Source organism: Trachinotus anak, unplaced genomic scaffold (genome assembly GCF_046630095.1).
Source record: "Trachinotus anak isolate AG129_WGS33_773 ecotype Australia unplaced genomic scaffold, CSIRO_AGI_Tana_v1 ptg000012l, whole genome shotgun sequence".
Lineage (NCBI taxonomy): Eukaryota > Metazoa > Chordata > Actinopteri > Carangiformes > Carangidae > Trachinotus > Trachinotus anak.
Window position 1 is genome coordinate 9,613,960 of NW_027273863.1, and position 135,273 is coordinate 9,749,232.

A 135,273-nucleotide genomic window follows, 5' to 3' on the forward strand; every position below is an offset into this window, starting at 1 on the left:
TCATGTGTACATGTGATTTTTTTTATTTTTTATTTTTAATATATTTGCAAAAACTTTTTTCACTTTGTCATTATGGAGTATTGTGTGTAGAATTTTGAGGTAAAAAATGAATTTAATCCATTTTGGAATAAGGCTGTAACATAACAAAATGTGGAAAAAGTGCAGCGCTGTGAATACTGTCCGGATGCACTGTATTTATGCCTCCCTACCTGTGACAGCCGCCGCTGACAAACGCATCATGTGTGCGGGTTGTCTCTCCGTCCATTCACCCATCCTTCCGTCCCACTCTCACAAATGCGATATCTCAGTGATGCCTCAAGGAAGCTTCTTAAAATTTGGCACAAACATTCAGCCGGACTCAAAGATGAACTGATTAGAATTTGGTGGTCAAAGGTCAATGTGACTTCACAAAACATATTTTGTATATGTATATGTAACATAACTCAAGAATTCATATGCTAATTTTGACCAAAATACATTTAATACATTTGAATAAATTCTTTACATGAATTCTTTACATAAATTGCCAGACAAGTGTGGACAGTCATGGCAACTTGACTGGTTGACAACCAGGAGGTGGTGAGTCTAGTAATCATGTATTTTTATTTTTGTTTTTCCAGTTTACTTTTTCCCTCCTACTCTACCTTTCTGCTAACTAGGAAGCGAGGTTGGGAACTGTTGTCTTAGTCTGTGTCTGCCTGACACAGTGAGTGATGTCCTGTCCACGTATGAGGGGGCTGTGCATATTTACATTTTCTCACCACTGAACTTAATAGTTATTGGAGGTTTTTTATTTGTGTTTGTGACAGACGGTTCATGTGTGTGTGTGTTTTGTTGCCATTGGAGACAAAGCCTGCAGTCATTTCTGTCAGCAAACCAACCTGCCTGTCCTGCACTCACAGTACACAGGCCTCCCACCCCCGGTAGCCATGGGAGTTTTAGGATCATCTCTGTCTTTCTGTTCTCTTTTTCTTTTGCTGAGTTTCTGGATGTTAAGAACACTTTTTAGTACAAAGGATGTGGTTCAGTCAGTGGTATATTACGTGCCATGTAGCTGTGCTCTAGTTCCTCCATGGAACTTCCTTAGCACACTATGTCTCACAACAGTATATGTTCAAAACCTTAAGCAAACAAATTGCAGTTCTCAGTGTTGTGTGGACACAGCTGATGAGATTTCTGACATCCCCTACAGTATATAAAGCAGTTAGAGAAGTCCACATTGACCAGCTTACAACATTAACATGCTACTTTAACTGCAACTATAATAATTATCAGTAATGAATATCTAGATTTATGTGGATATAAACCAGCACAGTTCACCAGAATACATTCTGGTGAACTGTAAATTGGTTGGTTTTGTTGAAAAAAAAAAAAAAAAAGAATGATATATAGACTGTTGTGCTTGGCACTTGCTAGCAGGCAGAAAATTGTATTAATAAAAAAATACTAAACAAGCCAAAATCTAGAAAATAAGTAAAATTTTCCTACAGATGAAACAATAAACAACGGTAACCTACAATAAAAACAAAACAAAACTGTAACAACAAGAAGAAAATTTAAAAAACAGACAATGGTTAAAAAACAGGAACAACCACAATAACATCTATATAAGATTCATCACATTTAGTTTTACTGACACTCTAATAAAATCTACCCTCTGGTCTGTCTGATGTTGATGGGGAGCATTTTACAAGCAGAGGTTCTACAAAGAACAGTTAAATAAAAAGTACTATTTTTTCATAAAAGTGTAGTGTATTGTTCCAAATGACATTTTGTGTGAATACCAGGAAAAGATTTAGCCTCTATCTGCTCTGTGCAAGTTTTCTTTTACATGTGTCTCATTGCATTACATTACATTTAGTCATTTGGTAGACGCTTTTATCTCAAGCTACTTAAAAGTCTCAGGGGCGTTTGACCAAATAACTGAACAAAATTGCATTGCCTTTTCTCATCATGGAAACAATGTGAGCAGTCTGATCAAATAAAGGCAATAAACTATCTAATTAAACACCTAAAAATTTGGTCTTAGTGACCTGCTCAAGCGATATCCCATCTATTGGTAAACTGAGTGCAGTGGCGTTAGCAAGAACCTTCCTACTACCAAATACATTTAGTTTTGACAATGTTTAGTACTAATTTGTTCATTCTCAGTCAGTTAATAATGCTGCAACTCAACATGTGGATTCTCTCTCAAGTTGAGTGATCGGTGCACATAACTACCTCTGCATTTTTAACAACACATGGTACATCTTTTATTAAAATTGAAAATAAAAGTGGACCCAATCCACTGCCCTGTTGAACACCACAAGATGTTTCTTTTTTTTTTTTTGCTGTCAAAAAAACTGCCACTTAAAAATACAGAGTTCCTGCACCTCTCCTCTGCCAGAGAGGTGCAGGAACTCTTCTTTCAAGCAAGAGCTAAAGGTGAAAAGCCATAATATTTGAGCTTAGCAATAACACCACAGTACAGTGTAGCACAGGGGCACAGCTCCAACTAGTTCCCTGTCATCTCTGTGTTCATCATTGATCAGTCATGTACTAATGCAGTGCTTGTAGAGTGCCCCGGGTTTTTTTTTTTTTTTGTTTGTTTGTGATAGATGGTTCATATGTTTGTGTGTGTGTTTGTTTTCACTTGAAACAAAGCCTGCAGTAATTTTTGTCGGCAAACCAACCTGCCTGTCCCGCGCTCACAGTACACAGGCTTCCTTCCCCCGATTACACATGCAGCCAGTGGTGGGAGGCTTTAAATGAAAACCTTTCAATAATTTGAAATGCAGAACATTTACTTGTAACTGACTGATTTTACACTGTGATATTTTTACTTTTTAAGCAAAGGATCTGAAAACATCACCCGACTAAAGACACAAACACTAATTTAGAAAACTTTGACCGTTGAAGTTGCATGCATGCTTTGCACAAAACAGTACAGTCATAAGAGAACAGTTGCAAAGCTAGAAACTAGGACCAGGAGTGTGCCATGGTTAAAACACTTTGACGTTAACCACACACACGCGAGTGCTATGGGGGAGGCATTATGGGCTGTCTGACATACGGGTTAACCACAGCCGGCAGAGCTAAGGCTGGCAGTGTTTACTGAGTAAAGCACACGGCTCATGTACTGTACAATAAAGTAATAATGCTATGATTAAGATCCTTGTTTGCTCATTGTACACAGATCTATTTTATTGTATCTTTTATTCTGGTTGTAACCTATTTATCTTATTTTTTACTTAATTTTTACTATTTCCCTTATATTTAGGTGTTTACGGAAATGTATTTCTTTGATGTTAACTACATCCCTTGTACTGCTGTGTCAAATTAAATTTCCCCTATGAGGGATCAGGAAAGGTACAGCTCATCCTATCTTTATTTGTAACATCAGAATGTTGACTCTGGGTTGTGCTGCTTTGCTGAGTTAATGTAACAGAGCAAGAGAACAAAATCTGCCTTGACAGTCCTGTCAATTAGAGTCAGGCTCAGACATGACATAAATTCTCATTCCCTGTTTAATTTTGTGCCTCATTGCAGACCAACTAAACTGACAGACACTCATCATGCTGTATTTACTGCAATAATTTCCAGGAAATGTGATCTTTTCAGATGTATATATCCAGGGGGTCAGACTGATGGACAATACAGGTTATCTGCATCCATGCCCTTCCTTCATAGCAATGAAAGTGACAAATGCCATTCTATTCCAGTCACCAAGGAGCTGTGCAAACCTTATCTGACCGCCCACACACCCAGGAGGACTCTCGATAACCTTGACATGGGCCCCCTGGATAAATCTTTATGTCTGTGCTTGTTTTTTCAGGGTAAAGTAGCAACCTTTACCTCCAGTGTTCAACTAACCCAGGTCACAGCTATATTTTAGACAGTTTTTACATTTTACTGGCAGAACCTTAAGACAAAATGAAAATCTGCATGATGCGCCACAATCCAGAGGCTGAGTCCTCCCGGAGACATCACACTGAGATCTGCAGTCGTATCCAAAACACAAACTGGCCAAACTTTCAGCCGAGTTTTCATGGACTTCAAGGAGCAGAGGAGCTGGCCCAGTGCTGTTTCATCAGAGGGAGTGGTGAGGGTTTGACTCAGCACAATGGAAAACAACCATTAATGGTTGACATTATTGAAAGGTCATTGTTATCTCCCCCTACAGCACTCCACAATCACCAAGCTCCAACTCAGTGGTTCTAACCTTTCTCTCATTAAACTGAACCTTTATACAGAAAGGGTGGGAGTGGGTATCCTAGCTACCATTTTTATGACTACTCAAGGTTAGAGACATTTGCTTCTGTGCCTGGAGCAGGTTTGGTCAGACTGACGCTTGTTGTCAGTTCTCAGTCACCCTCGTGGTTCCTGCTCAGTGTCATGTGTGACTTTCTTGACCCCTGTGTCTAAACTCGTCATCATGTCTTCTCTGTGGACACTTTCTGGAACAAGTAGCAAGATAAGCGTTAGCTTGGGCAAACCTGCTGGAGCCACATTTCTGTGTGACTGCCACCGAAATGGCTTGACATCATTTGAAATGTTTGAAAGACAGTTGTGGGAGTTTTAGCACTGATACCAAAAGTATAAATAAGTAAACAAGATCTGAATCTGACCTGATATTTAATACCAGCTTTTGGTACTTGACTATTTTTGATACTTGGTTCTATGAACTAATTTTGGTTGCTAGGTTTGGTACATGGCTGTTGTTTTTAACTGACTTCATTCGTGAAATCTACTTCAGTCTAGTGTTCAACAAGTCAAGATTTGATCATTTTTTATATTCGCTCCTTCAAATGAAAAGGTAAACATGTTGTTATATATACTTATTCACTTCTTGCTGAGCATTAGATTGGGAGATGGATACCACTTTGTTCTGGAGCTATAAGTCAACAGTAGGTTAGCTTGACACAAAGACTGGAAACTGGGGGAACAGTTAGTCTGTCTCTGTTGGAAAGCTGCAAAATCTGCCTTAGTGGAACCTCTAAGGCTAATTATTAAACATGTCATGTCTCATTTGTTTAATACACACAAGAACATAAGTGTAAACACAAAGCATTGACTGACAAAGCTTGGACTTCCTGAGTTGGTCTAGCTGTTTCCCCCTGATTTCAGTTATAAACTAAGATAATCTAACTAGTTGCTGTCCCCAGTTTCAAGGGGAAGTTCAACAATTTTACACATCAAAGTCTGTTGCCAGCATTGATTGTAATGTACAGTAAGCACTAGGTGGACAAGGAAGGAGAATCCATAGAATAAGAAGACTTCTTTTTTTCAGCTGTTTATTGTGAGTGTGTTTATTGTTCTACTACATTAGAGAGGTGCTCTCCCCCTTTAAGTTTGTTATAATGATTTTACATTCATGCTACAAAAGCACTGGGCTATGGCGGACAAACCTTATCCGATATAACATTTTGTTTGGTCATTTACATTTGACTTTATGTCCTGATTATTAACTGAAAAACTGGGGGTACATTTCTGCTTCATTTCCCTCAGTGAACCTAACAGCTTTACTTCTCACAGTGTAAGCCTCTGATGATGAGAGTCTAATCCATTTTGGGTTGGCTGTATTGTCGCTGAGGATGTGGCTCAGTCAGCTGTCAGTGTGTGGCACAATGGGGCTCCAGCAGCCAGCCGTTCAGCCTGCATGTCACATCCTGTTTGACAATAAGATCCACCCGACCCCCAGTCTGGCACCAGTGTTGTTCCACTGCCCACGGACACACAGCTTAGTTCAGAGAGCGGGTGCAGCATCCGTACATGTGAAAGGACAGCAACAAAATACATATATCTACATGAAGAAATCAATGGAGGAAGGTTAAGTGGTTTAATTTAGGGCTGTCCAATGTTGGATTTTCACTTATGATTATTGTGGCCAAAAGAATTCACAATGACGATATTATCGTGATTTGGGAAATAAAAAATGCAATCAGTGAAACTGATCGTTAACTTTGTTGATGTGTGTTTTGTCTCTTTTTTCGTAAATCAACAAGACTTAAATATGAGTAGGGAGGTGGAGAGAGAGTCCGTAACCATAACTGAACTTTATGGATAGTGAAAAGGCAACAAGAGGAACTAATAAACAGAATATCCCCCAACACCATATTATCATATGTCCATTACTAACAGGATATGAGTGTTATCATCAGTTCTCATCAATACTGTTGTATGCAGGCAGCCCTAACGAAGCCCATTATTTGTTTGAAGTGTTTGAGAACATAAGACTCAGCTGCACAGATGTTTCCTCTTTTCACTGATACACTGAGCTCCTTCAGTCAAATCTGATTTGAATATTTGGGTAACTGTGCTGTTCACACGTCCACACAAACATCGGATGAAATTTTGTTGTGACGTGTGATGACAGCTGTTGAAGTCATCTTCTGTATTTCTATTGAATTCCAAACAGCGGGGCATTTACACTGATGTCTACAAGCTGCTCCAGTTTGTTCTTTTTTTTAGTTGTATTGCAAAACTATCATGGTGAAACAATGTTTGAGAACAATTTATCATCTCAGCACACTTCCTTTTTAACAGGGCCACACAGAAAAGCTTTATTTAGCAGCAGCAGCGTCAACAACTTGTTTTGGTCACACCATCATCATCAGATGAAAGCAGAAGAAGGCAGCATCTGATTTTATAGTGATAATTATCTCCACACCAGTTCACAGAGGAAGAGCTATATATCTCCAATGAGCAGAATTCACAAGAAGCGTCATCTGTGAACAAAACTGACTGTTTCCTCAGAAGATTCATTCTCAGCCAAACCATTTTTGACTTAAGTCAATATGACGACATGTTGTGGCACTAAGCAGTGGCCTAATGTTGAAGCTGCTGCCTGTATATGGTGTGGTATCTGCAGGATGTAGGCTGTACACAAGATGACAGTCTGTATGTGCACAACATTTATGGCCAAACAGCCACTCATCCCATCTGGGCCGAGGGATCTGTCCATGTGTAAATGAACACCACCGACTGCAGAAAGAGGCAGAGTACAGTAGGTGGAGGCCGGCTGCGACCTGTGTGAGCATGTCTTCTGGTTTGAGGTGGGATTTGATGTGTTGACTGAGCTGTGCAGCAGGTTCTGCACTCAGTGGTAACAAAGAGCAGAGCTGGAGTAAATAATGTGTTTGGTGTGTGCAGTGAGGCCGTGGAAGTAAATATTTTGCATTCTCTCTCAATGGTATTTGTAGGTGTCTGAGTCTGCAGGGGTGTGTTTTGAAGCTGGAAGGGGTTTTTACTAAATCTCTGAAATCGCTTCAAAACTGAAAAAAAAAGTCACTTTCTTATGTTGCTAATGACAGGGCTTCCTATTTTTTCTTTTTCCATTTAAATCCTGTTGGCGCTGCACTCCAGGAAATGAAAGGGAAGGAGGGAGGGAGGGGCGCACCTTTTCCTCGCTGTTATTTTTTCAGCCTTGACAAACAGACGAGCTGTTGATTTAACTGCCACCTCATGAACCGTGACTTGATCAACTTTGTCCCTCCCACTGTGGACACTTGATAATCTGCGCTGCAGGTGAGCAGGAGCGGAGTCATGTTCACACAACACTGACAAAGAAAACAGTTTAGAGCCACATGTTTCCCTGAAATGCTGAGCGCTCTCTCAGGCTGGCAGAAGCATCTTCGGCTTTGCGGCTGGTGTCCACCAATCAGTTCTCCCCCTCCTCCTCAGTCAGACCCACGGACAGCCTGAACACTCCCTCCGACCCTCCTCCCCCCTCCTCCTCCCCCTCCTCCTCCTCCCCATCTACACATTGAACCATTCAAAGCGCTCCGCACTCGGCTCACTCCCGCATCTGCAGCCTCTGTCCGCGGTTCTGCTTCTCTTTCTCCTGTGTGGTTCATCCGGCAAACTGTGAGTTCACCTCTTCCACTCAGCATGCATGCGCCTCCTGAGACGTGGATGTGTCCGACAGAGCTTTGAAATCGTGCAGGATTTCTCAGATCGAGGCTGCACGGGTCATGCTGTTACCTGAGCAGATGTGCTGTTGCGCCTTTTGGGGTCAGTTTAGGACGCGTTTATAAAGTCTGAGGAAATGTTATTTTTCCAGATGTGGAGAGTCTCCGTTCATGTGGCCTTTCGCCGAGTCGCTGAGTTTCTCCACAGCCAATGAATGGACGGAAAACAGATCTACACTTCGGGACGTTTAGGTTTATTATAGGAGCAAACTGCGTTGTTGTTTATGATGTATGGGGAAAAAAAACTTCTGCTCTTCCTTGAGAATGAAGTGGAGCGTAAAAAGCTACAATAGAAGTGTAGGAAGTAGTAGTTTGGATGTTATGTAATACTCAAAAAAAAAAAAAAAAAAAAAAAGGAAAAAGGAGGAAAAAAAAAGATGGGTCTACTCAGACAGTAAATATGACGTAGTATGAAAACAGCAGGAGTGAATCATGGATGATGTTGCTTTATTTTATTATTCACAGATGCTTTTCTCATTTTAGATAAATAAGTCTCCGGTCTGATCAGTCAGCAGAAGAGGAAGCAGCAGATTACATGAAGTCAGTTCATTAGAGATGCTCTTCCCAGCAGACATCTCTGCATTGATCCCCATAGACCTGCAGCATTATGTTTAGTATTATGTCACATCAGTGTTATTACCAGCGCACCTGGTTCCAGACACTTATTATCCACAAGTGGTCTGAAGGGTTTGTCCGTGATGCAGCATTTATTGATCAGCCTGTTACAGGAAGTCCACTGGGTGTTTTCTCTCTGCACTGAAACATGAGCTACATTTAACTCCCCAGCTGAACAAACTCCACAGCAATAACAATGTTCTTTCAGGTGTTGATGTGTGATTGTTTTATCTGGGCTTGGTGTGTCAGGTGTTATCTCACCCTTTAATAGCCGACAATAAATAATACACCATGCACAAATAAGCAGGTGTAGGATGTAATTAAAGTTTGTGGCTCACAGGGTAAAGTATATGGAGTCTAAGCTGTTGTGTGCTACAGTGGTGAGGAAGTGGACATTGTCAGGGTTGTGTGATCACAGTCGACGTCAGCCTCACTACAGCAATAATCCTGCTGCTGCGCCGTCTTGTAATCTGGCTCTTGTGTAATCGGGGCAAACAGTAATCTGTATAATCTGGCAACCTCGGTGGGGCAGAGACTCACTACTCTCATCATGGTGTAAAGTTTTTTAAGCAAACTTTCTGCAGCTCCGGGTGCGAAGTTCGGTGATTCTAAAGAGTTCAACTGTGCAGTACTTTGTTCACCAGGTTAATTTATTGATGCAGTCTGATAATAAAGTCGAAGAACAATACAACATCAAGTTTTATTTTCACTTTATATCAACTATAAATAGTTGAGTTGAGTCAAAGGTGGATCATGCACGTCGTTCTGTGTTGATACATAGGTGTGTGATGGTTATCTTGGCACAGGTGTGACTTAATGATTAAATATCTACTGATAGTGGTACAAAGATCCTGCTGCAGTCTGGTTTCACTCTTTAACATACTCTATTTCAGCATTACAGGTGTTAAAAGCTTTATTTTGCTCTATTAAGGGTAAATTTTTCTTTCCTTTTTTGACACTTGTGTGACAATTTATACATTTTTCCTTGGACTTTGGCATGGTCCTGATCCAGGAGGCTTAAGGGTCCAAGCAAATTGAAATTCATGAATCTCCAAACCTTTCGTGAAAATAAACCCTGTTTTAACCTTTGAGATGATGCAATGGGTTTTACTGGCACAAGTACAAGAATTTCCCCAACACATAAAGAGAATTTAAATATGAACTTAAGTATGTCCCCAAATCAGCTGCCAGTGGCATTCAGTAAGTGTCAGACATCATTAATGTACCGAAATCAACACAGCAGTTAATGCATGTGAACAGTCCACCGATGTGACAGCAGCAGTGGATGAGTAATTGGAGGTTTAAGAACTAGTTTGTCTGGTTTAGACTATATATGGGCATTCAGCATATAGCTGAATGCCCATATATAGTCGGTTGTAAGTATGGATGCCTCTTGTCAAGATAACACCTGTTATTAACCACAGGGTTAGTTTCACTCAGCTTTTACCCACAACTCAATAATAGCATTTGCTGTTCAGGAAACACGTCATGATGTTGATGCCACAAAATAACTTTCTCATATTAGTTTGCTGCATCTCTCTGTTTTCTTTTGTGTCCTTGGCTCGGGTTAAGCTGTAAAACATTAAAACGCCTCCCTGTCTTTCCCCTTCTGCCTCTGACCCCTTCTTGTTTATAAGCATCTCCATATTTCTGACCCTCCCTCTCACTTCGTGTCATCTCCTCCTCTCACCCAGAGCCATCATGGTTTCCCATAAAGAGTTTGTGGGTGCAGGGAAGGAGCCGGGGCTGCAGGTGTGGCGCATCGAGAACATGGACCTGAAGCCGGTTCCCAAGTCCCTGCACGGCAGCTTTTACACCGGGGATGCCTACCTGCTGCTCTTCACCACCGCAGCACCTTCATACAACATTCACATGTGGCTGGGTAAGACATGGACACGCACTTCAGTGTTTTGTGGTAACGTGGCAGACTGCTCACCTACTTTTAGCTACTTAGGTTTTAAAATATTATGAAATGTTCCTTTTCCTATTCCTTTTTTCTCTTTATCTTACCTGATGAAACTATATGTTGTAATTATTGTTTTCAAAACAGGAACAGTCTTGCATTTGGTTTTTGAGAAATAATTATCAACATATTTGGGAGCGGAAGTTATTTCATATGAGGATGTCCCCAAAATACCACTGCTTGTTTTTTTTTCCTGTTATTTTGTAATTCATGGAAGGTTTCATTGCTTAACAATGGTCATTTTATGGTTTCACCCCTTGTTTAATGTTTCTGAGTGGTCACGTGACCTCCAAATTCCTATTATTTAAATGCTAATAAAACAATGGCTGCTGAAGTGGGTAAAAGTACAGTGTTGTAATCAGTCCCTTACTGAAGTTAGAGTTATACACTAAAGTGAAACAGTTCCTCCCTCCAAAGCTGATACACATACAGTGCATGCACATACGTGGCACAAGTTTAAACAATCATGCATTTTGGTACAAACACACTAAGACTAGAGAGTAAGTGAAACCTCCTGATGCTCTGAACTAACAGCAGATCAGATTAGACATCTGATCTCAGAGCTTAAACATCCTCTGCTGTATGAGTCGCTGAAATTTTTCTTCTCTAAAAGTCACACCAGTTTGTGAAATTCCTTTCCACACACTTCCCTCAGCCCAGCCCTGAACAGAGCACACAGTGATACAACTTTAACTGCATGAAATCCAAAACTGGGGGCAGAATCTTTTTCTCATGCTGCGTAAATTTTTAGTTACATAACAAAAACAGAGGCCCTAAACTAAACCGCGGCGTGACTCACACATGGAATACCTCTGCAGGCCACAAGCAACAGGCATGTTTGGGCTGTTCCCTGCCAGCCCCCCCCCCTCCCCGTGCCAGCACACAGACAGACGGGCCTTTTAGTTCTCCGCTGCCACTGCAACCATCTGGAAGATGTTAGACTAGAAATAACATGCGAACATAATTAATCCCTCTGTCTCGGATTGAAGTTAGTCATGTAGAATTATGGAATAGTTTTATCCATGTTGTGTGCCATCTGACAGTAATAACAGGATACAAAGTGGCTCTGCTGTGGTTGATGTGATTCAAAGACTCCGGTTCTGACTCAGAGGTTCCTTAAGGTCACTGCAGAAACTAAAGTGCTGCAGTTTGCTCTGCTAGTGTAAAGAAACTTAATGCATTTGCGGGAAACTTATTCCTCAGGCATCGATCTGAAGCAATTAAAGGATTCATAGATAAGAGCTACTTGAGCACAGATATATCATCTCTGCAGGGGACGAGTGTTCACAGGATGAGAGTGGATCAGCGGCCATCTTTGCCACACAGCTGGATGACTTCCTGGGTGGTGGACCGGTGCAGTACAGGGAGGTGCAGAACCATGAATCCAACACCTTTCTGGGGTACTTCAAGTCAGGCATCAAGTATCAGGTGAGCTTCATTGCAGAGCAAAGACAACTTTGCAGTAGTGGTGTCACTATCTGAATGTTTCCAATATTATAGTTGGGACCCCCACGACAGGCTGCAAGATTAACCAGAGGGGTCGCAGGATCATTACTGATGTAGGAAATGAGAAAAGCACATTCTGATACACCAATTTGTTTTGTTTTACAGACTTGCACAGATTGCTAAGTTATTCGGTACACATGTTTATATTCTCCTCAGGATAAATAGTAATAACTTTGGTGATCCCTTCAGTTTCCTTATAGAACCATCACCATGTCAGCTTTGTCTAATACTTTGGTTAATGCATAAATAATAATGACATGCTCATCAGCCTCAACTGTGCTTTGTATTAGCATGCTAACATGCTAAACTAAGATAGCGAGCATGGTTAACATTATACCTGCTCAACATGAGGACGTTAGCATTGTCATTGTGAACATGCTAGCATAGCACTGCCGATGTCAGCATTTAATGAAAAGCAGTGCTGTGCCTAATTACAACCACACAGAGCCACTAGCAACAGGCTGGAGACTCTTAGTCTGGTTTCCTTTGTAATAATGTACAGTTTCTTTTTTTTGTTTCTATGGCTCAAAAAATTATTCAAATGAAAATGTTTGAGAAGTGAAAATCACTTCTTAAATGATAAGATTATTCTAGATAGATCTAGATTAATGACAAGGAGCTATGAATATGTTGAATTTCTTACAGTGAAAGTTGTGATGACAAAAAAAATGTACAAATGGATCCAGAATGTGTCCCAGAACTCTCTTTCACCTAAATATATCGACAGGGTTTAATGATTGCCAGAATCCCATGAACTTTGCCATGCAGTTAGGCTGATGAGTCTGAAGTTCAGAGGAGACACAACATTCCCCTTTTGCTATTGACATCACAGGGTGTGTCTGGCTGTGACTGACTGAGGCTGTAACTAAGTCAACCAGCCTGTGCAAAGGAAGACATTTGAAAAGACACAAGCTAAGCCACTTTTACCAGCCGTCTGTTTCTCATTGCCATGCATACCGTCCAAACCCCCTCCTGGCTTTAGCTGGGTGTAATTAACCCCAAAACTTGTTTACTACTTTTGCAAAGTTGGAGGGTGGAAAACTCTGCTGTGCACATGTGCAGAAGCACAGTCCACACACATGCTTACACAACGATCTTCAGAAAAACAGTGAGACACAGAACTAAACCTCATTATCTCTTCATAGTTTTGGTAAGTCCACTGTTGGGAAGCAGGCCTTCCATTAGAATAAACAGTGCCTGCATTGTTGCCATGGAAAATTTTACTGCCTCTCTCTTGAGAAAGGCACGAAAACAAAAAGCATGAATGTGGTTTCCATTTTGAGGTCTAAATAGCCACTCCTCCAGATGCTGACAAGACTCTGTGCCTTTGTGGCTAAATGTTAAACCCTGAAAGGCCATTTTAAGAAAGAGGAAACCCCCCTCTTGGTTTTTGTTCTCATGAACTGAGAGAGGTTGATATTTGCTTTAGTTTCCTCATGTTAAATACTCCTCAAACATCATCTTTCAAACTTTTGTCCAGCGGGGAGTGTGGACGGTGGGAGAGCGTCTGTTGCTCATTTGCAGTATTTGATTTGCATGCCTTGTAAATACTTGTTTTGTTTAATGGCTTCACCAAGGATGGCACATTACGAGACAATCCAGGCTCGCAGGTACATGATCCTCCTTCTCTCCAGAGGCAGGCATCATGTTAGTTTCATTTCCTCCATTTGATAAGGTTTATTAGTTCTGTAGCTGTGATTTATTGTAAGCTAATCTCATTATTTGGCAGTAGGATATAGAGCCTTTTGTCCTTTGAGGTTTTACGGTGCTGCGTAAAACTCATTTCACGCCCACCATGCAGCCAGTTCTGCATTTCATGAAATCATCTGACTCCATACATCCTGCTCCAAACCTCTCAGTATTGCATTTGTGACTGTGCACATGATGTAAAATTTGTGACATTTTGTTCCCTGAACTGTGCTCATTTAGACCATGTAAATGAAGATTGAGATGAGATTTTTGGAAGGTTTGCATCACCTTTGCTATTATTCTTTGTCACAGAAAGGGGGTGTGGCCTCAGGTTTTCAGCATGTGGTGACCAATGACATGAACGTGAAACGCCTGCTGCATGTTAAAGGCCGTAGAGCAATCAGAGCAACAGAAGTGGACTTTTCCTGGGGCAGCTTCAACAAGGGCGACTGCTTTATTATTGACCTGGGAAAGGTGAGATCTGTTATTTAACATGTGTGTGTGTGTTTCTGTCTAACTAACAATATCCTGTATATTTCTAGTGCTTAACATAGAGCTCATGTACTATACTATCATATATATTTGATATAACAAGGGATTTGCAGTGAGTGAAGCGTCATATAATCCAGCATTACTGTTTTTAATTTTACCTCATGATTGCTCATGTGATGTAAATGTGACTGTAAATCGATATACCAGTTGCTCTTTTGCTATATTTCTGACAAAATAGTAACCACATTTATCACCAAATCATCCAGGACTAAAATGTTTAAAATCTCTTTCCTGTTTTCCCCCCTCCTACAGGACGTCTATCAGTGGTGTGGCAGCGAGTGTAACCGCTTTGAGAGGCTGAAGGCTTCTGGGGTCGCCATCGACATCAGAGATAATGAGAGAAACGGCAGAGCAAAACTGCACATGGTGGAGGAGGGGGAGGAGCCAGCAGGAGTCACAGAGGTGATACACAATCACCATCACACACACACATCCCTCATTTTCTTCTGAAGAATATCATCCACTCACTGAAGTTTGCACCCCAGAGGTGATCCCTTGTGAGCAGATCCTATAAGGGTCGTTGATGCATTTCATGGCCAGTGAGCTCGTCAGCGTGGGAACGAGTGGACACAATGCCGTCCTTTATAACGTGCTGTGCATGTGCCAACTCTGTGCCAACTAAAGCAGCATTGTAAACACTTTCTTAACAACAAGAGAGGAGGGCGAGCTCAGGAGAGGCCTAATGAAGAGAGAGAGGAAGGGAGGGTGGTTTTCAGAGTATGTGTGAGATTCATCAAGATTCATTTTTAATCTGATAAAAGCTGTGGGATATAGTCTACAAAACGCATCACCAACAAGGCTGCTGGCTGCTTTATCTGTGAATAAAAACTCATAATTATAATTTGAAACATAAGTAATAATCATGACAAAAAGAGGAACACAATAATTAACCCCCCTTGCTGTTATATAGGCGCTGGGGCCCAAAACCACCATTGCCCCCAGTACTCCTGATGATGACAAAGTGGACACCGCCAACAGGAAGAAGGGTGCCCTCTACATGGTGAGTGACACAAGTGCTGAATTAAACAGAATTTGTAATTCATATAAAAGATTGTGCTGCATTCCTGTAGTTCTGCTTTGGACTAAGTTTGGGACAGAGTTCTCAAGAATTGTAAACATGCCAATACATTTGAATTATCCATCAATTTATTAATCATTGAGCATAATTTAATTTAATTAAAAAGAAAGTCTTTCAGAGCTGAGCTGGTAGCTGATGCTGTTCCTCTGCTTTGTAGATCTCTGATGCATCTGGTACGATGAAGGTGTCAGCTGTGGCTCCATCCAGTCCCTTCAAACAGGCCATGTTGTCTCCTGAGGAGTGCTACATCCTGGACAACGGGCCGGACAGGAACATCTTTGTATGGAAAGGTGCCGACATTATCACAGACTCAATAACGCACCCAAAAATAGTGTTGAATGAAGCTTTTAGTTTTTTCCCCTGTGTCCTCAGCTAGTTTCTCTCCGCAAATTAGAAATAATTTATGTGGAAAATGTGTGTCCACAATTAGTTGTGCCTCCAAGCTAAACACATGAAAAACGGCTGTTCTGTCCCTGAAGCATTCTGATGTTTTAAAATTCGGGCTGTGATACCATTGCATCCATATACAAACCCAAACCCCCTTTTTTCTTAATATTTCCCAGCTTTTATTATTTATGACATAGATTCTCTTATGATCTTATGATCTCTGACTATGATCTTCTAATCATGTCCTCCTTGTTTGGCGTCAACCAGGTCCCAAGGCCAACATGTCAGAGCGTAAAGCAGCCATGTCCGCAGGTCAGCAGTTCATCAAGGACAAGGGATACTCCAATAAGACACAGGTAAAGCTGACATGTACTTAATAACTCTGTCAGAAGATGTTACAGCAACTTTACATTGAGAGGAAGGCAATATGTAGTGGCAAAAAATATCGCGCATTAATTCCATGTCACACCTGAAGAAGAAAATGCAATAAATTAAACAGAAGAAGAGTTCATCGAGCCAAAATCCCTGTCTCCCTTGCAGATCCAGGTTCTTCCTGCAGGAGCCGAGACAGCTCTGTTTAAGCAGTTCTTCAGTGACTGGAGGGACAAGGACGAGACTACAGGCCCCAGTAAGGCCTTCACCATCGGCCGCATAGCCAAAGTGGCACAGGTGCCATTCGATGCCTCCACCCTGCACACGAACAAAGCCATGGCAGCTCAGCATGGCATGGTGGATGATGGCAAGGGCAAGGTCCAGGTATGAGTATGTTTTTTTTTAAAAAAAAGGGAAACTATGCCACAGGCAAAAAAAAGTGTTGTGGTGATGAGTTGTGTAAAATGGTTGTAGTCTGGCTTTCAGATCTGGCGAGTCGAGAACGGTGAAAAGGTGCCTGTGGATCCCTCCTCCTATGGTCACTTCTACGGTGGAGACTGTTACCTCATCCTCTACAGCTACAGACAGGGAGGCCGGGAGCAGCACATCATATACACCTGGTGGGTGAAAAAAAATATTTATACAAACATGTGTGAGTTGCATGCGAGTGTGTACGCACATTATCCCACCACACCCAGTCTATACCAGTAAATGACCCGATTCCAGGAAAATCATCCAGAGTGTGTGCGTTACTGTGTCAGGCAGGGGCTGAAGTGCACGCAGGATGAACTGGCAGCTTCGGCATTTCTCACAGTGAAGCTGGATGACTCAATGGGAGGATCCCCAGTTCAGGTTAGTGCTTGACGCAGACACACTGCTCACCTTTTCATCATGTGTACAAACAAGTCTGTTCCGTCCCTTAGTAATCTGCAATATTTGACAAGAATTAGTGTTAGAAGCAATTATGTTTTTCTAAGAGTTTCTCTTCCTAAAAGCTGATATGAGTAGACAATGGCACAGTTGCCTGAGTTCTCTGAATATGTGAGGGGGATTTTGGAGACTGAGTAAGAAGTTGCAGATTAAGTGTCAATAAAGAAACTTTTGTTATATCATGTAATGTTTAGAGGTGAAGTGTTGATGAAGGTTCAGCCTCGCAAATCTCTTAACCCTACTTGTTACAGAGTTGTAATTACAACGACCAAAACTTCACTCCTCTGCTATGAAAAACAAACAACCCTGGATGACCAGCAGAGGGCAGTGTTACTGTAATTTTTGTTGTGATCATCAGCATTTCAACACATACCATATGACTTTAACATTTTTGTGGCCACAATAGAGTTGGCCAACACATGATGTTACAGTTAATCACCTACTGGGGAACTCTGAGCTGGAGCTTTACTTCAGAAGGAGTTTATCCAATTTCCCAGTTGGCATCAAAACACAGATAAGAAACTGTCTCTTAGTCAGTGGTAATTGTAAGGAAAACCCTTACCAGCAATGAAGACATCAAACAGTTTCAGATGTGTTTTATTTTCTGCGTTTTTCTTGAAAGCACCATACAAGTGGATTTACTGCAAAACACAACTACCTAATTAATAGGTCATTGTTTGCAAAGCATGTTCATGTGCAGCCTTGATGTACTTTTTCTTCCATTTCAGGCATCCATTGGTTTCTGTTGAATTCTGTATGGTACTGTTTGAAAATTAATGTAATCCATCACAGTGAACATCAAGTGTGCATCGATTTGGATCAAAGCTGCAATTTTTGTTGTGATTCTTCAAACAGGTCTTTACTTAAACTGCAGTAGCACACAATGGTAACATCACATTGATGGAAAGTAATGGAGATGTAATTGATTTTCAGATCATACAAAAATGATATGAAACCAATGGGCCTGGTACGGTAGGAATATTCTACAGAATGGTTTCATTAGTGGTCTGAAGTAAGGTACACATAATTTACAATTGATGAGCTAAAACCTGTAAATAAAATAGTATTGTCCTTTATATCTTCATATAAGCCTGCTGTTAACCAGACTTAGAGGCGTTTGATATCACTTGATATGCTGACATACTGAAAAATGGGGATATAATCCAAACACTGCCTCATTAACGTATTCGTTATTGTGTTTCTGTTTTTCCATCTGCCCTCATCCACAGGTGAGAGTGACTCAGGGTCAGGAGCCTCCCCACCTGATGAGCCTGTTCCAGGGCAAACCCATGATCATCCACAGCGGAGGAACGTCACGCAAAGGAGGACAGTCACAGACCAGCAGCACTCGCCTCTTCCACATCCGACAGAGCTCTTCCCGTGCTACCCGGGCTGTAGAGGTGAGCTGTATGCACACGTCCACGAGTTCTTGACATGGTGTAGAGATGTTCGATTTCCACCTCTCACCTGCCCGCATGTGTTTCCTCAGGTCGAGGCCACTGCCTCCAATCTGAACACCAACGATGTGTTTGTGCTGAAATCCCCGAACGCCATGTTTGTGTGGCGGGGCGTGGGTGCAAGTGACGAGGAGATGGAGGCTGCCAAACATGTGGTTGGCTTCCTGGGTGGCAGTCCCAGCCATGTGTCAGAGGGCAAGGAGCCAGGTGGGTGTCCTCTGAGGACCAATACGTTGTATGTAAACAAGTGGCTAGAAACTGTAGAGGTTATATACAGTATGGAAGAGGTAACTTACAAAACCAGTAAGAATGAAAAGAAGCTGGAAAAAAACGGGCAGTTTTCAAACTAATAAAATAAAGAAAATGTAGTTGACTAATTATATTATCAGATATCATGTTTTCAGAGGAGGATTTAAGTAGCACATGATGTAAGTAGTACAAGTGAAACTACCATCAAAATGCAGTAGGAGGTCTTAATGTGAAATAACAAAGCCTTTTATTTATCAAAAAACATTTTCTTTTTCTTTCCTTTTTGTTCTTGTTTTGGTTTTGATGTACCGTACATGTATCATAGTATACATATATCATCCAAAGGAAACTGGGCCACTATCAGTCAGAAGGACTTTTCTAGTATTTATCTGCCAAAGGTGAAATTGGAGGTTGTATTATAGGTAATGCAGGTCTGGAGGAGTATGCATCATCCGTCTGTCTGAATATTATACTCATTAGCCTAATGGAGGTGCAATCAGTCAGTTATATGTAAATTAGACATAATTTTGAGGGTTAAAAGCAGCTCAACCATGTTTTGTTGTTTAAATTGCACTGATTGTCACAATTAAAGTACTAGAGCTGATAAGTTAAAATGAATCTAATGTAGTGCCAACTGCTACACAGCCATGCCATGTTGCTACATGTTGTATTTTGCCATGCAGATCTAGCTTTTCTAACAAGTTACAATGATTGGCCTGATAAAACACAACTGGTGCATTTGTGGTCTGGTTTACATCAGACTTGAAAAGATGATGTATCTTGTTGCTGACTGGCCCAAAGAGGATGTGATTTACTTCCTGTTCAAACAAACAAAGCACCAAATATGGGACAAACTACTTGGAACTGATGGCTGTTGTGTTTTCTTCCCCTCTTCCCTCCCAGCTGATTTCTGGTCTGCTCTTGGTGGCAAGAAGGAATACCAGACCTCCAAGAGTCTGCAGAACATGGTCAAAGCCCCACGTCTGTTCGGCTGCTCCAACAAAACTGGAAGACTCATTGTAGGTGACAGAGTGAAATGATGAGAGTAGGATTTGTTTTTTTTTATCAGGGCTTACATGTACAGTAGCAGAAATTAGAGATTATATTAGATGTACACAATCAACAGACTAATACCCAATTAATACAGTGCAATGCATATGATGATATTAAAGTACCCACAGAGCTTTCTTCTGCGCTCTCGCTCAGGTTGAAGAAGTACCAGGAGACTTCACACAGTCAGATCTTGCCACTGATGATGTCATGATCCTGGATACCTGGGACCAGGTAAGATGAGCTCTGAGATTTGTTTTTTTGACCTGCTCATAAAACTCTTTGTAGTTGTAGACCTTCAGAGTGACTGTGGGTATGTCTCTCCTCCCTGTAGATCTTCCTTTGGGTTGGCAACGAGGCCAATGCAGAGGAGAGGAAGGGAGCTCCCAAAATAGGTGGGTTGCACTAAAGGAAGAAATGTATCACTCCGATTATAATGTTTGCCTCACATCCTTTCTGCCAGAAAACATTACAGATTCATACAACAGGATGACCGTATACATTTTGTGTTTGGGTATTTTAAGTTCCAAAGCACTACACAAATTCAAAGTAAAAATATATAACTGTCCACTGTCACCATTAACATGCAGTACCACTGTCCTTCAGTAATGAATGGTGCAATTAGGTATATAGGATGTAATATAATTATAATAATGATTATAATAATTTCTCTGGTATTTTCAAAATTGGAGGAGATTGTAAGTTTTCTTAAATCATATGAAAATCAGGGCAGTTTGCCATCTTGCATGTAGTCCTACTGGACACATTATTCCAGGTGTGCACCTCAAGTTTTGACACACTGACAATGTTAACCACACAGACTCAAATACGCAACACTCCATTAATGAGCGACATTCAGAAAAAAGCATAATATTCAAGCCTATTAGGCTTACTGTTCATACTATGGCATGATTGTATGTATGATATGAAAAATATTATAATTATAATATCATTATATTAGATATTTTATGGTGCTTTGTGTTAAACAGGAGCTGTCATGCAGAAAATTATCACCTAACTCTGCAGTCCCCCTCAGTTCTATGGAGCTTTTTAGTGTCTTTGGGCTTAATATTTTGGTTTTACACCCCACAACACTTCTGTTTCTGTTTACTGATTCCCTCTCACCATTCCAATCAACTCCTCTTCAGCTGCAGTAGACAGCTGTTTACAAAATAAGAGTCAGAAATTTCCATCAGGAGTTTTACAAGGTGGTAATATGTCATTGATTTCTCTACAATCAAGTGGATAAAAAATCAATTAATGCAGGTTTAAAATTCCTTCATCCAAAATCTGTTGTCTGCAAAATTATGCTGTCAGATTTCTACATGTTCTCACTTTGTGTCCTGTTCCTGTCTCTGGCTCACTACCTATACCTTCTTCTCTTTACTTTTTCTCATACAGCAAAAGAGTATGTAGACTCAGACCCGTCTGGTCGCAGAGGACTTCCCATCACCACCATCAAACAGGGAGCAGAGCCTCCAACTTTCACTGGCTGGTTCCAGGCTTGGGATCCCAAGATGTGGGAGACAGATCCATTGGACAGAATCCGTATCCGTTTCTGAACACAAAACTCCAGGCTCTTTCCCCCAGTTTGACTTCTTACCTATCCAGCACTTCCTGTTGCCACTTTGTTTATTTTACCTCCAATCCCTAAGTGCCAAAACCAATGTTATCACTGTAATCAGGTTGAATGGCTTGCCTCTATGCCTTGGTCGCAGTGCAGTGCACTAGACTTCATAAACTGGAATGCATCACATCAGGAGACAAATGACTCCCTCTTGTAATATTATCCTTAACTGAGAGAGGTGGTTTTGTCGTCTGTTGCATCCAACAGCTTGTCACCTTTACATGTTTACCAAATGCCCTCTGACGCTGTAATATGAATAGGAAATAGGAAAGGATGCCATTTTTGACAGCTGGAGATCTTATCTGTTTCTCTCCGCTTTCTTTCACTGCAGTACACTTGTGTTCAGATTACACCACCACGCTTTCCTTTCTGTCTTAACAGTCTCTCTGTTTTTCCATTCCATTTTTCCATGAGCTAGTAGGTTTGATAGAAACCGTTTACTCCATTACTACACTGTCTACATGTGCTGTGTTTTATCAGTGGTATTGGGATGTTGCACACTTATTAGAAGTTGCATGCTGCATTAAAAAAAAATCATATTCTGTGCTTGTGAATTTTAAAAGGCATACAGTGGTATGCACACGTCAGTTGTGTTTACTCTTTATTAAATGACCCTGAAATGCTCTCATGCTTTTAAATAAAACTCCAAGGATTTCAAAACTGTTTCTTATTTCAACATTTTCAAACTGATGAATACATGAATCTGATTAATCCAAAATATGCTCTAAAACCCATTCTACACAGGCATTTATAATTTGAATCAAACCACCAGAAGGTTTATCAGCTTAGGTTTTCTCTCCTCTGTCTCTCAGGAGGAGAGAATGGGATCTTGTTGCAGCTCACGGCATCTGTCTAAGTAGGAAGAAGACATGAAAGCTCAGCTCACAGCTGCGCTGTCCTTCAGGATGTGTCGGCACATGTTTCGCAATGAAAAAACAGCAGCCAGCATGACAAACTGGAAATTCCAACTGAGATATTGAGCATTGTGTAATTTGCAATTTACCCATTCGACCCATCCCGTGTGAGAATTAAAAAACAATTTCAGTATGAGTTCTTTTATGTCCAAAGAGCTTTTAATTACTTTTTAAAACTTATTTCAAAGGATGTTTCTCTGCTACAAATGGTAGAAGTGGGCTTGACCTAATGAGTAGCCTAAACCCTGAACGACATAATTGAACACTGAGACCACAGGCCACCAAAGATCCTTATGTAATGAAAAAACACCCTGAACAGATCCTACCACATACAGATCAAGACCAAGGTCATCAGTGAGGAAGCATCCATCTAAACATGACATTGTGTCTAAAATATAAGTTTTAACAAAGATAAGGCAGTTATTGGAGTCAACTCTAGATGTTTCTGATTCACCTACAGTTTCTTCTTGATTTTGGGGAAAGATATGGTAAATAGAGCAAAATATTCCAAGAAAATTCCTGAACCAGTTTTTTTTTTTTTTGCATAACTCTGATATCAGATCAAAGGACTTGCTCAGATGGATGTGATAATATTCCCAATCATTTAGTTATTGTAAGCAGCCTTTGAACAGATTATCATGTTGTCAGAAACTCAAGACTCGCAGAACCCTGTTAAATGTTTGTCATAATTTTGCAGACGACACACACATTAAACGCAGCAGCCATACCTACTTCTAACGTGGACTGTGAACAGATTTTGAAGGACAATGTGTTGACGGCTGCTGAGCGCCACAACATGAGATGGGACCTGTAAAACCTCCCTTTAAATAGCCCTGCAGACTGTGCCCGCAAACAGGGCCGCTGTCAGAGGCGTTCAATGACACGGTAACCTGCATTACCAGCCGCTATTGCAATGCAGCGGCGCTCCACAGACCTCTCCCCGGTCTGGAGTTGGCTGCTCGGGATAAAGCTGAGTGCTATTCGGTCATGTGATTCCTGCTTTTTTTTTTTTTTTTTTTTTTCCTCCTTCGAAGTTGAAAAGCAGGAGCAGAGCGGCGGAGGGGCTCAGCTTGTCTTCCTGCTGGATGCAGCGTATTCGTCCCCTTTTCCCAACAACTACTGTTGTTTGTTTCTCGCTCGGTTTGATATTTTCCCTCGGACCTTTGGCTCACGATGGCGGGGGCTATTATTGAAAATATGAGCACCAAAAAGTTGGTGATAGTGGGAGTTACTTTGCTTTTGTTTCAGGCGTTTGCCTTCATGGTCGGCGGTTTAATTGGTAAGTATTTGCTTTTTTATCCTCCACTTTTATCACTAGTTTAGCTAACGTTTGTCGTTAGGCGGAATTTAAATGTTAACGTCTCCCAACGGTTGAAGCACAAAGTTTTGCCCTGGGCTGTTCGTTACATACCTTCATACCAGCGATGATAGATGTCTTCATGGGAAACAAAAGGCGGTAAGCGCTAACTTTTAGCTGTGTTTTGTCCACCTGGGCCGAGCCGGGCCGGGCCGAGCCGAGCCGAGCCGAGCACAAACGATGATTTGAGGCAGTCACTTTGACACTGAAGCTGCCGTGGTGCAGCTCAGATAAATCACTGCTTTGTATCAAGGTGTTCGCTGTCTGCATGCCGCGGCCGCTGGCTTCCTTTCTTTGGCTAAAAATAACGCAGGGCATCAGTCTTTGTGGGTGAATTTTTACATTTCAACACAGGAAAGCTCTGGAATACATCCAGCCTTGTTTTGTGTGTGTGTGTGTGTGTGTTTTCACTGCTTTGATCCGGACTCGAATGTTCTTGTCCCCCTTTCTCTCCTCATACCTCCTCCCTCCTGCCTCCTCACCCCCACTCCTCCCACATATAATGTCTGTCTGCTGTGTGGGGCCCCAGGCAGCATCTCTACCTTCCTTTCACTCCTTCCTCTCCCCCCTGTGTGTCTCCCCTTCTCCCTGAATCCCTTTCGCCTTGCAGGCAGCACATTCATGTTCCCTCCTCTTCCCCTCTTTCCCCTAGTTTTTCATTTGCATCGAAACAGACAGTGCACAAAAGAAAAACAAAAAAAAAAACACACAAGTGCACACAGCTGTCAAAGTTGTGTTTTGCCTTGAGGACTGTGTTGGAGTTGCTGTCAAGTTTCTTCAAATCCACCCACTCACTCACACACACACACACACACACACACTCTCGCACACTAAAGCTACACACACATACTCGCAGTTAAAAGAAGTTGAGTACATGTGAAAGATGCCTATCTTTCTTATGGGCCGAATCTGGAAGCCATTCACATCCCGTAGACACCAGTCAGTCTCCCTGTGTCCCTGTAGTCCCTCTCGCTCACTGCATGGCCTGTGATAAATTAGCTTGTTCGGTTCGTTCCTGGCTGAGATGGTTTTAATGAAGCCAGATTCCTTTGTGTTTGCTCGGTGGCCGGGGGCGGCAGGGGTAATTGAGTAGAAAGGGGTTTTTCTCCCCTTGTTTCCCGACAAACCCGGGAACACGGCATGGGGTCAGTGGGCTGAGGAGACTGCCATTATTCTGGACACACTGCGATGGTAACTGGAGGAGCTGGTGTGCTGCTGGACTCAAAGGGTCACTAGATAATTGAACTCCAAGGGGCTCCAGATAACTGGGTGTAATTCTGTTCGGTGTATTTTCTTTGTCACTGTGTGTTTTTATTTTATTTTTACACAGCTCTTAAGAAACATACACACTTGAAGATTCCTTGAAGACAGCCCTTGTTGGACTGTGTAACCTAAAGGGTGTGTAAACTGTTAGTGGTGTCCACCTTTAAGCTCTCTGTTACAAGTGAACAGATATGATTAGGTGGACAGATAAGTAACAGGGTCCTTCTGTATGGGTATGAACTAGTCCGATTTCATACTTTTTTTCCTTTTAGTATTGCTGACTTTTATAGTTTTCTTGTGCTTACAATTGGTGTCTAGCTGGAATCATCGACAGCATGTGCTTGCTACAAGCACCAACAAGACATGTCACTTATCTTTTTCATTAGCGAAATCTGGAAAGTCCAAGCTTTGATGTTCACGCCCCCATGAGTCTCTACTTTGCACAAGCACCCTCAGAAGTGATTACAGCTTATGGGGTTTTCTTAGAGATGTCACTAACCCCTTTTTGCATAAACAGGGCTTGAGTGTTTATCCCATTCTTTCTTGCAGATTGACTCAGATAAATTTGGAGCATCTGCACATTTATCTTCAAGTCATTCCACAGAGTTTTAGTGGGATTCGGGGCTTTTTGGGGTACACAAGGACTTTTCATAGACTTTTAAAGGTATTTCAGACCAGAAAGTCTTTTGTCCAGGCTGTCTGAGATTTAGTAATATTGGTTTTCTGTATTTTCACTGATGTTATACTTGATTCCTCATAATTCTTTTGTATTATTTTTAATCTAAGTTTTTAGTCTAATATGTTTTCAAAGGGGAAAAACTAAATGTGACCATCACAATTTCACAGAGTCCAACTAACATAATGAAATTGCTTGTTTTAACTAAACAGCATTTCAAAACACAGGAAGATATTTACTCCTAGTGTCATATATGAAGAAAAGGAGCAAATTATCAATTTCAAGAAGCTCGAACCATCAGATATCTGGTATTTTTTGCTTCAAAAATTAAATAAATGATTAATTGATTAAAATAGTTGCTGATAACTCTCTTTTGGTCGACTAAGTGATTAATTGACTGCTACTTTCAGCTCTATTTTGCTTTCTCACTTAGATGACTCTGATTCACAGCCCTGCAGTTCATGGAAAAGTTTCTGCTTTGTCACGTGGTCTGTGGGAACTGGCACATAAAACATTAATTTCAATCTAATGGAGGACATTCAAATCAGACTTTATGTGCCTAAAAATTTAACTGAGAATATCAACTGTGACAATATGGATTTCTGCGTTTGTCATGTGCATTTTCATTTCATTCATTTGTTTAATATATAACTTAGGGCTGCACAATGGTAAGGTAAATTATGGTCAAGTAAGTCAAATTAACTCAAACATACAACTGGTGTGCTGATCAATACAAAAGGAAAACTTGCTTGTTCTCATTTTCTATGACTAATCTACAAGAGAAGTCTGATATGACATAATCTACTCTGATTTTAGGACTTTGGGATACAGAGTTCGTTGCTGGTGTGTTACATGCAGGTTTAGCTTACACAGTGAGCTACTGATCAGAATCATTCTTGATTGGTTTGTCAAACAACCAAGGCTGGCCTTGCCTCTTCTGGTTGTCAAGCACAGCCTGAAAGTGAGCAAGGAACAGGAGAAAGACACAGAAAAGGAAGATTTGGTTGCAAAAAAGAAAAGCAACGTCAGTTATATGTAATTATTGTGGCTACAGAAACAATGAATGTAGCCGCTGTGTCTGTAGACCAAAGACAGATATGCAAGTCATCTGGTGAAACATTTTTTTTCTGTACTTTTTTCATATCACAGAAAAATATAGTGCAATGTTCTTCCATTATCATGTTGTCCTAATAGGGATGGTTTTACTCGTGAAGACATGATTCCATGTCATCTGTTGTACCAGATCAGAAAATAAGGGTTAACTCTCAGTTAATCTAACAGGCTGACCGAACATATTGATAGTCTGCCGTCATCTCTCCTACATGATGTTTACAGAAGTTCTTCTTCTTTTTGCCTTGAAGCTACACCTGGACTCTCAAACCTCTCAATGCTGTTGTTCACCACAGACCCCCAGCTTTTACAATGGGCAAGCAAAGTTTTTGTGTTCTCATGATAATGATAGATCTTTTCCCAAGCACTACTCAAATCCTGTGAGTAGAGACTACAAACACCAGTCTTGTGAAGCTCATGAATCTCAATGCGTAAACAGTGTAATTGGTGCCTGAGAGCCTTCGGGAATTTTCCCTCCCCATCATTTCAGTGAGAGAGAGAGAAAGAGAGAGAGAAAAAGAGAGAGAGAGGGCCTTTCTACCAGGCATTTTCTAAACAGTGTTAAAAGTAATTGCCGAAGTGTTTGGACTGGATTTGGCTTAAACCCAACCTGTTGACTATTCCTAATGGTTGCCAAGATATGAATACTGTCCATGCACAGCTTAATCCACAGTGCAGTTTTATTTATTGATTTTTCTTTTTCTTTTTTTTTATTCAAACCTTTTGTGTGATTTATTACTTTGAGGGGAAATTTGACTTGGCAGGACCTTGAAACACTTTGCTGCAGTATTTTAATGTGACAAGCGGCCTAACTTCTATTCCACTTTCTATTTGTCTCACCAGCTCCCAGCCCCACCACAGCGGTCCACTACATGGCCACCAAGTGTGTGGACACAATCAAGCACCGAGATGAAAAAAAATGGTTCATGCCTTGGGGTCCTGACCAATGCGACAAGATCCGAAGCTTTGATGAGGCCATGGCCAAGAAGATTGAGGCCAACAACATAGTATTTGCTGTCCACATTCCTCTGCCTAACAAGGAGATGAGCCCCTGGTTCCAGTTTATGCTTGTCATCATGCAGTTTGACATTGCCTTTAAGATGTACAACCAGATAGGTGAGAACCAAGTCTTTCTTATGGGTTTAAAAAAAAAAAAAAAAAAGAAAAAAAAAAAAAGGGTGAAAACAACGTGGCTTGTGTTTCTCCTCCAGGGCATGGCTTTCAAGATGCCTATGGTGCACATGCTTATAAGAGGCCATGGTGTCTTAAATGGGAATCTTATCAGAACTGAAATCCATTTAAGTGATAATGAAGAACTAATAATTACTCGGTTAATTGTGTTTTAGGTTTGGGTATTTAACAGTACCTTAAAAATTCCCGTTCTTCGTGTGCTAAATTCTTTCAATGTCTGAGTTTTGTTTTTTTTTCCCCCCCAAGTTGTGTCAATATTTTGTCTCTGTTATTTCTCAGTTTCACAATCTGAAAGCAAATATTTGCAGAGGCTCAATGAGACCAAGCTAGCTTCTGAAATCAGATCCATTTTCACCTCTAATCTCTCACATCATAAATTCAAGTTCAGACTCACTCTTTACTATAGCTTTACTAGTAATGAAATAATGATGTTGTTTTTCTTATATTACCTTCCCTACACAATGTCTGGGTAGGATGTTGTGTTCTTATTTCTGTTTATCATTGTGAATGCTTGTGGAATCCACAGGAGTGAGTTTTTGTCAGTAGATTGGATTTCTTGACACTGAAAGGCAGCAAACAATGATGGATTTCCTGCTGTTTGTTCTCTATAGCAGCATAGACCCTCAAGGGTTTTTGTAGATCGGCTTGTCAGACACCCTTGAGACAGGTATAAAGAGAGGAGAGAGGTAATCTGGACCTGTTTCATAGTTGACTGACTCTGAACAAAGCGGTGTCCTATTTTCCAATCCCGAGACCCACTATCAAATGATTTACATTCTTTGTATATGAGATCATCCCAGTATAGTGGATTTAAGTTTTGAAAATTTGTGTAATATGTGATTGCCTGCTCCCTGCTCTTTCATAGTCAGGATAAATTAGTTAAGATTTGTGAAGTGATTGTACCAATCAGAAAGCCGTATGTTTACATTTCAAAAATAAAATAAAATCACTATGTATTTGCTGGAATCCTTTGCCCAGTTTTGGAGTGTTCAGAATGCAGCCATTGCACATCAGATCACATAGATAAGAATCGAAACAGAATAGAATGACGCACAAATTATGACATAGTAAAGATACTTTCATGGGAAACACCTCATTAATTGTATAAATTATTTTCTTTAGCAATAGCACACCCATTATGGTATACTATGCCTCTCCTAAGGTTCACCTTTCTAACCACTGAACCACCATCTTATAATTTCAGTTATTATTAAAGCTTTGAGCAAACACAAAAAATCTGTTTAAAACTTCCTAAAGCCTTCTTACCTAAAATTCACTCTCCTGTGGAGCTCTGTCAAATATCTAATGTCTATGTCATGAAGCACATCCAACAGCAACTTTATTGTAACCCATTTTGTGTCTCTACAACAGTGTTGTTTGACACTACGTAAAGTGTATCAGTGGATAGACAGTCCTGCCGCATGTTGGTGTTTAAGTGCCTGAAAGGGAGGGGGAGGAGGGAGATAACTGGTATCTTGTAGCAGACAAGGCTTGGTATCCTGGCAGGGTGCTTGGGATCCTGAAAGATGGGATTAGAGAGGATGAAAAAGTCTAATAAGTGACTGGATCACTAGGAGAGCCTGGGAAAGGAGTTTTGACTCTCTGTTACATCTTTTGCTTTAAGGCTTAGAATGTTTAGCTTTGTATGATAATGTCAACTTAAGCTTCATAAGGGCCTCTGATGTACAGTCAGGTCTACACTGACAAGTACTTCCAAACCTTGATAATACATCCACCTTAGGCCGATTTGTAATTAACAGAAAAGTAAGAGGTAATTGTAATAATGCAAAGAACAAAAAGCTTTAAAGTGGTGTAATCTTTTATGACCCAGCCCCTCTGGTCTGGCTTGTCTAAACAGCCATGTTACAATGGAGGCCTAGTCATCAGTATCATTTGTTTTCTCACATTCTTGGCTTCAGTGAAAATCTGTTAGGGGGCTGTGGATTGTTTACTGCCTGGCTGCCAGACAGACGAGCCAGTGATTCAGCCTGCACCTTCTGCCAGATGCTGCAAACTCATTTTGATCTTTCTGAGGTACAGGAGATGCTGTGAGAACAAGTGAATGTGGGGGAGCTGTAGAAGCTGCATATAGTAGAAACTAGGTTGTGCTTTTGAAGTGGGATTCCCACTAAAACTCATATTTTAAAGTCATTCACTTGTATTCAACTCGGATTCACTTTTCCTTCATTGTTGCCCTTCTTGTGTTCTCTTGAGACAAGTTGGCAAAGCTAGAAAGAAAACAAGACAAGGTCAAACCTTAGTATATGGCTGGACTACGTCTTAAGCTATTTGCATTCTGCCTAGTGTCAGCCGCTTTCAGCCCTTTATCTATTTGCTTCTCTCCTACTCTCTGTATATACTCACATATACAGTATTTTAATACAATGTTATTTCCAATAAAGCAGTTCTCATTTACATTTACATTTCTGTTGTCAGACAGTGGAGCAAGTGCATGAAATAGTGACTGAAACGTGGCCCACTGTTGTCTCAATGATGAAGTCGTCTCACAAAATCACTGTCGTCTCACACATAAAGTTAGCTAGCAGTGCAATGCTGGTGACTCTCCCCTACAGAAAGTAGCTAAGGTTGTTCAAAAAGTTGCTACATTTGTCTGTAGGTCCTTTTATGAAAAACAGTGGCTAAAGGGGTCTAAAGCTTTGGTTAATTTAGCGACAGAAGCGCAAAGTTGGCAAGACTGCTTGTTCTAGCCAAATCATTCTAAAAGAGCAGCGACCAATGGGGAAACTCCAACACTCTCAATTCAATGTTGTAACTGTATCACTCAACATGTCAAGCAATAATGTCATCAGCCAGTTGATGTATCATAAGAATGTAAGTAAAATGGAAATCTCCTGATTTAGTGGCAATATCAGGGAACATGTAGCATTTAATTTTGGAAAAAAAACATTTACCTTCCAACATTATAGTATATTTCTGAATGTAACAGGATTTCTCTTTGATTTAATTTCAAAACAGTAGAGTGGGTTCTTACCTATTGACTATCAGATCCAGCAGTATATTACAAGACCTTAAAACTACTAATGACATCCATATTTAGCAAGCTGAGAGAGTAAAGAAACACATTGGGTTCTTTTGGTATAATACACAGATTCATTAAGCTCTAAGACAAAAATAACCCTTTTTAAAGTGCTAAACATTCTGTCATTTAGCAAAATGGTAAAACTCTTTTAAATATGTTTTATGAGTAGTTAAAAATTAGAATTGGATTCAGAGCCAAAGCATTGGAGCCAGATCTTCCACCCTGAACAAAACAACGTCAGGTCGTTTGTCTAAATCCTGACCAGAATGTTTGCTGTGCCAAAGGTGGGCGGATTCTGTTCTGTAGCTGTATGACAAATGAACACAAGGCCACCTCTTCCTTGACTACCTTATCTGTGTAATAATGTTCATCCCAAAGAAGAGCTTCGCCCTTATTAACCACTCCACCCACTCCACTCCACCTCGGCACCAAGCACCCATTGGCTGAGGTCCAGCAATAACACAGCTGTTGAGGAGGCTTAGTTTCCGTGGCGATGGCCGCTGGACTGAAGTGGAATGTTTGCATGAAGTGAGCTGACATTTGAGGGTGTCTGGCTCAACCAATGGCAGAGGGGAGGGCATTACAGAGACAGTCGGCTGCCAGTTCTCATCTGGCTCCCTCTCCCCCGCCTCTTTTTTTTTTTTTTTTTTTTTTTTTTTTTTCCCCCTTATTCACAGCACAGGCCACTGGGTTTCTTTCTCTTCATTCCAGCTTGTTTCATAACGGCACAAGAGGCACAGTGGAGGGCTGGAGGAGAGAACACTTGGCTTTGTAATGTGATCTAAAGATGCAGTTTTAATAGCTATGCTTTGGATGTTTTTGTTGGATTTGCCAGGCTGGGCTGTTGGAGGCCAGCTCAAGGTCTTGTTTAAGTTTATGTCAAGTAGGAAGTAACCTAGATTTGGCCTACCATGGAGAGCAGACTGAATCACAGACTGTTTATATGCAGAGAAATAATCCTATTAATCTGACTGTTTCAGACTCATTTGAGGTGACAGTTCACATTAACACTCAAATGATTTCACCCTGTATAAACATGTTTTTTTTAGAATAAACCAACTAAAGCATTTCCAGTTGAAAATATAGCCTTCTAAATGAACAGAATGATCCATTAGACATTAGAGCTGCAGCCACTGAGCTCAGATTTTCTATGATTTAAACAAAATAAATGTTCAGATTGTTGTGGGGAATGTGTCCTTAGCATCTTTTTAAACAGACCCTGCTATATTGTTGTTGTTGAAGTTATGCTGCCTTTTCCTGTTTATATTGAACCAAACAAAACCTACATATTGCTTCCCTGGTGTGTGATATTTAGATGGCATGCTACTGTTCTGGAATCAGAGGCAGCAATGCCGTTTTATTCTTCATACCATTTATACAGTATGCCGAGGCGGAATAAAGGCGCAACATTCCCACTTTGAACAGGCTTATGTCAGTGCTAGCAATGTAGTCACTTTGCTGGTCTTACAGTGAAAAGGCTGTGGCCGCCTGTCATCATTACTTAATTTTATCCCATCACTGGAATTACAACCAGCAGGGTTGTGCAGTGATAAGGTGCAACACGCATCAGAAAACAGATGAATGGGAAATTTATTATTTAAGACATTTTTCCATTTAGTTTTTCTTCAAAAATTGAAATTCTCTGTTTGGTGAGACTGTGCACGTTGAATAATTAATGAATGTATCCATTCACGTACTTGCATATTCAAGCTCTGGTTGCGTTTTTCTAAAAGTAAATAACTTTTTTAAATTCTTGTTTCCAGAGGATGGAGCGATGGTCACTATTGACGTACAGCTGGCCTACAGAGACGACACAGTCAGTGAGTGGACTAAGATGGCTCAATCTTTCGAACAGAGGAAACTCAACTGCAACTTTACCACTACCAAGGTGGGGAAATGACACTTTATTTGTCGTCATGCTTCTCCATTACGCCTCTTTAAAATACAAAAAAGATGACTCTATTGAGTTGGTAATTTTTTTGTCATATAATTTCAACATGGTATGTGTGCAGACTGGTATATTACAACATTTGTCAGTTTCCTCTGAGTGGGCACAAGTGGCATTTTAGAAATGATAAATGAAAATAATTAGTGTTGTTTTGAACTCCATAACCCTTTTTTCAGCACATTTTATTAACACTGATGACTTAAGACTGTTCATTCAGCAATCAGACACTTTGCTGCCCAGCAAGTCTGGAGGCGGAGACTTTAATATTATTAAAAGCAAGTAGTAGTTTTCACAGGTGAATGTGTTTTTAAACTAGATGTGATGTGTTGCTGTGTGTTTTCCAGACCTTTGAGAATGAGGGACGTTACTATGAGTGTGACCTGCTGCCCTTCATGGAGGTTGGTAGCGTGGCCCATAAGTATTATCTTCTCAACATCCGCTTGCCTGTCAACGAGCGCAAGAAGATCAACGTGGGGATCGGAGAAATTAAGGATATTCGTTTTGTTGTAAGTTCTCATCGTGGCCTGTTTATTTGAGGCATTTTGGTAAACTGCTTAATGGTAATCCATAAAGTCGAGTCCTTTTAGCTGTGATGATGGCAAATTTGGTCTTTGAGTGATATGATGTTGACATTAAAAATACACAATATAAATAATTGACATTGATGTTGTTTTACCTTCAAGAGCATCCACCAGAATGGAGGCTTCACAAAAGTTTGGTTTGCCATGAAGACGTTCCTTACACCCAGCATCCTCATCATCATGATCTGGTACTGGAGACGCATCACCCTTATGAGCAGACCTCCTGTGCTGCTGGAGAAGTAAGGCTGCTCCCTTATCATCAGTATCACATGGGTATTCTGTGTTCACCACTGCATTGTAATAACTATGTCTGATTCTTAATCAATATAACTGCAGTTGATCATCCTATAATGACCAGCAATTACTAGTAGTACTCAGTTTGACATTATAAAGGATAAATTGTGCTTATTTTGAAGAAAGGCAGTAAGCACCTACAGTACTAGTTTCATTCCAGCTCTGCCTTAGTGCATCCACTGGGTGAAGGCATGTATTAACAATAGATGAAATGTACAAGTAGGTCATGCTAACTCTGCAGTGAAGGTCACTGAGATCAGAGGGTGTTGTTCATCAAGTGTCAGATATGGAATGTTATCTAGGGCCATCAGTAGGTCACTCTCTGCAAAACTGCAATACAACGTTAAACTGTAGGGTGGTGTAAGCAAACATCTCTGAAACATATACGATGGGCCACTTAGTTTCTGATTCTAGGAAATGAACAGATAGAGCTGCTTCTTGCTACATTTTCTCTAGGGGGAAAAGGGCACTCTTCATCACTGTTTTTATATTTAATGAAACATATTTATGGTCTTTATGATATTTATGGTCATTCCTTCACCAAACTTTGGAAATTCATGCCCAGTTTAGGAGGTTAGAGCAACAAATACAGGTAGTTCTTCCTGAAGCAGATAGTTTGAATGCTATTCCATAGAAAGTTGAAGCCAAGTTCAGAGCCCAGTGTTTGTCTAACCCCCTGCCGTGCTGGGAAGACGGATCAGTAAGAGGCAGCGTTCTGCGCCACAGGAAGTGCCTGGCGAAGCGTGAAATAAGTTATAAAATCTGCAAGCTAGCACTCAGCTGACACATGCTGCACACACAGTTTCAGGACATACACACCAGCTAGCGAGACACCATGTGCACAAAGGTACACACAGCCAAGCATCTCTCTCTTTCCCTCTATCTTTTCCGACTCAAGGCTTTTATTCCCAAATGACCAGCAGGCTCTCAGGAAGTGCAAGTCGTACCCTATTTGTGGACAGCGGATGATTTTTTTATGCTGTAAAAGCTTTACCAAAGTCTCCTGTCATGCTTGTCCACAGAGGTGTCAGAATGGTAAACCTCAGACTTCCTATAAACATAGAGGACAGATGTGAGCGGGAACTCTCGGTGTGGAATATGATATAATTCATAAAGTGAATTGTTACACAACATTCATCATTTTTCTTTTGAAATTGTGAAATTCAAAATGTTCCGAGCTCAGCAAAAGCAAGGATACAACAGGCAGACATTGCAGTGAAAGCACAGGTGGGATTAATAACATTAGTCATGCCTCAGCTCAGCGACATGTTTGAGTGAGTTGGCATGCACAGTACCAGGGCTCAGGAAGTGACTCACTCAAATGGAACTCAGACTTAATTAATGCCATTAGTTACACCTGTGCATTTCCTGCTATTACATGTAAAAAATATCCAATGAAAAAGGTCTGTTTTGCAGATTTTCATATTAAGCCCTTTTGTCTATTTCTACATGCACATAGATACCAGCCTCAGCTCCCCAGTCTGTATTGATAGCGATCGCATCACACATTCCCTGTGTATCTCTCAAACGTGGTTTCCCTCAGTTCACGCCATAGATCATCGCTGAAGAGCAATCTGGAGTGGAACTTGTATTACTTAAGTTCTTTTACCCACAGCCTTTACATACCATTTGTGCCCACATGTATTTTAAGGTCACCTTAGGTGCTGTGTTTTTTTTCTTTCCCTCTGGCTCTCACACACACTGTAGCTTTGTTTTGCCCTCTCAAATGACTATTTACGATCGTCTACTGTCAGCATGCAGGAATCTGCTGCAGATGCTTGGAAGACGAGATCTATTCTGTTTGTAGGCTGATGTTCATGACCCATTCAAGCTCATTTCTCTCTAAATGTCTTGATTTTAAGGTTGAGGGAGGTTCGCCATAATAATGAGGCTTCATGGAAATGTAGTGAATTGTGTACAATTGGAGAGGTCAGTGGGGACACTCTGTGCTTGTAGCTGAAAGGATAATCTAATCAATAATGTCTCGAGATCTAATGAGCCTTCTTCAGTTGACATTGATGTAGTGCTGCTGTAAAACATTGATTGTGTCTGTATAAAAGCTGTACTACAGATTCAGGTGAAGTTGTCAGTTAAAATAGTCCTTGATTTCATCTGCCAACACTGCTCAACAACTACAACAGTGGTTGACACTTTGAATTCAAAGCAGTAATGATCATCAAAAATTATAGTTTTAAGACCGTTTTTGCTCCTCCAGGGTAATCCTTGCTCTGGGGATCTCAATGACATTCATCAACATCCCAGTGGAGTGGTTTTCTGTCGGCTTCAACTGGACCTGGATGCTGCTTTTTGGAGATATCAGGCAGGGCATCTTCTACTCCATGCTGCTCTCCTTCTGGATCATCTTCTGTGGGGAGCACCTCATGGTACTGTACCCGGCACCTGTCAGGTGTTTGATGTTTTTCTGACCTGCAGCCTTGCTTGCTAACCCTGATCTCACTTGCAGCCATTTAGTGCTAAAGGTATTTAAATCCTATCACAGCCATTCTGGGAAGCCCTTGAAGGCTTCTGGATTTAAATTTTTTTATTTTTATTTTTTTATCGTGAAGCCTTGAAACTTATTGATGGGTTGGGTAGATGGCATATAGTAGACCAATATAGCATGCGTCAATTATGCGTTTGTATTTAATGTGTCACAACATTAGAACCTTCAAAAAATTACACTGAGACCAAAAAAAAATAAAGCACTTTGTTGGGATAAGGGTGTTTATATTTGCAAATACACTTTGCATCTTAGTAGATCTTAGTGCAAGCTGTGCATCTTTAATGAATTAGCTGTGCATCTTCAATTCATTAAATTAATTAATCAAATTACATCCAGTGCCTTAAAAAGTTTTCACCCTCCACCTTTGGACTTTTTTCACGTTCTGTTTTGTTTTATAAAATTGATTAGAGTGGGTTTAAAAAGATATTCCTCTGCAAGGATAACAAATGAGAGAACCAATAATAGAAAACTTGAGAATATGTGAATGTGTGTCTGGGTGAACTCAGATGTGAAAAGCTCAGTTATGCTTGGATGCCAATTTATGAGGTGTACTTTTATTAAGTAGCTGTAAGCTGTTTTCAGTAACCTAAATACACATTTGTTGAGTAAAACCTCTGCTTATCTGTGCTTTTTGCGACTCTTTCTAAACTCTTTCTGACTAAGCTTTATATTAAGTGGTATCCTATACTGTTCGTGTGTCTGTCAAACACACTGAATTAATGTTAAAACCTACAAGTCAGAAACTTAGGTTGGGTGTCTTGCCCATCTTATCTTGCTTTCATTTTTGTCTAGGAGATACAGGTGTATTCAACATGGGTTCTGGGCAATGGAGAAGTGAAGCTGTGTGGGAGTTGTGTACCAGCCATCAAAATCTTCACTGAACTTGGCCCTCATCCAACAAAAAACTTGCAGGTCATTCTCATCTGATGTCTGTAATTTGTCCTGGATTGGGGCGGTCATGGAGACAGTCAGACATTTTTCTCGTTGAACAGAGGGGCCATTAACTTGGTGACCTCTTTGATGAGCTCCATGTCTGCCTCAGACAGGATGATAGTCTTTTTTTTTTTTTTTTTTTTTTTTTTTAATGCTCCTCAGGTCTCTGGACATCGGTTTGTTCTTCACAGCAGGCTGTTTGTCTCTTGTTGGCTGGCAGGCTAAACTCTACTTGCTTGTGTAAAGGATTTCTGAACTCCAGTCAAAGCAGCACACTAAGGTCTATGCAGTGATGTTGCATCTGCGCCTCAAGCTGACTGCCTCTACTAGTAACATGTTCCTTACTCCTAAACCTGGCTGTCTGTTGTCAAGGTTCCAATTGGCACGCACTCCCAGATAAACATCTTTGTATGTCTTTCTGTACACTCTTCTTTGCAACACCTGACTTTTCATCACGTACTCTTTGTATTTGTAGTGTGTCAGTTGTGCATGACATCTCTTCCTCGATCAGTCTGAATATGTCAAAATTAATTTCTGTCTTCGCTTTCTCATACAATGAAGAGACATGATTTTTCTTTTCGCCAAATATTTTTGAAACAGGTTTTCTATTACAGGTTTGATATTAATATAAGAGAATAACATACATTAAAAGTCCCTAGCTGGATTTGAAAAAGGTACATTGTGGTTATATGATACAAGTCTTCTGCTGATTCTTCCAGGATTCCCCAGGTATGTGCAGTTTTGTCCAGACTATCTGCATGATCTATTGCACCAGAACTCTTCTAATCCTTTAGGGCAAAGAGAATGAGGGATTTAGTAATTGACTTGAAGAGCTGTTGGCAAGAAACCAGAGAAGAATGTCATGTTAGTGTTTTTAAAATATTCACCTCCCCTAGAACTTTATCATGTTTTTGGTTTATAACTGCATATCACTGTAATTTTTATACGCTTGTTATACAAGATACATGTTTAATAACAAATAAGTATTCATGTCAGTTGTTACCCTTTGTAACATTTATAACATTGACATGGCTCCAGAGTGCAACCAAAACTCTGCAACCAGTGCGCCTGACAGGTTTGTTTCTGTGTGTGTGTGTTTGCAGTGTTATTTTTTTTCCCCCACCTGCATTCCGCAAAGATCTACCCCTACACTGCCTGGCTCTGACCCTGATAGATTTCTTCGCTGAATGCGGGTGGGAAAACAAAAGGAATGTGCGTTTGTGTGAAACCTCACCCTGTAGTCCTCCTCAAGCGACATCACAACAATTAAAGCATACCAGTAATTCAAAATGAAAAGAACCAATCTTTTTTTTGTTTTTTCACCGAGAAAAGTGCTGTGGTGCCCATTCCATTTGTCCCCGGTCTGGAAAAGGCCCGGGCCAGACATCATTGGCGGAGGTAACCACTCCACCACCTGTCTCCCCTGTCTGCCGTAAGATTTCTTATCCTGGCCCAATATCTTCGGCAGAGATGGCCTCATCTGACTTAGAGCCAGAGCCTTTAACATACAAAAAGGCCAAAATATATGCTTTTTGCAAAGAATGGCTTGTCCAATTTCTGTGGCATAGTGTGTTAAGAATTTGCATGGGAACTGACAGAAAAAGTACAGTGAAATTATTATTATTATTATTATTATTATTATTATTATTATTATTATTATTATTATTACAGAACCAAAAGGCATGGTGAAAAATTAATTTTAGGGGTATCTAAATTATGTGCTGGTGCACCAGTAAAGCCAATATAAAAAGTTAGTCTGGAACCCTGATTAAGTCAATCTATATCAGTGTTGCACATCTAGACACTAATCCCCATTCTTCTGTGTAAAACTGGCCTAGTCAAGCTGTATGGAGTGACCAGCGAACTCCTGCCACAAATTCTGGATTGTACCGAGATCTTCAGTATGACTTGGCTACTCGAGGATATCGGTATACTTGTTTCTAGACTGTACTGTACCTGTTGCAGACCGCAGCAGGGTATCCTCCGATATTCCTCTCTATATAGCATCAATTTTACAGTGCCTCTGCTCCAGAGAACCCCCCCAGCACGAGCTGCCATCAACAGGGTTCATGGTGGGTATGGTTTATTTTGGTCTGTAAAAATGCCATTGGAGAAGGATCAAGACAACAGTTGTTGTCTCCCCTCTGAGCCATGAAACCTTTAGAGTTGCTGCTGTCACCCTCTTGGTGGCCTCCTTCCTTAGTGCACTACTTGCATTGTTCACTTGTCAGTTAAGCTATTATGCATCTTCTAAAACATTTGGCTGCCCCAGTGATAACTGATGGTCAAGGTGAATTCTGGGGCAATTCATTATTGTGTTTTTATGTCACTTTGACAGTCTGTCAGCGATCAGGTGGTTTGTACATCTGCTGTGATGGAAAATTTTTAAATGGTAAAACATGAAAAAGTCCAAGGGGCTGAGAATTTTCATGGGCACTGTATGTTTTGATGTGGGTTTTTTTTTTACAGAGCTAACAAGTATTAGCACTGAAGAGCAGGGAATAGAAGTGGACACAGTTAAAGGCTGTATTTACTCCTTCCTTTACTCCTTTCAGTGTTTTTATTTTTGGCTTATCAATCATGCCAAGTTGCATTGTCAGATGTGTACACTCTGACCTTAACTGCATTTTAAATTGGATATTCTGATGTGATCTCAGAATATCCAATCTCAATAATATCTGGATCAGTTCCAGAGAGTTGCTAGTGTAGAAACAGAAATCAATAAATCAATTCCTCCAAGGTTGGAACTTGTGACGGTTTTAATGGATGCATTTGAGTCATTAACATTGTGTTGCAACATTCCTGGTGCACTCAGTCAAATTTTGTGACCTTGAAACATAAAAAAACACAGAAATTACTCATTTAGGCTGAAGGGCAATAATGTCATCTGCAGGATGGCTTTGATAAAGACGGATTTTTGTTTATAATGCACCATTTTTGATGTGTGAAATGTAATACGGTATATCAATATACAGTACTCTGATATTCTGTTTTCCGCTTTACTTTCAGGACCAGACTGAGAGGAACCGTTTCTCTGTCTACTGGAAGCAGGTTGGACCCATCGTCTTTGGCTCCTTCTGCCTCTTTATCTTTGACATGTGTGAGAGGTGAGACTTTTTTTAAATCCATAATCTCTACCTGGTGTTAATATTTTCTACCCTATGTAATAAAATGCGGACACTGAAAATATGTTTTGTTTCATCAGAGGTGTCCAGCTGAAAAACCCCTTCTACAGCATCTGGGCGTCTGATGTAGGAACTGAGCTTGCTGTATCTTTAAACAATGTGTGACAACAGGAACAGAAAAAGAGCTCTTCATTAGCTCTGCCAACAGCTTGTCTGGTCAAGTGTATAGTCTTCAGACAAGCATGATACTAATAAGAACCCTGAGAATGTAAATGGCCAAATCATTTTTTTACTTTTACTTTGGTTGCTTCTCTGCTCCTGTTTTTGGAATCATTTGTATGTCCTTACCTGTACTATGCCAAATGAAATACTTTTCTGTTTACTTACATCTTCTTTTTAAAGCTCTAGTTATCATGACTTAATGCTCTACTTCCAATCCTTGCACCACTTAGGATTTTCTTCTTTCTTGGCTTTAGCATGAACTGGAAACTAATCTCTAGACTGATATGATGAGGAATAATTTAGTAATGCCATATGTGAAAGTATTGCCCAGGGTCTTGGGATGCTGTGTTTATGTGTGTGTACCTGTTTGTTTGCTTTGCTTGCCAAGCTGAGTGATGTGAGATTCATCAGCACGCCTCTTCAAAAACAACTGCCAAACACCCCACTTTTTTCAGTCTCTGCTCCCCTTTCTCCTCTTTTCCTCTGAGACCCATCAAAAGGAAAAGCCTGTTTAGAGTTCCTGATCATCAGCGGTTTGACAAAGATATTTGGTACAGTGCCTGTAACCAGGGTCATCAGTTCTTTAAAGATCTATGGGTGGCAAGTTTCTTCAATGTTTTCTAATTCAGGAAAGTCTGTTAGGTAATGTGTCTCATTTATAAAACCTTAACAAAGAAAGAAACTATAAAGTTCAGTTTAGCAATTTTGTAAATGAAAATTTGTGGAACCTTTTTATATCTGTTCTTCCAATTTGTTAGATACTCTTTCAGTTTCCACTATATATACAGTCAGTAACATCACATTCTAGTGCATATAAGACCACACCTGCATACCAGTGCACAATTCTACTTTGTTTAAAATGCTGAATCTCTGTTTGTGGTCAGACAAAGTAGTTATGTCTTCCATATAGCTACAGTAATGTTATCAGTGTTTCCTTAACTGGTGTTGCCTCAGATGGCATTCATAATTGTGGCAGGGATTTGTGCCTGTCTCTACTTCCTCTTCCTCTGCTTCATGGTTTTTCAAGTCTTTCGCAATATCAGTGGTAAGAGGACGTCCCTGCCTGCAATGTCCAAAGCCAGACGCCTGCACTACGAGGTGTGTTTACATCTATCTCTCCTGTACATCTCTCCTGTTTGTCACTCATTACGCAAACGAAAAAAAGGTCATGAAAATGCAAGGGGATTGCTCTTTCTTAACTCATCTGCTTTGTCACCTTTTAGGGTCTTATTTTCAGGTTCAAGTTCCTCATGTTGGTCACTCTGACCTGTGCTGCCATGACTGTCATCTTCTTCATCATCAGTCAGGTCAGTCTCATTCATTATCTGATTTAAATCTGAAGCGTTGCCCTGCTCAGTAAGGACCAATTAGGATATAATTGTTTTGGTTTTTTTTAAGTGTTAAAATGTATTTATTTGTCTGTCGTCTGTGTCCAGGTGAATGAAGGTCACTGGCACTGGGGAGAGCACACGGTGCAGGTGAACAGCGCTTTCTTCACTGGTATCTACGGCATGTGGAACCTGTACGTCTTCGCAATCATGTTCCTCTATGCACCATCCCACAAACGCTATGGAGATGACCAGTCAAGTGGTCAGTGCATCACTGGTAACTACATATTTTTACTAGCTTTCTAAAGTAATAAGATGGCTTGAGTCTTGTTAGTTGTAAATTGGTGCTCTGTTCATTTATAGTAGGTCGGGATGAATTTTCCTTAAAGGGAAAAACGGCTATTGTTGAGTCTAGGATATAAGATTGACAAAAACTGAATATACCAAAGCTCATATAACAACAGATATAGTTAGTTTTTTTTTCTCACATGTAATTCACTTTTGCTTGAAATTAAATGACAACAATTAGTTTGCATTACTTCTACATGTTATATACATTGCATTCAGAAAGTGTTCAGACCCCCTCACTTTTTTCACATTATATGTTGCAGTCTTATGCTAAAAGTCATTTTTCCCTCATCAGTCTACACTCAATAACCCATAATCACAAAGTGAAAAACAGAATTTTATAAATTTAAAAAGGAAAAGCTGAAATATCACATTGGCAGAGGTATTCATACCCTGTACTATGACACTTGAAAGTTAACTTCTTGATTTTAGCATAAGGCTGCAACATAACATGTGAAAAAGGTGAAGGAGTCTGAATACTTGCTGAATGTACTGTAATCAAACCCTAACCGTATTATCTTCTCATTGTAATAATTAAAGTCATTGGTTGAATTTCAATAGTGTCCCAGTAGCTCCCACCTCATTCTGATGGGGAGCAAGTGTCTGTCTTCTGCTGTACAGAAGCCTTTTCATCCAAAATTTGTTTTGGAAGAAGAGGAGGGGGTGGTGATTGAGAAGGACCCAGATTCCCAGGGGAAAGAAGGGTCTCTTTGGCCAAGAGGGTGATTCTAATGGACACCAGGCTTCCTTCCAGACAGAAAGGAAGGGAACAGTGAAGAGGGGGCGGGGTGGAGAGCAGGGAAGTAATGAAAACCATCCATCCATCTCCTGACGTCAGTGACACGGGGAGAGAAAAAGAGGATTTGAAGTTCTGGAAGCTTTCCCTAAAGTGCGTCAACCAGTCTCATGGGAGGAGTGCCTTTCTCCAAGTTTCAGTCTCTGTGTTGATTTACTCTATCAGCTCTGGAGTTTCACTTCTGTTTCAAACAAGCTGAAAGTATTTATGTCAATGAAATTCAGCTAAACCAACCTGATATGCAACAGATCATTGCTGCAATACAAATGGAAACGTCAAGAACCCAAACAACAAGATATATCCTATTGATATGTTTTGAAATCAGGTAATATTATTGATGATTTTGGTGTTGTTGATGTGTTATGTTTATATGTGCAGGAGATGCTGGCGCAAACAGTGGAGAGGACATTCAGCTGACCACTACCATCACCCATGTCGATGGTCCCACTGAGATCTACAAGATGACTGGCAAAGAGGCCCAGGAATAGATTTCACACAGTCATTGAGACTCCCCTCTATCACCTACTGCTCCACTGATCCACTCCCTTTTATGTAATCAAAGGGGCTTTTCTCTTTACGTTCCCTGGCCCTGAAACAGCATTGACAGTACACTTTGCATGCACCAGCAGTCCCACAGTTGTTGCCTTCTTCTTAGCACCAAACCCTCAGCTGTGTGATTCCTACGTGCCACCCTGTTCCCAAACGCCCTATTGTATCTCTAAAGGGTGAATATTATCAACACTCCTATCAGGCCTTTTCATTTCACGGTGGAATTTTTTTCTAACATTTCGTACTTAATGTAAACTATGTTGTGTTTGTAAATGTTGCACAACGCTTTTGACACAAAATCAGGTGGTGAAAAGCTGCTTTATAAACAGATGTGAGTGTAGAGAAACCTGTTTCTTGGTGGTCAGAAGTTGTATTTGGCAGCAGTCACACTCCTGTTAAACTGAGTGGTTTGTAAAGACTGGAGATTTTGACAAAGATGGACAGTTAAAGTTTGTGGATACTATATAGCCACTCAGTTTGAATTCTCAGCTTAATTACATTTATAGCCTGTCACATATACATACTCTTCCATAGAAAGTAGATCATATGGAATACTGCTGTCAATCTTAGTCTTTCAAGCGGTGGAGTTTTTTTTTTTTTTTTTAATATCATGTACAGACCACATAGCCACTTTGGGAAATGCATACTGTACGTTCATCATGTTACAATGTAGATATCTATTTTTTATAAAGTGCTTATTTTCAACTTCACAAAATATATACATCATGCTCTATCAATGTTTTTGAAGTTGACTGTAGCCTATTACAAATGGTTCTTAGGTTGTTTTTGTTTTTTTTTGGTTTTTTTTTTTGCTTTCTTTGCTAATTTAAATAAAAAAACCCTTTTACTTAACATCCTTGTGTGGTGGTGTAGTCTTTGCTGCCAGTGATTTAGTCATACGTTTTATATACAATGATTTTTACTCCCAGTCGACAGTAGTCTAAAGAAAAATTTCACTAACAACTAGCACTTCTTCATACTATACTAAATATATTAATGACAAAATAAGACTTTTGTAAAGAGGCATACACAGTTCAACATTGTTTTTCTTAAACAGCTGATCCAAGTACAGTAACGGTATGCTTGGATATGAACATGTACTCATGTAAGGATACTGCGCCTCTGCAAGGCTGATGGCAGAACAGCAAACCGACTTTCACTTTTTTTGTATCAGTCAAGTTAGCCAGAGAGCTCGTTTGCGACAGGAAATAGTTTTTTTGTGCGTGTAATTTTTTATGTAAATTCTGCGAGGAATATATAGGGGAGAAACTTTCATTTATCGTGTTTCATCAACAAATATTTTCTACACTTACACATATAGGTTTCAAAGGTGGAGGGTATAAGTAAATGCAGTTTTCTTTTTTTTTTTTGTTGTTACTAGTATTTCTTATTTGGGAAATTTGTGTCTCTTCAACTTTTCAGAGAGGATGTTAACTCCTCTGCAAATATGACAACTGCAATTACCAGTTAATCTGCAGATTAATATTTTACCTTAAACATGAAATCAGATCATAGTATTATACATGAGTGTTATAATGTAGCATTACTATTAAAGGGTTAAAAAAAGAATCTGACATGTCAACTCTTTTTTCCAGATCTTTTCCTTCCTCGTTTCAGTTTTGGCAGAATTATCCCAAAGACCTTAAAACAGTTTTCTCAACCTGCAGAGGAGCACATAACCCTTTGATTCACCTTAAATACATGAACATGTAACAGATTCATATAATTTTATAACACGTAAGTTTTCACTCTTTTACTTCCAGTGACTTAAAATCTTTTAGCTTTAGCTTAGTTTAGATGTTTAATCGTTGATCTTTTGCATGCCCTATAAAACCAGCCTTTTATTGTGAAAATCACCGGAAGCGGTATTGTGTGTCGTGTGCACCTTGACGCTGGTGAACATCCGCCTCACCGGGTCTCGGTTGGATCCGCCTCTCTCCGCCCGACACGACTCGGCTGTTCTCGTCGCGAAGCGTCCAAGTGGAGGAGGAAAAAGAAAGGAGAGGGGGGAGGCTGGTCGCACTGTGAAGGAAGGAAAAAGTAAACGACAACTAGATATTGACACCAACCGTCAGCGGGAAGTGAAAGCGGTTTGAATCGGCAGTTTGGACGGCGACAGCGCGGTTCATGTAGAGCTGGTTTTCCACAGTCTCTGGTGTAAACACACTGGTGTGGCGGTGACACTGCGCCGTGAGCGACAGAGCAGAGGGAAAGGTCTCCTCCCAGTCTGTTGACGGATAGAGTTTGGCTTCAGTGAAAGGAGACACGGCTAGACCTGACTGTACATAACCCCGGCCAGGTAAGACTGCCATGGGCCATAAACTGTCACATTAACAGCGGACAGAACAGGCTTTTACCTGAAGCAACAGTTGGCCTCTATCTGCTCCACTGTGAGACATATTTACTGTCAGTGCTGCCAGCTTTCACAGTCTTCATCCGTTTGTGCAACACTTGTGTGGCTCCACAGCTAATTTAGACACGAGTGTTTCATCTTACATACCTGTGACTCCAGTGACCGCACACACAGCTTCATTAATGTGGTATTCAACAGGTGACAGCTTGAGCTGAAGGTTTACTCAGCACAGTGCTGTCTGGGCCTTCTGCCCTGATTATTCCCCACAGGCCCCACCTATTGTGTTTGCCACATAATGACTTATTTTGGAAAGCAAATAGATTATTCCAGAACAGAATAGCACATTTATAGATATGTAAACCAGCCACTTCCTTCACATTAGTCGATTATGCAATAGATAATCACTTGCAACATTGCCAGTGTAGTCCAATGTGAACCAATTAGATTATGAGCCCACTGTGATGGTTGAAGTGGAGGCCCCACACGGGGAAGTGGCTGAAATGTTTACATGGAGCATCAACAGCTCTGTTGATGTCCCCTGGCCATTAGGGAGGACAGAATACAGACCGGCCATTGACAAGGCCAACTCATTAGTACCCCATTCACCGCCATCAAAGCCTCCTCTCAACGCCCATCAACATGAGTGGGTCGCACCGTGCGCACTGGAAGCTGAGGATCACACACTTCCTGCCCTCACACCGGTGACAGGGATTTGGTTTGGTGTGACGTGTCTTGGACAGAGCAGCTTCATGACAGACACCAGGCAGGAGGAAGTGCCTCAGAATTCAGACAAGATGAGACGAGGTGACGAACATCAAGACAGGAACACGTGTGACAAAATCTGTGTCAGTGTCTGTCTCATGAAAGCACCTGTGGGGGCTCACTGTGTTTTTAACAGTTGGTGCACATCTGTGTGCCTGTGCTCATGCCCTACATTCACTGGTGAATGGATAGATCACAATTCCTCAGGTTATGCTTATTGAGATGTAAGTTTAATATTATGCTCAGGTAAAATGTGACCTTTTACAGCTCTCTGCCAGCTTTGATGGCATGGCCTGCATTTGGAGTTGTGTGAGTAGGTTAGCCCGGACTGCTGGCAGGATTTAATGTGACGTGTGATGCATGCAAATTGATTAGTAACAGGGGGAGGGGGCTAGGTGGTCGAGATGGGAACAATGTCTTGCCTAATGCAAGGATTAGATATAAAGGATAGGTTATGGGAAGTCTGTGTACAGCTTGAGATTGAGGGGAGGATCGATTTTAATCTCCTTCCCCTGTCTCTGCCATATGAGTTTAAGTTGTGGAACAATGGATGAGCTGTTTGGATCATGTGGGAAGTGGCAAACACAGCTGTAACCCATGCTGCACAGTACCTTATCGGCTAACAGGCTGCTCTTGAAGTGGTGCTCATCTCCTCAGACACAGAATGCGGCCTAACTTGATCGGCAGCTCTGTCGGCAAGTTTTTGACACACAGCCAGTTTGGTTCAGGAGGAAGACACGACGGTGGCCACTGCCTGAGCCTCTCATCAGCCAGGATCTGTTTCCTCATAGTGCTATCTGTGGATTCCCCGCAGGTCTCTCAGTGCACACAGTTTGTTGAAGTAGGAGTTGGTGTGTGTACGTGTCTGTGCGTGCTTGCCACAGTGTCTTTTGAGTGATCTTACTACTTCCTTACTGGGCCGAGTGATTCACATATTTTCTCAACATGTTACACATACACACACAGAGAGCTTAACTATATGTTTCTAAAAGCACATCCTCTAAAGTATATGTTCCCGGCTCCTCGTAGACTATGCTCTCACTCTTTCCTCCATCACCTTATCTTTCTGTCTGTGTTTCAGAGTCTTATAATAAATTAACTACAGGCTCATTGAAACTCTGTGATATTTCTGTTATGCATAGGTCTGGGTATTGCTAAATTAAATTTCACACAGCTGTATGTAACAGAAGACTGGTTATCTTGGACTCAGGACTCTGGACTCTGTGAAACTGTGATAGACATTTTTCATTATTTCTGACATTTTATGTAGAAACCAATTATCAGATTAATTGAGAAAATAAGCGACAGATTAATGATGAAAGTAATCATTAGTTGCAGCCTTGAACTTGCTTTACCACCACATTTTTCTGCTTTAAATATGTTTTTTGTTAATTTAACAAAAGGCGTCAAAGTTTTCAAATGTTAAGTGTTAATCTAAACACAAGCAGACAAGCAAGTAAGTGGGAAAGATTTTATTTGAGTCAGGAACTTTAAAATGAAAGTAAACAAGATTAAGAATCTGATGAGACATTTGATGTGAAGTTTTGATACATGACATTATGTACTGCAAGATAACATACATGTCTCAGCTGTAAGGGATTTTGTCAAAAAAATGCTTTCTTTTATAATTTCTCAGGTTGTATTGAACCTTTGCAGGTGGATTTTTACATCAATAAGAAGAAGTAACTTGATTTGTGAGGTATTTAATTTGATTGGCCCAAGACAGACACTCCTGACTGGTTATTTCACCTAAAAACAGTTTTACAATTGATTTGAAATTTTCCACATAATTTTAGATAATTGTATGCATGTTGCTCACACCTACAGAACAGCTGTCAATAATCTGTGTCAAAAATCTTTTTTGGTTTCACACACGGAGTTTCAATATGAGCCTTAGTTGAGTAACTTGGAAGAGTTTAACTGTTATTCTTTACAATATAGAAAAATGCTTTTTCTTTTTAAATATTGCACCCAACTACACATGCACTAACAAGAACTCCTTAACTTCCATTTTTCCTTTCTCTTCAAAAACTATGACTTTTGGGCACTTCAGAGGTATGTAAAGACATACTGTAACCCTTAAGGGCTCGCCTGAGTTCGTCTTTGTGGTGTGTGTGTGTGTGTGTGTGTGTGTGTGTGTGTGTGCGTGCGCATGTGTGTGTGTGTGTGTGTGTGTTCAGCACTGTGTGTGTTGGTAGTCACAAGGCCTGGCCTACAGTGGCTGGTTTGCTTGAATTCCACCCTACCCAGGAGCAGATGTACTGAGAGGAGTGGTGGTGACATTGTGGATATACAGTCACACCCATCTGTTGGTTTGGCAGTAAAATTACTTGCTTTCATGAAATACCAAGCGTTACTGGATCCTTTTTCATTGGCTCAAAATAGACCAACTCAGTAACATATCTACTCTAAAGCAGAAACATTTTCCAAGGTATTGTTTTAGTTTTTGTACACTGTTTTATTTAATTTGCACATTGATTAGAAGTTACAGGGGATAACATGTTACAGCACAAGAAAAAGGAAAAGATAGATTGTAGATTTTTCACTGCTGGCGTCAGGAAGTAAGGCGCTGTTAGTACTAATCAGATTTACATCAACCTCTGATGCACACACTTGTCAAGCCAAACAGGAAGTGTTGTCCTGGTGACAATCTCAGATAGTTAAGAAAGGTAGTGCAACAGTTTTAATTTCCCCTTATTCCCTTAAGTGTGTCAAGGTTTTTTTTAAATTCTAATTCATCGTCACAGCTCTCGGCTTCTCTCTGCTGTCTTTGCACTAACTGTCAACCTTTAATTTCTAGGACAGACTGGTCAGAGGCAGGCTAGACATGACAAAAGCTGTACTCAGGGTGCAGAGCTTCTATAGTCATTTATTTTTCAGACAGAAAGGTACGACTGGTGTCTCAGCCCAAACAAGGAGCACCCAAAATCCACATGGGAGGAGAAGCTGTGGAATGCTTTGTTACCGCTACTTCCTCGTCACAGTTACACAGCTCATCTCAAAGGTCCTATGTCATTCAGTTTTTTTTAGATTTTCAATCTCAAATCAGTGTAATATGGAGCAATGTTTCGCCAATTAATGTAATTTGGTTTAAAGGTTTATTTCAAATGATTGAAGCCCAGTCATCACAAGGAAACAACTAGTGCAGCAGCCAGCAGTTATTCTCATCAGTTAATCTGTTCAGTTCAGTTAATCTCCGTCATTTGCTTAGATTGACATCTTTAAATGTTTTTGTTTTGTCTGACCAGCAGCACAGAGCCCAAAAATATTCAATGAATAATGATATGGAATAAGGAAAAGCAGCAAATATTCAGGTTTGAGAGGCTTGAAGCGGCACATATGTGGCGCTTTTTCCTAACAAATGACCTAAAAGGTCACTTTATTTGCACTTTATTTATTTTTTCATCGTTTAATATCAATGAAAGCCACTTTCATGCGGCTTTTTAAGAACATCTCTGAAAACCGGTGTGTGGATTCTGCAAATTTGCTTTTTGCAGTATTAACAATCAATTAAAGTGGAAATGAGCTAACAGGTCAACTCAACAACGCCATCTTGAGTCCATCTCCCTTCTTGTGGTTTTAGGAGGTGGGTTTTATTTTTGTCTTAGGTTGAAGAAGTTGTTTTTTTTTTCCCAGCTGTGGAGCAATGCAGAATTGTGCATAAACATATATATTTTTCTTATCATACATCTAAGCTGTTGTTAATGTTTATTATACTGTGGCTATCGACCAATCATTTTACATGATTTAAGTGACCTGTTTTGTAATACCGCATTACAAAGTAGAATTAAAATGAGTCAGTGTAGTAGTGTCTTCAATCCAAAACATGATTAATTGTGCATGCACATCAAGAGAAACAATTAGTTGGTGTAAAAAGACCCCTCACATTGTGGGCTAATACTTAAAATACAAACCCAGTGGAGAAACACACACTGACACTTCACACCTAAGACAGATTTTTGTTCACGTTGTTCAGGAGGCCTTCGTTTGCTGTTAGTACATGGTTGTTCATCCTCAGCTGCCATTGGACAGGGAGAAGGAGGCAGATAAGATAGGTGTGTTTAGAGTGTAAACTCTGTCCAAGGTTGAAGTTCCTCACAGACACTGATCTGAGGTTAGATTTGAAACTGTCCCTCAAATTGTCAAGGTTAGTAAATGAGCTGAGAAGCTGGCTGCTCGTCAGTATTCATGAAGACCCTCACGTGTGAAGGTAACAGGTGGGAGCAGGGACTGTTTGTCGCAGACGTGTCGGTAAATGAACCAGATGATCAGAATGAATTTTCATTTTCTTTCACATCCCTGAACATGCAGAGGTCTCAAACCAGGCAAAAGCACAGCAGAGATAAGGAAACAAGTAGGAATGAAGAATTAGTTGACCAGCATAACTTATTATGTGTATGATGATTACAAAAAGGTAGCAGTAAAATTTATTTTAAATAAGAATGTTTATAATGTTTATATATAATGTTTATATATATATATATATATATATAATGACATTTACACAAACAAGAAGGGTAAGCCCACATTTTTAAAAGAAACATCGGCTTCAAAACAACTGCTTTTAAAGGCACAACTCATCATACAAACACAAACAGAAGGTTTTCTCTACCAACAGTTTTCAATAATCAATTAATTGTTTGTCATTTATCAGACAGAAATGCTAAACTGTCTCCAGCTTCTTAAATGTCAAGATTAGCTATTTTTCTTCACAGGCCTTTTTCTCAGCAGACATTTAGACTTGTTATATAATAAGAAAGGGAATATTAATGTTAATAACATTAACAATGAGTCTGTTCTGTTGAAGTGTCCATTCATAGTGTGACTGTTGGACATCAGCCATTGTTACTTTTATTATTTACACTGGTGCTTTTTCTACTTCCGACCGTCTGCTGCGAAAACAGGTCTGTTTCATGTTCAGACAAAACAAACAATTTAAAGATGTCACCTTGACCTCTGTGAAATTGTGAGGGGTGCTGTTTAGTATTTTCTGATGAAATTATTAAAAGGGGTAATAAAAAAAAAAGATTAATAAAAATAATCATCATTTGCAGTCCTATGTTCAACTCTACAATAAACGTTTCTATAATATATGCAAATATGCTTCAAATTCATACTGCATAAATATGACATATTGGGCCTTTAACTGCAGATAAACTGCCTCATTAAACCAGAAAACATGTTTCAGTCCAGCTTCACACATTTCTGTGCGTAAGAGATGTGAACAGACCGGAGGATAATGTGTGAATGAGTGAGAAGACTGACAGGAAGAAAAGGTGATTTATATATTTATTTACGTCTCTCTGTCATTTACCTGCTGCTCAACTTGACTCTGACAGGGGAGATAGGAGCTGGTACATGCTGCCAACCAGGGTTTAAAGGAAAGGTTCCTCTCTAGTGACTCTCATTGCTACCAAACCATAACCGGGGATTGCTGCCAACTTCTTCAAAAACAAAAACACTACTATGAGAAACCTCCCAGGAGTGATCGACCGGAGGACACACTTCTTGCTTTGTGGTCTGATGCTCTGCTTCCTCCTGCTTCCAGTGGTAATGTCACAGGAGTGGATGATGTTTGGCAGTGTCTCAACACCCAGCAGCTATCTGCAAGAACAGATAAACAGTGTCTCCCTCACAGGACGTTGTCCCTTCAGGCACATTTTGTGGGTTCTGCTTAGAGGGCTGTGCGTGTGTCTTTTTGATGCTTTACATGATTTGAGGAGGAGTTTTTTGTGGTGTTTACATATTTTGTGAATAATAGTGAGCTGAAGAGGACACTGGACCTTTAACAGGTTGAAGTAGACCAAAGACAAAATGCTAACTGCTATACTGCGGTCATAGAAACCAACTCACTTTGGTGTCAGTCTACTTTGAATGTGGACGTCGACAAATAACATGGTAATTCTGATCCACAGACCTACAGTTCCTTCTTGCTGCCACTTGGTGGAGCACTCTGACTGTCTTCTGCCTCCCTTTAGTTCAAAAGTGTTCAATTGAGCTGCTATAACAGAGACAAAAATGTGATAAGGTGCTTTACTGTGCTTTGAGGCAGATCTTTAACATCAGCTAAGGTTTTAAGTTTAAGCTAAAGTGTTTTACATTAGTCCCTCATGATGCCAACTTGAAAGCCAACTTTCCTGCGTGGCCTATTTGCCCTCATAATAACAATTCAACCCTTTATCTTGCTCCCTCACTCACACCCTTTATCTTGCTCCCTCTCACACACACACACATGTACACCATCTGTCACTTTGACACTGCCAGGTGGTCCAAATACCCTGTGAGCTTTTATTCCACTTGTCCATTACACTTAGTCATTTCTGTTTATTCTCATGAGAGAGGCAGAATATGTGTGTGTGTGTGTGTGTGTGTGTGTGTGTGTGTGTGTGTGTGTGTGTGTGTAAAGGGCCTTTTCCTGGAGAGACAGTGTGTTGAATACAGTATGTTGCACCTGTGACGTGAGTCAGTTTTCAGTTATTTGTCCTGTCAGTCAGCTCAGATAGTAGGTGTGTGCACCGCGGTAGATCATGTTACTGCAGGACTCTATAGTAACCAACACAAGCAGAGCGTCTGTTGATGAACTACTTTCAGGTACAATACCCTAAGTGATGCTAATTATAGCAATACGCTTTATTTTTTATATTTAATTGCTTTATGGAGTTAAATGATTTAAGATACAATCATGCAAGACCCCAATACAGACATAAAGCCAAAAACCTGCCTGAATGCAAGCAAAGCCAAGAAAATTATTAATTAGCATTAAAGTCAGAGGAAACAGTTAAAAATGTGTCTGTAAATAAGTCTTGTTAAAGCTATGTTAGCCAAGTTTCTATTATTATACAAATAGCTGATGATGTCCTGATTGACACAGTAAACATTCATAGAATGAATCTTGTTTGTTTTCAAAGTAATCAATCAATGATTTTCTCATAAACATTAATGATATAATGCATCCTATGTGTTTACGTTTCTCCATGCATGCTTCAGAATAAATGAAACCTAACTTGTATGAAGTGCTTTGCTTTATATAGATAACAGATACTGGAGTGACTGCACCTGTGACTGCCTTGTATTTCAAGGTTTGCCCCCTGTCCTGCATAGCTGATGTTGGAGAAATGTTACGTAAAGCCAGTTCTCCTGTCTGGTTGGACTGGGCAGAGTTGGTTGAAGTACTCACACTCACAGGATGACACACCTTTTGTAAGGACACAAACTCACTTCACTTACAGTTTGTTATTTCCTGTGACATACACAGCATTTCATAAGTCCGTAGTCCAAATATGGGCATATCCTGTCAGGGGGGGAGAAAGAGTGCAGTCAACATAAAGCAACTTCCTGCCAGACAGGTAAGGAAGAATAGCAATGGATATGACTTCCTTCAAGGGGCATTGTGTTAAGATCAAGTCCTGAATGCATGTCGACAGTGTGCGGTGCTTTTAAACTAACTGGGGGAAGGTTTAAGATGCAGCAGAGGCATTTCAACCTAAAGGCTTGAAGGATAAATGAATCATTCACAAGGCTCATAGTGGAATCTGCATGTAAGCTCAGCTCTGTGTGTGTGTGTGTGTGTGTGTGTGTGTGTGTGTGTGTGTGTGTGTGTGTGTGTGTGTGTGTGTGTGTGTGAGTGAGTGAGTGAGCGAGTGGATGGAAGAAACAGTGTCCCTGTGATGGATTCTTTAATTTCTTTAGAGTCAATGGGGAACTTTGCTGGCATCTCAAACAAAGGCCAGTGTGTGTGCGTCCTCACTGAGGCCCAGTTGCGACTCGACACCTGTAGCATAAGGCTACACATCAACATGTATCTGTGCTGTGTTTGAGAGAAGAAACTGGCCCCCTTTCTGTTGCCCTGAAGGTCCTCGGGCCCCAAAGTTGTTGTCTGATGCCTTACGAGGTTTCTCTGTTTGAAACAAGCAGAAACAGGTGTCCAAGAGATACACAATCACCGCCTGTCCTCTCATCCACCATCTCAGTGTCTCCTCATTTACTGAAATCAGGTGCCTTATTCACACTCTGTCAAATTCATTCACTTTCAAACCCCTTCAAGGCTTTGTTTGACTATGATTTACCCTCTCTGTTCTGGCGCACGGTGGAACAAGGACTCACTTTTGTCCAGGAATGTTTTTTTTTTTTTTTTTACAGTGGCCCCTTGTGCAATTACCTCTCTGAACTGGCTTCTTATTGGAAAACCAGACAGTTATCTTATTGTATGCAGTATTTTTTTTCTCACCCGGAGCAATCAGTTGCAAAATCTGCAATTCAGACATTTCATACCGGCTCTGTTTGGAAAAAAAGATTACATCTCTGTGTACCCAAAGTCATGTATGTTGAAGAACTTCTTGCTTTACAACAGTAGTGTGTTGTTTGAGAATTTCTCCTCTCTACCTTGAGGTGTGACCTTGTGGCACAGTTCAGAAAGACGTGGTTTTTTGTGTATTGTGTGGTATTAACTGCTTTGTGCAGAGAGGATGGACTTAAGATGGATGTTAACTCCAGTGCAGGCTCTTTAGGTGTCCATTTTAAAATACACAACTACATGCATGAATCAGAGAGGGGGGCATAGTGACCTACTTGTGCTGAGAAATGGATATAGCATGACGAGAGAGGAAGTAGAGGGAGACGGAGGGAGGATGAGGAGGAGGCAAACATCATTTTTGAAGGGATTCGGGGTGGGCTGCAGAGGAAGTGGCCTCAGTGTGACCCACAGTTTGAGCCTCTTCCTCCACCCGACATGCCTTTGAAACTCTTAGATGAACGGAGACGCAGTGATTGGAGGGAGGAGCAGCCATTCATGTGGCTTCTGATTAATAGTAACTCTGACCCCTTTGTGTGTGTGTGTGTGTGTGTTTGTGTGTGTATGTGTGCACGGGGGGGTTGTAAGTCAATCTGCCTGTGTGTAAGTCAATGCGTCTGTCTGACAGAACTTTAACTTTCGTGCCTTGCTACTTCAATTATCTGACTTTATTTAACGTGATTAGTTTTGATTTGTTATCTCCCAGAAATACACCAAAAACTAGAAACCTCTTAATCAATACTTGAAATGAATTCACTCATTCTTTCTCTTCTCTCCCCCCTCTGTCTCTTTCTGGAATACAAATGTTTAAAAAGCAAAACCAAAAGTACTTTTGACCAACTGATACTTCTTTTCCCGGTAGTCACACTGAATATGCTCAAGCTGTTCATCATCATCTGGGGATATTTGGTTGGGGTTTCATGCATGGATGAAATTATTTCATACTCTTGTAATTTCAAAGGTGCACTCCACTGATTTTACACATAGATGTCAGTTTACTCATCACAAGGAGCACTGCTCAGACTGTGCATGTATACTATATCTACAAAGTCAGTCTCTGTTCTTCTTTTTTACCTCTGCCAAGGAGCAGCCCAAAGTACTGAACTGATTTACACCGAACTCGGTGGAGGGATGAGGCATGGACCAGGGAGGAACATATGAAATTTTGAGGCTGTTCTGGATAATTTGCCATGAATTTGAAGTCTGATGTATGTTGTTTGACATTGGCCTTGTCATATTTTCTTTCTTTCTTTATCATGTTTTGTATGTTTGACATGGATTCACAACAGAATAACAATGTAAAAAACTACAACAGATAAAAAACCAAAACAATACAAAACTGTATACTGTGATAATTAGTTTGTAGTTCATGCTGTACATAGCTTGGGAATTTCTAATGAAGGACATTATCTAGTTGCATTGTGGGAAATGTAGGCTCCGGTGTCTTTCTAGCTTTTCAATACAAGTCAAGATATCTCGACCTCTGCTGCTGAAAGGGATCAGGTATTTATCAGTGCAAATAAATAGATGACTAACATTCCCTGAAAACCCATTTTCTTCCAGTCATTGCTGCTGTCAGGTAGGGGGGGGGTTTCCACAAAGGAAAAATATGCATGTTTAACAATGCTATTTAACAATAACAGGAAAGTCACTGTAATTTGCCTTCTTGTTCTGATGTAGTGAACAGTACTCCTATTATATTAACCAGACAAAAAGAAACTCTCACTTATTTCTAGCTACTTGTGTCTCTGAGCAACTTACCGCAAAGTTTTATGCTTTCAGTCCTGCTGTGAGTCTCATTCTTTCTGGCCTTTTGTCCTGACCTCGTCCCTCTTTCCCCTCAGCACCGACCGAGGCCTTCAACTCAGTCATAAAGCGATCATAAAATCAGTCACCTGGCCTTGGAACCGTAAATACTTTTGCAGGGTTTATTGTGAGAATGTTGTCATGGTCTGATAGTGTTGATCAGTTGGGAATTGACAGTCCATCAGTAGATATTTACTCTAGTGAGGCTGTACTGTTTGCATCTGTTTTAGTAGAATATCATCATGAATGTGCATTTGTCAGAGTGAAAGTTGCATCAGCACTATTTGCTTGCTGCGATACACACTTTCCACCAACTTGTTCCTGTTTTTTTGTGTGTGTGTGTGTGTGTGTGTGTGCGCCTCTCATGCAACTTCTTGAGTAGTCACATGCAGTAATCAGTCCACTATCCACATGCCTGTCATTCCTGTCCTTGTTTGTACAGAAGTGTCTCTTCTTACTTGCAGATAATGTGGATCTTTGGGTCCTGAACTACACGCAGTCAGTGCTGTAGATAAAGACACCATGAGACCATGTTTCTTATTGTTCATCACTCCTAAAGTAATCCCATGTTTCCTGTAGGTGGAAGGAAGTGCTCAGGTGCTTTGGAGTTGCCTCTTTTACATTGTGCAACTTGTTAAAGATATGACCTCATATTTGAGAGGCTGTACAGTGCTACCTATCAGTTTCAGACTGTCTTGGAATGTCCTGTTCTTCTAACTAGATCAATGCCGTGTCGTGGGGCTGTTTTACGGCTCTGACTATTTTACGAGCCCCAGTTCCCCCTCAAACCTCTCTCATATCCTCTGCACTGTGATTCCTGTATGATCTGTAGCCCTCTGACATTCGCACTATCCCAGTCGGCCTGTTGAACTCCAACCAGCGAGGTCAAATGTCAGCAGTTTGCAGAGAAATAAATTTCACCTTCAGAGCCACACACTAGACTGAGCACAGCTTCTCAGATATCCACTGATTTAATGAGGCAGTGGCAAAATAGTGACTAATGTCTCGTGCAACAGGAGATGGGAGAGGTCTGCAATGTTGACGCAGGTGTTTGCTAGTTCTCGCTCTTCCAAATTTCAGATGAATTTGTTTTCATTTGTGAGTAATAGCCATTGTTGTAATATCAAATATGTGATAAACTGTAACAAGATAGTAATAAAAGATAAAACACAACAGTGTACACAATGATTCAGCAAAAATAATGAAACAAAGCAAAGGAAAATGTGTGAATGTCAGCAAGCCTATTCATACACACATGCACATGCACATTTTTTTTAGATATTTCTTTATTTGATAGGACAGTAGAGAGTAACAGGAATTGGGCAGAAAGAGGGGGAATCACATACAGGAAAGAGTTGGCCCGGTGAATCGGCGTCTCATCTGCTAAGAGCATTTGTGTTCATGTGGTACGCCTACCTGTGGCACCCTAACCACTCGGCTATTGGGTCGCCCCCATAATTTTACACATATATTTTACATGCATGGTAGGTGAGGCTGTGGTGTCCTCCTGATGTTTTGTGTGTTTTCCGTCAGCAGGATACAGACTGTTATATGAAAAAAGACATATTCACATCTAACAGGCTGAAACAATAAGACATTATTTCATTGATAAATTGATCATCACAATTAAAAATTTTCTGTTGATCAGCTGATCGATTCAGATGAGTTATGGTTTCAGCTCTATTACACAGCACTGTGCAAAAGTTTAAAGCTGCTCCCCTATGAGGGATAGTTCTTAATATTCTCCTGTTTGTATAGAAATGCTTAATGATGGTGTTTGTCCATTTCACAGTGAGACAAGGGACTACACAGCTCTCTCTCTCTCTCTCTCTCTCTCTCTCTCTCTCTCTCTCTCTCTCGCTCTCTCTCTCTCCCTCTCTTTTTCTCTCTCTCCCTCCCTCTCTCTCCCTCTCTCTCTCTCTCTCTCTCTCTCTTACAGCCTACATTTTAATCCCTTTGTCTGGTTAGACAGGGTTGGTAGTTGCAATTGATTTCAGAGCTGAGTTTATTGTTCTTAATATTGTCTTTTGCTTTCATTTAGCATTATATTGGGTGTGTGTGTGTGTGTGTAAAAAAAAAAAAAAAAAAAAAAAAAAAAAAATATATATATATATATATATATATATTAATATATATTAAAATATAATAATATATATATATATCGCAAATACCTTAATAACATAAAATGCCCAAGCAAATAGCCTCTAAAAATAGACTTTGCACCTTCTGACACACACACACACATGTAATTGTTGTCTCACACATGCACACACACCTCATTCCCATTTATGTCACCCTCTGACTAATCCCATTTCCTCTTTAGTCGAAAAACAAACTCATCTTTATGACCTTCATGCTTGCTTTCTAATGAGCTGAGTGACGTCCAAGCCATTACCAATTATTCCATCCATGCACGCTGTCATTTAACCCTCCCTCCCTCAGCTCCAGCAGGGAGGAGGAGCTGTACGATGGCCTCCACAGACCTTTTGCCTTCTCTATTCCACCTCTGCTGCGGTGATAATGTACATGCAGTCAGCCCAGTTCAGGGGTGGAGGTTGGAAAGACTGAATTCGTTTGTTTATTGTTCCATATAGGCAGGGCAGTGTTGGGCCAGAGATGGAGATCCATTGTGTAGTATCTCCCTGCCTTCGTCATGAATAGTAGCTTTCAGAGGCGAGAGGGACTGAGGCGAAAGGCAAAGTGCTCACAATAGCTTTAAGTTTTATTGCGTTCCTGTCGCCGGCAGCAGATTTTTGGCAAGTAACCAAATGCAACATACACACAGCTGCACAGCTTGTTTTCTCCAGCTGAACTCTCTCTCCCTCACACACACACAAACTCTTATCTCTCCCCCAGTCTCAGTCGCAAGCACACGTCTTTTTCTACAGCTCTCTGCCCCACTATTCATTCCTTCCCTGCATCCATTTCCAGCAAACTCCACTCAGCTTGCACTAAGCTTTCTTTTGTGCAGTTTTAGGAAAACAATGCTGTTTGTTTTCCGAGGGCAGAGCAGAGAGACGCTGCCTGGCAGCCTCTCTGCCTAGGTCGCCCGTGTCTCCTGCATGTCACCCTCTGTGCGTCTGCAGTGACGTCTGAAGGGCATTATCTGCCATAGGCCTCTGTTTGTTTTGGGCTGCTGTGGGCTTGATAATGGCCCATTACTGGGGAACCAGAGGCTCATAGGCACCTCAGTGGAAACTACAGAGACCTTGCTAATCTGGAAGATACCCAGCTGGCATTCAGTTTAGTAATACTAGCTATTTTTGGGAGTAGTTTTTCGCTGAAACTGGCTCCACTGTAGCCAGCAACAACACAGACCTGTTGTTGAGTATTTTTAGTGCATACTCTGGCTGCTAATGATATCACTGAGGCGTTAGCTGCCCTCTGCGTCTGTTTATGTGTTGCTCCCAGACGATTGGCACCCTGTGCGTAAAGCCAGGAAAGCCAGTTCTGTCTGAATACTTGTTAAGCATCAGCATAACAGCACAATTAGCTGATGATATCCTGCCTCTCCTGAGGAAGGAATGCAAGGAGTTTCGTTGACAGTTGCATCAATGGAAAGAAAAATCCTCCAGTCATTGTTGTCACTTTTGTTCTCACTTTCAGTCTTTCTTTCTTTGTGCATGTTACTGTACAGTCTGTCTGTCACTGTCTCTTGCATGATGAAGAAGAGAAGAGGAGAGTAAATTACACTTCACTTCTGATGCTGGTATTTTTCCCTTAATTGTTTTATCTACGTCATCCGCACCTGTGCAGTATTGTTAACTGCACTGTCAATATGAAAGTCCCAGTGCAAAACTCTCTGTCTCTGTACTTAGTGGAAGAATACTACATATTTAATGTAATGGTGCTGTTAAACCTGCAGTAATACCTTTTAGATTATCCAGCAAAAAATGTGGGAAGACAGGGGAGTGGGTAAAGTATTTCTTTAATATAGTTAAGTGGGTGCCTCCCTCAGTGTTTAATTCTGGTGTTCCTAAGCTGACACCCCCCCCCCCTACACCTGCTGCAGGTGTCCATTAGACCTTCACTTCCCTACACTACACTTACACTACATCCCCCCTAACATTTAACCACACTGCACCCACATTTAGGATTACACAACTGATAATTTGCAATCTCAACAATAGGCTAACAGCTTGGCTGACCCTGCTTGTGTGAAATGGCCCACTCAGCAGTTCAGAAACCATTTTTTTTACCAACCGACTCACTGGTGTGAAGAGAGGTGTAATCAGTCAAGGACAAAAGTTTGGCCATTGTTTTAGTAGTGTGAAAATTCCCATAATTTCTCTGCAAAAACAAGTGACCATCCATGTTTGTTCATCCATAAATGAAACTCATTAGCTTGGGAAAAGGATAAAAAGACAATGCTTTTTTTGAATTGCAATGTATATGCTGCACCATTACTATACAGGTCTAAATTAGGCAACATTAGTCAAGTAGGTGAATGTGAGTGGAGTGGAGCCCAATTAGAGGTTGCACGGGTGGAGATTGTCTTATTTTACCCGTTAAATTTTCGCCTATGCTTGATCCTTGCATACCAGAGTGTTACTTGTCCCCTGTGTTATCACTGTTATCTGTCATTATGTCAGTCAGTCAGAGTCCCTGACACACATGCTGCTCCTCTTCAGACTTGTACCAGCCACTGAATGTGCAGTCAGTCGTGTTCAAACAATTATGTTCTAATAATCATCATGTTTAAGGACAACGATTAGCTCACTAGGCTCCCTATCACATGGATGTCTTAACTTATCTAACTTGACATGCAGCTCTTTCTTGTTTCTTTTGTTTTTTTCAATTGAGTTCATGATAAACTGGGCTGGCTTGTAATTCCTGCAGCAGAACTTGTCAGCCATCTAGTCTGAGCATGAAACAAGGAATCATTCATAGTTCATTTTGACAGGAATGTGCCTCAAGTAATTGCACATGAGTTTAGGATTTAGAAATCCTGCAAAATTGAGTCCAGTCTAGTCTTCTGTCTAGACACTGTGCAACTGTGTTACAGTATGCTGGATTGTTTTTGTATCCCATCGAGCCACAGAAATTCAGGATTGTGCAGTTTGCCAGATTCTGAGAACCCACTGTACAGGGGTTTAAGTTGAACTGAGACTTCTTCATGGTGGTATAGGAATCACACTGTTATTTGTAGCACCACATGTTTATTTGGAGCGATTTTCCATCAACCTTTGTACAGTCCTTTCACTTTTCCTGGAAACCTCTGCTTACACAGGAATAATGGATACCCCTCAGCCAATCACAATCAAGCAGTCTTGCAGACCGGCATAGAGAGCGCTGAATTTCCCAGTATTCCCTCAAAACTGTACTGAGTGTGCAGCCAGTGGCCTGGGCGGGGTGCTGTTAGCTTCACTTATCTCAGGGGCCATACCTATCAGCTCTGGGGTGGTGCTGCAGCTCTGTGTCTTGTCATAGTTTCCCATAAAGCAGCACACAATCTAGTTTTCTGCCTCTCTCAGCCCTATGTTCTTCACTGTGAAATGTACTTGCATGCAGCTGATAAACCTGATGCTCTTGTATACACTTTCTGTACTGGTCTTACTGGAAACAAGAGCTGCAGCTAACATTTTGACTCAGTACAATTTGGCCCAATATGTTTAAAAGGTATTTTGGGGGTCAGGTCTAGGTCTCCTTTTTTTGTCAGTGTCAGTGAAAGTTACCAGAACGACTTGTGCTGCTCCATAGAGACTGGGTGCTGCAGTCTCTATGGTTTCTGTTTATCTTGGTAATCAAAATCACCATGATATCCGCAGTATCAGCTGTATGGGAAAGAAACTGCCAAAGAAACCAGCGCCTAACAGCAACTCCTTTCTTTTTGTGGTGGGAAAGTAGTGATGTTACTCTGGTTGTTCCCACAGTGTGAACAACTGCGAGCCCACACCATCCCCTCCCTGCCCCACCCTTTCTCTTTCACAGACCTAGAAGCTCTACAGCCAGAGTCTCTCCCTCTGGCTCATAAACACAATCCCACTTTACTCAGCAGCAGGACTGATGACTGATGAGTATTATCGAGTTTGATAAGCACAGGAGCCAAGTGAGAACAAGTCGGTGTTTATATGAAAGCGGGGGCAGGACTGCACTGTGACGCAGATCTGATCTGAGGTGCAACAGACTTAAGTGTGGGGTCATGTTTTAGGTGTTGCAGGTTTTTTCACTCAGCTGGGAAAGTGCTGACTGGCAGCAGAGAGTATGAGACGGCTACTTTTAGCTTCGCCTGCAGACTGGGAAACTCCTGCTTGCAGACAGAGAGTGTGTGCAGGGGGAGGGATATACATGAGAGAGATGACAGAGTTGTGTGTGTGTGTGCGGGTACACAAGGGAGAACAACTAATATACTGGCTTGTGGCTGGGGCCCAGGTCTTTGAACTCTCTTTTGTTCAAAGCAACAGACATCTGTCTAGACACCAAATATCGCCTTTCCACAATTCACTGTTCTGCACTAGTCAGCTGGTGTATAAAGTCAGACAGACGCCAGGCAGTAGATACTTCAGGGTCTTTTTAACATGATCACCAAAGTGTTACAGGCAATAAAATGTCAACTTGGATTTGGATTTCAGCTGATGAGAAAGTAAAGTTGTTGTGCACCATTGCTTGTTTCTGCAGAATGTGCATAATGACCAGAACTGAGTCAGTATAAAACTCTCCAACAACATCAGTGTTGAGAAACTTTGGGGTAAAATCCCTAAGATTTCAGGATTTTTAATGATACAACAAACACAAAGGAGGAACAAATGGTGTTTCTGTTTTACGCTGCAACCAAATGAACTCATTTTACATTTTAAAATAGAAGCTAAACATGCTGCTCTTCATCCATCATGTCACTGTGGCTCCTTCTTGTTCCATTACTCTTCTCTTACTTAGAAATGATCCACTGTCAAAAAAAAAGAGAAAAAGACAGTGTCCTTGTTTTGAAGATGTTTTTTACTAAACAGTCATTTTTAGTACTAACCTCAGTGACAAATACATTGCTTTTCCTGCGACTGCTTCACACTAAAAGACATCCTGCATGTCACTAGTTGAATGCTTTTAATGTTTTTTTAATGTTAGCAGTTTTGATCATAGAAGAGTGACCGGTAAACAGTAAGCCTCCTGTCAATGAGATAAAATAAGAAACAGTAATACTGAGTTACATGCTGCATCGTTTCTGGACTCTGCCACTCACACTAAAAACTGCTACACTGAGAGGTCAATACAGAATAGAAATAGCATAAAAATGTTTTTTTTAATTTCATGATTAAATGAAAAGAATGTTTTCTCCAACCATCTATTCTTACACAAAGAAAAAATTCCGGTAAAATGACAACTCAGTCAGTATTTTATTATCAGTGTCTTAAATTACAGTGAGGTTTGTCAGAGCAACAATTTTAGACTGGAACATGCTTCCCTGGCCTCCTTATAAACTGTCCTCATGGGTGTGATTTCCAGACACTGGTGTGGCTGTTTCTTTTATACTTGTATGAATTTTGAATCATGTTTATGGGCGTTTTCTGTCCTGGATCAAACCTGCATACCTGCATAATTCCAGCCTTAGTCTGCATAAGTTCTACTTAAAACCTCTCCAAGTTATTGAAGTTAATGAGGCCAGACGTTACAGCTACAGAAAAATAATCTATAATGTCTATTATCTTTTTCCTCCTAGTGCTTCAACCCACAAAACGTTGTGGAGAAAATGACTAATCTATCATTTCGGGGTGAGCTAAATGGAAGGCTTTGACTGTGGCAAAGGCATGATCCCTGCCTACCTCTCATCACCTCGTGTCAGTCAAGTCTAAAATGCAGCCGGCAATATTTAAGCCCTAAAGCAGTTTATTTCCAGTGAGGCTACTTTATTACAAAAACTGCTGCAGTCTGAAAAGCCTCAGTGGAGAGACCACACACGCACACATGCACAAACATACACACACACACGCGCACACACACACTGTCGAGTTGACAGGACTGACTCTTCTTTTAGCCTTTAATGGATGCCGTTTGTATTCGTCAGCAGCAAATTTTAAGAGTTTTCCTTGGGTCTGAGCTGCAGTATAGCAGCACTGTAAGATACACACACACACACGCACACAGAGTTTTTCATCTTTGAGTGTTGGTGTTAATGGCACTGACTCATAATGGTTCCCTGTTCTTGGCACTTTGAACACTGTGCTAATGAATCACATGTGTGCGGGTGGGTTTGTGTGTGTAAGGTACAGCAGGGCAGTGGGGCCTCGCTGCTCTGTGCAGTAGGTGGTCCCGGTTGCTGTATGTGTGTGTATTGTGATAGGGTGGGCTGTAAAGGGGGGTGGTCTTTTTTTCTGATCCTTGGAGGTAACTTTTTGCAAGGCTCCTATATGTACATGCTGGCTGGAGTTGAATGCCACACACGCACACGCGCACACACACACACACACACACACACACACACACCGGTGCCCTCCCATAGAGTTTCAGTCAGGCCGGTGGTGCTGGTAGTAGCTGGCATCACATCACAGGAGCTTCACAGTTTGACTGAAGTGACTAAGTTGAGGTGGTTTGCCTGCAAAAATCACTTGTGAGTGCCAGTGGGATTTAAGAGCTGCCTCTTTCTCCCACTTCATATGCTGGTTGAACTGATGTTTTGGCGCCACAGAATAGTAAACTACTAATTCTGTCTTTACTTCTTAAATTACAGCCGTGTCTATTTCCCCCCTCCATGTCACGCTCAATCACATGATATACAGAAGGCTATTTCTCGGTAGTTAGGGAAGAATCGTATAACACTACTGTCCCTTAAAACTGATTCAAATTCTCTACAGCACAGGGAAGAACAGGACAAAACTTCAATGGGATGAGGTTCATCCTGCCTCTTTTTAGTTTTAACAAAGCAGCACATTGTCATATTGATTTGAATGCAATCAATACAAAACATAAAAAAAAGTTTATAAGAGAAATTAATTTAAAAAAACTTGCAGCAACCCCACCTCCCGCCAAAATATGACCACATACGTTTCATGTGTATTTATGTAAACATAACTTCTAGCTGTGATATCCACCTTTAGTATCCCTTCAAAATAAATTCATTTCCTTTAATAAAACAGAAATTTCCTTCAGATTCTTAAGTGTGTGAATCTGTCGCTCAGCAAAACCCTTCCACCAGCGGCAGTAAGACTTTCTGACTGCAGATATATCAGATAATGAAGAAGACAAAAGCTGAAAGCCCTTACAATAAAAATACAACAAACATAATTTTTGATAATCAGTTTCTTCTGAAATATGCCCACTGTAACATTTGATAATAAAATGTCGGTCAACAATATAGTTAAACCACAACCAGTGTGCTTTATAACCCTGTAACAACAGCTTGCACAACCAATTACTGAAAGTCAGCAGTAAACTGCTAACAGATTAGCTAAGTAGTGATAGTGCTAGCTCAGCTACCCTTGTCATGTGACCCTCACCTTGCAGGTCATGACCAAGTGACAACCTCTTGAGCTGAAAAATGGAGCAAACATGGAAATGTTCATTGAAAGACCACTTGAGGCTGGCTCCAATAGTGACTGAGTCCCCATAGACTCTCATGTTAAAATGTCTGAGTTTACAGCAGAAATAAACAAGTTTACAGCCCCATCCAAAAAACCTTTTTAGTCTCTATAGCTAATTTCCCCCTTTGTGACAGTTGCACGGGGGATGAATTTTCATATAACTCACTCATTTAAATTTTATTAAGACTTAAAGTTAGCCATAATTGAGAGCACACTGCTTTGAGTGATGGGTGGGTGAGCGTATGCTCACCACAAACCGGCATTCACAGAAGCCTGGTCTCCACACACGCCCAATCTCTGTGCCCATTTTTGGATTAGCTGGCAGTTTGGCGGAGTCAGGCACTGCCAAGAGCAGCCCACTCTGAGCTTCAAAATCTCTCTTCAGGAACCTATGGGTGACGTCACGGAGGGTACGTCCATCTTTCTATACTGCCTATGGTTGTAACTGCTGCTTGAACATCTCCCACTTGGACACAGAGAGCATCCACTGTATTCAGTGTCACCTCTGCTGTCACCTCAGTCATTGCAGCCCTGTCGTGTGAAGCCTGTTTGCATTTCTCATGTTATCTCTTTATTCATGGTTGTACTTGATCAGCAGCTTCTGTACTGTGTTTGCACATTGCACAATTTATAAACTATGTTATCTGGTTAGCCTGGCAGTGCCGGGAGGCTGACGTTTCTACCTAGCAGCAGAAAATTACTCGCTCAGAAAAGCGTTTGAAGCAGACAGAGTACAAAGATGTTGGCGACTGTCCTGTGCTCTAATTAAAGGACTGCCACATAAGTATTGTTGTACCGATGCCAGTCAGCCGTGCAAGTCATTACGTTCATTACTGCTACAAATGCCTACAAACTCAAAGTAATACCATCAGATGTTCTGAATTTGAACTCCTGTTGACACTTTTAACTTGTAGAATAGATCATTCACAACTTTGCTGATGTTTGTTGGAGAAGCAAACATATGATGCCAAGTTCATCTAAAGACCTCCTCCAGACTATAGAACTGAATACAGTCACTCATCATGTATGGATGAAAAGGATTTTATTTTCTTCACCTCTGGTGCCTCTCCTTTGTGACTAAGCTGGGAATGTTTCCTTAGGATGATTGCTCATTTTGCATTGTAATGCATAACCTTTTCATGTGTCACTTGTATGTTATCAATCACATTTCAGCTCTTTGAGTCATCTCTGGCTGTGTTTCCTTTGGAGCGATTACTTATCTTTAGATTGAAATACAGCTCTCTAATCAGACACTCCCACGCAGAGGTCCAAGAATGGCGGTTTTTCTACCCTTACCATATCCGTTTTTTTGTCTTTATTCCTCTCTTCCTCTTTGTTCCTGAAACAAATGAAGAGCCGTACGATGCAGCTGCAGCATCAGAGGCTGTCTTGAGGGACTACATCCTGCAGGGTGAACGGGGTGCAGACAGGCTGGAACAAAATAAACACAGTCCAACATAGACAACTTGCTTCAGGGCTATTTATGGCTGTTCTAAGTTCACGCATGTCCTCTCCACTGTTCCATTTACTGCACCTTCCCATATTATCCCTATTATTTACTGTCACTGTGACTGAGATCTGATTACACAACACTGTATGCTTATAATCTGAAAGAAGTATTTGGGGCATTTATGCAACAAAATATTAAAGTTAAACATTAAAGAAAATCCAGCGAAAAATTACAACAATATGCAGATGGAACAATTTCCATGATGAACACACAGCCTGTAGCAGAATACCTACATTTTCATTTATGAATTAAAACTCAGAGTACAGCAACTGTTCTTGTTGATTTCACAATGAACTTCTGAGAAACTGTTCTTGAAGCTTCCTGTTCCCTGCTGAGAAAAGTTTTGGTGAAAGTGAGGTGTGTCACAAGAAGCCCTGCGTGTATGTCTGCATATTGCAAAAATGTTACAGGAAATATGTGTGAGTTTGTGTGAGAAACAGACAAATGGAAATAACAGGAAGCAAGAGCACAGGGGAGAGACACTGGAGCCAGAGCTCCCACATGGACTGTAGGATGTGTCAGGGCTTGTTCCTATCCAGTCTGTAAATGATTAGCAGGAAGTGGACTCACAGCTCTAGCATGAGACCCACTGCAGTGTTTGGACCATTTAACTCCCAGACATCAGCCCCCCAGTCACAGCTCTGAAATCTTTACATTGCAGTAGTTTTTTTGTTTGAGTATAGATATCCTGCAGTGTCAGATTTTCAGTCATTGTCATGGTTTTGCAGCTATCAGATTATGTACACACAGTTTGAACAAAGTGGCCTTATATTGTCAGGTCTGGCACACCACAAAAGGGACTTTGTGTGTAACTTTTCACTACATAATTTTGCATTTTTGCTCAGTTTTGCATGTGCACAGGTGTGCCTCAGCTTCGAGCATAGCCAAATGAAAAAAACAACAAAAAACCATGTTGATGACAGCACTTTTGGTAACAACCCTGCAGAAGAAGAGGAAGTCGTTGACCACGACTAAACTAACCTCTGTGTGGTTTACGACACGTCAGCCTCAAGTACCTGTAATAAAATCATTTACTGGCTTAATATTAATGTAACCCTCTTCCTCGCAGAGTGTTAGTGGTACATGCTCCTCTATTTCCTACTCATTTGATTTTATCTGACATGCAAGATGGTTTTTGCACGTAGCTGCTCTGTGCTTTGCCAATTCACTGTCATCCTCACAACCAATTTATTTGGTTCAGTAATCTGAAGCAAAAGTGGACTTTCCCTGCTTTAGAGACAGCATTAAAGTGTGTTCCCAGTTGGACAAGGTTGCTGTAGTTTTTATTGTCTGTTTGTGACTTGACCTGATTTATATATATATTAAAATCCTGATTTTAGTAGCTGTTTTAAAAATAATTTTTGCACCATTCTTCCACATCCACATCTCTGCTTAACATGCAGAACCTACTGTTTACCAATGCCTCATTCTCTTCAGTGTTATTCATACTTTTCCCTGACTTTCTTCATTACAGTGTTGTATTATCCAGGATGTCTTCGAAGGCTCACAGTTCCAATAACATCGCCCATGCCCGGCGGACGGTGCAGCAGCTGAGAATAGAAGCAAGCATTGAGAGGATAAAGGTACAGCGCAACAATAAATCTCAATAAATTTCACCTCTGCTCCAGTTTTTCTTGTTTCCATCTCCTTATTCTTATTGTTATTCTTATTAATTCATTCCCATTTATAAATTATAAACATATCATCATTAAAGTGTAAAAAATAAAAAATAAAATGCACTTAAAAAATATAAAATCACATATGCTTTTGCAGTAAAGTGTAAGAATTTCTTTATAAGAGTGAGGCACATATAAGGAAAATCCTTGCATCTGATTGGCTGTTTCTGGTTCTGAGCATACATATGATTCCTCATGTAATAGTTCATACTTTTTTTGGAGTCCAAATTCAGAAAAATATGAACACACAGACATGATACACATATTTTTAAATCCATTGTGGCATAGACTTTCAGAAGATAATATTATATCATCTATTATATCATCTATTGAGAATAACTGTCCATTCATATGCTTATAAATCAGAGAAAAAAGATACTCCTTCTAACCCCACAACCTGCCTGAGAATTTTCACATTTTTAAGTTTTCTTCAATGTCAAAGTAATCCAGTGATAGCTGTCAGTACATCAGTGGGTACATTGTAAATAGGAACTATTCATAGCTATTTCGGCATACTTTTAATGGTGCAAGTTGTATGGATTTTGTTTGAGAAGTGTCAGACTGTGAAAACTGCCGCTTTTGAGCATCAAATTTTTAGTTACATAAATGCAGGTTCTGTTTACCACTGGATTGACTGATTTGTGTGTGCATTTTTCATGTTCCTGTAGGTATCCAAGGCCTCTGCAGACCTTATGAACTACTGCAGTGAACATGCCAGAAACGATCCTCTGCTAATGGGCATCCCTGCTTCAGACAATCCCTTCAAGGACAAAAAACCCTGCATTATATTGTAGTGGATGCCACTTAGCCTTTTATGTTGTTTTTTTTTTTTTTTTTTTTTTTTTTTTTGCTTATTAATGTTGCTGTATTCTTTTTGTTGGGAGGAGTAAGGGGTGGACTGTGATCGTATCATTACCACCTCTTCTGTTAACAATTCAACCATGATTTTCTCAAAAAGAGCAATTTGTAATGATGTTTTCTGTGGCTGCCCCATCAGCCTGTATTGTTCACTGAAACTATTGGCCCTGGCAGCGCCACTGTTCAGTTTGATCTCTGACCACTAACAAGACTTTGGCTGTGTCAGCTGTGATGGCATCAGATATATAAATATCAACAGCAGATATTGTTTTCTGAATATTTGAACAGCACCGACACTCCCCAGTGATGGATTCTGTTTTGCCTTAAGTGGATTCATGCAGCCAAAGTTTCCTTCCTGTCCTTTAAAAGTATATCAGTTTTAAGAGGGATTATAACGGCTTCAGACACCAATGCCCATCAGTATTTTATACTTTTTGTCCTGTTAAGATCACTGAATTGAGGGATCAAGGTTTACATTGAGCTTCTACTCAAATGTTACCATGATGTGTCTTTGATCGGGGCAGTAACATCTGGTGTTAAATTCAACAATAGTAACTCAAAGTATTCTACAACCCATCACAGCTGCATCAGCCCTGACTGGTCCACGACAATCCCCATCCCATTTAATACACCTTTTTCCTCTCTGTCATCTGCAGTATGGAATTACCACGATAAAGTGTTGTCCTTAGCTGATTTAATGAAGCATCCTGCTGAGATATACGTTCCATATCTTTAATCCAAGATCATCTTTGCTCAGATTCAAGCCATTGGGATGAAATGAGCCCATTGCTGTGATGCTTTTGGTACTTTATCGCATCAATGCAGTGCATACATTGAATTATTTTGTACTCGGCTGACAATGTGTAATGAAGACCTTGGGACCAAGCCAAACCAATGATGCAGCATTTTAAAACATTTAAATATGCGTCTGAATATTTTTAGCCATTCCTTCTGATAACTTTCTGTGGTACGATGTTTTTATGATGCTGACGTCACGGAGCACGCCAGCAAGTGTAACACTGCAACACTGTGAGCCACGCCTACTTGCTCATCACAACAAGTGTCTTAGTCAAGTGAATGTGCACGTCATTGTCTTTAAGTGTTTTTGGTGCAAGTGTTGTAGGCACAGGTGTAAATGATAGTGTGCATTGATGATAAAACCACTCTCCTAAGACTGCTCTCAAATTTTTCATACTTGTCATGAACTATAACATTTGTGTTGGTGGGGGTCTTCAGTCATCAGTCTAACATGTCCTGCATGTTGTGATTCTCTGGGGGACAATATTTGCTGTGGTACATTTAACAAAGAACAGAATAGATAGTATAAATTCAAAATTTCTTACACTCTAAAGCCTTACTGTTTGCCTTGTATCATGAAGAGCACTCTTAATGGGAGTACTTTCTTTTAAAAAAAAAAGATGTCTCTATAAATTGTTTTTATCCGTGGGATGAAAGTGATTTGTAACAATATTGTGCCATCTGTTTTTGTCTAAATGTCACTAGCAAAACATGTGAAATTGTGTTTCACTGACCTGGTGCTCCGCTTTTCAGCAGGTTTGCTATCGTTGCCTTGTCCAAAGGGTACTATCAGGTCTTCAAATCAGCAAGATCTAGTGTTATTATCCAAGTGTATTTTTTATGATTGTCTCTAACAGTCACTTCTTTTTCCTTGCAATAAATCATTCCTGTATGCCTCTTTAAAAAAATCTGATTACCACTGCCATGTCATAACTTCTGTCCATTCAGCAACCCCTGTAATGGCCTTAGTGTACTATTGATAGATTAATTTAACTGTCAAAATTTGCATTTTGATAATTGTCTTTATTAATATACCAACCTTTGTATGAAGACTTATCTAAGATGAATTAAGTGAAGCATTCCTACAGTACAATACTGTACTAATATATCAATAAAGATGTGTTGTGCTGCACAGTCAGTGGATTTGAACTTGTGATGACCACTGTCATGATACCACCCTCCACCAGTGCTGAGATTTATACCATATAGAAATGTGATTGTTCAGATGGCCAGAAAAATCTACCCACAGTGTATCTGAGGCCATTTCCTCTCATTAGTCGTTTATTTATATCTCACTCGGGAGAGGAGAGACCTCGGGCCTCTCACCATGGCTGTCAGAAACCAGAGAACACAAGGAAGCTAAATATAGAAAGGACCAAACCCTGATTTCCGCTCTTGGTGAGTGGACTAACTATTTTGGGAAAACGTCTGCTTAGCCTGAAAGTTTGTTTTCATTCTCTGTTGGTGGCCACTCGGGTCTTTTTGACCTTGTTTCTAGCCAGCTGGTGCTGCAGACAATGGGAAGATCATATAGGAATAACACTCACTATCACCTATTGTAACGACTGCAGAAATACTGAATTACATACGACAGTTGCGACACTTAAAACAGACTAATGATGAAATAACATTGTCGCATACTATTTATTGTTAAGAACTGATCAAATGTTGCTGCAGGAAAAACCAGGTGCATTAGCATTGTGTAGACTGAAGAACACCTTCATTGAATGCCAATTATAGCACACACAGTGAATCAAATCACAATGCATGCTTGCCTCTCTAGTGGTATTCTCGTGATGCACAAACATGATACAGACTGCCTGGATTTTCTCTGTAAGCATGACTGCCCCTGAAGGCCACCAGGGCACAGCCTCTGCAGTAATCCCAGTTTGTCATTGTGCAGCAATGTGAGAATCACAGGGGGGCATGTGGCCAGCGGCTGGCAGGCAGGCTGGCTCACTGACCATGTGCCTCACCGTGAAAATCTGTCCTGGCAGTTACAGTGTCAGTGTGTAGGAATGTGCTGATGTGGGGGAGAGGAAGGGAAGGGAGGGAGGACCGGTGGGTGAGGATGGTGGGTGCAGGGTGTGGGCCGATGGAGTGGCCCAGCTGCTTATAGAAATACACAAAACTGATATTTTAGCCGATTTCAACTCTCTAACTGCGCTCGCAGCCAGTGAATTCCCAGTGTCATATCTTATTCATATGATACAGACATAATCAGGTGTACAAGTACAAGTTTTAGGTACTTTTTATGGTACAATTTATGCTTCCTTACTCTTCTACTCCACTGCATTTAAGAAATATTGCAGTTTTTACTCCATATTCTATAGTTTTCTAGTTGATTTGATCACACTGTTACTTAAGAATCTGGATAATTCTGCCCTTTTTGCAGCTATGGATTGTAAACCTTAAGGGAAATTCCACCATAAGGTAGAATGTGGATTTTATTTCGACAAGGTTGTATAGCTCACACTAGATTAGTGGATTTAGTTAGTGAATAGTATAATACAGCAGTCCTACAATAAATCCTACCTCCATGAAGGTTATGGTGTTGTTGTTTTTTGTTTTGTTTTTTTTACTCTACCTGCATTGATAGAAATGGGTGGAACATAATATTGGAAACACCTCTCAGTATGACAGAGGTGAATTCAACATCACTGTTGTATCAGACTATATTAGTTTTAGTTAGGTGTACCTAAGAGAAAAGATGACTGGGTGCATATATCATGGTTGATTTTCCCTTTATTCTGCTATCGTGTTATCTGCACTTTATGTTTACCTTCTCCGTCCCACCATGATCGCTTCACTGATTTCTGTATGCTCTCAGTCTTTGGCACAGTAAGCGAGTATAATACAATTCTCTATACATTATACCCCGTGCTTATATTATGCAATATATTCCCAGCTTGCGTCACACATGACAATTCAAAGTGCACCATGACTTATCAGATCATCAAATTCCCCTTTATTTTACAAACACCTACATAACATTTCCCCTGAACTCTGACATACAGGACAACACAGCCGACAGGCGCTAATGACGATACACAAAGCTCAACCTTTTTTTGGAAGATAAAAGTGGCTTCACGGTGCTTACATCAGCTCTGGCCCCAATCTTAAAATAACCTTTTCCCTTCCATCACAACAATGCCACATTACATCAGTCAGCGTCACACCCCGCAGTCACATGGCGAGCAACCTTTCACACAGTGCCAAGTGAAACCACAGGGCCTGAGGGTATGAGCTGTTTTAAGTGCATTTTAATCATTTTCATGCCACAGTGTATCAGTGGTTATTTAAAATATTGTATGTCCTTACCACTCTGGCTCTATGCAGATTCATTAGTGTTACCTGTGTGTTACATGAAGGCGTACATGTTGACCTCATACAGTGTATCTATTAAACCTGGTTATAAGAATATACTATAGTAGCTATGACGGGGAAATTAACAGTTTAAGTGCATTTGGTTTGCTTTTAAAATTAACATATTACTCTTATTATTCTTCTGGCTAATGTAGTGAGTAAAGGGCCAGTCTTAAATGAGATGCTAAATCTTTAGCTCTGCAGCTACAAAGGGAGGAAACCCAGGGACCAGAAAAACATGTAAATGTATTAGATAATAATGTTGTTGAGTTAATGATGGCAGGGGGCACATCAAAATAAATGATGGAACATTTTATAATGATTTTTACTTCTGATGTTATCTATGAGCTTTTATAAAGCATAAAATGTAATAATATTAAATACTGTCACATGGTCTGTCTCACATGAAAGGCCGAATGGGGTTGTGCAACTCAAGGACAGCGTTCGCCTTCTCTTCTCGTGATCATGACTCTGCACTTTCAGAGGGGGTTGCCCGATGACATCACCGTCACTCACCTCCGTAGAGATCACCTGCGTGTGAGACACAGTTGGAAAAGGAGAGGAGCGGGGGTGTGTTTAGACCATCTTGCACAACAGATTGCATGCCAGTGCCTCCTTTTCAAAATTTTCCAAGTAGCTCCAGTCATGTGCTCCGCTGTAAGCCACACCACATATTCCGGTCCCAGGGGCAGAGGGAGTTAGCGACACAAATATCATGAAAACACCTGATGCAACCTCGCTGTCTGAATGATACACGCACATATATTTTAAATATTCTTTGTAAGGCAATATGGGAATTGTAGACATTGCAAGTCGGTATTCCCTCTTTGACTGTGCAGCATGTGTGCAGTTGTCACGTGCTCTTTTCTAGGAAGTCAGCTGGTGAAAATGCAAACTAAACTGTCCAACAAATCACTGAGAATTGGTGAAAAGAGAACCTGTTTGGATGAATGAACATGTTCCTGCTGACTGAGGCAGAAGCCTGTGCAGAGAGAGCGGTGAGGATTATTGTTCTCTTCAGCTCAGAGATGGCACTGAGGCCACAGAGGCCAACATGACCCCTGTGATCTGCACGTGACTCCTCTTTTACAACTGCTAAAGGTCAGAATTCAGCTCAGCTTTGCTAAAATTTCCAGAAATGAAAAAAAGAAAACACATGTAGTTCTGGCTCCAAAAATACTTTTTATTGACAGCAATACATATGTGTATGTTGAATTCAGATTTTTCGAATAGTTAAGGTAAAAAATGAAACATAAATACACTTAAATATCATTAGAAATAACTTAAAATTGTAACAAAAGAACTATTTTACTTGTGGCAAAAAACCAGCTGGCATAGGAAACACTAAATACACAGAATGTCTTCACTGGATGTGTAGCCCTTCCCTTTTTAAATTATGACAATAGCAACACCAACATTAACAATTTTAATCAAATAAGTGAAATTGCAAAAGGTCCAGTGTTTCAACAAGTGCTTTGTTTCTGCAGAGAGAGGCCGAGGCTTTGGTCCACTCAACAGCTCCATGTTCTGGTTTCTCCCCACTTTTCTGACTCGTCACAGAGGCTTTACCAAACGAATACATGATATAATCCTTCTGTACAGTGTCCAGCATCACATTAAAAAGCACACATGCTTTTTTTTTTTTTTTTTTTTAAATATTTCCACCTCATGACGATACAAGTGCCTCGCCATCTCATCTCGGTTGCAAAGGCTGACAGATGCAACTCCAAACGGTCCTGTCCAAAGTGGAAATTCATCCTCCTGCCTTTTTTTCTTTTTAATATGTCCCATGTAGACGGCAGGGTCTTATTTGCCTCCAAAATGTTCTTTTCCCATCAGCAGTGCTTTGGCATTTGATCTCTGGGTGGTAACATGTCCATCAGGGTTCACACCACTCTTCCTGTGCTGATAAAAGTCCTTTTGCAGGTTTTTGCAGGTGAAAGTTCATCGTTCCGGCAGGTTGATGATAGGTACCCACTGGTCCATACAGCGGCTCTCTCTGCAGAATCGGTTCACTTTGCTCAAAGCAGGGTCCTTCCACGATGTAGAATGTGGGCTCTGAGAATACAAATAAAAGATAATAAATAATAATAAATGATTTAAATGCTTTTATATGCTTACCACTGCACTGAGTTATAAATAGTCACTGTTCATAAATATATTATTATTTCCTGCTACTGAAATTCCTCAGAAGTCATATGAGGGAGGAGTCATACGCATATTTACCAAATACACAGGAACAAGTACTGGCAAGTTCCCCCTTGAATAAGAGTTTCACTCACATGCACATGCGTCAACATCTTGTGTAAAATCACAACATGGCAAGATTGATGTAGCTATTAAACACACAGACTGATAAGAAAAGATACTTACGGTGACCAGCACGCAGTGTAGGTCCATAGGTTCACCCCCACTCTGTTTCCCACCTCCTCCTCCTCCACCCAGTATTTCTGCCAGGCGCCTGGTGTTGTTGACTCTGAGGATGTTGATGTCATTCTCACAGCAGAAAGCCTGAATGAGGGTAAAGTGGATCTGCAGGGCCACATCTTTCACATCTTCGTCGTCGGTAGCCAGGATGCACAAAACCACATTGTCAGGGTCTCTGAGGAGGGAAGGAAAATAAAACACTTAGTTTCTAACAAAGCACAACGCACGTCCTATCAGACATATGTCAGTAAAGCAAACGTGTGCATATATGTTAGTTTTTTTCCAGAGATCTTTAACAGGCGTCAGTAGGTCAGTAACAGTGCTGGCAGATATAACCTTGTACTTACACATTGAGTGATTTGGCAGCTTCGTACACACCGACTGTAATGCAGCCCTGTGGTAACGCAGAGGTGAGGACTTCTTCCAAAGCTTTCGCCACTGAATCCATTCTGTAACACAGACAAATCATTTGACGTTAACATCGCTGACAACAAAACTTTCCACCGTCCAGTTATTTGGGCTAACGTTAGCCGGGCTCCTGGCTAACCACCCGGCTTCGTCTCAAGCACGACCGGCAGACCTGCACAGGTCGGTTTCGCCTCGTAAAAAGTTCACTCTTTCGACCAGCTCACGGCTCAAATCGCTTCGGCAGCTGCGGGGACGTGGAAAGGCACATTTGAGACTGCCAGGTCAAGTTTTCTGGTACTCCTTGTTCACCCGGCGTTAGCTAACCTGGTTATGGAAGAGCGAGGACCGTGTCTCCACACAGACACAGTTTAATGTCCACAGCCAGTTGTTTACACGCTGTACCTTAGTAATCAAAGCTTTCAGGTGCATTCACCTGTTTAATGCACGTAATGTCGCTGCACACAAGCAGTAACCATCGGCGCTATGTTGGGATAAATGCAGTAATATGTATATTCACCTTTCTTGAGAATAATCTCCAGTTAGTTCCTCAAATGTCATGTTGTACATATAATCCAAACCCGCCTGAGAGCAGAGAGAGTACCGCACTGGTGAGTTATCCCGGTATCTTCTCGACTTGACACGCTTTTTATCTTTAGTCCACTATGCTGCAACTGAGAGATAAATCTGGCAACTTCACATTAAAACCGTCTGGGACAATACCAGTCAGGCGAACATTAGCATAGCTCCGATCATTGGTCCTATGCTAATTTCTCGGCTGCGCTCTCCAGTGGGATTGGACCGGCTCCCCACCAGGCGTGTCCGTCTCTGCCCCTGTCACTACCGTAACTGCAGCTGACTGACTGCTGGCCTCCAGCATTTGGACAAAAATAAGAAAGACGTCCCGGAGCCTGGCTGCAGCCCTCCTGTCGCCAGGTTGAAACCACCTGTGCACAGCTGCGACGTTAGTTTCATCTAACACCTCTAAGACACGTCCGACTTAACTGCAGCGCTGATTTCTGACGGTGTGAGAACAACCTGACAACATTTAAAACACGTCGAAGTGAGTTCCTCTCTGTTTCCGCGGCGTATTTCGGTTCTTTTTACATGAATTTAGTGGGTTATGTGCTGCAGGACTCACCCTCGCCGCCGGACAGGACAGGACAGGCTTCGGGACAACTGCATAGCAACGGGCCGCTGCTAGGGAAGCTGCCCTCTGATTGGTCCACAGGCGGAGCGTGCGAAAACCCATCGAAACCGCGCGCGAGATCCAAAAGACTGGCGCGAGAGCACCGGGAGGTTTGACCCGATCAAACAATCAACCAATCAATCAACCAATCAATCAACCAATCAATCAAACAATCAATCAAACACACCGGAGCTGGAAACCAGGTCACACTGCTGCCTGGATACCACTGTGTCCACTAAATACCACTTAAAAAAAAAAAAAAAAAAATCAATTTCACAAATGTATTTATTGCTGCTTCAATTTTGGTTCATGTTTGGATACAAAAGTAAAGTCTTAGCACTACTTCATGTTAGGAATATGTTTGAAAAAAATATTAATTGAACAAAAGTAGGTCTGCTTGTTGGGCAGAATGCCCCGTTAGAGGTGTTATTATATATATGATTGGCATATTATTGCTTCTGCATTAACACATATGCAGGATTTTCATGACAGCTGTTCCAGTGGAGGGGATTTTTGACAGTTTATGTAGTTTTGAGATGAATCTAGTAGATCTTCATGTTTTATGATTTGATCATGTGATTTGTATGTAAAATCTGAATCCACAAAAGAAATAGCAACCATAGCTGTTAAATTAATATAGAGAAGTAAAATGTACAATATTTATATAGTAGAAGTATAAAGTAGCATTAAATTGAAAAACTTAAGTTTGCTTAAGTGCAGAACTTGAGTAAGTGTACTCAGTTACTTCTCACCACTGGTCCAGAGTGACTGTTCTGACACCTTCTGCTTAAAACCCAAAAAGTCAGAAGGATCGTGAGGCCCCGCTTTCACGGTCTGTATTCATACTGAAAATCAAGATCAAGTGAGGGGCATGGGCTAGGCTACTTGCTGATTTTGTCAGGTCAGTAATCCAGCCTGATGAATGAGCCCATGCAGCGAAATTCAAGTGTCTCAGCAGCAGAAGGCAAGTGCAGATGTGATGGAGTTTTAAATAACTTTTACATAAACTGAACTTGTAAATAAAAGAATACTATAAACAGCATCATGTGTAAAAATCTCAAAGATTCTTATACACCAACATAAACAATCATTAAAACTGTACTCAGACAGTAACAGTAACAAAAAAATGAGGATATAATGAAGTTGTAATAAAACATAAATAGAAAAAATATACTTGGGGGAATGCGATCAGTCTAGATATAGACATTGTGTCTGCATCTCATCTTTAATTTTTTAAATTAAACTTTACTTGTGCTATGAGATTTTGCTTTATAACACTGCAGATTTCTTAAGTAGTTTGAAATCTGATTCCCAACACTGTTGAATAAATCCAGTTTTGCAGTTGCAATGCATTTTACTCATTTGTTTTTTCAAATAGTTTTTGTTGCAGCTCATCCTGTCAATGTGACATAACTGACAGTTCAACAATACTGCTCAACGTTTGGTTTTATTTTTTATCTCTGGTTCAGTCTGTGGTTTAGTTTCATGATATTCTTTATATGAATGGGAAGTCACATCTAGACAATGAATACTAGCTGCATCAATTAATCAGCCAATTATTTTTGTCATTAACAAATTAATTATGTGGTGAAAAGTGGCTTTGATGATGAATCAAATATCACGATACCTTCCAATAGTATCAGAGAAGTCAATTCATGTCACTTTGATCCATGCAAACGACACAGGGAATTTAAAAATGAATTAAATGCTATGCTGCCCCTTGGTGGTTGAAGTCAGAACTCACTGACTCACTGATCAACTGATTTTAATGACATATTAACCATATTCATCATTTTAATAACGTACTCACTGTATGCTTAAGTACATTATTTAGATTTCCTTTTTCAACCTGATTTAACTGACATATTTACCCCATGGGTGCAGGTGATGAGACTGGATAAAAGATTGTACTGGATCCTCCACTAGGAGGCAGCATCAGCACACCTCACACACATGCACTGCATGACCCCTTTCTGCTAATGTCTGTCTGTTTATTGCACCCATACATTTCTATGTTGATTTTAACTCATCATGTTCCACATTAACACAAGTAAATCCTCATTCACTCTTTGACCAACCATCAGCAGAGGGTCTTAAAATTTTGTATATTTTTATATTGTGTTTATATTTAATCAGAGCATTGAATACTTGACTGCTGCATTTACTTGCCACAACTTTCCTAAGAGTTGCTGTCACGATATGCAGCTAACCCAGAATCAAACAATTAAGTTCTGTCATTCGAAGAAGACTAACTTGTCATACCTGCAATAGCTTTTTGGCCACTTGGGGGCAGCCAAAACAAGTTGTAAACAAAACATTAGCATATCATCACCTCTTAAGTTGATATGGCAAAGTTGTTAGCAAACAGTTGCTCATTTACACATCCAGCACTTACAGAGCAACATTATCATTCATCTGAAGTTGTGTTTCTGCAAGCAGTATCTCCTGTTTTTGGTGCTATGACACTATGACAGTGGTGATAGTGAACCAAAACAGTGAAATTGTGGTCCACACAGCTAAACAATGATGTTGTTGTTGTTGTTACATTATTTTCGCATTGTTAGTTGATACATTGCTGTTTGTAAAATATCAGTTATAGCTGGTTTAACTTTTACACCTTTTATATAAAAGCACAGAAACTGCTAATTCTAGTTTTGATTAAATAAGTGAAAGTTTTTGCTTCTACAACTGGCTTGTTGAACTCTTATTAAAAGTAAACAAAAAGTAAGTAAGTATGATGTTTGAGTTATTCAGTAAAAATGATAAGCCTGCTATAGATACCTAGTGGAACAGAATCTGGTTTGGAAAGGAAATGAAAATTACCTCATTGAGACTGATTTTCTACTGAGGGTGGAATGGTAATTAATATTGAAGTTGAGATGTAATTTAACTGTCTACCTGATGTGGCCCTTTAATAGTCACAGAAATAAATGTATCTTTTCTCCCAAGCAGTCACCTCCGCTACCTTACCCACTGTACCGCCCTGGTTCCCTGACATGTCCACCTTTGCTGTGGTTCAGAATGACCGTCCCACAGTGAAGAGACCATAAGGACGTCCTTGGCGCTCTTGAACTTCCCTCATGGCCACTGTAGTGGTGCTGAGCTCAGACACTCCCTCGTGTGGTGGCAGCCATGCTCCATCATCATGTCCATTCTGGATAGCTAGGAAGCTCCCGACTGCCTCAGGCATCCAAATGGGACAGACTAGGTAACAGTCTCGCTTGCATTCTTGCACTGCATGCTGGGAATACCTACTCTGACCAAGGTTCCAGCCAATTATCATTTTGACTTTACCAAAAATATTCTTAAACAGGAAAAAAAATAAGCAATAAATGACAATAAATAAAAACAATAAATGAGAATGGCATGTGAACATCATACAAAGAGGGGGTGGTGCACGTTGTGTGGTTTACACCATTTGAAGAATTGTTAGTTGCTCATAATAAATTTTATATTTTGATGTTTTTTGGGGGTTTTTTGTTGAAAAATATGACAATTCTGATAAAAGAAGCTGCAGTCTGTGAGTTGCGTTCAGTCCTCTCATCTTAATAACTGTGGAGGTAAGGAGATGGTACTGGTCATACACTGCTGATACAACAAACACCAAAGTCAGAAAAGGTCAAATCGTATACATATCGGCTTTAAACTTGAACTAACCTTCAGACTTTAGGGAGACATCATTCTTACTTTATCAGTGTCATTAATATCCTCCATCCATCATCTTTTCTCAGATGACTTCATCCATATGGTTCTTAATTTATTTTTTGGGACAATCTTGTCGCACTAATTTTGATTGTATTTAGCACTAAACATATAACTGCAATATTATATAATAACTATACACTGAATAACTTCTGTTAAGCATTTTTACATGGCAGAAAGAGATAACAGTGACTAACATGTAGCCATGTCAGTCATAGTATCTTGGTATCTTTTGTCAGGGTTTGAATTACAGGGGGACTGGGGGATCTGTCCCCGCTGATTAATAATGGCACCTTTCTTAACAAAGCTACAAAGTGCTTTATTGGAAGAAAAAGGGGAAAGACAAACACATCGTAAAATTAATTAATGGGGTCGGGGTTGAACATCTCGTCTGTTGCTTGCCTCACTCCAATCAGTGTCCTGAAATCTGTGCTCCTGTGCGTTGCGCAGACACTTGTAGGTAAATGCAAGTTGTTTGTTCATTTTGTGTATCTTATTCTCAACTTTCCCAATCTGTTATCAGCAATGTTCCTATTTTTAACTATACAATTATATTGAAAACTTCTAACTCTAAAGAACAAGCACCAAAGTGCCAAATCTAGTAACTACCTGATCAGTGAATTATATGCATTGAGTTACGGGTGAGTGACCAGGGGCCCTCTCCTCTCCTATTGGTCACATGCCTTCTGAAGGCGTCAACCAGATACTTGCATAAAATAATCATTACCTGAGACCAAACCTTGGCGCCGACCTTAGCTGAATGCTGAATGCTTCATCATTATACCAGATCAACCATCCAACCAATGCAACAGGGCTCAGAGGCGCATGTAAGTACAGATCAGTGGTCCATGTACCTTTTGCTGAAGCCCTTCCTGATTTCAGATAATGTGTGAATTAGTTTATTCTGCCTAAATTAAAGTTGTCCAACTATTGTAATGTCAGGTTTGACTTCTCGTTGAACTATCACCGTGGTAGCTGGTTATTTTGGTCAACATTCATGTCTAATGTCCCCACCCGTGGGTGGATGGATAGATGGATGATTGACTGATTACTACTCAGTAATAATAATGTACAATCATTAAAACCACGGAAGAATAACAATGACTTCGAATAATTGAAATAACACAGCATGTTCAGTAATGTGGCCTGTGTGGACTGGAAACGTCACAAATATGAGTTTCAACGGTAAGAGTATATCTGTGACAGAAATTTTGTGAGCTCCTGAAAAAAATGTTTGGGTGACCCAGATGTCTGAAGTAGAAACATTTTATTGATGCTTAATGCATCGAGGAGAAGAGTGATGAGCAATATAGTCAACCAGTAATACCACTCCAAATCTCGCTGCAGTGGTCCACTGGAAGGGTGCATTTAAACCCAGAATACTCACATGGCACAGGCTCGTAATTGTATGAAAACTCTGTTGGATACCTAAATCTGAACATGGGCTCCCATTCGACCTATCTCATGCTGTAGATCCCAATTACCACTGTCCCAGTGGGAGAGAATAACTGACCATGATGCACAGAAAAACTCTGGCTGTTTGTTATGCTTCTTTACCATATCAGTACTTTCACAGATCTCCTAGAAACACACTGAACTGTTACTGACTATTATCAGACTGTACTGCCTATAGTAAAAGACAAGTAAACGACCTGTGTGCAGGCATTCAACGAATAAGAGAATGCAAGCTAAATGAAAAAGAGATAGATTACATGAATGAAAATCCCTTCACAATATCCTATATAACAATAATGGCAAAACCAAACTGGACACAGTAACTGCAAAGTCACTTCTGTCTGTAGTCAATGTAAACCATACACTGAAATGCTTAGTGTCGAGTTAAACATAAATCTCCTTGGATTGTGACACATAGCAAAAGAGACAGCGAGGACTGAAACACAGACTAAAAATTAGTGGTCAATGCAGTGAAGAAGCTTTAATAAATGAACAAACAGGCTTACAACCAAATGAGTGGATGAGCAGGCGAGCAGAATGAGTAATCCAACAACAGGAAGCAAGAACAAAGATCAACACATACTGGGAAACAGAAACAGGTAATCTGACAAAAGCACTGTTGGAAATGGCAGGTATATACTGTGCACTGACTGGGGTGAGCACCAAACAGCAGCCAGACATACAGTAGTTAACTGCAAGGTGGTAAACATTAACACAACAACAGCACACTACAGGAATGATGCCACCTGCCAGGATTTTTTTTTTTTTGCTTTAATCCTCAGCATTAGATTATTGTTTAAATTCTGTACAAGTACTGTTTAAGTTATCTGATTTGTTGAGTATTTTATTTTTAATTGTGTAACTTTGTTTAGACTGACAGGGTGTCAGCCAATGCTTGTTGTCTGTTTGTTGTCTGCTTGAATAAGAAAATAGAATAAAGAATAAAGAAAATAGAATAAAGAATAAAGAATAAAGAATAAAGAATAAAGAATAAAGAATAAAGAACAGTTAGCAGCAAATGAGCCAGATATTCTCCTCAGTACTTGATGGAGACCGAAAAAGAGGTTAAAAGAGAATGAAAGCAAGTGTTATGTTTAAATGTTGCGCTGCCTCATGTGGCAAAAAAAAAAATCAGATCATGCCGGATGTAAGGCTAGATCCACCTCAGTCTCCTTAAAGTCAGTGTGATGTACAACAGAGCTGAGAACAGTCTGTAAATGGAGAAGAAAACAACTAAAACTGAATACAATGTCTGGAAACTCACTCTGTTTTTGTTTAAATGTAACATCACAGCTCAGCTGACCTGTCCAAATGGAGCCAGCAACTAATCCAGAGGAGAAACTGATGGAAGATGACAGCAAGCAACCAAATCACCCTACGTCAAAGTGTGATAAGAGAGGCCAGTGGGCCAACAAAAAAGAGTTCATTTTGGCAATAGTTGGAGAAATCATTGGTCTGGGCAATGTATGGAGATTTCCATACCTGTGCTTCAAAAATGGAGGCGGTAAGAGGAAGATTATAGTCTCATCCACACAAGTAAAAATAAAGAGCAATACGAGAAAACATGGCACAGTCTGTTAAAATCATTAGTAAGACTCCAGATTATGTTGCTTTTACTGAAAACAGTTGTTGTTTTTCAAACTACTCTTCCCTTTAGGAGTTTTCTTGGTTCCTTATGTTTTGTTCCTGTTCACATGTGGAATCCCCATCTTCTTTCTGGAGGTGTCTCTGGGACAGTTAACTGGTCAGGGTGCAATCACATGTTGGAGGAAAATATGCCCTTTACTTGAAGGTACTGCTAATTTAAACAATAAACACAGTCGAGTTGACATAATATTAAAAGTTTGTACTGACTTTGTTTAAATTTGATCATGTTTGTGTCAATAGGTTTAGGCTACGGCAGTCAAATAATAATGCTTTACACTGTGATGTATTATATCGTCATCTTGGCTTGGGCCTTTCTTTACCTCTTCTCCTCCTTCAACACTGAACTCCCCTGGGCCAGCTGTAACAACACCTGGAATACAGGTAAACATATACAATACACTTCATGACATTACTTAAAGGTGCTACTCAGCCAATGTTAGCATTAGGGGTCTTGCCAAGAACTTCAGCCATCAGTGCATTTATGGGACAAAAGGTTATAACAGACCCTCTGAACAGGACTACTTCTTCGGATCAGCCTGGGCACCACAGTCACTATGTATCGGAGAGTAGAGGGACAGTCCTGCTGGACTGGAGTTAGCTGGTTAGTGTGCTAACTTCAGTAGGAAAAAGAAGTGGTAGAAATACAAGCAAAATTAGGTTGTTTTCCACAGCTGGACAAAGCTCTTTGTGAGTGAAGGAGTAAAGCTGAACTCACAAAATTTCTTTCCAATTGGTAAATAAACAGCTATTAATGATAATTTTGTCTATGTAGCAATAGCAAAACCTACAAATAGCTCCTTTAATGTGTTACATACTTGTATTTTAAGATTCAAAAGTTAAATCCAGTTAAATTATCGTCAATAAATTCAAATAAGTAATAAAAAAAAAATGGATTGAACCCACTAACAAATGCAGTATTTTCTATGTGGACAAAGTCTGACATAACTTCTGCACCACAGATCTCCATTGTTGCCAGAAACCAAACTAATGTACCACACTGTTGGACTGGGTGACATGTTGCCTTATCACCATGAACAAAGGCCCATATATAAGGTCCTGCTACTGTAAGTTTTTGCATATTAATCTGCAGCTGAAAACAACAAACCCTAACCCAACAAATGCACCATTTCCTCCTGTTTGGGTGACAACTAGGGTGTCCACCTGTTTTAGGAAATTATTTACCCCTCCTTACAACTGGGAGTAGGAAAACAAATGGTCTTGAGGCTGTGCAGCAGAGCAGGCTGGAGGAAATGGAAAGTAAAGACAGATGAACTAACTCTTATTGGTTTTGTTTTTTTCATCTTGACTCATCCATAAAGGAGTAGTGGTCTATCTTTGACAAGAGAGGAAAAAATCAGCAAGGCTGACATTACAAAGTTAGATATTCAAGATCTTGAATTTCCTGTCTAACATCTGGTTTGCCATTCTACCCTAATATTCTTACTTTTCCACTGAAAGGAGACTGTGTTGATTATCGACTGAATTATTCATCAGTAGATCACATTTCTCCGAATGCAACATCTTCAGTTGAAGAATTCTGGCAGTGCGTATTCACTAAAACTCTAAATCGATACTAAAATTGTAGCAGTTATTTTACAGCCTAAGATAAGAAAATGTTCCGAAACATGCATTGTGTTCAGGAGGAGGGTCCTGGGTTTATCTGAAGGAATTGAAAAGATGGGGAGTATCCACTGGGATCTGGCTGGGTGTCTTCTGCTGAGCTGGATTGTTTGTTACTTCTGTGTCTGGAAAGGAGTCAAGTCTTCAGGAAAGGTGAGATTCTTAAAGTCTTAAAGACCTTCATGAGCTTAACAAAGATTGAGTTGCTGCAGATTGTTTGTCGTAGCATTATTATTTTGTCTACCCCCTGTGTCTGTATTGCTCCTCCTCTTTCAGGTGGTCTACTTCACGGCCACATTTCCTTATGTGATGATGATTGCATTGTTGATCCGCGGGCTGACATTGCCAGGAGCCATAGATGGTATTCGATTTTACCTTTCTCCTGATCCCACACATCTGGCTAATCCTCAGGTGAGACAAAAATGTGGGTGATGAGTGAGTCGGTCCACATTATTAGTCCACACATTATTTTTTTCAACATACCAAACTATGCTGAATGGTTTCTAAATTACAAAAGCTACCCCTCTTTGGCTCCATATTACTGCAGATAGGTAGAGGTGTGACAACCTTATCGCAGGTCTTGTAATCAGTTCTGTGTTTAACAGTAAAATGAAGGGAGGACACATGTTGATGCCCTTCTCAACAAGGAGACTGAATGTGATGGATTTAATAACTCAACTGGTCAAACATGGGATTGATTTTAAGGTTAACACAAACAAATGTTTGGCATTTGTTTGGCATTTAAGTGAGCTGCTGAACCAATGTTCTTTAAGAACAAGGCGAATGAGCCATTGCATTTTCAAAACTTTTAAAACATAAATGATGAACATAAACAAAGGACATACTAAGGATCTTTTCATTATGTTAAGGTGTGGATGGATGCTGGGAGCCAGATATTATTCTCCTATGCTGTGTGCACAGGCTGTTTGGCATCTTTGGGAAGTTACAACAAATACAACAACAACTGCTACAAGTAAGAAAATAAATATTCATGCCATTTATATGACTATGTCTGGTTTTTATATGACTCTGGTTTTTATATGACTCAGGATACAAACTCATCTTTTTCCATCACAGAGATGCATTTGCCCTGTGCATGATGAACAGTGCGACCAGCTTTGTTGCTGGCTTTGCAATATTCTCTGTTCTTGGCTTCATGTCCTATGAGTTGGGTGTTGACATCTCAACAGTGGCTGAATCAGGTAGGACTTTTGTTGCAATGCCACACTGTGACCTGTGCTGTATTGTTTCTTATATTTTTGAAATGATTTGTCCATAAGAAGCAAAGCTGACTAGATGTTGAGTTTGAAAGTCCTGTATGCCAGACAGGTTTTATAATGTATTATGTATTATATATCATGTATTTTTGCAGGTCCTGGCCTGGCGTTCATTGCCTATCCTCGAGCAGTAGCCATGATGCCTTTACCTCAACTCTGGGCTGCCTTCTTCTTCATTATGATTATTTTCCTTGGACTGGATAGTCAGGTAGGATATTACCTTTAAAGTGTGAGAAACAGTTGCCTTTTTTTCTGTGAATGCTTTAGATTCTTAATAAATTGGTTAGAAATTAGAATTAAAAAACATTTATCAACTTATCAAGTTAGCATGGCAAATGTTAACAAAAACTTCAGTACTTGCACATACTGCAGACATAGCGCAACATCTTTTTGGAGTCATCTGATTCACAATCATGATGGTTTGTAAAATCCCTGAGGCTAAACTATAGAGTGAGCGCAGGACAAAGAAAAGAGCAGCTAAATGCTGTGCAGAGCTGCTGAGTTGACTGTGAAGTTTAGCACTCATAGTGTAGCTTTGAGATCACAATTTGATTCAGCGTTAATACCATTAAATACAGCTTTAATCTACTGTACATCTCCATTAAAAACATTTATTCTTTTTAACCACAGTTTGTGTATCTGGAAGGTCTGGTCACATCCATATCAGATATGTATCCATCCTTCTTTTTCACTGGTCATCGACGTAAACTGCTTCTGCTGCTCATCTGTGCTGTGTCCTTAGTCATTGGTCTCTGTATGGTCACCGAGGTGGGCATCGTTTTGTTTCTCCGTCATTTAAAAATATAAAAAAATAACCTCTTTCTGTCTGTCTGTGTGTTTTGCTGTTTGGTTGCTATGTATCTTTCCTATTGGTGTAATTGGTGAAATGAATTAATGAAGGGTTATTGATAAATGGAAAGTAGGGCTGTCATGATATCAGATTTTCACTGCATGATCTCACTGACGATCATGGCTAAAATAATTCACAATAACAATATTATCACAATATTTACTATATATATATATATATATATATATATAATGCAATCAATAATATTCATCTTTAACTTAATTTATTGTGTTTTATTGTGAAGGGAGGTAGAGGAAGAGTCTGTAACTATAACTGTACAAAAACATACAAAAAGAACAATTACACTTCCTGGATAGTGAAAAGGCAAGCAGATGAACTGATATACCAAAGATACACAAGGCCTAACATCTGCTGTCATGATATTATTTTATGTGTGTTATTAACATGATATCTTTTTCATTTTGTAAGTTTCATGGTTATTGTCGGTACTGGTATATCGCTACATCCCTATTGAAAAATATTGTTTCCTGTTGTAAATACAGTTGAACAGAAAACACGAGCAATTTCATAGCAACATTTTCCTCTTTAGCAATTTAAATCTTTCTCCCTCTTTCTTCTCGTGGATGGCAGGGAGGACTCTATGTATTTCAGCTTTTTGACTACTACGCCTGTAGTGGGATCCCATTATTACTTTTTGCCATTTTGGAGTCTGTCTGTATCGGATGGGTGTATGGTGAGTTACACTGTCACAGTTACGATCCAGTCCTGTCACTCAGCACTAAATATGCTTTTAAAAATCCATTGTCATGCACACAGGAGAGATGCAGATAATCTTGGTTTATGAACCTATCTCCACATCAGTTTCATATTGACCTTTATACATGGGCCTCTTTTTTTAAACTCTTAACATTTAAATAAAACTTTATTTCATACTTTTGTGTTGGAAATGTTTCCTATCTGCATTTCGCTATCCTTAAATACTAATATCAATTATCTAATAAATGTCTGTCTCCAAGGTGCCGATCGTTATTACAATAATATTATGGACATGATTGGCTACCGCCCTTCACCTTATATGAAATATTGTTGGAGGTTCATCACTCCATGTGTGTCTGCAGTAAGTAAATACAGGGCATTGCTGCTTTTTTCTTCTGTCTCTACATCTATATTGTGACAAAATATATAGAAAATGTTTGACTTGTTTTATTTCTCCCATTGTCATTTTCCATGGCCTCAGTAAGAGTTAAGAGTTGTGTTTCTTCACAGAGCATATTGCTTTTCTCTCTGGTCAAATTTACCCCGCTGAGATACAACAACACCTACCAGTACCCATGGTGGGGTCATGCCCTCGGCCTGTTTCTTTCTTTCTCTTCTGTTGTCATAGCACCACTGTGGTTTCTCTACAGTCTGGTTGTAACTCCAGGAACACTAAGACAGGTACTGCAAAGATCACATATACCACACATACTGGGATATTTTGCTTTCTAGAGTTTGGTGTGTTGTTATGGTGGATAAATAGTGGCTCTTTCCTGGTCTCCCCTTAGAGACTGAAAGTGGTGACCACGCCAGCAGACGACCTGTTCAGAGCACCACAGAAGAAGACTATCAAACATGAGACAAGTCCTTCCCACAAAGAACATGAAGAGTGTGCTTTAAAGATGCCTGAAAAATGTATAAACTGTAATGGGGTTTAAAGCCTTTTAACATCCTTATATATTATCTGTATATAACACCATGTTGAGTTCAAAATCCCTCAGAGATTTCAACAAAAAACTGCTGCAACAAATTCTGTTCTATTGATTATCAAATGAACACTTTTTTGACCGTGATTGGCAGTTTAATTCAATATTGCATGAGTTCATTTAACATTATTGTATGTGGTCAAATGTATGCATGTATGTGTGTATATGTGTATATGTACAGCAAATGTCATAGAGAGAAGACCTGCAAAGAAATACCTCTTTCTGTGCCATTTTAGCAAATGAATGAATAAAAGTAATTAAAGTGTAAAAAGAACCAATTTCATGTTGACTGTGGGTGAAAATGAAGCAGTTTCTAGCTACAGATTTGAGGTGTTGATCTTTGAGATAAGATGCAGTCATCACCTACTCATCTTACACTGGAAAATCAGTTAAGGCTTGTTTGATTTGCCTGATAGTGCTAGAGACAACGTTGGATATTTTGTGAACATTTTATAAAACCTAGCAACCACTGATTTCAGCCCATCATCGTCAGCCTCAACTGAGCTGAGCTTAGCACACTTCTCTGGTTTGTCCACCAGAGGGGGATATATGTCAGATGTTAGACCACCAAGTCATCGGTCCGGGCTGCTCACTAACCAGACATTTGCTGTGGTTAATTCACTCAACATTTTGGCACATGTACAGAAATGTAGAAATACCTGTGGGTCAAAACAAAGGTCGTGTCACTGTTGAGGTTGGGAAGATGCAGAGAACCACAGTGAGTACATGCTGCACACGCGAAATGAGAGACAAAAAACTAAACAAAAACAATTTAATTTCATTTAATTCATGGTATTCTTCTTGTGGCATCTATCTTACAAACATGCACCTGTAGCACACAGCTACACAATGCCACACAGCAGCTACCTACAGCGCTTTGCCTTCACTGTGCCAAAGGAACAAGTGATGCAGTCTTCCAAAAAAGCTGGGCTCATTTATACATAATGTAAAAATTTCCAGTGATTGTATCTATATATTATCATATTTTTTATCTATATTTTTTCCAGTGCTATGTTGTATTTTAAGTGTAGCCTCCATGATATGTTAATAACAATGTCATGTTATCCTGTAACTGTGTAGAAGCCTCAAATATGTGCATGTCTGCATCTGGCCAACATCTGGTGCTGTAACATTTACTAAATATATAGTTACTGTAATGTTGTTTAAGAGTAAGAAGTATGGTGAGGTTATACATTTCCACATAATAATAATAATAATAATAATAATAATAATAATATTGACAATGATAATGATGCATCATTAAGGGGGAAGTATGTAAATCAATTAATCAATGATATTACTGTATTTTAATATTTAAATGTTTCCTTCTGTTTATTCGTCTCCACAGTGTGTGTTTTTCTTTATCCGTTTGTTGACCTTGACCGTTTCAAATATCGCTGAGCACCTACAATACTAACATCTCCCCAAAACCTGTGAGGAAGCGACTCCGAGGAAAAAAAATCACAATCATATTTTGTTGAGAGTCACCTGATAAACAGAAACCTGAACTCAATTGGGGGGGGGGGATTCAAACACACACTCGTGTATCTGACAGTCCAGCCTATAATTTATCAGGGGACATTCTCCTATAATGTACTTTTCTTTGCAAATTTAACATGGACCCACCGCTGGGAGAAAAATGGGACAAGGTGTGCAAGCTGAAAGCCTTAAGACTGTGTGACAACCGTGATAAATGCAGTAGGCGCTGACACGGCTATGGAAAAAGACAAAAGATACCTTTGTCTTGTCACAATAATCCTAATCTGTTTGAAGATTGGGCCACGTTAGAGAGAACGAGAGAGAAAGGAGAAGAAAAAAAACACAGGAATGGAAGCAGATTCCTGGTCAGCAGTGATAAATGTTGCTACATCAGAACGGGGCCTCAGTATGGTGTTTCTCTCTAATGGCCTGATTGCTCAATTAATTCTGTGGCCCGTTCTTTGCCGGCCCCCTTTAATGTGGAAACAGCTATATTTTCTCCCAGATTAGTATAGATACAGGCTGACAGTCTGCACTGCTCAAGGTATTTGGGAGGAATAATTCATTCATAATGCCACAATACGCCCCATCTATCATCTCAGGTTTTTCATCCGCTAACTTGCCGCTTGCTCCCTCCTCTCATTCCAAGCTCCTGGCTCTTCTGGGGCAGGTGGGTGTGGGGTGGTGGTGGAGGGGGCTAAACTCAACCCTGAATATTGTGTGTGTGTTTGTGTGCGTGCATATATGCGAGTGAGCAATGCGAGGTTGAAATGTGAGAGGTGTTAAGATATGAAGTGGTTGTGTGTGTGTGTGTGTTTTTTGGGGGCATGTGGGGTGGTGGGGCATGCAAGGTTGTGAGGTCGGCAGCTTCTCTTCTTCTGATGAATTAGCTGGCATATGCAAGCGATGAATTACCAGGCAATGGGAGTCAATTATCCAAAGGAAAAAAAAAAAAAAAAGAAACCTGGACCCTGCGCCTGTGGCCCCAGGGTCCCTTTTCCAATTCAGAGAGTGATTTTCCCAAAATGTAGAGAGGAAGAGAAGCAGCCTTGAAGGAGCGAGAGTGGGATGATGAGGAGTTGAAAAAAAAAAGAGAATGAATGAAACTATAGTATATAAATGTGTGTGTGTGTGTGTGTGTGTGTGTGTGTGTGTGTGTGTGTGTGTGTGTGTGTCCCCATCCCACCCTCCTCACCCTTTTTTCCTCCATCATTCTCTCTCCCTCCGATCAAATGCAGAAGGCAAAGCGCAGTGTGAAAATGCAAAAGGCTATTATCAGGCCTTCAGAGTGCACGCATGCCACTTATGATGGATGAGTGTGGGATTTAGAAAGGCCTCCTGTCAAACACTGACCGTTTCCCCTCCTTAAACGGCCCCCTCGTTTTCCTCACTTGTCTTTTGTATCAAAACCATATCAGGCCCCTGGTTGAAACAGGCCTAAGTGGACGACATTTGTAATATATTGAAGTGGGTGTACACACATACTCACATACTCCCCTGCTGTTCTTGCCATTTAATTTTCTAACCTCTTTTGGAGGGGAGGGGGAAAGATGGAGTGTTTGTAGTTTATAATATTTCTGAGAACAAGAGGAAAGGTGTAGTGGTCACATCATACGCTGTACAAGTGACAATGGTCAGGAGTGGCACCGGTGAAATGAGATCATTAGCAGGAATCACAGTGGGTTTGTGAGTGTGTTTTAGTGATCACACACACACACACACGCACACACACACACACACACACACAGATGTTACTTTCGTGTGTCACACAGGAAGAGAGAGAAAGACATATTTATGAAGTGAAAGTAAAGTGCAGAATGGAGGAAAAGACACTTTCAAGTGATTTTCACAACTGCTACATTTTTATGCAGAAGAAGACAATAACTCTTAGAATCTGCATATTACTTCCATGGACATAAATCCAAATCACTGGATCAACCTGGCCACAAGTGTTTCTTTTCATAGACCAATTTAATCTCAATAGTTGGACTTGCAGTGTAACCAAACTGCGTTAAGACCATAAGAGAAAAGAGGATAATATAAGCTCATAGTGGGCAAGCACAGCCAAAAGTCATTAACAGTTTTAAATCCTAAACTTTATGACTGCCAAAAGAAAACACAAGACCATTAACAAAAGATTCCTAAGTTATAAGAATGAGAGCAGACGTACAGTAGAGGGAGAGTTCCTCGTCAGATGGAAAAGAGGGATATAAGAATAAAACAAAAGACAATTCTATCCCAAGGTTTAGCTGGCACCACGAGTGGCCTCTGCAAAGAGTATTATGAGGGTAACTCTTGAAGTGAACCGTTGACACAAGCTGAGAAAATGTAAGGCACAACACTGCAACACAGACATGAGGCAATAATGTTATTCTCAAACAGAAAAAGGAAAGAATTACAAAATACATTGTTATTCATAGCAACCTTGATTAAATGATGTTCACACTATCTTGATATTTATCAACATAAACCTGTAATTCCCAAACAGTTTAACCCATGGAGTACTTCTGCAGTCAGCAGGCGCGACGTGGAAAGATGGTGGAGCAGAATAGAAAAATTACAAGTATGATTTGCCAAAAAAAAAACAAAACACCCAAGTTTATAGATACATGTGGATATTTTACAAATTACAAATTTATCTGAGGCTGATCTATATATCTATGTATTCATTATATCTACATATCTATCTTTATTTTCCTAATAACCAAAATCTTCCAGCTAGAATAAGCAAAGTTATAACTACAAGAAATAGCTTTAAAAAAAAAAAAAAAATAAAAATAAATATATATATATATATATATATTGCATAAATGGCTGAAAAAAAGACCTACAGAGACCAAGCCTAAACACTGAAACATGCATGATCACTATGTTTTGTATGAAAAGGTTATTGTAACAATATCCACTTTTAATTGTCTTACATAAATAGCTTAAAGTAAATTAAAAGCCAATGAATTGGTAATTGAACTGATCTGACTGAGCTGTGGGGTCACATCAGACCAAAAAAGACTGGAGATGGTGTCTGCTAATGAGAAAAAAAAAGTACATCTCTAATGAAAAGAGGAAAAATGTTTAGCTAAGAAAAAGAGATTTTGTACAAATCACTAGTAAAAGTAGAGCTACACTAACTCTTAAAACAGGAAAACACTTGAGTAATAGACAGATCCAAATATAATGAAACACATGCACATGTTGTTCCTGAGATGATTAAAGAGCGGACATCCCATCATGCTCAGGCCACTGTGTCACACTGCTCTGTAGATAGATAGCGACATGGTTCAAAGAGGGGCAGAAAGATGGGGCCCTGTGTGAAGCCTCATGACAAGGGCTGATCAACCTGCTGAGGAGAAAGTTGACGCAAGATGAAAGTCTCAAGAAATAAAAACCACAAAAAGCTGACATTCAATTCTTTCATTGGTCTTTCTGAAGAGATGAAGACAAATTAACATCCACCACAACATTTGCTATTATAAAATGGAAATACCACGGACTGACACTCTTTTCTATGGTCATTTAAACATTTTTTAAAAATTGTGATCTCAGCTCATTAAAACATTCAGACCGCAGTAACTGCGACCTCTCGACTTGCTCATGGACTCACCTCTTCTGTCAAACCTTGGTGTTTTATCCGCCGTGGTCTGGGACTTATGGGAAATTGTGTTGGTTAAAGGCTGCTAAAAAAAACATCAATAGTGAATAAAAAATTTTAAAAACTGCCATCCTTATCTAAACTATCTGGAGGATGGTGGATTTGTAGTAATTTGATTTTAAATGAACTTTTCTTTCTTCTGGAACAGAATCTGGACGTTCTGGTTTCACTTTGGCTCTCTTCAAGGTAAGACAGGAAGAATCTATGAACTGGAGACATGTATGGAAAAAAAGAAACTATACTTTGAATTAAGTGACTCCAACATTCAAATTAAGCAGGACTGTAGCATAGTTACCACAGAGGACACCAAGGTCATGTCTGAGGTGTTGTTTCAGAGCATTTTAGAGATTTTTCAATTTGTGACGCACACACAAGTGGTGCATGATGGGTTTGTAAGGCTGTGAACAATATTTTAAAATGTGATGTTGGAGGGATTTTGGTTGCGCTGGCTAAATTTAGTCTCATGACCTCAGTATTTGTAATACTGTGGCCAGAGCCCTGTATTTCGGGTGTAGTTTGGTTGTGTTTGGTATAATATATAAGGTACTCTGTGTTATCTTTAGATGATTGTCTCTTCCTCTGCTGAAACTGATCTCAGTAAAGCTTTCCAGTCTATCTAGTGGTGCGTCTCTGCTACTCTCTACCGTCACAGTTTTCCTCTGGGACTATCAGCCCCTTCACTTCCTCTATTACCCCCTCACACACCCTTACATCCTCCTACACACGCTCTCACACACACATCACCTCCTTTCCCCGCGGCGACATGCGCTCCACAATGGAGAACAGAGTGGTTTGGGAAATGATGGCCATTTATAACTGCCTGACGCCATATCCCACCTCACACACACACACACACGCACACATACACACACACACTGAGAGTTTGGTGCTGAGGTGAGAATGGAGAGATGGGAGACAAAGGGAGAACGCACACTTCTCCTGGCTAATGTCACAAACACATTAACACATAACTGCACAGATGAGCACTGTGCAAAAGTGTTGTATCACATCTAAACAGTGTGTTTGTGTGTTTCTTAGATGACTGTGGGATATGTGTGTGTGTGTTTCTGTGTCTGTGAAAGCATGCAGGAGCATTTGTGTGTGTACAAAATGAGAATACAAACATATGTGTTCAGCTGTTATCAGTTTATCAAGGTGCAGTGACAGACGAATTACCTGCACCAGAGTGAGAAGAGCTCTTTAGTCTGTCTGTCTGTCTCAAGTCGGAGGACAAACACTGACGCTGTGTAGAGGAAGAGGACGAGCAGACTCTACTGTCTGAGGATGCTCAGATCTTTCAGTGTATGCAGCAAGAAGCTGGAGATCTTCTACCAGTCTGAGGTCGCCACTGTCTTTCACTGTGCTGTGTTCTGCCGGGGAGCAGCATCTGTGCCAGAGATGCAACCAGGATCAATAAACTCATCCTCAAGGCCGAAACCATCACTGATCAGAAGCTTGAGATGTTTCAGTCAGTGAGGGACAGACACAAACTGCTCCTCAACATAACATCGCATCCCATCCCATGACATCCCCTCCCCTCCATGACACCCTACTTTGGTCAGTTACTAGCATCAGCAAAAAAATGTCAACTCTTTTGTTTTTGAATGTGCACAAACTCAGCCTCTGATTGGTTTGAAAAATTTAAAAGTACCCTATGGAGTTTCTGACTTCCAGTAGTGCTATGGAGCAGATTTTTAATGAATGGGACTCATGGATGTATAAGAGAAAGTGGGTAGCAGTTTGAAAGATGGTGCTCATTTAATTTACTCCCAGGTTAACCTCCGTGTTGTCCCGCCCACTGCACATGATATCAACCACTTTACAGTCTGGGCTCTGGGAAAGTTTTACTTTGTGGATTGATTCATAATACAAAGAGGAGTATCTGATGCTTGCATTACTAGTTGTCCTGTTGGACATCTCTCTGATAATGGAGGACGTCTGGGAAAATCATTTCTGCAATACTGAGAGTGGCCACTGGGACAGACTAGCAGCACAGAGCGGCAGTGATATAATACATCCAGGATGCATTTCTGTTTTGTTTGTTATGTTCACCCAAACACAGTGTGGGTGTCTGTGGGTGATGCAGTGCACATTCCTACCAATGGTTTCACACTAGTCCACATATCTACAGGTGGCAGTAATACATGAAAATATGCAGATGTGTAATGAGGAAGGAAATGCTTTGAACATGTTTGTTATACCTCAAGGATACACACATTGTGTTTTGGTGAGTAACACTGAATGTAAGCATAACAACTGCCTGTTTACAAGAAAACCCCCCAGGGCACCATTTAAAAGTTTTTCCCAAATTCTGTTTCATTCATGGAAAAATCCAATAGCTGGGAGCTTGCTCGCTGTCAAGGATTTGTGGATGTTTAAATTTCCAGTTTGTCTAAGCACCTATGATCCAACCATCACATGTAAGTGAAAGCTCCAGAGCAGCTGCTAAATGGACCTTGAGGTTAGACTGTTTTGCCAGCTGCTTTTTTCAAGCTTAAATCTGAACTCGGAACCTCAATAAATGTAATTTTCATCCAGAAGCATCTATTAAATGTTGTTGCAGCATCTGTTAATACAGTGTAGATGTACCAATTTCTAATTCTGGTGTAATATTAGAAAAAAATAGAATTGAAATCTGATTATTGACACATTATGATATCATCAAAACTTGCAAAACATGACAGAAGATACACCATGTTTGTTACTTAAACATGGCAGCAAAGAGCAGTTTACAGGGAATGAGTTATAGCTGTTTCCAGTGTCCCTGTTCTACTAATTGTACACGGTACATAATACACTATGCTTATCATCAAACATTTTCTTTTTTGTTTTCTGTGTGCATTTCCTTGTGTTCATCAATAGCACACTCAAAGATCAATAATGCGATGTTTTGAGTGCACCTTGTAACTTTTTCATGAGCGATAAGTTGAAATAATATATCTATGAAAACTTTCATTACTGGTGATAACTAATTTGTAGTGGGTTAAAATGTCAGTGGTGAATTTCTTTTTGTTCACTTTTGTTCCGCTCTTGTTTCTGGGACGTAAGGTAGACATGAGAGTAGATGACAGAGAGCCAGTGCTTTTATGTTAATCAGGCTGCTCACGGATGACGTTTCTAAAAGCTGGTTATTACATGGATGCTGGTTGTGTGCATACATTTGTATTTCTGCATGTGTGAGTGTGTGTGTCTGTGAGTGTGAGGCCGCGGCCTGTCACTGTACTGGATGGGCTGTCACTTTCTTAATTGCCTGAGCACGACCCCGCCCTGCTCTGCTCACCTGGCTAATTACTGTGTCTTTCCAGCCAAGAGACTGAAATGAATTCAACTCCATTCAAGCTTCATTGGCATGAAAAGTGAGGTTACTGACATTGTCATAATACAGTACAGAACAGCAGGTTTGTCCTTCTAGTGATATTTTACAACCCTGAGATTTTTCATCCCTGTCCAGAAAACAAATGTTGATGATAAAAGACACGTCAGGGTAAACTGATAAAATGATCTGGTGTCATATAAAGCACATTTATGAGTGTGTCTAAACAACAAAGTGAAGTATAAGTATAAAAAAACATTGGTATGGTCCTTTAACTTGAAAGGCAGCAGAGAAGGTGACTTACCCTCAGAATATATCTGCAATTACCAAAATTAAAGTCACAAAAACAAAAGTTCAAGAACAGAATCCACAACACAGGGGTGAACAAGTTGTACAGAGGGCTAAGAAGTGAGAAAGAAAAAACACAAAACAAAAAAAAAACCAAAACAGAAAAAACAACAAAAGGATGTGAGAAACGGAGCAGATTGAATTGAATCAGATTGGAGCTATGCAAATGAAATGCTAATGTGATGCTAATGAGCAGAGGGAGGGAGGGAGGGGGAGAGTGTCAGGTAGGAGGTAAAGTTTGGTTAGAGAGCGAGCTGGCGAGACAGCAGGCAAATGGGTAACGCTTGGCTGAGCAGTGAGCGGGCTACCCATGATGCCTCGATGAGAGAGGGAACATTAAGCGATAGAAAGACGGAGAGGTGGAGAGAGAAAGAGAATTGGAGGAAAGGCCCCGTGGGCTAATGAATGCTGATTAATTCCCAAATTACATTTCACAACTTTACTGTTTCTTTTTTCTCTGGTGCACGCTTTCCATCAAAACCATCGTCCTGTCTTTTTAATCAGTTGTATTCTTTGCTCATTAATTTGTTCTTGCTTGTCTTTTAAAGCCCCATTTAACTCAGGTTTAACGACATCTGAAGCTGTTGTCACACAGTCATACAGCAAGAACTATTCAGAAGAGTAAATCTTCACCTTCCTCACCACAGGCTTTGTTTTTTTCACATTCAGGAACTTGGTTGTTGGGTGTTTGGATGCTTTTACTACTATTTCAGGTCTGTCCATCACTGAAAGTTTCCCTGTGTTGATCTTCCTGAATTTCCTCCTGTTTTAAGAGTTGTTTTAGGGCTGGTTAGAAAGTCCTGTAAATGTGTGATTTTTGGTTATAGAAATAAGTTGCATTCGGAAAATCCAATCATTACACTTCCACTTTTTCCATTATATTACTTTCATATTGATATGAGGTGGAGAACGATGAGTATGACATGAAACATAGGCCCCTGGCTGGAATCAAACCAAGGACATTGCTGTTATATAACTTAAATAAATAAATGGTGGGGTAGGAGATGCCTCCTATCAGATTTAGTTTAAACAAGTAAACTTATCAAAATGAGAAGTTTAGTTCAATACGTACACTAATGATCAACATCTTTGATACAGAGTAAAGAGTCATCTTAAGTCCAACTCAGGCAAATAATTATCAATTATTAGTTGTACTTTAGTACAAATTTCAGGTACCTGTACTTCTGTATTTTCACTTTTTTCACATACTCCACTCCAGATGGAAACATTTTACTTTTTACTGCACTATAACATGACAGCTCCAGGTACTTGTGACTTTGCACATTAGTGTTTTGCATACAAACATATGATAAGCTCATAAAAGATAATGCATTCCTATGTGCCACTCAGCAGGTTATAAAATTGTTTAAACTATAAGCAAAAGTAAAATGCCACTTACACATCAAAACACTGCTATCCATAGCCTATAAAGAGACAAAACGTTGCTGTAAAGTAGAACTGTGTAAGTTTCTAAAGCAAAGAAAATGAAGCATTTTAAACATTTTAAATTGTGTATATTTGCTGTTCTGACATTGTCTCCCAACAAAACACATGCTCCTACTGAATTATCTCTTTCTCAAGGACAATATAAAAGTTCATTTTATTTTCTGTTTTATTTAACCTGTTTGATTGCAGCCTCCACACCATCACTAGATAAACTTGACTTTAGTTGGCTTGACTTGTTGTTCTCTCCTCTCTCCCTGTTTATACTTCAGTTGGTCTGACTCGGCTCTGGCTCGGTTAATGGAGCCACTCCGTCTTCTCTGACACAACAGCAATCACAGCTGCTTCATCTGCTCCTGTCAGTGTCTCCAAGTTAAAGACCCTCTGAAGAGACAAAGAGCAAATATCTTTTTGAATGCCTGTCGGGTTTCCCAGAGCTTTCACAGTCCAACACACATACACACGCGCACGTATGCATTCATCAGGGCTGGGGGGGGGGGTGCAGTAACAGAACAAATGTGATCATCTGCATCCCCCTGATGTGTTGGAGGTGAGAAGGAGCCTCTCAATGGCAGGCAGAGCACGGGAAGGGAAAATGGCAATATTTAAAATAGGAAACACAACTCCATTTCTTTTTGAACAAAATATTAATGATCTTTCATTTGGATCTCATCACAGATGCGGCCGCGGGAAAATTGCATTTTGTGTGGCAGAAGTCTGGGGAAGACATGAGACAGGATAATAGCCAATAGGTGTTTGGAGAGAGGGAGTCAGAATGAATGAGAGAGAAAGACAGAGAGAAACAGAATTGACAAATTCCCATGATGGGTACGCCACGAGAGAAGGGGGAGGAGGGGAAGGGGAGAGGGGGGGTTGAAGAACAAGAAAAAAAAAGGAGCAGAAAGATTGGAAATTGAAATTTATGACATTGAAAATGACTATGACAGAGACAGAGGCAGGTCCCTCTTTGCTCTCCCCTCTTTGGTAGCAGTCAACCTTGCAATGAGGGCAGATCAAACAAAAATAGGCTGTTAGGGGGGCAGAGGGGCGGCGGGCGCAGAGCACTGTGGATGGGATGAGAGAGGGGGAATGAAGGAGGGAAAGCAGCAGCGAAGGTGGAGGGACGAGGGGGAAGGATAGAGGGGAGGGATAGAGGGATGGGAGGGAGGTGTATAGACAGAAGTGAAGGAGGACATTAAAGGAGAAAATGATGATGTTGTCAGTGAGCGATGTAAATCGCGGCGGCTACATAGTCAACAGATACAGTCGGCTGGCTGTGCAGGCCAGGGCCTGTCTCAGCTGCAGTGGCACTGACAAATGGAATATTTTCAGAGGACTTAATCAGAGGAAAATGGGCTTTCATCTGCTCGCCTACCCGCTCTGCCGCTCGCACAGAGAAATGATTGCCTGTCGCTCTTCCTCTCCCTGTCTCTTTCTCTCTCACAGTCATTGAATGTGGCCACTGAACCCTGCAGAGGTTACAAAAAGGGAATTTATCAGTCGTGTTTTACAAAAGGATATAGGGACATTGAGACGCACACTCTCTTCATAATGGACTTTGATTTGAGAATGCTGATAGCTGGTTTTGCTTTGCATAAATACTTACACAAACCTAACACATTTTAAAAGGCAAGGAAGACAGATTAAAATACTTGTACACATTCAAACACAAAGGCACACTCAAACTTTTTCTTGTGAGGTTTCAATGACTGGATAAAGACTAACAGGTGAATTCTTTCTGCTCACCTGAGTAATCAGTCACTCATCAGCTGTCCAGAGCAAAAAGCAGAAGTTTATGTGTTCTGTGAGAAAGTACAAAGTGTGCCGCACTGAGATTGTCCTGATATACTTCAAACACACTCATCATCCACTCAATAAAACCTATTACTTGTCATGAAGGCCTCATTTCCTACAGTTATGTTTGATGTAGTACCTTGGCCGCTCTGTCTGTGGCCCACAGGAGCAGCAGATAGGCCTCCACAGAACAGACAGCAGTGACATGATCTATTTCTCCCGTGATGAATGTACCAATCTGCTGCCCTGTTGCCCTGTCCGCCTAATTTGTTATGATGTGACACCATGTAGACTCTTTTCTATGATGATGAACTTGCTGCTAGTGTGTACCAGCAGGTAAGTGGGATGAAAATGTCAAGATGCAGTATGATGCCAGCGGAGCATTTTAATTCTAATCTGTGACAATTCAGTTAAACAAAATTTAAGTTATGTCTGCATTTTAAAAAAAATCATTTTCAATCAAATGATACGAAGAAATCTGAGATACAGTACACAGTCTACTCAATTTGAAAAAGTTTTTATATTTGCTGTTCTAAACATTTTCCTTTTAAGAGTCAGTTGAGATTGATACGACTCTCAAATCCATTCATCATAAAGCTAGGACCTTTAGGATTAGCCTATCTTAGCATTAAGACTGGAAATAAAGAGAAACAACTAACATATGGCTTTCTCCATCCAGGCTAATCACCTCCTGGCTCCAGCTTGGTTTGTACAGAACAAACATGAGAGTGGTATCAAACTTCTCAAAGCAAATAATGCTGTTTCCCAGATGTTAAACTATTCTGGTTGACTTTGAATGCACTTGATCAAATTTATCAGTGTTAAAATAATCACATTTCATAAACAGAAATCACCTACACTGCTATGTACCCCAGACAGAGTCAACCACATAATATGCTTCTACCAGCTCAATATAATTTACGACCCATCACTAGAAAAAGACAAGAAGCAGACAGTGCTGTCCGTGGTGCTGAAGAAGTTAGGACGTATATAATGAAGATTACGTTTTCTCTGGTGTGTTGTTGAGTAGCCACAGATGGACACATGGACAGCACTCAGTCTCTTGTACTTGTGATACAGGTTATTGTTTATAAATGGAGAAATGATTGTGTGGTTAATAATTATAACTTTGAACACTCTTCTGTGGGGCACGTTTGGTTGCACTGGCATTTTAGTATAGGTTGATATTGATGAGTGAGCTGCCAGACCAAATGGATTTCCTTCTGGCAGCTTTGATAACACACACACACACAATACACACAAACCCTGGCTCTGTACAGCCGGGCAGCAGGCTGCCCTGTGAAGGAAGGCAGTAATGACTTGTTGAGCTGCTATAAGGCCGGGCCTCAGGGCTGGTCACAGCCATATCTCACACAGTATTGATCAGCTCAGAGCTAAGTGTGGCCCTGAGCCTTTCATCCCTTCCTTCTTCATCTCCCTCTCCCCCTGTTCTTGATCCTGTAAAGTTATAACTGTACTCATGTCAGCCGGGTAATTATCATTGATCTGCTGCTGCAGAAGGTGACAAATTCTACTGTAGCTCTACCAGCTGATCTGTGATCCGTCACAGGCCGCTGCCCTGACTCCACCATGGTGGACACGTGTTGCCATGAGATGTGAACTCAGCTGGTGGAAGCCTGGGATACTTTACTTATCAGGTCTCATGGCATACTGATCATCAACCAAATCCATCATCAATTTATTCATTTTCATTGCAGATTTCTGCAAACTATGTGATCATCCCAGCATAGAGACTTCAAACATTTGATGGTAAACTTTTTTTTATTTTTTACAAGCTGGTGATGAAATGCATCCACGCATGCAGTGGTCGTGCCTTCATCATGCAGGTGTACTTTCTTGTTAACCCCTTGTCATGACTAATGGCTAATCCTGAAAACAAATGCTGGTGTTATTATCATCAACAGTGTTTAACATAATGAAAATATTAATTATTACAACTTTAAGATGTGCAAAATACTATCTGAGGTGAGATTATGCAACCCTGTACTATTTCACTGATGTACTACCTGCTACACATGCAGAAACAGTGGTTTCATACCCACTTACTATGTCTACAGTGTTGTGGATGTCTAAGCTCTGTGCTGAGGTGATTTTCATCACTCACAAAACTGGAGGACTGTTTGGAAAAATAAATTATTTTTATGATCTTATGACCAAGTTCATGGTTTGGGCACCTGTTCAGTGACAGCCATACTCAGCCCTGTTTTAAGCTGCTGCAGAGTTAAAGACACAGATTTGAAACAAAGAAAGAAAAAGTGTAGAAAGAAAAATTAGACAGGGAACAGTTGAATGTGTGGTCAGTGAAAGCCCAGGGCAAATCATCTTCATCTCCAAACTTATCCTCTGAGATCTGTTCTCTAGCCTCCCCTCACACACACACACACACACACACACACACACACACAGATGCGGTTCATAGGTTGGCAGATGATGAGGTCTCTCTTCCAGTGTCTCCTGGCAAGGATTTGTATTGTTCACTCTGAATGTGAATCCGGGGGTTTTGGAGTCTGTCGACTCTGCGGCTGCTGCAAGCTTTCACTCTGTGGAGGGGAGAGGTGCTGATGACCTAGTTAAGCTTTTTGAAAATGTCCAGGTGGATCACAAAAGGACATAAATACCTGTCTAACAAGCAGTCATCCTAGCACAAAGTGATTCATGCATCTTCTGTATGTCGTGGATAAGATACTCTCTTTCCTAATAATTTCTACAATTTTATTTTCTTTTGTTCCCCAGATTTTAACATCAATATGAACATTTGAAGTGTGTTGTCTACATGTAAAAGTTTCTGGACCCCTGACTGACCGAGAGTTGAAAATACTGTACATAAGTGAGCATGATATTGAGATGAGTTGCTGTACAGAAAATCACAATGAAATTACCAGAAGGAATAAATTTTAAACATGTTATTTTATGGAAATAGTCAGGTAGACAGAGAGAGGTACAGCCTCCCTGTCCACAGTCTGAACTCATATGAAAGTAGCTGTAAAATATACCAGACAGCATGGGCGCAAAATATACAATTGATTACATAACTATGTGGAAACGTTCCCTGGTGATCAGTACAGTCAGCTGCTAAACCATCTTGTTACATAAATGTAAGTTTTCTGTGTGTCTGTCACAGGTATTAGAGCCAGGTAGCCGATACAAAGCTACAATAATCAATTATTAGAGTGAAAACAAAGTCTATTTTGTCCAATTTTGATGATTAATCATTTGTTGCTTACACCTTGCAACCTACAAATGTATTAATATTATTAATTCGCTCTTCTCTGTTTCATATTATTTTAGATTAAATGCTTTGAATGGTTTAGCTGTTGGTAACAAAGCATGGTTTGTCACACTTTTTCAGCTAGAACAATAAAAGCTTTGAATATGAAATATTTGTAAGCAAAATGATTGTCCCGGTGAAATGTGTCCAGTGAGTTGTGCTAATCAAAGGTTGTATTTTGTGTGACTGAAAATGGTGGAAAATGAACATTTAAATATATTCCGAGTTGGGAAACTTTGAAGGTTTAATTATTGTTTCCCAACACAGACTCTTTTTTTTCTTTTGAGTAATTATGGTTTTGTTTCTAAGGTTTGGGAGCAATGTCAGCAAAGTTACCAGAAAGATTTCTGAGGTGGAAATGTTTTGAATATTGAGGATAATGGACAAAAAACCAACAAACCTCATAATTAATCATTGATGACTTTCCATCCTAAACCCTCACTTTAACTACTGATGATTTTCAATAGTCTGATTTGGCCCAACCTCACACACACACACACACACACCTCTGTCCACTAATCTATAGCAGACAAATGAGGCTGGGCTAACAGAGTGGTGCAGGGAGAGAAAAGATTGACTCGGAGACAGAGGCCTAATTAGCAGAGACTCATTAGGAGTCTTTAAGAGGCTGTGATTAGGGATGTTTGTTCACACAGCATGCTGCTGCTGCTGCTGCTACTGGGCTTAATGACTGGGACTGATTGCCAGCTAGTTTGGCCTACAGCGTGACGGGGGGTTGGAGGAAGGCTGAAGAATGAAGGAAGTGTAAGGCTATGTCCCAGTCAGTCATTTGTCTGCTGTTAACTGAGGTTAAACACAGGAAGAAGAGCATATTTAGGCTTTTTTGATGTCATGCACCTGTGACATCAGCACATTGTGCTAAAATCATGAATCCCATAAGTGCTAAACTAGAAGGTTGGGTTTAGGTATGAGATTAGAAATGGTAAGGTTTAAGCATTAAAAGTTATACACTGATATTTTTATAAGTATGGACTAAACAAACAAGACAAAACTAATTAATTGGTGAGCTTTAAAGTGTCTTGTACTTCTGAGTTTTGTTACTTTTGAACAGTTCCCGGCTCACTGTTTCTCCTCTAGTTATTATGCTATGCTAAGCTAGTAAGCTTTTGGCTCTAGCCTTACATTTTGCAAAACGCAACTTAAATCTTCTCATCTAACTCTTGGTAAGAAAGTGAATAAGCACATTTTCCAAAAATGTTGAACTATTGTTTTAAGTATGAAAATCTGAAAGGTGATTAGCTGAGCTTATCTTAGCAAAGCAGGTGAAAACAGTTTGCAGCACAACTCTCCCCAAAACTACAAAATGTTTTTTTTTTTTTTTTTACTATATGTTAGTGAGAGGATAAAAAAATAAGACAAACTGTGCTAAGTTAGACAGTTTTCGTCCTTGACAGTGCTTGTTGATGTGATTTTGACCTTTGAACAGAGCAGGGCCAGCTGTCTCCGCCTGCTTCTACATACTAAGGTAATTGCCTTTCAGCTCACAGTGAGATATGAAAGTGGCACCAATCTTCTCATCAAACTTTTGAAAAGAAAGAAAATGAGCATCTTTTCCAAAATGTTAACCTATTGCTGTAAAGGCTGGGGCCAGGTCAGGGCTTGTTGTGGTTAAGGTTAGGGTAGGTATCATGATATTTACCAGCGTGTCCTTTACTGTGGCTTATATTGAGTCTGCATCTAGCAGAGCACGGTTTGCATCTTGTTTCACTGTTAGTTAACAGCTAATCAGGGCGCTGCAGCAGTGACGCATGATGCGTCTCTGTGTTTCTCGTCCAGTTGAGAAACTTAGAGGCCTGTAAAGCTCTCTCTTCCTTAAGGCTCAGACCCATTTCAATAATCAGTGTGTCCCCCCACCCTGTACACCCTCCACCAATCTAAAAGTTTACCAGTGAGCCCGAGCTCTTGGCTTTATAAACCCCAAACCCCTTCACTTAAATCTGATAAGACTCCCAGCGCTATTGTGATACGATTTTCCCCCTCGGAAGTCCGTCCATGATCCCACATTTCCCTGAGTCCTTCCCGTTCCACTTCCTGAACTGGGATGATTGTCTGGAATAAACTCCAATCCTCCTTAAAAGAAGAGAGTGGGGAAGGGGTGGGGTGGGGGGTGGGGGGGTGTGGGGTTGGGGGGGTGGGAGGAGTAAAAGCTGAGAGGATCAAGGATGCGAGGGCCAAAGTAGAGGATCTGACAGAGTAGAAAGTAGAGTTAGCAACTTTGTCTCCTGTCCTTGAATTCCTCCAGCTGTTTATATGTTTTTTAATCCATCCATCCATCCATCCATCCATCCATCCATCCATCCATCCATCCATTCATCCCTCCCTCCCTGCACTTCTGCCCCCAGCCTCTGGGCAGCGCTGCCGCTCTGGTGTTTGCAGTGGTGCATTTGGTTGCAGGAAGCGACAGGACTGATCCGTTTGTTTGTTTTCTGAATCCAGGATTTGCAGAGATAGATTAGACAACAAAAGCATATGGAAAAGATAAAGAACACTTAGGTAATGGATTTTGGCGGCCTCTCTAGCACAGTGGAGAACTCATCCTCTTTCCATCTCTCATCTCTCCTCCTTTCTCTCTGCTCCAAATATGTTTGTTGTTCTTTTTATTTTTTTAAAATTTCTTTCTAGTAGACACTTTCGGAGAAGAGAAAAAGCCCTGGCTGTTTATGAGGATGGAGGGGTTAACTTGAAGTAAAGCAAATGAGTTGTGGACCTTAACCTTTGGTCTCATGTGTTTTCCAACTATACGTAAAGTGGCTCAGGGGTTGTGTAGTAGGTGGATTCACACACACACACACACACACACACACACACACACACACGCACACACACACACACACATTCACAGGGGTCCTCCCAAACACAACTGTCCTACAACCCAAACGACCCAAGAGAAGCTCCTAAAGGTTATGTTTTATGTCTGTCCTATTTTTGAAAAGAAAAGAAAAAACTGTAATTAAGGTATTAATGTGCCTTTTGTTTATGTCTGGTCAGCTACTGTTCATTGCAGACAAACCACGTCAACTGACAGAGGAGACGGAGCTGGTATGGATTAGAGGACACAGTGATTGGTGTGTGCATGTGGGTAATGATGTGAATAATATATTGTGTCTTCTAAGCCCATGTAGAGCGTGAGTGCGTGACACTTAAATGTCCTAACTTCTGAGTGTGTTTAGCCACCAGGGCTGTTTGTAGGATGTAGACATGCAGGAGGATGAAGTTACTGGAGAATGACTGGAGCTCAGAGCAGTTCTGGGTCATGGAGGCATCATGGTGGAAGCCATGGGTCAGGCTTATTTTGACCTACAGACATGGATGGATTATGAGACAACGAGCCTCTGTGCACAGACACGTTAAAGACCCCTCACCTCTTCTTTATAGTGAAAGACACACAAAATGACTACAAACAGCATGGTTACTTGCATATCTTTGTTGTAATTTTATGTCTCTTTGTGTCTGTTTGCAGCCGTTTTGCATCTGTTTGTGATTGTTTTGCTTTTTTAATTTTTTTTATTTGATTAGTGATAATTTAGAAAGAGACAGGAAACTAGAGAATGGGATAGGAGGTATGAAGTGCAGGGCTCCTTGTGCTGGGAATCGAGCAGTAGACATTGTGGTTATGCTGTATACGCCTTAACCATTAGGCCTTCAGGTGGCCCTTCTCTGTTGTTTGTGTCTCTTTGCGGTTGCTTTGCACCGTCTTTAGTTGCTTTGTGTCTTCTGTGGTTGATTTCTGTCTCTTTGTCGTATCCCTCCAGTCTCTTTGGGGTTATTTTGCTCTCTTTGTGCTCACTTTCTCAGTCTTTGAAGCAGTCTCCTGTATCTCTGTGGCTGTTTTATGTCTCTGTTGCTGTTATGCATCTCTCTGTAGTCATTTTCAGTTTCTTTGTTGCTGTTTTGCATCTCATCTAGTTGTTTTGTGCCTTTTTGAACCACCAACCCTGATCTGCCACTTAAGCCACAGCCAATCCCATCTTCAGCTTTTTCCCTGTGTAAAAACAGTTTGCTGGTTTCACACTGTGCTTTCTCAAAGTCAGTTTAGTTTATACATGTTAATTTTTTCACTATTTACGTCACGTGTGAAGGACTTTAATATAAACCAGTTTTACAGCAGTTTTAATGATGAAGTCTCTACGTTAGTGCAGTTTATGTCATTAATGAAGAATTAATGAAGAATCAAAACTATTCACAAAAAACCTTGAGTTTCATTACATTACACTAATGAAAGAACATTAGCTTGTTGAGTGTGATTGAGTTTAGACTTTAAACAATACTTGGAAAATGATCATCACTAATAGATCCAACAGACTTCATTATTTTGAAGGGGGATTGCGTACTTGAAAACCATACACACATACAAGCAAACACAACTGCACATATGGATGTAATGTGTATGCACACACACACACACAAACATGCGCGCCTTAAATAACAAGTAGCAAACAGCTTCAGTAACCCAACTCCTCTGAATTATCACCTCCTTGCTTGTGGCTGTTTATGAATACAAATTGAATTTCCACTGCAACCTTGTTGCAGTCATGGCTCATTTGATTTATTCCTTAATGAATATTTCCCCTTTCAACTCAGGAGATGGGAAAACATTTCCACACTAAATGAGACCCGGCTTTTATTGTAGCCCATTCTTTCCTACATCTAGAAGTACATTACACTTATGGTTGTGTTGCTGCTTTGGATTGAACAAGGCTGTTCCATTTTATAAAGGGCAACAAAGGAAACTGAGACAGGAAAAAATGTGTTGTACCTGCACTTTGTAACAGTTTTTTCTCTAATAGCTGCACTCTGAAGATTTTTTTCATAGTTATTTTACTAAAAGACATCAATATTTTCATGTATTACAGTGAATTTAGAAAATGTCACGCTAGCAAGAGACAGATAAGGAGATCTACACGCAGGGTTCAGAGACTTAACCCTCTACATTGACTGTCCACAATGACAAAGTTGCTAGTCGCTGCAGTGTTAGACAGATTCTCCATGAGCACCATTTACCTGTTAATGTTGTGTAGATAATGTGCAATTGACTGTACACCTGCTAAATAATGCAGCGGCTTGTTTGGGGCCATAAGGAGAATTTAAATAGTATTGATAGGCTAAGCTGCCAAGGTGCAGGATGTATACAGTCAGAAAGCCCCACTCTGTATTGATCAGAGAATGGGCTTAAAGCAGAATAGCTCCCAGTTCTCGAACAAATGAGGGAAAAACAAGCAAACAGAAGAATGACAGTGTGGAGTGATAATTCAGAACAGGTGGAGGAAGAGAAGGTGACTGTAATGGTGTGGGAGGTGGAGGAAGAGGGATGATGTGGAAAGAGAAGGAGTGAGAGTTAGACAAGGAGACGTCGGGGCCGTCTATCCATCCAGCGCATCGCCGGGGGCAACAGGAGGAGTAAAGTTGTTAACGAGTGTGTGGACAGCGGTGTCAGGCAGAGCGGAGGTCCATCAGGGAAATGAGACGCCCGGGTTCTATTATGGCCCCAGGTGCATTATGGGAGGACAAAGGGAAACTTTTGGTGGAAATAGATTATAGACAATAAAAGAACAGAAGGGATTTAATATGTTGTATTTATTTTATTTGGATATGTTGGTTTTATCTTCAGTTTGTAAAGATTACCTCTTTAATTTGATCTTTTCCATGTCTTTTTCATCTTTTCTGTCTTTCTGTGATTTCAGAACTGGCTATGTGTAAGTGAGCAGTCCCTTCTCTATACATCTTCTAAATACAGATCATACAATATGAGATTGCTGTAAATTCTGATACTTGGGGCTTTTATTTACCACAACCGATGAAGATGCTTCCCCCAAAGGGGGGATTTATTCTTATTTTACATACAAAGTTGAAAAGAATATTTTGCCTCATGGAGAAGGTTTCAGGGTGTGGATGTGACTCTTATCTGTGGCTCTAGAAACTACAATTTTTAATGAAATATAGTTAATTGCAGTTGTGTGATTAAATTAAGTGAGATAAGTGTTTATTTCATCAGACCATCGGGACCACTGTGTAAAAATCAGTACAGGCTGCAGTGTTGTGTTCAAATTTTAAACTTAAGTTAAATCGATAAACAAGATCTCGTCCTGTTGATGTTAAAACACAGGACCATAAGGGACAGAACAAAGAACCATAATTCTAACATGGGACTATATATATATATATATATATATATATATATATATATATATGAACAGTCTACCCTCACAGGGCCATACTGGTATGTTTTAGCCCATTAACTTCACAACACATATATAAGTAAAAACTACTTTTAAAACATGTAAATCTTCTTTTCTCATATAGAGGCCAAAGAAATTATAAATCTACAATATTAAATAATTAATTCATTGATTAATTACAATTCATGTCTAATTTATTATTAATAAATAATAAGTCCACTTGAAAAAAAAACTGTATTATGAAGAGAAGAAATTTATTTTGCTCTTAGGAGCTTTTTAGTTTTTATATAATCAAATGGGTTAATTTTGGTGATTGCACACTGGAAAAGGCACACCTCCTTCAAATAGAGCCCCAAAGGAAGTCACCATATACCACAGTCAGATCCTTTTGGAGCTTCATCAGATAATGTGTGCTGATACCCAGATATGTATTCCACTAAAACCTCAAGATGTTATTTGACTGCCACTTTGTACTTGATCTGATGAAAATATTTGTGGTGGCAGAAGATTACCAGACCAACAAAGTAACATCTCATGTCTAAGGCAGATATTTTCCTTATCCAACAAACATCTTTTATATGGTGTTGTTCTGGATGCTGTCAGGAATTAATGTCACTTAAAGCTGGATGCATGACAAGTCTGCAAAAAACAACCAACTTACCAAAGATACAAGTCATACATCCTTCAGTTGTTATGAAGAAACCTCAGATTTAATCTGTTATGATCAGTATCAATGACGAGGAAAAACATGTTTCTCTGACCATTAGTGTGTTAATGTATGTACAGTGGTGCCTGTGAGCTGTGGCCTCGGGCTGTGTGCTTAGTGAGGATTGAAATGGGACGGCTTTAAAGGGGGATTAATGCAGAATGGCCGAATGAGAAAAACACTGTAGAAACAAACACATGCATGTAATTAAGAGGGCAAATACAATATAAAGGGTAAAAAAAATTACCATATATTAAAGACTGACTTTATTTATGTGGTAAATGGTGAGATGCTACATTTCAATAATTATCATGATTTTCACCTGGAAAATGCCATTTCATATGGTTATAAAATGTTATCTTAAATGTTGGTCTTTAAAGTGTTAGGTTCTCTGTCCTTTCATCTTCAAGTATGTCAAAGGATCATAAGTTCACATTTAATTTCCAATATTCTAATATATTCTAATATCTATTCTAATAGCTCAGCCTATTTTAGCCACCTCCCCTCTTAGCCTCTGATGTTCCCTCTTTGCATGATAAACAGCTTTTCAGCCCTCAGAATATGTATGTGGCCCATATTTATTCATATGTGCGGTATATGAGAGCAGACGATTCTGCTTTGGGTGTGGGAGAGGAAATATATAAATAAGAAAGTAAATAAACAGTCTAAATAAATAGCAAGAGTAATAAGGTTAACTATTTAGGTTTTTTGATATTGATATTTGCAGGGAGAGCTACAGGAGGGGGCAAAATTAATGACAGCAGACATAATGCCATTGGGATACTTGGGAGTGTGTCCAATACTTTAAGTAATAGCGTTAATGGCGAATTTGAAGGAATTTAATTTTCGACATCAAACAGCAGCGCCTTTAGAAAGCCACCTCCCTCTCGCCTCCTCATGTTTGGGGCTCTGAGAGCTTCTGAACTCGCTTCCTCTCAGAAGGAGGAAGAGGAGAAAATCATCTCCGGGGTGGCGGGCATGCGGGGAAAGCAGGCGGCTAAAAACTTCCAAGCAGAACCCAAGCAGAACAGCCTCTCGACTCGCAGGGTGACGCTTGTTAGGCTCAGGCCCAGAGGAGGGAGCATGGCCAGTAAGTAAGGTTATTGGGAAATAATTAGCCTAGCCCGGGAATCAGCGGGGATAGCAAAGTCCTCTGGGGTAGAAACGCCAGTGCCCCTGGCCTCGTTTCCACAGCTAATTAACTTTGAAGAGAGCCTATTAATAAGGTTGTCTTCATAGAAAAAGCCTGAAACTCTGTGCAGAAGGAACTTTAAGGTGTGGAGGAGGCTGGAATTCAATTTATAGATGAAACACAAAGAAATACACAAGACTGTGGAAGTAATTGAAAATGAGGTGGTCTTTTTGGGTATTTCAGAGCTTTCTGGGGAAACTCATACACACTATTCAGAAACATCAACCTTTCCCTATGAGCGTCAGATTGTCCCATCAATTCCAGGAGAAATTTTTGCTTCAGATCACTTGCTCCCCACTTCTACCTACTCAGTGAACGTCATCCCCAAGTGGCCACATGTCCCCTTACCTGTCATCCCAGAAACAGCTGGTGTTGCCACCAGGTCTTGGTGTGCTAAAAAAAAATCTAGCCTCATAGCCTTAGGCTGTGGGAGAGCGACGCAGGCCTCAGTGCCTAATCACCCCCTCCCACGACAGCACTCATCAAGACAGCAGCTCCAACAAATCAATCTCCCTCTGACAGTTCATTTAGACTGAATTAATTTGGAATTAGGGGCCATTACTGCAATTGGCAGGCGTGGATATTCCCCTAACGCGGGCTGTTATCCTGCTTTGGGGATAAAGAAAAGGAGCCAGCTTTCTTTTTTTCTATAGGATCGACTGGATAAGGTGTTTTTCTGTGCTGATCGCAGGGCTGAGGGAGGGAGGCATTGGATTTTCAGTTTAACTAAATCATCATTGTTCTCAATCAACAGTCAGACTCTGCTGATTGTTTTTTTTCTTCCTTTGTCTTTCTCTTGATAACAAATGGAAGTGAAATAGGTGTTTAATGAGGGTCGTTGCTCTATTGACTGTCAAATTGTTGCCAAGGGCCAATTAAAAGTCTGATAGTCGGCCATAACAGCAGAGAAAACAATGAATCAGAATAAGGTACTTTTAAATTCTTTGTCAAAGGTTAGGCCAGAATAAAAGACCAAAAACAATAAAATGTCATACTAACAAGCATTGTGTCTTTTGTGGCTTTTATCACATCTATAACCCACAAACAGGCCATCATGATACATTCTTCAGTTTAACTCAGACAAAGAAAAGCATGTTTACAGTCACTTTTACACGTTACAATAAAACTTTCAGAAAACTAATTTTCTTTTTTGGCTTTGTTTTGTTCTGCGTAGTAGAGTTTCACTTCCACGGTGTTACCATTGTTTTCGGAGCAGCAGTATCACTGATCTGCGTCTGAACTCCTGAACAGATTGACTTGGCCTCTCACTCCTGCTGGGAGGCAGCAGCTTGAAGTTTACCCAGGGTTCACGACCCTGTGACCCAGAGGTTTGACTGTGACAGCTCAGCTCCATGGAGACGCCGCTTTGAAAAGATAAACACTCGAACATCACACACACTGCTGCTGCACAGAGGCACATGAAGAAATAGCTAGATTAAAGAAATATTTAACTGTCAACTGTGTTTGGTGCAGAGAGCATTTCTCATGAAATATTTGCCTTTTTTTAAAAGGCAGTCAGTCTCCATACCTTTAAACACACATCTCTGCTCTGCATGCAGGTGAAGGTCCAGACGAGCAGTTGGAGATGTTCCCATGGCTGTTTCTTTTATACTTGTATTTACAACTTGTGTAATGTGTCCATTTCGAACCAGCCTCATGACAGAAGTTGACTGAACCACTCAGCTTGCTTAGCACAACATATATTTGAAATTTGGGAGGCATAGCGGCAAACATCAGCCTATCTATGGGCATCAGTGACCTGTGGTTACGAATTACAGCCTTTACTGTGCAGGTTAGCAGAGAGCAGAGATGTTATTTTGTATCCTCACAAATACATAATTACACCAAAGAACCTGCTGCAATCGACAGTTTTTTGAAGAAGCAGACAAGACAGTTTGAGGTGAAGTGAGTACTGAGCACTGTCAGACCTTTAATTTCTGTATATGAAAAGGATTGTGTGGTTTCTGTGTCCAGACTTCAGACCCATCTTCACCAGCTGCAACATTTAGGTGAAAGGAACATTAATGCATCAATAATTATAATACAATAATATGTTATTCTGTACTTTTACTTTTGGTATTTTAGGTATATTTTGCTGCTAAGACTTTTTTACTTTGCTGAAGTAAAAATGTGAATGTAGGACTTTTACTTATAGCAGAATATCTCCACGCTGTGGTATTTCCACTTTTACTAAAGTGAGAATATCTTCCATCTCTGCTGTACGCTGTAAAATTAACATAAAGTTGAGTTAAAAACATAATTGATTAAATAAAACTTTTTTATTATAATCTATGGTAAGTAATTTAAATGCAATCACACACTTCCTAATCCTTGAAATGAAACAATAATTATCTACAGGCGTTTTATTTTAGCCACTTCTATTTTCATACAACTAGTTTTGGCACTCGGTGTTGTAAACATGGCCAAAGAGTTATGAGGAGGTGTACGCTGGGCGACGAGGAGGAGTGCCCCAGTCCAACCATGAGATCAGAGCAAATATTAACACTGACACACTGCTGTGGAAATACCTCTGTGACTTACAGGGGCTTCGAGGAGCAGGACAGGAGGATGAGTGGGAGGAGAAGAAAGACGAGTGGATGCAGACATTTAGGTGAGCCAAAAGGTAAACGGCAGGGCACAGCACATACACAGCCCTGTGTACACACATGGACACACACACACACACACACGGATACCCTCTTAGCCCTCCCCCATTAACACTCCAAACCACAAACACCTCAACCCCTCTGATGACATGTGCCCTCCACACCTACACAGAGCTCACAGAGGAAAACACAGCCAAGTCCTCAGCTGACACAACACACCAAAAAACACAAGGACTTGTCCGTTATATTCTTTCTCCCTGTTTCATTACATGTCACTAATACTGGAGTCCACATGAGTGAATGCTTTACTTTTAAAAGCATTAAATGTAGGCAGATTTGAGGGATGCAGACAATTTTAAGACCCTTTTCTTTAAATATCAGGAGGGACTCCGGATACTCATATATTTATTTATTTATCTATTTTTTGCACATCTTTCTCTCTCAGCACTTTGTTTTTTGTTTTTTTTTATCGTTTCAATCCTCTTTAAAAGCTGCGGGGAGGAAGTTGTGATCTGAGCCGACGATAAAAGCGCATGAGGAGGTTGCAGGGTCGAGAATGATCACATTACGTATGCATGCTAAAGCCGAGAGCAGACAGTGCGGCCCTCTATTTATTATGTTTTCAGGCCTGGGCAGAATGTTCCATCAGCCTGAGAAATATGACAGTGATTTCACCGGCACACTCTCAGGTTTCAGTGCAGGTAGGTAAAGGTGTGTGTATGTGTGTGTGTGTGTGATGGACATGCATGCGTCAAGTCTTATGTATACATATTGAGAGAGAGAGAGGAGAGGGAGAGAAAGGCGGTAGGGAAGAAGAGATGAGAGAAAAGTAAGGCAGGAAAAGAGAGAGGTGGTGTAAGGAAGTTCGTGTTACGTATTTGTAGTTGGGGTGTAACATTTCAGCACTGGACTGATAATAGAGTCAACACACTCTGCACAGGTTTAGGGGCACAATGATGTATATGAGGAATGTAAGAATGTCAGATAAAACTCCTCTGCACCACAGACAAATACACACACATTCAAATACAATTTATCCAATAAGACAAAAGAGTCAACAACACGATGGCTAATTGTTGGATTCAGTGTTTACAACTGTTATCACACTTCAATTAGTCAAGAAGAAGAGTCACGAGCATAAAGTCAAGTTGCTTTGATGCCTTCAATGAATTTCAAGAAAATGTCCGTGCTGAATAAAACCTGCAGCGTGTTAAAGCAATAGTTTGACAACTTGGCAAATATTAATATCACTCTCATGTCTGTACGGTAAACATACTGAGAGCCAGCAGCCAGTTAGCTTAGGGAAACAGCTAGCCTGCCTCTGTGCAAAGGTAACAAAAGCTTAAGTAAGCAAATGAGATGTATCATGTTAAGTAATTAACATGATACATCTCATTTTAATCTGTACAGAGAGAGAAGTGTAGAAACAGTTGTGGTTGCCAAGCAACAAGCGGACACAAAGAAGAAATGGCCTATAATGTAGACACGGCACAATCTCCAACAAAACCAAAGACTGATGTTTCATGTGAATTGAACAAACAAGACATAAAGTGTTGATTAGCGAGCTTTACAGGTGCTCCAGTCTTTATGGTGAGCTAAGCTAAGAATCTGCCGGCTGTGGCCTTATGTTTACCATACAGACATGAGAGTCTGTCGAGAAGTATCCATCTTCCCATCTAACTTTCTGTAAGAGAGTGAATAAACTTATTTTCAAAAGTGTTGCGCTATTTCTTGAGACTTTAAAATGTTTATCAGGAACTACGAAGGAGTACAGAGACTAGACTCTATGAGGTACCAGTATTACACACTCACACGAGCAAGTGAAAGGCAGCAAAGAAAGGGAGGCTGAACACGATGATCTCTTGATTTGATTAAAACAATAAAATACACAAGATGTAAAAGAAATGTACACATAAAACCCTTTTTTATGGGATTTCCATGGCATCATTGCTACTGCACAAACAAGATTGGAAGATTATGAGCAACAGAGATGCAGACTAATCGTTGGATTTGTTGTCGGAAATGCTTGAAAATCCTGGGATTTTCTGCCGTGATTTAGTTTTAAATCCACTCTGAGATAGAGATAGACAGTGGTTTGACTTTTTGCCTAGATGACAAAAAGTCATGAGAGGTTCTCAGCAGCACGTAGGAAAACAATTAATGAAAGACTTGAAATTAATTATTATTTTTTAAGAAAAGAAGAAAACTGTTGGCATTTCTCAATAATAGCAGAGAAAGAGCCCCTTTTATTTTCCTTCGCATGAACTTAATTCAGATCATGAACCATATATAATACAAACCATCCCAAGGCACTTAGAGCTCTATAAAGTCTTTCAACTGAACTTTTGCTCTCATGGTGCAGGCAAACTCCCAGTGTGCTCCGCTACCTGCTGCTGAATGGTGACCCCTGGGAGCAGGAGAGAGGGGGTGTTTGGGGAGAACAGAAGTGGGGACATGGAGGGGAGAAAGGGGAGGCACAACGAGATGAAAGATGAAAGAGATAGATGGGAGAAAGGCAGCAGAGAAAAGGGAGGAGAGGAAGCTTGACTGGGGAGGCGTGGGGAGGGTCGTAGTTCGTAGTTGGAGGGAGGGAGCGCGCTCTCTGAGGTAGCAGTGTGGAACCACCCAGAGCCTTGTAATAGTTAAATCATATCAATTAACCATGGGACATCAGGGGATTAGGGGTTAATCTCTCCCTTGAGAGAGAGAAACAGTAAATTAGAAGGGAAAGAAAGGGGAGAAAGAGAAGAGATCATAAACGGCTGTGTTGAAAGGAAGAAAGCTGACATGATGAATTACAGAGCATGAAAAAGCATGTTTCAGATAAATAAAGAAAGCGCCTGAAGGATGACTTCTTCTTCACTTAATGTTATCAACAATGACGTGGTAAATTACTATACAGCAAATGAGCAGTGTAGCAGTACATTTGCATTTCCCCAGCAGCAGTGATGGGAGCAGAAGTGGCATTTAGGGATTAAAAACAACACAAAACAGGAGATAATCCCATAGCTCGGCCACACCCGCCTGGGAACTGACTTACGCCATTTTCAATTTGGATGAGGGCTTGGAGGAAGAAAAGGGGTACGAATAATTTACCCCCTCCCTCTAAAGCCTCATTGCCCCCCCATAAAATTGTCCCCTTAGATTTAGAAACATCCACATTTGATTGAAATGAAATCATATCAACAATAAGAGATGGTTTATGAGGCAGAGGTTTGGGGGGATCTATATTTGGGGAAGATGGGGGGACTGAGCTTTGGGAGTTTGAGAAGGAAGAGAGGAGCCCCTCTCTCTTTGGTGTATATGCAAAAATGGCTGAAGTAGGTAATGGAGCCGTGAGGTAAGAGGATTAAGATCAGCATTGGGTCAGGACTGATAGTCAGAAATGGGGTGATGGAGGGACAAAAGGATGAGAAGAAGAGAAAGGAAAAGGGGCAGAAAGAGAGGAGAGAAAGAGAAGCAGAGAGAAAAAAAATTAGATATTATTAGACAGAGGTGTGTGATTTGGTGTGAAAAGATATGAAATGGAGACTGGAGAAACTGTCCCTCTCATCCTCTGTCTTCCAGGGCCCAAAGACTTTGCTTCAGACTCAAAAGTGATCATATGGGATCTGTGCGTCCCCCTGATAGGAGGCTGCAGGATAATACTTAACCTGATATGTGGATTGGCTTCGTGGACAAGGAGGGGGTCAACAGCGTCTCCCTCGCCAAGGGAAGAGCTCGAAGGCTACAGGAAGGTATGAGCAGGCTGGGGGTTCAAATGCTGATCACTCAGGAAGCTAGAAATCTGCAGGAATGAGCTTTTTAAGGTGATAGAGAAGGATGTGGGGCTGTAGAGGCTATTGAAGCCTCACATATTACTTGATATTCAAAACAGAATATGCTTTTCAGACACAAATTATGGACTCCTCCTGCCTTTTAAAGGAAAGGTTTGACACTTACTCGCTTTCTTGCCAACAATCAGGAGAGAAGATCAACACCACTCTCACGTCTGGTTTCTGTGCAGATTAAACAAATCAAATCTAATGTGGTAATGTGGTGAGCTTTAGAAGTGCTGGTAGGAAGATTGGTTTACCTTTGGACAGAGCCTGCCCAGATAGCAAAATGAAACATTTGTGCTTGCTTGTGTTTCTTCTGGCCCAGTATACGCCCCAGGTTGCACGGCCCAAGTCTGGCCCATATACATCATGATGGTCAGATGCTACTTCTACCTCTGGATAAATTCTGGCACACACAGAGAAAATCTTCCAGCTATCAGCCAACACCACGGGATAACAGCCAGAATCTATCCACATGTGGATGTAAATGGGCCAGACTTGGGCCGTGGATCTGGGGTTTATACTGGGCCAGAAGAAACACAAGCATGTGATCCAAATCTCTAAGTATAGGCCGGATGTAGCTTGCTATCTTGGAGGCTAGCTATTTGCTAAGATAAGATAAGCTAAGGTGTCCTGTCTCTAGCTTCAGATTTGACAGATACAAGGGTTGTACTGATCTTTTCACATAACCCTAGGCAAGAGAGTGAATTTCTCAAAATGCAGAACTATTCCTTTAATAGCAAAACCTCCAGAAAATGTTTGCTAAAAGACTGAAAACTGCATCAAAATGTGTGTCTGAAAATAGCTTAAGGTGCCTGAAGTTTACAAACTTCTTCCTCATAAGTTGGACAGCCTTGCCTGAAAACCAGTCCTCTGTAGGGGCTGAGAGGCCTCATCTAAATGTTCCCCTGACCGATGTGTCTTTCCTTTAGCCAATTTGCTGCCATCACAGGATCAGACTCGACTCTTATTTGCCAGCCAAAGAGGCTCAGCTGCTCGACCCCGGCAGTAGCCTCATGGAGCCACGTTGCTTCCTCGCACCCCTCCCTGCCTCAGTCACCCCACCCCAAGTCTTAATTCAGACACTTTGAAGTATCTTGGTCTGTGGTGAGGAGCCACTCAATCAATTACGAATGAAATAATCTCCTTATGATATTTCGAGGTTTCTTCAAGTAGAGGAGGGGGGAATGCAAGAAGAGATTATAGAATCCAAATCAGTCTCTCAGCTGCGTCTAAAGTGACAGGGGTAGAATCAGCTGAGAGGATGGTGGGAAATTAAATAAGAAAAAAAAAGATTATGTCTAAGTGTGTCACCTCCAAACACGGCTGTGAAATCTCTAACCTGATCCATGAGGGGTGGTGGTGGAGTGGAGGAGCGAGACTGGATTATTGCAAGCCGCGTTAGAAAAGGACCCACGGGTTCTTAAAAAGCTTTTGCTTACCACTAAGAGAGAACACACACATATCAAACAAATATCAGTGTGAGGTATCTGTGAGTGACAAAACAAGCAAAGACAAAGGGAGGGATGTGTCATCTTGCTGGGAAACTGTCTTTATCTGCTAAATGCAAAGATACACCATATATTTCTGCTTTGAAACATGTATTGAGACACGTGCACAGCCATAAACCGTTTAAGTCGCAGTTAATTGTAACTAAGAATTGAATAAAGGTAAATAAGGTTATGATGCTCAAATGATGAGGTGACACAAGGTGACTTTTGTATATGTGAGGATAAAGCAAACTCATTGGAAAAATTCTAAATTCAACCAATCAGCTTGAAAGGTTAACCTGGCATTACCAGATAAATTCACTTTTGCAAATGGTCTGGATTCTCTCAGTTCATTTATGATTTGCAGTGGGTGCTATCAACAGTCGCAGACCAAAATGTCTCTAGATGCAAATGGATAGAGCTACAACCAATTATAGCAACAAAATGTGTCACATAGCCCTGAGTTGGTAAATTAAACTTTTACCAAATCCTGTTGTTATTTTGATAAACTTTCTTATCAACAAACACTGTAAGTGCAGTTTTTTGTTCTTCTTTAAGAGAAAATATACTGTCCAGTTTGATGAATACTGTCCTGATAGCGGGTTCAGACCTCGGCACATCAGTGGCAGCCATCGTGGTTATAAACAAAATGCTTCTGCAGTCATCATATCAAACCCAACACACTTTTGATAAATAGTTGGGATTGGCCTGACCTGTCGGGCAGAATGAAATGAAATAAAAAAGGTAGTGGAAAATATAACAACTGTCTCCTCCATATTTGTTTTGCCTCTCTGTGGTATTGATTACTTCCTTTTACCTTTGAAAATCAAGACTAGATTACCACCAAGGGCCCTAACAGGCTTGGGGTCACCTTGAAAACCTTGAAATGTTTGGGGACAAAAGACAAAGCAGAGGATACTGCGGGAGGGACATTTTAGAAAAATGGTATGAGGAGGAACTAAGAGGGATCAGAGGATGGATGAAATCAGACAAAATCACATTTCTGTTTTAGGTCCTAAGATCAGTGTTACTGAGAAAATATTTTGTGTAGTTAAGGAACGTTGTGCTGTGAGCTGTGGAAAAATATTTCCATTTTAAGTTATATGTATAATTGTACTGTCAACTGTGAGGCTTGTGGGAAGTTCTTATCAGTTAATATCACAAATAAGACTGAAGGAACAACAGTATGGTACAATTAGCTGTATGGACTGTTGTAGGTTTTTAATTATTATGTAACTATTTCTCACACGTCTTCCATCTTTAGTACGATTCTTTTGTGTCAAGTGTTTAGTAAAACATCAATAAATACTCAGTGCATCTGAAAGGTGGCGACAAACAAGGCTGACTCCCTCCCTCCAGTTTCCCCTGTCTCACTCCCATCAGTGCTGCTCACCCATCTTGCCTCAAGCCCTTTAGATTTCCTCCATGGCTGACTGTTGTTTCTGCTGCTGCAAGCTCAGCCATCAGCAAGCATTGATCGCTCCCCTTCATCCTCAGCATCCCCTCCGTTATACCTGACTATGGCGGCTAATTCCCCCGTTCTCACCCCTCTTCATCCCAGATTGAGAAGGTCGGAGGAAAAATCAATAACAGTGCCAAGTGGGGCGGGGTCAGGGGTCAACGAGGGCCTTGACAAGTGTGTCAGGGGAAGGAAGGAGTGAGAGAGGGGAAAAAAGCGCTTGTTTGTGTGTTTGTGTGTGTGTGCGTGAGTGTATGAGTGTGTGTTGCATAAGGAGTGGTCAAGAGAAACAGAGTGACCAAAGGCCTCGTGGGTGCAAGTGTCAGGCTTGTCAGGGATCAAATTTATGACCATTGATCGGTGCTGTGTGTGTGTATGTGTGTATGTGTGTGTGTGTGTGTTACACTCAAAAACTGCTGGGTTAAAAAATAACTCAACCTTAACCCCACTGCTGGGTGACTATGGGACAGAACTCGAGCTCGGTTGGTTTGATCTAAGTGCTGGATTTTACCATTTAACCCAGAATGCTGGGTTCTTCATTTGATCCAAACTAGTCAGTGAAATAACTGTAGTGCTGGGTTATATATTACCTATACACTGGGTTATTTCTTGTCTCATTACCTTGATAATTTTAGATTTAATAATAATAACAACAATAACACACATTATACAAAAAGACACATTTAATGATATTTTACATATTTGCTGTTATCAGTTATCATGCATGAATGAAAGTGTACATAACATACAATGCAACACATGCTGGAGAAACTTCCTGTTGGGAGGCACTGCTTGGTGTTATTGATGTCAAACATGAAGAAAGGCTTGAAACAAATACCTACAACCACCAGTGAGTATTTTTTGATGGTGTGGCCTGAAATAATGGTGAAGGCTTGGCACGTCGTCATCTAAGAAAGCTCCTACTCATGATTACACAGGACCTGATGAACATCCCTGGTGCTTATTAGAAGGGCCGTAGACACCAAACCAATTTAGCCATCAGTAACTTCAGTGATGCCCCTGTATATGAAGTTAGGGTCAGAATGTTTGAAAGCAAAAAATTACAAACTGTGAATCTAAAACAAAATCCATAAAAAACAAGACTGTCAACATAAACTGAGAATGAGAACATTAAACTGTCAATCTCTGGTACTCCTCAGAGGTGGGTCAGAAAACTTTTCCTTCTATTTTGTAGATGAATGGGGGAAGCAGAGTTGGCAGGACTGTCAGAGCTCTCTCAGCTTAAGCAACTAAACAATTCGAGGATAACACACAGTGATGCATTAACTATGCATGACGATTGATATTTTGAAGCAATTTTTCTGACTTCTCTGCCCTGGTGTTGATTGGTTGGCTCAAAGGCTCCAGGTAGGTCAACTACAGCCCAACTTGAGCAATGGGTTTATCAGAACTAAAGCCAACAGCAAAGTCTGAAATACAGTCTAATGTCAAAAATATCTAAACTCTCTTTGAATTGTTATTTCGCAATAGATTATGATATATTACCATAAGAAATATTGTAGTTTACCTTGTGTCATTTCATCCTGCACTAAATGCAGCTTCCCTCTCGCTGGACATACGTAAGGATTCTGTAACTGATAGCAGTGCAATTTTCTTCTTTTTCTTCCCGTTGCCTCTGGATGAAGCTGCTGGAAGTGATGTGATATCTGATAAATAAAATGGAAAACAAATGTAACCACAGCAACAGTGTTTGAAGTAATGATATGGGCTTGCAGGAAACACCTTTTGGGAAAGAATACTGAGAGACGTCTGTTTGATAGATCAATCTGGTAAATAAAGTGCATTCAGAAAGTATTCAGTCACTTTTTCTTCCAAATGTATTATGTTGCAGACATATTAAATTGTTTAAATTATTTTTTCCCTCATCATTCTACCTTCAATACTGGTCTGAGTTTTCAGTTTTTTCTTTTTAATAAATTTGAAATACTTGAATGCACTGTGTGGTTATTAGGCTCATGTTGAGGCAAAGTGTTATGCTGCTTTTCCACTTTTCCCCCTGCATTCTGCACAAAGCTGGGGCAGTGATGTTTCAGAAAAATGTTTCAGTTCACAGACTTCACACTCAGAGTCAAGCCCACTTTCATCTGCTATTTGTAACATCTTTTTTCCACCATTCTAACTGGCATCACAATATATTGAAGACGTCAGTATTTTATTGTGTTTGACGTCATCTCTGACACAGATTTTAAAAAATATACAACATCTATCAATATCAGTCTTATATGACTGGATCCATGTTAACTGTAGGTTAATAGTAAAGCTACAGTGCAGTGGGAAACATTTCATGTAAGTTTTAGGTACATCTATTTAATAAGTGCTGGGAGACTGTATAAGGAAGTGCATCCAAAAGTGATAAGAGATGAGTTTTCAAGAGATTCTTGAAAATAGAGAGGGATGCCCCTCCTCTGATAGAACTTGGTAGATTGTTCCACCATTGGGGAACCACAAATGAGAACAATCTGGACTGAGATTACCTTGCGTGCAGGGATGGCAATGCCAGATGACATTCCCTGGAGGAACGCAATGGCTGAGAAGGAGCAAAAGGCTGAATGATTGAATTCAAGTACATGGGTGCAGGCCCAGAAATCACTCTGAAGGCAAGCATTAGTGGCTTGAATTTGATTCAGGCGGCCATGGGTAGCCAGTGTAGGTCGATGAGTAGTGGAGTGACATGTGCCCTTTTGGGTTGATTGAAGACCAGGCTGGTAGTTCTGGACCATCTGTAAGGGTTTCACTGAGCACAGAGGAAGGCCCGCCAGAAAAGCATTGCAGTAGTCGAGGCGAGAGATATGGCCTGGACCAAGAGCTGGGTGGCGTACTGAGTCAGGTAGGGCCCGATTTTCTTGATGTTGTAAAGAGCAAAGCAGCATGACTGAGAGACGGATGCAACATGGTCAAAGGATAATTGGTCATCAAACATGACACCCAGGTTTGTTGAAACCTTAGATGGGGAAAAGGATGAAGAGGTGATTTTGATATCAATATCATGATGAAGAGACTGATTGGTTGGGATGACAAAGAGCTCAGTCTCTGAGAGGTTAAGCTGAAGGTGGCAGCTGAGACCGTGGGGTTGTCTGGTGTGAACGACAGGTATAGCTGAGTGTCGTCAGCATAGCAGTGGTACGAGGAGCCATGTGAGAGGATAATTGGACCCAAGGAGGTGGTGTATCTAGCAAAGAGGAGGGGTCCCAAAACCGATCCTTGGGGCACTCCAGTTGGGAAGGAATGGGTTTAGATTTATTTACAGACTGGCAAGGACAGAATTACGATACAGAATATATACTGGTTAATATAAATATGGTGCCAGGATGTAAAAACTCTCCTCCACATACAGCCAAGTAATTGAAATAAGACATCAGATATTGGTATAGCACAGGTCAGATGATAAAAAATACTACTCCCAAAAGAAAAGGATAATGCAGAATTAAAACAAAATAAACACATCAGCTATATATGCAAAATAACTGACAATAAATTTCAAAATAATTTTGAATAAAATTAAAATAAATCAAATAACAACTCAAATATGGCTACCAAGGTATTTAAGACATTCAGTAATGCATCTGGTGGCTGTTACATAACCAACCAGCTGGTCAGCTGTGAATGAACCCTTTTCTTGAGCAACCCAACAGTGTGCTCATAGCACCCCAAATGACCTAGTTATGAACCAGCATAATCAACCTAACAATGTTTTTTTACAGAAACAACCCAGCACTTTTATGAGTGTAGGTGGTGATGGTTGTTTGGATCATGGTGGCGGAATCTGACAGGGGTGAGGAGTCATCAATATACAGCCCATTATGGCCTAATAAGCCAATAAAACAAGTCAGTCCCATGAGATGTCAGTAAAACTCCTGCCATTTATGTTTCAATCCCATATATTTATCCATTTGTCTGACCTTCTGAATTTGAAGTTGGAGCCAGGAAACTGTTAGCTTAGCATAAGCAATGGTAAAAGAAGGAAACAACTAACTAGGCTCTGTTTCAAAGTAGCAAAAATCCTGATCACCATGATGCTGCAAGGAAACCAGGAATGAATTCAGGAATAGTGCTTGGCCAAGATGTAATCATGCTTATTACTCCCCATAAAATCACAATTAATATTTTTAGATTTTGTTTTTTGTACAGATTAAAAAACAAGACAAAATGTGCTCCTTCCTGAGCTTTAAAATGTGGAGTAGAGAAATGACAGGAACTGAGGGAAGAGAGAGATGGGGAACGACATGCCCTAGCAGAATTGAATTTTGACGGTTAAAATAAATAAAGATAAAAATTGTTGCCTGACATGATCAAACTACATTTTAAATGTATTCAAAATGCAGCTCTGCAGCCCAGACCGCTTTACCACAAGCTCATCTGCGATAGTGTCAATTAGCACTTAGCATGGCGATCTCCTGCTGTTGCTCAATTTGGCTGTTCATTCCCCACTGTTTAAATTCCACATCAGTAATCGTTCACTGTAATCTTCCCAGCAACACATAATCACTGGCTTTTAACGCCCACGAATTAGCTCACACTCCTCCCAGGGGATGCTGTGTGTGTGTGTGTTTGTGTGTGTGTTTGAGTGTGTGTGAGTGACATGATGACAACCATTTAATGACTGACATCCAATTCATGATACAGGTAATTATCCCTGTGGGGGTCCATATAAAATGTAAAGTGAGGAAGACAAAGACAGGGGTGACATAAGGTAGGACTCGCCCAAAATTTTCCTTTTGGATATAAAACTTTTGTGTCATGCTCACAAATAAATGTATGCAAGTGAGGGCATTATGCTGTGCTCCAGAGGTGTGTACAGACACACACTTCTACTGTACATCTGTGCCACACACAGAGAGTGGGAATGGAAAAGGAAGATGAAGCCTTGAAGAAATCCATTTGCAATTTAAATGGAAATGTAATGAGCCCGTGGTGGCGGTGAATTAGCCTACTGATCAATTGATCATGTCAAGGACAAATAGGTAAACAAACATATCCATTAGCCTCCTGCTCCACCTCCTCCCTCTGCTCCCCGCTGTGGAGAAGTACTAGAGGATCACTGAGAGGTGAGAACATGTGTGTTTTTGTGTTTGTGTGTGAGATGAGAAGAAGTAGGGGTGACAGCAAACACCATCTTAAGGGAGACTCCCCCCAAAAAAACCCAAAGTGCTCACTGCAGACACATAAACATATGTGTAAAGACACTGACACACACAATTGCATACCCCACTGTGACTGTCCTGCCCAGCTCGTTACACAGACAGTTGGGCCCAGCAAGGTTCTTTTCAGAGGCGATGGAGAGAGCAATGGAGGAGGAGGAGGAGGAGGAGGAGGATGAATGATGGGGCCTCTGAGACTCAAACAAGGAGCAGGACGGAGACACAAGGGAGAGAGAACGAGTGAGGAGGCTGCCGAAGACAGCAGGCTGGAACTAGACCTGCTGCCTGGCCTCACCCTAATCCTCACCCTGTGTGCAAGTGTGTGGGTGATGGTGTGTGTCTGGACAGAGAGAGGGAGCACAAGCCCTAAAATGACCTTATTCTAAGAGTGTTTAGACTGGTGTGTAACTGTTAATTACTGCTATAAGAAACTATGCATACATACCATAATTCGACTGAACAGAATTATGGTACAAACCAGTTTTAGTAGCCAAATGCAAAGTTAGTAGCAAATTCATCAAACTTTCATTTTTTATTTCTTTTTTCCTTTCAGAAATATGCTTGGAGTTGAAGCAAACCAAAACATTGATATTCCATAAATCATTTCGGTCCACAGTCCCTGAGACACACCTTTTACCAGTCAGTTACTGGTAAACTGGTCTCACTAATCAGAAGTCTCTGAAAACTCAATCACCACAACTAATTCGTCTTAATAAGAAACTGATGAAGAGCCTCTCTGGTTTGAATGCCAGTTAAAATAACTTGATTGCTGCCTAATAGTCCAAGTGAACAGAAAGACCTGTCTAATAGTGAATCCTTGTGATAGATGTGTTTGTGTGGCCCAGTGGTATGAAACCTATAACCAGGGCACTAGATTTGCAAGGATATTGGAGAAATTTAAGTTTTTACCAGATGATACCACTAGATGAAAACTCAGGGAAACACCAACGTCATCAGGATACATCATCTGGTGACCATGAAAATTTCACGGCAATCAATCCAGTAGTTTTTGAGGTATTTATATTTTGACTAAAGTGGTTGACCAACCGGATGTCTGTCATCCATAGAGCCACACAGCTAGCATTACTAAAAATCACCCAACAAAATAATAAAAAAAAAATCTAAAAAAAATATGTAAAGAATTTGTTACCACTTTTTAATAAGACACTCTTTATAAAGCAATTATACTGGTACTGATAACTTTACTAATAAATTATTTATACTAAAGCTTCCACTTTGCTAGATTGTGAAAAATACCTTTTGCTGGTGACCTCCTCCCTGACATACTGTATGATTCATTCATTTGAGTCATTTATTAATGACTTGACTTTTATAGTTGCTATCTTGGTGGTTTGTTAGAAAGTATTGATGTAAGTTTTCAGTTGTTCATTTGGATAATTGTTTGAATTTCTCAGCTCTCAGTTGCACACAGTCTATCCAGATGGCTCAGTAAAGATAGAGGGGATGGAGACACAGGAGAGGATGACAGCTTGAGCATTTCTATCAGGAGTTATTTCATGCAGGCTGCCTGTTCAACGAACAGAAAAAAGTGCCGCCATCTCCCCTTTCAAAGCAGGACAGGATATTACCCTTAGCTTTTCAGGGCAAGGACACATGGAAAGGCATTTGGAAAATTATAATATCCTAGCATATACTGTATGTTTCAGTGTGCGTGATCTATTTTGGTGACACACCATGCTGGGAACAGACTATTACCACTAGCTAATAGAAAATATAATGCACTTAACACAAGTTCTTTAGAAGAATAGTGGGTCAACTTGTGTCTAATCAAAACAGTGTTGCACATTACACATTACCTGAGTGAATCAAAGAAAGGAAATCTACGAAACACAGATTGTTATAATACTTGACCCAAAACCTGACATGCATAACAACAACAAAAAAAATCATAAAATGCTGATGAGGAAACAGCAGGTTAATACTGGATGAAGAGAGGAGAAAAAAAGACCTCCACAAAAAGAAAGTGCTTTTTAAAGGGGACCATTTGTAAAACAAGGAGTTTAAAGCCAGATTATAGGCCAACAATGACACAATCCCTTATGTTCATTCGCTGTAATACGCTGTGAAGAAGAGGATTTATACTTTATTGTGGTGGAATGCATCGAGGCTGTGTCGCCTTCTGCGTCTGCCTGCCTCTTTGGGAAACATTTTCCTCCTCCTGAAGCCAGGTGTAATCCCTGCATGGAGGAAACAGAGATGCCTTCAGCCAACTACTGATCAGCCTTATAATGACTCAAGTATTACGAGTGATACCACCAGAGGGAAAATGCTTTCAATCCAGTCTAAAGCTTTCTCTGCACTGGCTGCACTCTGCAGAGGAGCGTGCTTGGTTTGGGTGGCTGGTTGTTGGATTTCTCCCCAACAACTCGGCTTGTCTCCTGGTTTGAGTTGGATTGCATTGGATTGTCTTAATTGTCTCTAATGACTAAATTGTCCCAACTATTTGCTTCATTAGCTCTGTGTTAGCTCTATTAAGAAGGAACGGAGCCGAGGAGGAGACGGTAATTGAGGGTGTTAATAAAGGCTACATGATGAGTGCCATGGTGAAAGTGGCTGAAAGTGAGAGCTTTGACAGATTGTTGGGGGAGAGGTTCTTAGATAAATAACATTTTAAAAGGAAAATAAGTTGAATTTACAAAGAAAAAGGAAAACGTATCAATCTCACATATAAAAGTCTTATTCAACACAGTTGACAGTTGGAGCAATTATAGTTCAAATCTTAGTGTCAATATTTACCACTAATGCAGCAGGTATCACTTAGTCTCAGCACCTATCCCTCAGAGCTCTGACTTAAACTGTGAGCTCTCAGTCTGCTAAACCCAGATCCAGATTAGGGTCTGATTGTCCATACTGGAGCAGATAAAGTGGGATTTTCTGTAGTAAAGACAGATGTTTCAGAGGAAGTGAAGGGATTCTGGCTCCATGAAGGAGCTTTAGCTTTGTCATCGCTGTTCAAGATTTGGCCCCATGCACCCTTTTCTTAAACTGAGATCTGGGCAAAGCAGGCCACACCCAGGGTCAATATTAGCAGAGGGCCACACCTGAGTTAAATAGCATTTGGGATATAAAAACCCTCTCACTGTCTTTATTCTGCAGATATTATCACATGTGGAGATTTTGGGCATTTTTTTGGATTGTGACACTTATTTCATGCAGAAAAAGCAAAGTAACCCTGTGGAAAAGGACAAAAAGCTAATGAAAATGTAAATACACATAAATGAATCAGTTTATTTCCTAGTAAATAACTCAACAGTGACCTCACATCTCACCCAGCTTCCTGCACCACGACCCTCAGCCAGTCAATATTCTTGCTAAATGATGGTTTCTTTCAGAGATGCTGCAGGACTTTGTGTCCACACTGTAGGATAAATGTGCTTCTACTGGTCACTACCATGTGAAATATTAACTCCTTATCATTTAAAAAAATACTTTTGAGGTATTTTTGCATTTATACAAAGTTGGATAGTAAAGAAGTGAACCGTGAACCAACCTATAGCGATCACAGAATATGGTATGTGCCTCAGCCACCAGACCACTGTGATCCCCCTACACCCAATCATATAATCATCAGCATATCCCATGAGTCCTGTGAAGCACAGACGCACTGTTAAAGTCTCATGGGATGTGCAGTGGTCGACACGTAAAAGGGGAAAAAAACCACACCACAATTAATCCACATCTAGACAAAAAAATGGGCAGAAAAACCCCAGTATATTTCAGTTCAGAGACAACGATGAAAGAATCTGTTTCATTTAACTGTATATGACTGGAGGCTGTTAGGAATATCTGAGTTTTTGCAACTTGATTTCAAGACATTTCACTTTAATTGAGACAGACTCATGGTGCATCCCACTTCTGTAGCAGTTACAGTTCACACACATGATGTTTCCTCCGTGCAGGTGAAGGCTTGTGTTACTCAGCTCTTCTAGGAAACTTTGACCCTCCCTGTATGATCTCTCCTGGTTCAATCCCAGAGTGTGTGAGATTTTTTTTTTCTCTTGTTCGCTCTCTCCCTTTCTTTCTAATTCTCCTCTCCCATTCTCTGCCACTCTCTCCAGTTTTTCCTCCGTTTTTTTCAACACATAGGTGGATTAAGGCAGAGGGGCTTTTGTTTAGATAAAGCGAAGGATTAGGGAGAGATTTGCCCCCATAAAGTTGTGGGCTTGATGGGCCTTTTATCCCTGCATGTCCCTAAAGCTGTGTTGCCTCTGGATTAGGACTATACAATGGGGCCCCTTGTGCAGAGGGATCCGGGCCAGAGAGAGGAGAGAGAGAAGGGAGAGAAGGCAAGGAAAAGAAATGAGACAGAAGGATTGAGACAAGGAGAAAAGAATGCAAGGAGAAAGAGAGAAGGGGATGGATGGAGAGAAAAAAGAGGGGGGGGGGGGAATTATACAGCTTTTAGAGGAAACTGACAGGTTGAAAACTTTTAGAGGAGGGATTTGCAGAGGAGATCTTGAGATCTTGTCACCAATAAAAGGGATTTCAGGAGGATTCAGAGGCGTGGAGCTGACAATAAACCGCAAGAATTGTCGCTGTCTCTTTAAATTCATTTATCTAATATATTAGAAAATAAATAAATAAATATGAAAGCGGGTCTTACTGTGGAAGTGCTGCTAATAACGTGTCTAAGAGGTGGCTCCTGGCAAATTGCTTTGTTATTCTTGTCAAAAAGGTCTCCTGCAAGAAGTCGATTTTAAACTACACATCAAAATGATTAATTGCTGTGGGATGAACAGATGCTGAAATACCCTTGAATGGTGCCGGGGAGGCTGAGGCTCGCTGGATCGCAGACCTAATGTATTCATGAAGTTGCAGAAACATCATTAAGAGTATTAATTAGCTATTAGAGAGCAGAAATTCGCTGGATATAAGGATCGTTTTGTTCTACAAACCTCTATCAAACACAGGCAGAGACAAGAGGAGCAAGTTTATCTGTATGAATTACGCACAGAAGAAAACAAAATCCATGTTTCCTGCTAAAAGAGAAGCACAAAAGGGGTTAAACCTGATAGGAAATCAATACAGAAAAAAAAACACAAGTCTACTTTGACCAAGACTCTATTTCAGAAATGAATTTAGTCACTTACAATGAGAAAACCATTAATAGCCCAGACGCCTCTGCCAAATGAATGTATATTCTTTATATTTTGAGTTGTTCGTCAACTGGAGGTCATTGTGCAGGCTACCCACCTTGTATTCAGCGGTGCATGGCAGGGTACAGGGGTAAAGGGAGCTGTTTTTTGGCGTTTAAGCTCCTCAGATGCGCTGGACAGCTCTAGTCGCTCTAAGGAGCTTTAGGTGGAGAGGCGCTGAGAAGAAACTCTTTCTCGCTTTAATTGCTTTAGAGACGGTCCTCACAAAGAGACAGTGGCCAGATTTACCTCCCGTTTAAGTTCTTATTTCCATTGGTTCACAAGTTAATCCTCTTTCTTTCTCAGACCTCGGAGAAAAAACCGAGTGATAGGAGCCTACCAAGGCGACAGAAGCTGGGAGGCACACGAGTTTTTCCAGTCGAGGGGAAAATACTTTGAAGAAACACATGGAGAAAGTTTTAGGTGCTGAGAGGAGACAGAAAGACAGCAGGCACCAATTACACCAGCATGATGATGATAATAATAATAATAATAATAATAATAATAATAATAATAATAATAATAATAATAATAATAATAATAATAATAACTTGGGGCAAACAACAAAGAAAAAATATATTACATATACCAATACCTAAGCTTAATTTTTTACATATTTTTGTAAAAAAAATATGCAAATAAACACATCGAATATTTAATCCGGCTTAAGTTAGGCTTTGTCTTTTAGGTGGTTGGTATTTGTATTTTGTTCCTTTTTTTTTATTATTTTTTTTAGTTTCTATATTTCAACATTCTCCAACGCACCTGCATGTGGATGTACGAATATCCTCAATGGTAGCTTTATTTTAAGTGAAAATTAATGTAGTGATTTATATGACCGATGGTTAGCTGTTATTTAAATAACACTTTTTTTTTTCTTTCTTGTAATAGGATATGGGTAGTAGATTAAACCACCTCGCACCTTCACTGCCTCTCTCTCTCTCTCTCTCTCTCTCTCTCTCAACACACACACACACACACACACAAACTTCAAGTGACCCATGTAAACTTTGTGATAAATGTCCATAAAAAGGGAAAATGGGTGCAAATATATATTTGTATATATGTAGCCTAGGTCAAACATTAATATTCCCCACTCCGTGAAATCTTTTGTCGCCTGTTCCAATGTGTCAGAGTGAGAAACATGGTCAGAGATAAAACTGCGTTATAGGCCAAGCACTTTCCCAAAGAATCTCCCAACAAAATATGCAAGCTTTACATTAAAAGGCTACTTTGCGCTGCCCTTAATTCCCTACCTAAACGGTTTTGCTCCGGGAGAAGAAATCTTCTCTAAAAACCCTTCAAGAAGAGAAGGGCATTATTGCCCTAATCCTCTTACCCGCAGTCATTTTAAGACAGGGGTTTTT

The 135,273-nt window shown here is 40.4% G+C and overlaps 5 protein-coding genes and 1 long non-coding RNA gene across 12 annotated transcripts; 4 read left to right on the forward strand and 2 right to left on the reverse strand.

Annotated features, from left to right (window-relative positions):
• Window positions 1–7,725: 7,725 nt before the first annotated feature.
• Window positions 7,726–22,084, forward strand: scinlb (scinderin like b). Of its 2 annotated transcripts, none has more exons than XM_071490859.1 (17): window positions 7,726–7,845; window positions 10,259–10,446; window positions 11,801–11,955; window positions 14,035–14,196; window positions 14,527–14,676; window positions 15,185–15,274; window positions 15,510–15,642; window positions 16,007–16,095; window positions 16,280–16,495; window positions 16,586–16,731; window positions 16,873–16,963; window positions 18,271–18,441; window positions 18,531–18,705; window positions 19,651–19,766; window positions 19,954–20,031; window positions 20,132–20,192; window positions 21,199–22,084. In XM_071490859.1, the coding sequence occupies exons 2-17, from the start codon at window positions 10,266–10,268 to the stop codon at window positions 21,357–21,359; spliced, it is 2,175 nt and encodes a 724-aa protein (XP_071346960.1). In that variant the 5' UTR covers window positions 7,726–7,845; window positions 10,259–10,265; the 3' UTR covers window positions 21,360–22,084. The 2 variants fall into 2 exon arrangements, with proteins under 2 accessions (XP_071346960.1, XP_071346961.1); XM_071490860.1 differs by having other exon boundaries at window positions 16,598–16,731.
• On the reverse strand, window positions 19,799–24,075 carry LOC139628800 (uncharacterized). Its single transcript, XR_011692861.1, has 2 exons — window positions 23,750–24,075; window positions 19,799–20,202 (listed from the first exon to the last, which is right to left on the reverse strand). It is a non-coding gene; the product is annotated as an uncharacterized lncRNA (long non-coding RNA).
• Window positions 23,222–44,454, forward strand: wls (Wnt ligand secretion mediator). Of its 2 annotated transcripts, XM_071490862.1 has the most exons (13): window positions 23,222–23,617; window positions 27,588–27,860; window positions 32,739–32,863; window positions 33,268–33,429; window positions 33,607–33,743; window positions 36,014–36,182; window positions 37,094–37,213; window positions 40,244–40,341; window positions 40,440–40,503; window positions 41,536–41,679; window positions 41,805–41,888; window positions 42,018–42,186; window positions 43,432–44,454. In XM_071490862.1, exons 1-13 carry the CDS (start codon window positions 23,512–23,514, stop codon window positions 43,539–43,541), a joined length of 1,761 nt encoding a protein of 586 aa, XP_071346963.1. In that variant the 5' UTR covers window positions 23,222–23,511; the 3' UTR covers window positions 43,542–44,454. The 2 variants fall into 2 exon arrangements, with proteins under 2 accessions (XP_071346963.1, XP_071346964.1); XM_071490863.1 differs by lacking the exon at window positions 37,094–37,213 and having other exon boundaries at window positions 23,226–23,617.
• Window positions 44,455–45,531: 1,077 nt separating this feature from the next.
• Window positions 45,532–72,316, forward strand: gng12a (guanine nucleotide binding protein (G protein), gamma 12a). Its single transcript, XM_071490867.1, has 3 exons — window positions 45,532–45,901; window positions 69,310–69,418; window positions 70,180–72,316. The coding sequence occupies exons 2-3, from the start codon at window positions 69,326–69,328 to the stop codon at window positions 70,303–70,305; spliced, it is 219 nt and encodes a 72-aa protein (XP_071346968.1). The 5' UTR covers window positions 45,532–45,901; window positions 69,310–69,325; the 3' UTR covers window positions 70,306–72,316.
• A 3,379-nt stretch (window positions 72,317–75,695) lies between these two features.
• gadd45aa (growth arrest and DNA-damage-inducible, alpha, a) lies at window positions 75,696–78,565 on the reverse strand. Of its 2 annotated transcripts, none has more exons than XM_071491823.1 (4): window positions 78,507–78,565; window positions 77,308–77,409; window positions 76,907–77,135; window positions 75,696–76,591 (listed from the first exon to the last, which is right to left on the reverse strand). In XM_071491823.1, the coding sequence occupies exons 1-4, from the start codon at window positions 78,548–78,550 to the stop codon at window positions 76,478–76,480; spliced, it is 489 nt and encodes a 162-aa protein (XP_071347924.1). In that variant the 5' UTR covers window positions 78,551–78,565; the 3' UTR covers window positions 75,696–76,477. The 2 variants fall into 2 exon arrangements, with proteins under 2 accessions (XP_071347924.1, XP_071347925.1); XM_071491824.1 differs by lacking the exon at window positions 78,507–78,565 and adding an exon at window positions 77,886–78,196.
• Window positions 78,566–81,530: 2,965 nt separating this feature from the next.
• On the forward strand, window positions 81,531–91,082 carry LOC139629283 (sodium- and chloride-dependent GABA transporter 2-like). 4 transcript variants are annotated; one of them, XM_071491819.1, is made up of 15 exons: window positions 81,531–81,762; window positions 85,005–85,215; window positions 85,369–85,503; window positions 85,599–85,739; window positions 86,817–86,901; window positions 86,999–87,131; window positions 87,255–87,389; window positions 87,848–87,951; window positions 88,056–88,180; window positions 88,351–88,463; window positions 88,886–89,023; window positions 89,697–89,799; window positions 90,083–90,183; window positions 90,333–90,503; window positions 90,611–91,082. In XM_071491819.1, the coding sequence occupies exons 2-15, from the start codon at window positions 85,023–85,025 to the stop codon at window positions 90,758–90,760; spliced, it is 1,827 nt and encodes a 608-aa protein (XP_071347920.1). In that variant the 5' UTR covers window positions 81,531–81,762; window positions 85,005–85,022; the 3' UTR covers window positions 90,761–91,082. The 4 variants fall into 4 exon arrangements, with proteins under 4 accessions (XP_071347920.1, XP_071347921.1, XP_071347919.1 ...); XM_071491820.1 differs by lacking the exon at window positions 81,531–81,762 and adding an exon at window positions 83,912–84,310; XM_071491818.1 differs by lacking the exon at window positions 81,531–81,762 and adding an exon at window positions 84,713–84,889.
• Window positions 91,083–135,273: the final 44,191 nt, after the last annotated feature.

What these genes read in the sequence shown, in the direction of transcription:
- scinlb (XM_071490859.1), top strand. Translation starts at nt 10,266, where the DNA reads ATGGTTTCCCATAAAGAGTTTGTGGGTGCAGGGAAGGAGCCGGGGCTG. An exon ending in TTATTATTGACCTGGGAAAG is followed by an intron (nt 14,197 to 14,526) that starts GTGAGATCTGTT and finishes CCCCTCCTACAG; the next exon opens with GACGTCTATCAGTGGTGTGG. An exon ending in ATGGCAAGGGCAAGGTCCAG is followed by an intron (nt 16,496 to 16,585) that starts GTATGAGTATGT and finishes AAATGGTTGTAG; the next exon opens with TCTGGCTTTCAGATCTGGCG.
- wls (XM_071490862.1), top strand. Translation starts at nt 23,512, where the DNA reads ATGGCGGGGGCTATTATTGAAAATATGAGCACCAAAAAGTTGGTGATA. An exon ending in TCTGTGGGGAGCACCTCATG is followed by an intron (nt 36,183 to 37,093) that starts GTACTGTACCCG and finishes ATTTTTGTCTAG; the next exon opens with GAGATACAGGTGTATTCAAC. An exon ending in ATCCAACAAAAAACTTGCAG is followed by an intron (nt 37,214 to 40,243) that starts GTCATTCTCATC and finishes CTTTACTTTCAG; the next exon opens with GACCAGACTGAGAGGAACCG.
- gng12a (XM_071490867.1), top strand. Translation starts at nt 69,326, where the DNA reads ATGTCTTCGAAGGCTCACAGTTCCAATAACATCGCCCATGCCCGGCGG. An exon ending in CAAGCATTGAGAGGATAAAG is followed by an intron (nt 69,419 to 70,179) that starts GTACAGCGCAAC and finishes ATGTTCCTGTAG; the next exon opens with GTATCCAAGGCCTCTGCAGA.
- gadd45aa (XM_071491824.1), bottom strand. Translation starts at nt 77,935, where the DNA reads ATGTACAACATGACATTTGAGGAACTAACTGGAGATTATTCTCAAGAA. An exon ending in GGAGATTATTCTCAAGAAAG is followed by an intron (nt 77,410 to 77,885) that starts GTGAATATACAT and finishes TCTGTGTTACAG; the next exon opens with AATGGATTCAGTGGCGAAAG. An exon ending in TACACTGCGTGCTGGTCACC is followed by an intron (nt 76,592 to 76,906) that starts GTAAGTATCTTT and finishes TTGTATTCTCAG; the next exon opens with AGCCCACATTCTACATCGTG.
- LOC139629283 (XM_071491819.1), top strand. Translation starts at nt 85,023, where the DNA reads ATGGAGCCAGCAACTAATCCAGAGGAGAAACTGATGGAAGATGACAGC. An exon ending in TACAACAACAACTGCTACAA is followed by an intron (nt 87,952 to 88,055) that starts GTAAGAAAATAA and finishes TTTCCATCACAG; the next exon opens with AGATGCATTTGCCCTGTGCA. An exon ending in TCACTCCATGTGTGTCTGCA is followed by an intron (nt 90,184 to 90,332) that starts GTAAGTAAATAC and finishes GTTTCTTCACAG; the next exon opens with AGCATATTGCTTTTCTCTCT.